Raw genomic sequence first — 123,188 nt, 5'->3', positions numbered from 1 at the left:
GGAAGATCACATTTAACGAAGGATCTCGATCTCACAAAGCCACAACCGGAACGAAACTTCGTTCTATAACCGTTCAGATTCACCAAGTGAGAAGGAAGAAACTAAGAAGCATTAACAGAAAATCCTCCCATGCACCGTAAAGTTGATTAGTTCCTTCTTTCTCTATGGATCTCAACAGTTTTCATATCACGGCTTTTGATAGTTACCCAACCAAAACCTTCTCTTCCCGTAAAGCTTTACCCAACCAAAGCTTTCACAAGTCTCATTCGGCTTGACGTCCACTCAAACAAATGGGTTCATAATCTCCATTTATTGGAGAGGCAGCGATGGACATTGGGCCCTCCGAGTGGATCCCAATAATACGGCCGAGCCGATCCGTAATAGGGAGGGAAATGCTCCGAGCTTTCGTGTAATCGATCTGAGTTCGAGCCTAAATTCGAGCTTCCAGATTGTACCTAAATCGAGACTTGTCAGTATAAAATTCTGCATTATGATGAATATCGAGGGATTGCTTTTTTTTTTACCTCAATAGCCCGTTTGATATATTTGCAATGGTGAGAAAAAATTATGGTGTTGGTTATATGTGGATTTTGCTCGGTTGGTCGCTGTTGGATGTTGATGTTTACTAGACATGCGGCTCCGCACTTATACATTGGCACACCTGCCAAGTAAAACCAGATTGCACCATTATCAAAAACTCGAACAGTAACCTTATGCTGGCACCAACTATGATCAAATAACTGGAATTTGGACAACTCTACCACGATGTCAGGGATTCTTATTACAGCACCAAGCAATCTTAAAAAAATGGAAATCTTAGGGCTAGAGTTGCTGCCCCACGACATAAAGATTCTATTTTCCGATCCCAAATTCTTGCTGGCGCGGGGACTCGACTAACTATAATACTTAGGTATAATTGTACCGATCGACGACATGAATGTACACGCTGATCGTAGGTGTTTACATGCCCAACATTTCAACCTATCGGAGGAGCCGCATTTGGCCAGGTCCATAGCGTGCGGGGCTTTTGATACCTCCGGGGCGATCAGAGATATATTATTCTTATAGGATGGAAAGAGAAGGCCACAACGACTATACGATCACTTGACACCTTACATTGGAACTAGTTCTACCGGAGAAAAACAGTTTTTAAATCACGGTGCAATAGAGCAGAAGATTACACAAAATATGGAAATGGTAAATTATCGTAATTGGAGTAATAATATCCTTAGATGGAGACAGATATGATGATTACTGCACTCACGGAGTATAATTTAAAAGCATATGAGATTAGGCTGCAAGTACATTTTTGTTTCTAGCCGTCCTCCACCATAAACATTTGTCCAATGGTACGGTTAGTTTACTACCTCATCCCCATCTTCACCGAAAACCACATAATATTCAGAAACCTCATCGCTCTCATACCCCTGCCACATCAGGCCTTCGAGAAAATGGTCAAGGAGTCTCAGCTGGGAACGGTGTGCGTCGATGATTTGGTGGACAGAGACCAGAGCTTCGTGAATACTGAAATAGAGCTCAAGCAACTCGTGTGAAGATCGTGACATGTGTCTAGTTGAAGGATTACGGAAATGGTCATAGTTGTTGAACAGCATCGTTTCAACACTGTCGAGCAAGTCTCTCAGATTCGTGGCGATGAGATCTGCGCCTTGTAGCATGTGGGCTGTCACTGATCTTAATTCGATTGGGCTCTGTGTAAGGCCCGTTAATATAATTTTCATGGAAGTGGGATGAGAAATAGTAGCTTACCCTTAGATGCGGCATATCGACGGTGATGGTGTTTACAGGTGTTCTTCTTTTTCCTTCAATCTGGATTTGTTAGCAGAGTCTGTAAAATGGTTATATTAGGTGAAGAGCTCACCTTTCTCTTCCACGTCAATAACGATGGTTATCAAGATGATGCAAAGCGAGTGAGGGAAAGTTAGAAGCTTGAGCACGGAGGTATGTTGACGATTTGAGCAATCTCAGTAGGGAGTTTGTGCAATGCCTAGCTTTTTTCTGTGCAATAGTGAAAGAGCCGACTGTGTGGGAGATGAGGAGCAAAGTGGTTGTTAGGAGAAGACGGAGACGCTTAGCTTTGGGTCTACTTATATTACACAGAGGCCAGATGCCACAATTCATACCGTGAGTGCCAGGTGGACTTAGAATTCTGTCCTTTACACATCATTCGATCTGAGCATGAGGGTTCTGTCCTTTATGATTTAGCACTCCCTACCGCGCACTACTCGCTGAACATTCTCCCTCAATATTGTAAAGAAAAGGTGTTACATATAGGTATGCTGCCCCGGGGGTATGAAATATAAGTTATGTTTGCGTAGTAGGGTCTCTGATTAGATGAATCAAAGCAGTGACTTGATAACAGAATTCGTGTCCTGAAGTGCGGGCAGAGTTCTTGAGGGAGCAAAGTATCCCTTAACAACGTTCCTAGCAACTAAATGAATAAGCCTCTAAACTTGTAATATTTAACAGAGTATCAACGAAGCTGCGTCTTTTCAAAAGAGGTCGCTGCAGCCCGTAAGCTCGGACATTTACCGTATTGAAACGAGCGAGAGGCAGTATCTCTAACTTGTCAAAGGCCAAGTGGTGACTTCCTCGCTATTACTAACTAAATGAGTACATTCCGTGAATGAAATCAAATCTTATTGCTGTCCAATGAATACACGATAGATAGATCCCGTTGTTTCTATCACAGGACATCAGATTGAAAGAAAGATGATATTTGCCTTCTTCTTGAGTAGATTCTATACAAGTAGTTATCAGAAGCATACATCTATGTCCTTGTATGTATCCACAGTGACCATGCAATCTGTAATCAGTAATGCTTGTTTGCGCTTGTTGCGTATTTCCCCTGCATGGCAGCAATTAGTAATAAATATTAACGAAGGAAGCTTTTCACCCCGCTAAACCGACCCCACCGCTCGTTTGTATCCCCATCTTTCATCACTCAATGGGGGTCATATCGAGCCCATAAATATCGCCAATTCTCCGTCCCTTGACGGAAGCTTTTAAAAACACCATCAATAAGGGAGACCCAGTTGTCTTTAAGCCTTTTCACCATCTTTAAGGGGGACAAACGTTGTCTAAAGGCTCCTCTTGAAGAACCTCACATCATTGACTTCTAATGGTGGTTCCTTCCCGTCCTGCGTGGATCCCCATCCCCCAGTGACCAAAAAGGACTTCTTTGCGTGGAGAGCCATGCATGGTTGGCAGTAGGTCGGGGTAACAGTTGGATGGGTATTTATTATCTCTTTTTTCAGAACGTTCATGTCTAGATACAAACTAACCACTAAGTAGTTGCTACTCCTCCCTCGTGGCCTCTTCAATGGCATCCTCTTACCCTCACTGTGCCCCGGGAATTCCCTCATAATAGTGTCAGGATAGGGTGTGTTATTGCTCCTGCAAATCTGGCTTTGGTAGGTTTGCGTGGTCGATTCCTCGCCCTATCCTGATCTTGTTTTCTGGGCTTTCCTGGGGCTCGGGGGGGGTGGTAAGAGGATTCCAGCGAACAAGGTGTCCTTCGCAGAATTCTGGGGGAGGGTAAGGACTTTCAAAAGGTAAGTGAATATATCATCCGGCTATATCAAACAAACTGCTCTGGACAGCTCTAATATAATTGGTGGCCTAGAGGAACCCTTGTTGGGCTTCTATCTACCCGCCAGCACCCGCGAGCTTTACACTCGGTGCCTGGTGGCCCGTGCTGCACACCGCCGGACTCTGCGAGTTTTATCCTATTCGGGGCTTGGTGGGGGCCGCGGATCACCGGCTCCCCTAAACCGCGGGAGAAGGAGGACGAACAAGCAAGCACACCAAGGAGGACGGAACACCGGGCTTTTCGGCGCCCTAGCGGTGCCAAGGGAGGATAAAGACGCCAACCAAACGGGTCCCCTGCCTTGCAATGAGTCCGGGGGAAAATAATCCCAAGGTAGTTTGGAGTCTCATTTTTGCCTTTTTAATTTTGTTTTGTCATGCGGTGGATATTAAACTAACATTTACCAGGCAGCCTTGTCTCGGATCCATTCCCTCCGGCTCCCGTCCCGGTATGAACTTCCACCAGCGTCGGGGAGGATACTCAAACCGGGCTCATGCCCATCCTGTCTCCCACCCACAGGGAATATGCCCCAAGCTCCGGGGCTCCCGGTATTGGGGGCGTCGCCCCACGCGTCACCTCCGGCGTTCCCGTTGCGGGTCCAGAGCCCGCCGGGACTAAGTTGGACTTTGATCGGCGCGGGAGTGATGGAAATACAACCAAGCTGTCCTCTTCCCGGCAACCACTTCGTGGTCTGCTAAAACCCACCGATTGCCGAATGTCGAAAGCGCAGAAGCGCTGCTGAACCGACCGGCAGCTGTCTGCCAATGCCGCAAAACGCCGCAAGGAACGGGGGCTAATACAAGTGCCGGGCTCTTCATCCCGTCTTAGCTATGATGGCAGTCTCAATCACGGAGCCCCTTCTCGGCTCCGGAGTGCAGGTGCCAATAACGGCTACCAAGAATGACTGTTGTCAACTTGTCTTGTCGGGACCACTGGGCTGTGTGTTGACTGGTAATTGAATCACCCATCTGCTAATGACATGACCGGAAAGCTAACGTTATCAATACAGTACTCAACAAATCCTGTGCCTGGAGGCGGTGAAGAAATTTGCCCTGTCCATCTGGGTCCTGCCTCGCCTTCTTTAGAATTGTCTGTGCCGGGCACAGACTGCAAAAATTTCAACCTGCGGGTCGGGGATTTCGAAGTAGGATGAGTCTGAGGACAGCGAGGGTGGATAGGTGAGAAGGGGAGACCCTTCTCCGTGTTTTAAATTTTAAATTTTTAAGTTTTTATCAATCTTTCTTTGCGCGTTGTGATATTTCTAAAACTGTATTTTTCATCTCATGTCCCAGTTACCGCACTTGATCACAGCCTGCCTGCTTTTAGCTATTCCTCTGAGATTGAGGTGATATCCGTACAGATTGGACTCGGGGACAGGTTTTCAGACATATGGAGTAAGTGCCAATGATCACTATAGCAGCTTTCCGGTCTTGTTCCGTCGTATGCGCTTTGGACTCCCTTGCCTCTGCGGGTCATCATTGAGGATGAGGATATGTGCGATAGTGTTTTATAGGATCCATGGATCGAGATGAAAAAGGGAGCAGAAATTGGTTTAGAAATCCTGTAGTTTAATATTTATTTATTTGGGATTGAATATTCCCTGTGCAGCATCGCTTGGCACAGGATGATCTAATCTAATCTTGATCTTCGGCACGCTCGTGACATGAATGTAATATTGAGACAAGATACTATCTCTGTAGCGGGTTTGAAGTATGGTATACTCTTTATTGTCTTCTACGTCCTTGGTACAGATAGTATATCTTGCTTCTATACATTTTGTTCCTATCGACGTCGGGTCAGTCATACACCATCACTCGAGCAGGGATAATAGACGTCACCTTTGTGGGTTACTGATGTCGCGATCAATTTCAACAAGCACGCCCCACAGGCAGCCTACTCTTGGGCTCTAAGTTACGGACCGTTATTTTGTCCTCTCCGCACATCTTCTTTCCACCGCCTTTCAGCCTATCCCCGGGATATTGTCCGCTTCTATGACTGGTAGACGGCGGTGCGAGGTAATCAGAAAAGGGTATACTCCTATTTCAACAATTCAATAGGAACAACTGGAAAGAAACAATCTGACAAGGTATGATCAGGAAGGCCAAATATTGCTTAATATTATCCTATACTAAAGTTGGTTGCTTGGACTACAGCCGGCTGAGACTGAAATATCCCTCGTTCAGCTTTTCTTTCCTCAATTACACCAACATCGCATAACTCATAATGTTAGTTCTTGAACGCTGGAACCAATCGTCTTTGAAAGAGGCCTAAAGAACCATCACCAATCCTCCTTTATTCCCATATTTGAGATATCCTCTAGAAACTGAGACCCCCGGATAGGAACTTCGGGGTTCAATCTCTGTTTCGCTTAGGGCGTCAAATTGAACGGACAGGAAAGATATCGACCTGGGACGATAATGCGGTGTACTAGTTGTGCTATTGTTTTATCGCTCTTGGCTGCTTACAAAGCTACGACTCGATAAACGATGTTCGGGTGGGGGTTACATATCCGTCTCAAGAGATTAATACCCGTTTCATAAGAGTTAAAGCACGTTGCGTTAAGGTTAGATACGATTCTCATAGGATAGCTATCCGTAGTGTACACCAGCTCCATCAAGAAGGACAGTTCACCCCCGATAATGAGAACCAAGACCAAGCAATTAATTCAAATATCAGTTCAGTCATGTTAGGTCTATTATATGAGCAGAATATGGAGATTCGGGATCCTCACATTTAGCCAATTGTCCTCCTCGACCTGTGGCTCTGAAGTGATCTGAGAACACGATCCTACCGGAGAGCGTTTACTTGGATGGGGCGGACAATTGTGTGCTATAGCACTAGTTAATCCATTATATTCTATCGATATTAGGTTAAAACAACAACGTTCTAGTTACTCAAGCTTGAAGAGCTACAATAAACATTTTTTGAATACTGTTCTATATATGATAAGGAGTTGGAATGGACTACGGATCTACAGCACTCTCCACTAGCAAACGCGATCATCGGAGGTGTTCAGGAGCTTCGTTTTGTCTTGTACATCTATAAGCATCACCTGTTGTTATTCATGTAGTGAATGTATTTTCTACAGATAAGGCGTGGTTCTCAAGATTTCGAACTCAAACTATAACTTGCCTTCTCATGAACTCCGGCGGGAACCATTTCAAAGCGGTTGATGGCATATAACGTTTTTATTTCTACAGCCTGAACTATAGATAAGCCACCTCTATATATATAGTAGCTGACAAAAATGAAAATAGGTGGTATTTATTGCATACTGTTATTATTCTCGGCGTTCAGATAGGGATTACATGTACGAATTGATAGAAGAAACCCATACTCAGAAATTCATAAAGGAAAATATGCCTTTCAAACGTTGACTTTGCTGGATGCTGCCATGAAGAGTATAGAAATAGGAACAAAGAATGTCACAGGATATAAGAGGCTTGTCGACTCGACTTGTCGCATAAAAAGAAACTCCAAACAGAATACACACAGAACAGGACACCACTCAGAACATTGTAGCGCAAACCCAGCGCAAAAAAAGAAATAAGAACCGGAGAACAGAGGATCATGAAAATCAGAAAAGAACAAAAAGAAGATGAGACGTCAACAAAAAGAACCGGTGAGAAGGGAAAAATCGTCGGAAAACGAATATCACGAGAACAGAGAAATCCCAATAAGAATGAGCGTCCTACGAGCAAAACGCTCCAGAAACGAGAAGATGGCACAGAAGATAGTAAAACGTTGGACGGTCGACAAGACGAGAAGAGTAAAACCAGAACTTGAATGAAACCACCACCGGTGTACAGAAAACCACAAGATTTCTTCCCTCGCCAGCAGAGTATCCCTTGCTAGCTGTAGAAATCTACCAGGCGGAAGAAAGGCCAAACATCCAAACAGCCGCCCAGATCGGGTGGCTTACTTAGCTTCGTCGTTCGCCGTAGTGGAAGGAACCAGTGTCTCTTGCGAGTCTTGCTGCATCGCTCGCACACGCGCACGGATGTAGTCCTCTCCGTTCAACGTATCGATGCGAGCCTGAACGCAGATTTTAGCGTCTACGGGATGTCAGTTTATTGCATAACAATGGAGATGCTGTTGATTAATGGAACATACCCCCGCAGCTTCGGTTGCGCCTCAAGGTACCGAGAGTGGTGTTGTAAGGGCACGATTTCCCTTTCTCCTTGAAAGCCTGGACATGGCGGCACGGAACCTTGGAATAAGTGAGATGACCTGTCATTTTGTTAGATGAAAGACCATGAGATCGAAGAGCTAAATGAAGGGGGTTCATGGCTTACCGCATCCCCACTCTGTCGGTGTAAAGTAGCACATCTTTGCAGATTCGAGAAGGTTTTGAGGCGTAGGATATGAAGTTGTTTGGAAGTGGTTTGTGTGATTGATCTTTTGATGTAGGTGTTGATGATTTTTGGATGAGAAGTGGGAGATGAAGATTGAAGTGCGATGGATGGTTTAAGTAGTGCTGGAAACGTCAGGTGATATCTGTTGCGGCCCCGAATGTCGTCTGAGTGACAGCGACTACGCCTGGGTACGGTAACCACCGTGCTGCTTGTTGCCAAACAGCGTTGAGGGGGCCACTGTATAGGCCTAGGCCTAACTGTGAACGGGCGAAGACTTCCACCACATTCAAGGATGCACCTGAAAAGGAGAAAAGGTGGCTTCAATTGTATTGTCGAGTAGGGTGGGGCTATATGGCTGAGCTATGTCCGCCCAAAGCGGGGAGTACTCAAAGAGCGAAGTAAGAATAAGGAAAACAAGAGCGAAGTAAAAATAAGGAAAGAACCTTTCAGAGGTTGCAGAGAGGAGAGTATATGATCTTCTGGAGGTATCGACCTGAGCGTTTATCTCGAGCCAGCAAGAGTGTGCACAGGATATGATGCTCACTCAAATTCTGACTCTACGTCATTCTTCCTGCATAGGTCTAGAATCTGGTAGCATATTTATATAGCGCTTGAGGAACATTCATATTGCCGAGAGCCGAGGATAAAACAGATATTCTGTATTATTACAACATGAAATGTAAATATTCTTATATACATTTCCTTGCGGGTGTCAACTGTAATAGAACTCTTTTAAAGGAATAGCGGAAAGATCATTCTTGATCCAAGATGATGGTAAGACCTTTATGCGGGGAGCGACAGTCTCTCTCTAGGGAGGTGAATATATATCGCCCATGTAGATAGGTGGGCAATATAACAACATGAGTTCAATTCCTCTGTTCCCTCTGAATTCTCTTTAACAAGTAATATCTGCCTCCAGTGATTGGAGAGTGTAGAGCAGCTAACAGGGAGTAAAGCCCAAGTTATCCGAAGAAATCTCGATAGGTAATTGTCCAGTGTTTCAACGTTCATAACGAGGCCGGGGTGATCAGGCCAGACATTTCTGTCTTCCCCAACATATCTTCCATGCCGGGAGAGATCGAGACAGAGAAAGCGCAGTAGTCCTTCGAGGTTCCAGTAGAACAAGGTATTGCTAGTGTTATATCTGGAAGTTTGCTTTCGTCGCGAAGGTGGGAAAGGACAATTGAATGTCTCGCCAACTTTGTCCCATATTCGTAGGGAGGCCGCGACGACCGTATTGTTTTAAAGGATGATATCCAGAAAGAATCTACATTGAGTGTGGTAAGTGGTTTGATTCTTGTTCTTCGATATAGGATTCTCAAAATCCGTATGGCTGCTGCGGATCATGCAATTGTATATTTGAAGTTACGAGGTGCTGCAAGATATTTTTAGTACGGTAAAAAGTACTTTATCGTAGTTTATTGAACCCCTGCCGCTTCGTGCCTAGCGCCACATGCGGCTCTGCGGGGTCCCTGCGTCAACCAGAGTTCTTTCTGTCCCACCATAATGTTCGTAGACAGCAACATTTTGTCGCAAAATCAATCTTTCACCACGGATGAGATTCAGGACGCTTCTCCTTTTATGGTCTATACCACCTTCTCTATGGCAGCACAGAGAAGACAAAGTGTGCGAAGCGAACTCTCCTATCCTGTCCTGTCGCTTGCCCAAGAACCGGACAGCTGCTGTATCTTGAGCGGAGCAGTTGGAAAAGAAAAAAAAAAGGGCAATAGGAGATTTGACCAAGCGCAGATCAAGAGTAACTTTGTATCACCGTTACTTTCAACTATATGTAGTGGGAACCAACATCTCTGAACTGTGGAAGAGTTTGGACTGATCTTTTGTTGACTTAGTCTACACAGTTGTACAGATACCTCGCTATGCTTGCTTGCTTTGAAGTCCTATCACGGAAAATAGAACGGATGGGAATTTCAATTTCTCTTTGTCCTTTATGGAACAGCCATAATCGACCAAATACAAACCGGCGGGATTTTTCCCACTGTGAGGATGGATTACAAGGGCTGCAAAAGTTACTACGTTTCGGAGAACACCAGGTCCGCTCTACTTTCTTGACCCGTTTCGGACGAGGAGTGGTGAAGAGAAATCTGATTCCAACCTCACTTTACAGCGGCAGTGTTTGGGGAAATGCCAATGCTAAGCGATAGTTCTGTAGCTTTTAAACTTGTAATATTGTAGACCGGATTCCGCTCGCTGAGTGACTGATGATGCCACTAAGACGAGGCGGAACCCTTCCCTATTTATATATATTGGAACCTATGCCAAGGCCCGCTTTCTAATACTAATGAGATAACGATAATAGAATAAGACAATCAACCCGAAGATAACCCCAATAGAAAAGCGCCCCCGCATAGTTCCGTTCCTCCATTCCAATTCTGACACGTAACCATAAACCCCGCAATTACCAGTAACCGAGCTGTATCATGCTATTGTCCTAGAGCTACTTCCCTAAGTAGAATGGCCTGCAGCCATAAGCCCCGCTTCTATTCCGTTCCGGGTGAGACACCCAATAGTAAGCGTGCCCTCACAACAGCCTAATACTAGTGTGGTTGCACCCGGTGCCCCCACACCCCTCGGTACCTTCCTATGCTTGTTCCTTCGTTACCCGACCGTACTCGCATCACAACCCATCACTCGTATTCTCCTTATTTCTTGACTTAGGAGCAGTGTTTGTGTTTCCTATAACACTACTCCCCCTTCCTAGACGTCGCCCTCGACCGTTAAAACCTCTCTATGATAAACACCCTTTGGGAAAAGTCATAGAGTAGGAAAGGTATCGAGCTAGTCTTCCCTAGTCCGTTGTCGTTTCGGAGGCCGACTCGCGTCGATGACTGGCCCTTGACTCCGTGTATGGGGCCGAATATTCGTGGTTGGTTTGAAGTTCTCATCTAAGAGCGCTTCTTGAGGATCGGGTGTTGCGAGTCGTTTTCGTGTGTTCTGTTGCCTGCCAGGGTTGGGATCCTCTCGATAAGGTCGCAACAACATCTCGTAGAATACGTCATGAACCTTCCATTCTACCGGAAGATTCAATCTATAAGCCCTATTTCCTACAGCCGCGGTGACTTCAAAAGGGCCTGTGAACTTGTCTGACCACTTATTATAACCGCCGAGGTTCCGAGTATCCAGCAAGACCTTTTGACTGATTGTGAACCGCTGAGCTGCTGGTCCTGGCCTCGATGCCATTCTGTCAAAGGTTTTCTGCAGCGTATCTCTTGCGGACTCGTGGGGTAGTAGAAGGTCTTCCAAGTAGGTACTTTCCTTGGCATCCAACTGCCCGATTTCCGCGTTTGTTGGCCAATCCGTTCGTGGGTGGAAACCGTAGTTGCAATAGAACGGTGACTGTCCAGTTGACGAGTGCTTTGCATTGTTATATGCGTACTCGCAGATCGGTAGTAGGTCCTTCCATTTCTTTCCTGTTCCGGCGGTATAGGCCCGGATGTAGGATTCGAGGTGCTGGTTGGTCTTTTCTGTTTGTCCATCCGTCTGTGGGTGGAACGAGGTCGAGAGTCTTCTACGAATCCCTAGTCGTTCCGTGACCGCAGCCCAGAATGCCGATACGAACTGTGTTCCCCTGTCAGAGACAATGCTCCTAGGAAGTCCGTGAAAGCGCCAAATGTCCTTGACAAAGGCGTTAGCGGTCTGTTCCGCGTTGATTCCCGTCATTGGAATGAAGTGAGCCATTTTCGTAAAACGGTCCACGACTACTAATACGTTACGGAATCCTGATTTCTCCTTTGGCATTTCTACTACGAAATCCATTGAGATATCAGTCCAAGGTGTGGTGGCTAACTCTAGGGGTTGAGGGAGTGACAAGTGTCTCCGACGTTGCTTGGCTCTCTGGCACACATCGCAAGTCTTGACGAAGTTAGCTACATCCGTGGACATTCCTGGCCACCAGTAGTTCCTATCGATCAACTCAAGGGTTTTATCCCTTCCTAGATGCCCCGCTACGGGTCTGTCATGATGATCCTCGATGACTTGTCTGACCGCGTATCCTGGCACTACCCAACGACCATCGTGGGTGGCCTCATTCGATCCCGGGGTCCATTCAGTGGCAAGCTCCGTTATTACGGCATCAGCTTCCTCTGTCCCGAAGACTTCAAGGTTTGCGTCAGGGAGAGGTTCATCCCGGAACACTCTCCGAACCCATTGTCTGTCCTGTTCATACCAGTCTTGTATTGGCTGAGGCAGCTCAGTACCTGGTATGTCGTACCACTGATCCAACGGAATCCATCCTTCTTCGGGGTTGCCAATGATTTCAGGGCCAGTTTCTACACTGGTCCGTGATTTTCTGACAAATTGTTCTGCGCTGAGCAACTGTTTTACGGGATGTTCACGCATTACTCCCCCTTCCATAGCGAACTCTGGGCGCCTTGTGAGTGCATCTGGCTTGCCATTCTTTTCGCCTGGTCGGTAATGAATCCTGAAGCGAAAAGGTGCTATCTTTTCGGCCCATCTGGCTTGTCTTCTCGACAACTTCTTGGTCGTTGTGAAGTACTGTAGGTTCTGATGATCCGAATGTATCTGGATAGGAATATCCGTTCCTTCCAGCCAATGTCTCCAAGTCAGGAGAGCAGAAACTATAGCGAGCATCTCCTTGTCATAGATCTCGTAGTTTACCTCTGCCTCGTTGAACTTGCGAGAGTGGTAAGCTACCGGGTGTAGAATACCGTCCTCGAACACCTGAGAGAGTACTGCGGCCTCAGCCCAGTCACTCGCGTCAGTTTCTATGATCGCTTCGCGGTGTTCGTCATAGTGTCGTAGTATTGGGGCAGACGTAAATCTCTCCTTGAGTTCGTCGAAAGCATTTTGCTGTTCACTGCTCCATCGCCATACGGAACCCTTCTTCAAGAGGTCGGTCATTGGTCGACAAACTTCGGAGTACCTGTGGATGAACCGTCGTAGGAAGTTGGCGAATCCGAGGAAACATTGAAGTTCCTTGACCTTGGTGGGTGGTAACCATTCCATGATTGCCTTCACCTTCTTAGGCGAGACCTGGTTCTCTTTCCCTGATAGTACAAATCCCAGGAATTCTACCTCCTGTTTGTGCCATTCCGTTTTCTCGAGGTTCCCGTATAGATGGTTTTGTTGCAGTCGCCCCAATATCTTCCTCACAAGAGCCGTATGCTCTTCCTTAGTCTTTGAATATATTAGAATATCATCCAAGTAGACTACGACGCCTTGGTCTAGAAGATCCTTGAATATGGTATTAACCATGACCTGGAACGACGCCGGTGCATTGGTTAAGCCGAAAGGCATTACCCTATATTCGAAGTGGCCGTACTTCGTTCTGAAAGCTGTTTTCCATTCCTCGCCAGCAGCAATCCTAATCAAGTTATAGCCATTTTTCAGGTCTATCTTGGTGAAGAACTCTGCTCCTTTCGTCGAATCGGCCAACTCCGTCATGAGTGGAAGGGGGTAGCGATTCTTGACCGTGATAGCATTTAAGCCACGAAAGTCTACGCATAGCCTCAGTTTTCCGTTGGCTTTCTTCACGAACAGGATCGGTGCTGCTGCCGGGCTGGTGGAGGGGACTATTTTGCCAGAGGCTAGCATTTCGTCCAAGTACTCCCGAAGTGCCTTTTGTTCCACTGGGGAGAGCGCATAGATCGGTCCCCATGGAGGCTGCTTTCCTTCCATAAGGGGAATGGTGTGATCCCATTCAGAGTGATCAGGTAGTCGATCGGCTCCCTCCTTGGAGAAGACGTCGACGAAGTCCTGGTATTCCATCGGTATAGCACTAGCGAGAGTCTCGCCTACCAATGCCCTTGCCCAGAAGGGGTGTTACTCGATCATCATCTGTGTCTCGGGTGACGACCTCAACAGCCTGATGACCAGCTCTTCTGGGTCTTCTTCGTATATATCATACATGGTCCTGAAGCATCCCTTCACTTGACAATTGATGTTGTCGAAGGTGACCCTGTTCTGACCCCAATGTATGGTAGGTTGATGCTCCTTGAGCCATCGATGTGGTATGACGAGGTCTTCTCCTGCGAATGAGCCAACCTCACAGACAATGTCTCTGTCTAGATGGTTGTCGACGCGGAGGGTAAGAGATTGGGTGATATGAGTGCCGGAGTTAGGCATAGGGGTACCGTCAGCCTGTCTGATGATGAGGGGCTTGGGTCGAGGTTGAGTTGGGATCTTGAGACGATGGACACAGTTCCAGGACATAACCCAGTCCTCTGTTCCGCTGTCTAGGAGTGCGTTGACTATTTCTGCATGTTGGGTACTAGTTGCGGGGTGGTTCCAAGAGATCTCAATCTCAAGGCGGGTTTCTTGGTTGTGTGAAGACATGTTCGTATGTTTTTGAAAATGTAAGGTAAGGTGGATTGTTCTTTTGGTATAAGTGGGTTGATGTTGATAGTTCTTGTTCTGAGCGCGGGGCGAGGGAGTTTATATAGAAAATTCGGGCGTTGATAAAGATCATAGTACAACACTTACGCACCAGGCATTTTTCGGATTGTGACCCCGTTTCTCGAAATGTGTGTGAAGAGAATTTAAATTGCGCAAAATAACAAAACCGATAGAACATAACATAACCCGATCCCTTAAAAAATCTTTTCCCAAACAGAATAAAAGCCGTAACACAACATAGAATGAAACACCGCATAAAATAGAAATACCCAATCAATTTAGTCCTCCAAATTCGTAATCCTTGCCCTAAATGCCTCATTTTGTGGCCCCAATTTCCGTTTCTTATCACCCTCCCTTCCGTGGTCCTTTCTCCCGGAAGGATGCTCTTTTCTCTTCAGGTTCGTTAACCTGACCTTGCTCGTCGCCACGCAATCCTTTACGAAGTGGTTATCTCTACCACAACGGAAACACTTTCCTTCCTTCTGCCATTTCTCCTTCTCTTCTTTGGTGACACCTAAGTCATCCGAGGTCTTGGAGTTGTTGGCTGATGCGGGAAGAGTTTTCCGAGGATTTGCGTTGTTGCGCGGTTTCCGCCGTTCCGGTTTTTCCTCGCGAGGTTTCACCGTATCCTTTCCTCGCAGGATTTCTTTCCGAGCCTTCACCTCGTGGTCCTTGCGTCCGACTTTTCGTACCCAGGCTAACCAGTCCACGAAATATTCAGGCTCCTCAATCGCGTTAGAGAGCCTCTGTTCCAGCGAGGAGTTTATTCCTGTTAGGATCATGGATCTCATGACAACTGGTCCAACTCGTGCGTCCCATTCTAGGTTCTGCATCTCATTGATGTAGTCGTCGATTGGGCCAGTCTGCCGGAGCTTGTCCATTTTTTGCTTGGCCTGTTCCTGACTCGTGCGGTTGCCATATTGGGTGCGGAGTTCTTGCTTGAACCGTTCCCAGGTTCCGATGCTGCTGTCCACAGCTAACCTCTCCGTAAAATTCCGCCAGAAATTCGCCGCACTACCGGTAAACTCGAGGGATGCCCACATAATCTTAGTGCCATTATCCCATTGGACCTTCTTCTGGAGACTGATTAGGATTTCCATCTGATCGATCCAGAGTCTTACGTCTTGATCGGCTCTTCCGGAGAAGGGAATGTTGGCCTTTTTGGGTGCATCGCCTACGGTGGCACGAGGGGGGTGCGAGAGTTCTTGCTCTCGTTGGCGCCTCCTTTCGTGTCTTCGTTTCCTACGTTCCAGCCGCTTACGGCGTTCGCCTTCCGAATCTGAGGAATCCGATGGAGATGATCCTGGTGCTTCCGGGGCATTACCTCCCTTATTGCCATTCCCGTTACCCCCGCCTTGTGCTCCTTGACCTCCTTGCTTCCCTTGTTGGCTGCTATGCTTAGGGTTGCTTCTTGGTGCTAGGCTTTGATCTTCGAGGTCTTCACTGGATTCGGAGCCAGCTGGAGAGGCGACTGGTGGGTTTTTGGGGGGTGGTTGGGGAGGTGGGCCTGATCCGCCACCACCTGTCTTTGGGGCCAGTGATTGTTCCGCAGCCGTTTTACGGGCTGTTTCCTTCATCTGCTCTATCATTTCTTCTAGAGCCGTCCTTGTTCCAGAGAACCCATCTACCAAGGAGACCTGCTGCTGCATGGTCCTCTCCAACTGTGCCAGTGTAGCTGCCACGCCGTCTGGGACTTGAGTTGGGCCTTCTTTCGGCAGCCTCTGAATCCAGTCGGCCAGCATAGTTATGTGCTGGGCCTGCTCTTCCTGCCGCTGTTGGTGGGCTTTAGTGGTATTGGCGATCTGTTCCAAGACTTGGCCGAGGTTCGTAGTGGTTGCGGCTGTCTCTACCCGCACTTGCGCGAGGATATACCCATCTCGGCGCTCCCGTTCTTCTTGATCCTGGTTGAACTTCATCTGCAATTCGCGGATGAGTTTGGTCTGCTCTTCGTGCTGCTGGGTAAGCTGCGCCGCGTTGTTACAGGAAACACGAACACTGCTCCTAAGTCAAGGAACAAGGGTAATACGAGTGATGGGTTGTGATGCGAGTACGGTCGGGTAACAAGGGAATAAGCATAGAAAGGTACCGAGGGGTGGGGGGGCACCGGGTGCAACCACACTAGTATTAGGCTGTTGTGAGGGCGCGCTTACTATTGGGTGTCTCACCCGGAACGGAATAGAAGTGGGGCTTATGGCTGCAGGCCATTCTACTTAGGGAACTAGCTCTAGGACAATAGCATGATACAGCTCGGTTACTAGCAATTGCGGGGTTTACGGTTACGTGTCAGAATTAGAATGGGGGGACGGAACTATGCGGGGGCGCTTTTCTACTGGGGTTATCTTCCGGTTGATTATCTTATTCTATTATCGTTATCTCTTTAGTATTAGAAAGCGGGCCTTGGCATAGGTTCCAATATGTATAAATAGGGAGGATTCTGCCTCGTCTCAGTGGCATCATCAGTCACTCAGCGAGCGGAATCCGGTTTACAATATTACAAGTTTAAAAGCTACAGAACTATCGCTTAGCATTGGCATTTCCCCAAACACGCGTGCTGCCGAGTAATTTCCCTGATTGCGGGCAGGTCTTGGACGCTCACGGTGAGGTCTCCAAGTCCGCGGCTCAGCTGCTGAACCACTGGGGCTCCTCTCCGTTCGATTTCCTGCCCGATGATTTCTCCAAAGGGGTGCTCGATACGGCGTTCCTCTACGTCCATATCCGTATCCTCGTCCTCGTCCGTTACCCTGGGGACCGAGGGCCTCGGATTAGAGGACCTCTCTCTGATTGGCGTTTTGTACGGGGAATAGTCTCGATAGTCCCCTTGCCTGCGGGAGCGGGGTTGGCCATAGGATGCGGCCGGCTGAGTCGATCTGAAGAGGTCGCTGATCGGCATGTCCAGATCCCTCCTGTGGCGCTGTCTCGCCTGGGTCTCGACTATACCTCGATCTCTCACGGTGATCGAGCTCTCCATGTTGTAGTCTTCCTCCATTTGTTGCTGATGACCCCTTGACATCGCTAAGTTGCTCGATTCTGAGTTGTGGCTGTCTTCTGCACCAGGGTTGAACGACGAACCAAGGGACGGAGTGAGCTAATCCGTGGGATTGCTTACTGAGGGTGACTTTAATGGGGAACAGTTCGGGATAGTTGAGGATTTCCGGGTCGTGTTCTTCGAACGTGCAAGTAGTACCTGCTTCGGCAAAAAACCCGGCGTATTCAAGGTATCCGCAATAGAGGTGTTCGGCACTGCCTCTGCGAACGACAAAAGAGGTGGTGCAAGTAAAGTTGTTGATAGCTGCTGTTGCTACTCGGGGATGCATACGGTATCAAAGAGTCCTCCTAATAGGCTAATTTCTTATTCTTTTCCTTGAGCGCACGGTGACTATCCGCCACAAACAAAATACTCTCAAGTATTGGTCTAAGCAAGTAGTTGTCTTATCGGGACGTTGATAATATGCGATCGATAAAATAATAGCGTAGTGGATAAGGTACAATATAGTGTTTGGGGAAATGCCAATGCTAAGCGATAGTTCTGTAGCTTTTAAACTTGTAATATTGTAGACCGGATTCCGCTCGCTGAGTGACTGATGATGCCACTAAGATGAGGCGGAACCCTTCCCTATTTATACATATTGGAACCTATGCCAAGGCCCGTTTTCTAATACTAATGAGATAACGATAATAGAATAAGACAATCAACCCGAAGATAACCCCAATAGAAAAGCGCCCCCGCATAGTTCTGTTCCTCCATTCCAATTCTGACACGTAACCATAAACCCCGCAATTACCAGTAACCGAGCTGTATCATGCTATTGTCCTAGAGCTACTTCCCTAAGTAGAATGGCCTGCAGCCATAAGCCCCGCTTCTATTCCGTTCCGGGTGAGACACCCAATAGTAAGCGTGCCCTCACAACAGCCTAATACTAGTGTGGTTGCACCCGGTGCCCCCACACCCCTCGGTACCTTCCTATGCTTGTTCCTTCGTTACCCGACCGTACTCGCATCACAACCCATCACTCGTATTATCCTTATTTCTTGACTTAGGAGCAGTGTTCGTGTTTCCTATAACAGGCAGATATATCTCGAGGAAACGCTTCGCAATTTGTTGCTTCTCCTTTTCGATACCCCGATGAAGGACAACTGCGAGTGAGCAGCTCCACCTCTTGAACTACAGCAAAATTGCAGGAATATACCGCGGAGCTTATGGGCATGAGATTTATTTTTCTCTTATCTGTTCCTAGGCAGGGTGTTCTATGTTGGCGGGAGATCAATAGCGTTGATAAGTGTGGATGAGTAGGGTAAAGGATGTTGGGATTTTTGGAAGGAGCTCAGTACACATATCATTGGTATTGCCTTTGTCAAAAGAAAATGGGTAAGCACTTCCGCAGTCCCTCTATCAGCGCACATAATTCCCTTCGCCATTTAAACATCAAAAGTTGCTAATTACATTCTTTAATAATCTCTTCAGAGCACAGCACAGACACAGGCCGGTTTCGCTCGTTCGATTATAACCTCCGAAGGATGATTACTCAACATTCATCCCGTTCTTTGCCTTGGAATCTCTTGGAGCGCAACCTGAGCATGGTTAACTATCACTCATGGAGGATGAGGACGGGGGTAACTCGTCTCCAGAGTACTCGGTCTCTAGAGAGTTTTCTCCGAATCTGTCTGCGTTAGCGTTATAGCGCCGGGATGATCGACGCGTGTGGCGCTGATCTCAACCGCCACGATATGCGATAGAACAGATCCAGCAACGTGGCCATGACAACACAACACAGAGTCTTGATCATCAGATGGCCGGATTAAGAGCCAGATGGTAAAAGAAACTACTACCAGCAATATCTATGACCTATGATGCGGTTTTGGACGGTGTGTAGTCAGTTGTCTGTCTCTCCTTCTTGCGACTAATGGATGTGGCGTAGTTCTGTCTTACCCGGCGAACAGGATTAGTTACCACCGTCAACCTACATCTCATGAACAGAACGGTGCCCAGCTCTCACAATTGAACTAATAAACATTCGGCTCGCTACATCTAAACTTAGTCCTATAAAAACTTCATGACCTGGGAGAGCACCCCGGAAGCACCCTGAGAAAATTCCCCGAGCGTGAGGCATCACTGCAAGAAAGGTTCAGGGAAATATAAGAACGGGACGAGCAGTCTGAACCCTGGAAGAGAACGTTCATTTTCTTCGGTGTGGATGCTAGCTTTTTGTGGGGGTTTAGTTCGATATTGGTGCATCCTCGAGAGTACACAGAAAATTGATCGTTCGGGTCCTGACAGCGATATCTCGACGCTTTCATGGACCGTGATACCTATGCCACCTCCGATATTCCTACTACACCCTCAATACCTATCGAACGTTTTTTTTTCGAGACATTTTCCAACTCTCATAAATCGTCGTTTTACAGGATACTTATACGCCTCAACGATATGTTCGAACAAAATGTATAATGCTTTGATATAACGAGATTTATATCATCTGATCACGTCTGTGAGAGCTAGAGAACCCGCGGTGTCATACGTTGAGCCCATGAAAGTCACAAGATTCTAGAAATGGGCCTAATTAGTCGGCCTCTCCAGCCAATAAACAACATTACCAGTGACCTCCATTCCTGTAAGCTCTATATTCCTAATCGAGGTACTCATATGCGACCCAGAATCACTTTGAGATATTTGTTCCAACCCTGACCAAGCCCAATGAACCATGCTAGATCATCGGATGATAAATCGAACGCCGCTCGGCAACCGTAAACCATCCTCTACCAAGGTTGAGATATTCCAATTTTTCGCCTGCCCAAGAAAATACCAACCACTCCATGTATTAGTCATGGGAGCTAGCTGTTATTTGAACATCGTTTGGTTCAGAATTAAGGTTCTCTCCTCCACGACTTGACCTAATTCAATACTCAATTGCGTGTCCAGGCGGTCACAAGTACTGTGGCTCCGCAGACGAAATATTCTGTATCTCGTCATACCTGAGACTTTATGGGAGACTTACGTGGTCCTTGGGTCGTTTTAAAAAAAACGAGCAAGACCTCCATCCTCCCTCAACCACGTAAAGACATCACACCTGAGAATTTCCGCTGACATCCTGCACCAAAATCTCAAAATTCTATCTACACCTATCTTTCCATCATCTACTATAGCAAGTCACTCTTTATCGTGTGTTTCACTTCGATCTCTGCTACAGGATGTACAGGAATCTCTTTAGACTTCTGGCTAAACTGCCCAGAACACTGCCCCCAAACCCGTTTCTAAAGAAGAAAAACCGTTCCACAAAACCTACACCAAAAATGTCTCCACTCGCATTCACTCCCTCCGAGAAGCTCCTCGAGCTTGTTTGTCGTGCCGAAGATCTTCCCGAGCTCATCCAGTTCGAGGAAACCGTTCTCAGAATCTACGAGAAGGACCCAGAGAGGCGTGACCGCTGCTTTATTGCAAACCACCACGACGTTACTCCCAGCCACGAGGACATCTGGAATTTTCACCTTGAGAGCAATATCTACATTGCCAACATGAATTCCGCGCTCAGGAAGCTCAAGAGGGAGTTTGACACCGTCGTCAAGGACTTGAAGACTACCTGGTTGACAGAGCGTGAGGCTTGGAGAAGCAAGGCTTTGGAGGCAGCCGGCGCAAGGGCCGAAGATTGCAAGGAGGACTGGGAGGAGGATTTGTGGATTGGGAGACTTCAGAAGATTGATGAGTTGATGAAGAAGCTCTATGAGAGAGATTAGAGGAGGGGTAATTCGGACATGGGTTGGCTTTTCCTTTTTTTTTCTTTTTTCTTTTTTCTTCCACTTTTTTCTTTTTCTTTGTTGGTTCACGAGAACCGTTTCTGTTTTCTTTGCTATCTAGGTGTCATTTACATTTGGGGAGAAAATAAGGGAAGGACGTTTTTCGTTGTGTCGTACCTTACTTGCGCATGTCACTTTTAAAGTAGGTTTCTCGGAAAGACATTTGTTGCTTCTAATAAATTTCACAATTTTCTTGTGAATACTCTCCCCTGCCGTGAGAAGATGTTTTTGATTTACAAAGTGAATCCAAATATCCGGATCTATTCAACCCTAAACGTTAATTAACATAGGATTGGCGAAAGGACAGCTTTGCAGTTTCGGCTATACCTACAGTTCCTAATCACTGACGAACTATTGCCACTTTACCGTATTCAATAACTTCCGAACGTTTCAAGAAGTGGTGGATTCAAGGTCGATGGGAGTTCTTTCCAGAGAACGCTATGAACAATATTAGAGGGAGTAAAAATCTGAACAAATCTTTATATAGCCTAATTACCATGTCTGGCCTCTCATTGGATTTTATAATATAGTTAACATGTTATTATCAGTGCTTTCAAGAGAAATTCGATGAAGTATGTAGCTAACCTTCACTGCAGCTGTCTATTGTAAAAAATTCAGAAATATAGTAAGGAACAATTCTAGGGTTCATTTACTTTTCAATACTAATGTCTCCTCTGCCATTACTATTGCCATTCTAATTATCCAAGGGAGTCTTCCCTGTTTGTAGTAGGAGTTGGGAAGAGTGAGAGGTCGACTGCTAGTGAGTGATTGAAAATTGAAATACATTTTTGAAGACCTTGTACAAGTGCGAAGGTTTTGAAAGCAAAGAAATACACCCGAGAAATCTAATGGTACTGAACGTCCCATGACCGACGCTGAGATAGAGCTTGAGGAAAGCTGGGGTATGATATCCTGACAAGAAGGTAGATCGATCGACAAGTCCTGGACCGAACCAAATCACCCAGATACCTTCCACTCCTACTCTAACTAAGTCCACCTGTGACTATTATCCCCCCCATCCCCAAACCTAGCAACAACCGTAACAGCACAACATCCAGCCCCCTTATTCCAACCCCCACCACATGTTGGACACCAACACCTATGTCTCACTGGCTTCAGTGGATCTGCAATAGCCTTATATCCACGCTTCCGTAGCTGTGACAGAAGATACGTATTCTCCGGATCCTCACGCAGCTTCTCAACAATGTCCTCACATCCTTCCGGAACCTCGCCAACCACACACAGCTTCTTTGGCTTCGACGGCGGCTCCCCGTTGACGCGAAGCTTGATCGTAAATTTGCGTTTCTCAGGCGGAAAAACGTCGTTAAAGGCGGCTTCGAAGAGAGCGGCGTCGAAATCGTCGTCGGAGAGGTTCAGGTGTTCGGTGAACTTTGTTTTGAAAGAGACCTTACGGCGTCTGCTGGATGGAGAGACGTCGGAGGGGGGACTGCAGGACTGGGCATAGCTGCCCTCGCTGCTGCTGCTGGAAGTGGTGGCGTAACTGGAATTGCTGCTCGGGACGCTGCCAATCTGATTGGTGTCGATCCTATGCTCGACCTCGCTGATGAAGCGCTCGAGTTCGAGGAAGTGGTCGGCTTCCGACATTCTGGGCTGCCTGTCGACGTGGATCTGGACTGTGGATTCTTAATACAGTGGGGGGGGGGGGCGTAGCGGGGGTGAGGCTTACCTCTCCTGGGCTTGTGGCGTTTGATGAGGATATCACGGGGCATCACGAGTGATTTCTGAACAGATGGTGATTAAAAATGAGTATGAAGATGGCTGTGATGTCGTATCTGTTGAGGGGGCAGTTCGAAGGTGGAAAGATATCAGCTGGGGGGCGGATGTCGAGAGGATGTGGAGAGGATGTACGGTGTGAGGAAAGCTACCGTCGAGCCCTTATGTGAATTGTGGTAAGAGTGGTAGAGGGCGTTTGGTGTGGGCGCTTCGCACATACGTCACAACAAAGATACCTGTCTTTATAGGTTGAGAACACGTCCCTGAAATAATGCTACCCACGCACTAGGAATGTTCTATCCCACACAGAACAAACTCGACGCATCTTGACCGGTGCCTCTCCGAACCTCAGCACTGTATTCTAGTTTAATTTCTATTGGAAGAACTGTACCAGCTCTGCTCAGTACACCCCCACCCAAGTACAGTCCCCAGCTCCACCGCCCACGGTTCCACAAGAAACGCGATCCGGATACTTTATGGATCTAGGGAACGATTTTACGAGATTGATTACTGCCCACGTGGAACTAAAGCGGGATAGCGACAAAAAGAGAGGAGTTTATCCTTATATCTTGATGTGGAATTAAGCTATGCATGTCAAGAACGGAATAGGCCAGGGTGGTGAGTGACACTTGTCAACGAGTGACGAACCATGACTAAGCAGATAACGAGTATACCACGAACAAAGGGCTCGTGCTAAATACATCTACCAAAGGAGAAAGCGGGCTTTTTGCATCAAAGAACGATTCAACGAAAGCACCAGAATTGACGCTCCCCGTCGGAAGGTCGTCTCGCCTTGTGTAACATACTTGTAACCATCACGCAGCGCGAAACTACAGGAACCACACCCATAAACACCGAACAGGCGGGGAGCGTCCTTCATTATGTCTCACTGCTCTCCCTTCTGGTCGCCCTTAGTCTTTGTTACTGTTGCTGATGTTTTCCACTCAGGTTCTCCTAGATTCATTAATTTGATTACGGATTAGCCATTCTTGGGCGCGCTCTTCCAGCCACGAATTCGCTCGAGTTGAGTGATAGTTCATCCAATTTTCTACTCCAATTTCTATCCGAAAGCTAAACTACTACTATTTTAAACCTCATCTATTCTAAGCATCGATCTATCAATTAATTTTACCTTTCTGGTCCAATACATTCCTTCTCACATCTTCACGATAAAATACCATTCACCATTTCCTTGCTTCCTCCTTCAATCGCCTCTGTTCTCTGTAGTCTTTATAACTTGCCTTTCCCACCCTCAGCAAATGCTTAATTCGGTCTCTTCTCCTTGGGTTCGCCATCTCTGCGTTCGCCAGCTCCCTCAACAGCACCGTAGTAACATTGTTCACCACAACACCACCCACCTTCGGCGATGTCGACATCACCGGCCAGTCCTCATACCACGACATGACCTCCAACCTCCACCTCACATCCTTCACTGACGTCGACGACTCCGCGCTTGGCCACGGTCTCAGCAGCGCCATCTGACATCTCTCTAAATCAAATGGGTGAGGCTGATTCTTATGGAAGTACTCAATTGCATGCAGGACCTCACTAAGATGTCTATGGCGGTCGGACTCCTCTTTCTCCCGCGCAGCGGTTTCTTCCGGGGTCTCAGGCATGTAGAAAGAGTCTTCAACAGCGGGAAGAGGGCCGTAGCGTTGCAATGAGAGGCGCTCCATTAGGAGGTCGAAGTAGGCGTAGTAGGTAGGGTCGTCGAAGGGGCCTTCGGCGGCGGTGGTGGCGGTGCCGCGGAGGTGCAGAAGGAGGGTGTAAATGCCGTCGCTCCAGACTTGGCGGCCGAACTGGGGGTAGACTATATCCGACATGTTAATTTGACTGAATTGTTGGAATCGGTTTGAGGGTGAGTGGTTCTGTTGCTGTATTATCGGACTGATCAATTGATTGTTTGGTTGATTGGTTTTTTCGGTTGGTGTGATAATGCTCAGTGAATGATGAGGATTATTTAGTGTATTCAGGTTATCCATATATATGAGGTCTTCATTTCAAAAGGTTGAAGAAGAAAACATGAACACTGTGCCAGCGCATGAACGCAGAAAAGTTGTTAACATAAGCTTTCAAGTCCATAGGTCAGACGAATATATGATAGCAATTAGACACTTGAAATCATATAGATTATCCAATGTGTGTGTGTAGTCGCCCTGGAAGGTTGAAAGATGCTTGCCATCCGTGAACTAGAGTTCGAGCACTATATTCCTGCGTTTTGTACTTCATGAGGTATCACTCGTCTTTCCGAAATGTCGATAATTGCTGGACTGGGCGCCGAGAGTGTGAAGAAAGCGTTTTCTGTCTAGCCGGATCGAAATATTCGTCTGCTTTGCACCCTTTCATGGCTTTCACGGTTGTGCTTCTCTTCTCTGTTGGTGGTTGGCGCAAACCCGCGCGAGGGATACATATTTCCAGACTCATATATAGTAACCAAATCCGAGAAGAATGAGCAGCTGTGTGCGGTCCGCGCGTCGAAGCTGCTTGAAAGGAGACTCATGCAGAAGTGTGAATAGTCATGATGGATATATACCGTGTATATCTGTGACGATAATACCACGGTTGGTAAAAGGTCCTGGAAAGTCGTTGGTCGCTTGTTGAGCCGCACTAACCCTAGCCCATAGCTTTCTGCACCTTGTCGCAACGTCAGCCCCACAGAAACGGTACCAATACCTAAGGTCATCTTCATGGCAGTGAAAAACTTTAGTTCAAGAGATTAGTTTTTCAATCTCGCCAAATATTAAGGGCTATTGGCGACAACGAGGGTCGACACCCCCGACGATAATTGAAATTCAGCTATCGGTAAGTACAAATGCACTGTACGTGCATGAAGGACTCTCAAGTTTCTAGGCCGCTAGTTTTGTGGAAAAGGTAGGATCTGATTGTTAAAGATGCACTTCGCCTCGGACGAGAGGGTGTAGTTCTCCCCGTAGCTTGGCTGCTGTTAGGAGAAACTACATTGCCGGTTTTATATGGAGTGATATATTAGTCCATTGGGTGATATAGGTACGAATATCGATTTCTCAATCAATTTGAGTCAAAAAAGAAAAACAGAAATACATAAGCTCTATCTGTCAAATTAAAACGCTCTCCATGTACGCCTAGGGAATTCAATGTATTTCAGAAGTAGATAGTTCTCTACTTGTCACACACCTGATCGATCTGGAGCATCGCCGAAGTTTACTAGCTGACAATGTATACATATATCAGAAACGAACACACGCACTCCGGAGCTCGTAAATCGAAATCAGTAGTAGGAGGCTATAGGCGGACAGTTCTTAGATGACAACGGGCTTCCAATCACGTTTTTGCGCTTCCACAGGGATTCTAGCGATGATGCTATGTAGTTAGGGGCAGATATACCCTATCTACGTATATAGGTTCAATGAGTAATTTGAAGTTATATGATTCCGTTCATGCACCATCAGCTCATTGTGATATTTGCGTGAATCCAAAAACAAATCTTTCCAACATCTTGTGGGTGGAATTGGATTCAGGTGGACACAACCTCCATCCGGACTAGGCTGTAATTAGATACCGGTGCTTGGGATGTAGTAGTGATTTGATTGATGGAAGCTCGCCTCTAGAAATAGCTAGAGCGGAGGACACCGTATCGTTAAACTGCTATGCAGGTGTAGCTCAATATATCAGAACGGGGGAAATAGATGTGATAAGAATGTGTAGTCAATACTCCGACTCAAAAAACAATTTAGCAAAGCAAGAAATGAAAGCGAGGAAATGGAGGTATCGGAACATTTGAATCTAGAAAGCGTGTCATAGATATAAAATCTTCCTGGAGAAGACATTTAATTGTTAAAAAGATGACAGTAATGAGCTGAATATAAATATCAATACATCTTTCTGTCTTATGTGTTCGTAGAATTAGAACATGTGCTTCATGATCCGACAATGGCCATTTTTTTGTTAAACCTCTGGTAGTGTCGGGTATGCTCAATTTGGGCCATTTCCAACACTTTATGGACTCGCGCCTCCGGATCTTCACATTAATTCATGGAACAAGAGCCTCAGGACTAGCTAAGAGCAAGCGAGATGTATGGATAGCTCCTGTGGACCTATATCCATGATTGATAAAAGGTTTGGCAATGCCTATGTCAAGATCAGAAAGCCCGTGTCAGCGTTATTGCAGATTTTCTGCCATGGTATCCCATATCCTCAAAGGTATAACCTGCCTTGTTTCTTTTTTGGTGGCCTCCTGTCGTTCCTTTAATATTCAAGCAGTCTCTAAGGTGAAGTTATACGAGAAATGCCCCCACTGTATTGTAGAGACTTTCAGGTGGATTTGGTATGAGGAGTAGTGAAGTTTTATAAATTTGATTTTGCGGTGTAAACACAATTGATCAACAACCTTTTTTCGTGATATTCAGAAGCGCTCTGGGAGAAAGGGCACTCTCCTAGAGATATATCCAACCGATAATAATCTCAAAGCATAGCCCGTCTCGATTCTTTCTTCTCTGGTACTAGAACGGAGTGGGAGTTGCTCCCAATGTGCAGTACCAAATTTCATGGCCAAAACACACCTCCGGGGGATGACATGTGAAACATTCGCCTGTATAAATAGCCCTGTGCCTGTAAGTTAGTGTAGCTTCTCTGAACAATACCCATCAATCTGATCAACAACCTTTCCTGCTCTGGGAAAAAGATCACACCCAAAAATCTAGCGATGGCCAAAAAAATGACCAAGGCCGAGCACGCAGTCTGGCGACATGAAAGAACTGAAGAACTCATCAAAGTTTCCATTGGCCTCCGCCCGCATTTCCAGTTCTTCCGCACTCTAACCATCCACGACAAATTGCCATGGAAGAGGATCGTCTGGGCCTACGAGAGCGGGATGGAGCTCGTCCAGGACGAGTTTGCACTGATGGAACGCTTTGAACAAGCCAGGGAATGCCACAACGAGCCTACTACAGCCGAGAATTTCCAAGACGACGTCATTCTCCACAAGATGTACCTGGCCTTCGAGTGGCTCCGTGCGTTTACAGACCGGGCAGACAACCATCTCTCGGAGCTCCTGGACGGTTTACATCAACTTGGACCCCCAACACATACGCATAAACGCATCATCAAGGTTCTTGCTCGTGAACCTGGCGACTTTGAGATTCTTTGGAAGACTGCGTGGTTGACATGGGACTACTATCGGTCTGAGCAGGAGGAGGCGGAACACGGTCCGCTGGGACGCGGTGTCAGGAGGGCGTGCAGACGCGATTAGTGCGAGAAGGAGATACAACAACTCGAAGCCTACTTGGATGGTCAGCAAACAGATGTCCTGGAAATGGAAACGGATGAGGGATAAGGGCGGAGGAGGAAATTTCGAAAGGCGGAACAGGAAATCATAAGGAGAGGCATAACTGTATTTAAACAACTTTATAACAATTTATACCTTTCTTCTACCTTTCGACCTAGTTTCGCGATTGCTGTGATATGAGCTTTTGACGAAGTAATTTGTGCACTGTAAACTGTTGAGATAAAAGATGGTGGTTACAGCGAAGGGACGTTTTTCACAAGTTACCTGACATTGGCAAACATGATTACATAAGCCTGCACCAGCTACCCGCATCACCTTTCTCGCAACACGAGAAAATGTAAGTACAACTACATGAACACAGGTTATCACCTACAGCTCCACAAATCCTTCTTCTTGGAAATATATGTCTGGTCCCTACACCCACCGTTCTTTCGATAACCCATTATACCAGTGTTGCCGATTCGATGCCCCGGACCCATGTCAAGACAACACTACAGAGCTAGCTATCTAAAAACCCCACAGATACGTATATTCCAAGCACAAGTAAATGTTATTTCATCACTTAAGCAAATACGAAAAACTAGAAATCGTACACCCAGTTTAATATATAGAGCTGTTATTCCTAGCCCTATCTGTTGAGGGAACCCATCTACATGACACGTATGTACCATGGACTAGGTGTACTGCGGAATAGCTTTTTTAAGCGACAGGCAGATTATGTAAGTGCAGTTCATGAAGCGGGATATAAATATGGTATAAGTGAAGATAACCCCCACGCTCGATGTCATATTGCGTTAGATTGCATCTGTTCGGAATTTTCGCAACGACATAAATCGAGTGATAGGCTGTGATGCACCTCCGATTTGTGATATTACGATTGAATAAACTAGGTAAATCGAATTTAACAACAGTCTACTAAGCCATTGCGAAGAGAATCTATCGCTGGGAAATTGGCGGAGGGATTTGCCAGACTGTATATTCCATGCGTGCCAGAAAACTATGGCACGCACGAGAAATTTGGATAGTATGTACATTTAACCTTTCAGCGAAACACTGCACCAAAATAACGTTAATTGCGGCAAAGTAGAGTTCTCTGTGTGAGCGTTTTAAGTTTATAACGACGTTTTCGTAAGCTCAAAGAGAGATATAGACTCATTGTAGGTACCGTAGATCAGTACATTTCTGTCTGAAAACATGTTATACAATCTGGAATATGGGATATATGTAGCGTATAACGGATAGTTTTGCTTAAGGCCGAGAGTTTCTCTTGTTATGCGGGCGGTTTGTGAAAGTGTTTATAAGTGCGCATGTTGCTCAAACAGCTGAGCTTGGCAATACTCCGAGACCGACCAAAGGTCTGACTTCTTGTATAATTCTTCGTTCCCGCTACCTTTATCCACAGGTCAACCTCTCAACAGTCATTTTCACTTTTTTTTCACCACTACCACCTTCCTCAACGTGCGTGGCAAATCGCAATCTCGATACTAGACCGTCTCACAACGGAAGCCAGGTTAGTGCTCTCCACTGAAATAAACGAGAACAAGTTGACTAACTCCACTCTCAGCATGTCTGCTCAACCTCCAAAATCATGGAAGACAGCACATACAACTAGTAAAAGCTACTACCTCACCCTCCCCGCCAAGCATTACTCCGAAGAAATCGACAGGCCCTACTTCAACTGGGACGGAGACAGCCTTCGCATAGTCTCCGGGAAAATAACCAAAGCCGAACGCGAAGTCCAATCGTTCATGAACCTTACCGCAGAGGACGAATTCCCCTTCGAACAAATCGAGGCGAACTACCGCTATATCGCAACAAATGAAATCTTCATAGATTACTACAGGTACCTCCTCGAGTGGGATGAAATCAACGCGTTCCGCACTCTGTATGAACAGCGAGTGGATATCATTGTTCTGCAGCGCCTGAAGGACCGCGCCCTGGAAGTTTCCGACACGTTTGAAGAATGTGTGGAACATATCGCAGACCTCGTCACTCTGAAGGCTAAAGTGGCTCCGCCGGTTTTTGCTAACTACTACCTTCTTGCTATGTTGGTTGGAGCAAAACATATGGAGAAAGCTTGGAAGACCCACAACTGTCTTTGGATCTGTGCACGCGAGGCAAAGAGAATGATTAAGGTGGTGAAGAGGAAGGGGGAGGTCAAGGTGGGGAGTGAGAGTAAGAGTATGACTGAAATCGTGCACCAGGAGGGGGAGGAAGCCGCGGCCGAGATGGGGGGCGGGATCAAGCCAGGGAAACTTAAGAACAAGGTAAAGGATGGAATGAAATCGAAAGGCAAGGGGCGGGAGAAAATCAAGGCTAAGGAGCGTCTCGAGGAATATAGGAGGATGGTGTTGAAAGGTGGGAGCGGTGGAAACGAGTAAATCAATTATGGGCCTTGTACCATAGTTAGCTGTAATAACATGAGAGAATACGATAAGAGTAACCAAAGAAGAGATACATTACCGGTCAATTCGATATCATCTTGATTAAACAAAATGAGTAACAATAGACTTCATGTGCTGATAGAAGAGTCGTCCAAATACTAAAACAAAAAGGTTCCATCCAGCGAGAAAAGAGCGGATGGAGGAAAGCCGAGCACCGAGCTGCCAGGCCAGAGTAGTTCACGTACTTTTTGTCAGCCGTTAAGTACACGCAATTTATTCTTGCCCTTTCCAAATGAACTGATAATCCGGCTTAATAACATGTAGCCTTATATCGGGGGCTAGAGGAGACAAGACGCCTAGATGCCTAGTGCGCGACGTAATACTCATTGAGAACAGATTCCTATTGGGGGTGGGCACATTGAGTCTTCTCTCGCTCCAGGACTCACTTCCACCTCTCCTTCTTACATCCGCTCTTCTCATACCTTTCTTACTATCATCTAACCTTCCACCGTTCTTTCTTCCATCTGCCCCTCTTCTTTACCAACCTACCCAGTCTGCATCCTCTTCCTTTGACTTGATCAATCCCGCCTGACACATCTCAATTCATCAAGACTTCTCACCTTAATTATATATCCCACATATACACCTCCCATCTACCGTACTGTCATTCAGACTCATCCTGCAATGGCCACAATCACCTCCTTCAACGCTTATTTCAATAGCAGATTTGCTGTGAGATGATATTACCTGAATGAAACAGACCTTTGGCTGACCCATTCTCTCGATAGGCCTATAAACGCAGGCCCAACCCCTCACCACCCACTGGGTCCTATGCAACGCTCATTCCAATGATGCATTTTACCATGGCAGACCCTATCCCCGCCGAGACACTCCAGGACGCACACGACGATCTCCTCACCATCACGTCTGCCATCCAAGCTCTTTCGAGCTTCGCCCCCGATGAGCTTCTGTTCCAGCGTGATTTGTTGATGAAGATCGTCAATAGATTGTACAACGTTGAGAAGCTCCTCCCACAGCTCGAGGCCATTGACAAGAACAATCATGCCATTCTCTTGTCACACTACGACGCTGTTATCCAGAAGAAGGAGAACCTCCTCCTCCACGTCGAACGTGCTCTCCAGGAGAAGCATTACGTTCTTTGTCCCAACCGTATCGATAGGATCCTGATGAAGGTTCTTTGGGGCACTGAGAAGGGTTCTGCTATGTGGGACCAGTCCAAGAAGACCTGGGATAAAGAAAGGGCTGCGTTTACAGCGGCACAGGAGTCGTTCAACAGGTACAGATCTGGAGGAATCTAGGATTAGGTGTGATTTTCAAAACGTTTGAAGTGATTTGTTGAGGGATCTAGGAGAGCTGAGGATCATGGGAGGACTTCAATGAGGTGGTTTACCACATGAAATGGTAATAAAACGTTGGTTAGAGTTTGCATTCTATAATCTGAAATCAAATGAATTTCAGATTGATATTTTCAAAATTCCCTACACTTGTAGCTTTGGAAGCTGTGTCTTAACCTGTGTCGTTACACAATTGCCACTCCCAAACAGAATTATGTCTAAGAAGTATCTTTCGCTGTGCCTTCAGCTGTGTCATTATACAGTTATTATTCCAAGCCAAGCAGGTTCCAAAACAGTTTTTATTACTCGCGAATATAGGTTTTATAGTAACATCTTTTATACGTAGAAATGGGTAGCAGTGACACAAAGCTTTTGACAGTATTAGAAGGCAGTTGGAGCAACAAAGTAAAGGAGAGAGAAGGATAGCTAACCATTCGTTACCAATCTCCTACGCTTCAATATATAAACATTAATACATGTATGTATTCTTTCGATATTAATTATCCCTGCATACAGGCCGCGACCGCGCTTATAAAATACTTAGTATCAGCACTTTAAAATCTACTTGTCAAAGCAGAGATCTAAAAGTTATTAGTACTTATGTTCGACCAAATTTTAACACAAAATTTTAACGCAAACGAGATTCGTTGGAAACCTACACTCACAGCTCAGGAGCAGAGCTGACCTTTCAACTCCTTTCAAACATCTGCTACCTACAAACAACCCAACCTCTTACAAGTACAAATCTCAACAACGACCACGAACTTCCAACATCCGCAAACAATGACGCGAGTGTAAGACGCTGACCCCTATTTAAATGTAGACCTATGTCACTAATAATCGTTTCAGTACGTACAAAGATAGGCTGAAATACGCTAGGGCTACGAATCTGCTTCCTCCCTGGCCGAAAGAAGACAAGGGCGAACCCTACAGTATCGTCGAAGCTTCCGCCAGCCCAATGAATATCGACACTCCTACAGACTTCAAAACTCCAAAGTACATCTCCCCCTATATCCTTGGCCTTGCCGCTCCCACCCCTGCCGCTCCCACCCCTGCCGCTCCCACCCCTGCCGACGCCCTCAGTTTTACTCCCCACACTGCCGTCCGGACCAGAGATGGAGTCCAGGTCATCTCCGATAGTGAGACGTCGACAACGCCAGCGTCTGCCTTTCCGTTGATCCACCATAGAAGACATCCTGTGTCCGAGACACTCCAGTCATTCAATCAATGGCAGCCGCCGAATCCCAAAATTACCGCAACAGCTCGTAGTCTCCTTGAGCTCTTCAACGCCGACGAAGAACACTGCCGGACCGCCGTTATTGCGGGATCTGGACTGCCGGTCACAGTGGAGGCTGCCAGAGTGAGGAAAATGCTGCTCAGCGCAAGATTTAGGTCTGCGGCAATGACCTGTGAGTGTTTTGAGTGTGGGGGTGCGTTTCTTGTGGAGGGTGGTTGTTTCTGGAAGCCAGAAACATTGTAAGCCCAAGGAGTCCGTCCAAGACAAGGGTCTATACGATTGTGTATAGGGTTATAGTGGCTGGTATTTTTACTCTTCGAACAATACAACTTCATTTTTCTTTTTTCTCTATTACAATTGTCAATGAAATGTTATGTTGCGATTTGCATTATATCTCACTTCCTTTGACTTTCAATATCTGTTCTGAAGGCTACCATGGCTTACTATGGATTCGACCTTTGTGGCGTGATCCATAGGCTTGACCACCTCAGGACCTATAAATGACGAGTTACAGTGTTTCAGATTCTCCGTCATTTGGAAAATCAACATTCAATGAGAAATGGAAATTGAGGGTTACTTTCATTATACGTGGCAGAGGTCAACCCTCCCGGAACACTTAGGATTTCATCGCAGCCTGGCATAGGTTAGAATTGGAGATTACTGGGCATCTCAAAGTGTTCTCTATTGCAATTTTTTACTCAGTATATAGCTCCATTTGTCGGGATTCCATATAGGTTATAATTAGTTTCTACTGTTATCAACAGAGTTTCTCGGGATGAATGCGAACCGGTTCCGGTGGGTATAGGGATGGGTAGTTTAATATGGGCACTCTTCGTTCCGAACACGCCTACTAGCTGGATAATTAGAAAGGACATCTTTTTCCGTCACCTAACCATCTCATAGGTGTTAAACCTCAAAATCAATAAAAATATCTTCAGGGTTAGGGTTAACGATTTGATTTCTTCTAGCCTTCTTGGCTTGGCAAACATGCCCACGACGCTCACTGTGCAGCTTTGGGACTTTGAAATTCCAGAAGCCATTGTGGCCTCATGGTACAATCGATACTTTAATTTTGTGCCTCTCATCTTTAGCTCTGGGCTATAGGGACGGTGTTCGGTATCAATATTCTCTGCCAATCCTGGATGTCAACTCTCACATAACTGGACTCAACCGTCGATTTCTGATCAATTGTCTTCGGATCAGCGAACATAGTTCAGGGGTGTGGCGTTGGCACATATCAAGTAGGGAGATACACGTAGATATTGTTATCTCGGTTGGTAATTGCATTTCTTCTAAAAATGGTTTTATTCTCGTTATTCTATCTTGTTTCTAATCAACCATGCATGCATACGTTTCTTGGATCCATGCATTTAAATCACCAACATTACCTCTAACTTCCCCCCACGTCTACTAATCGACCCCCTATCGAAGCTATTCCCCCATTTCGGTATCAGACCCACTAGTCCTTACCAACCTCGCCACCGTCTCCTCCCCTGCGGCAATCGCCTTCTTATAACCATCCTCCCTCTTCGCCAGCTCACTCCTTTCTTGATTCATCTCCGCCAGCTGCAAAATAAATTCGGCGCCGCCCGTCTTGATCGATTTGACACGACCAGACGCTGCATCAGAATTCAGACGGTCAACGGCACGAATGTTCTTGTCGAGTACGCGTAAACGTGCAAGTACATCTTTTTGTAGAGACCTGAGCATCATGATTTGGGTGTGGAAGAGGAATATAATGGACGATTGGGTAAGTAGTGGGGATGGCGCCATTGTGTTCTTGTAGATGGATATTGGTATCTGTTTAGTCCTGTAAGTTATGCTTGAGTTATTGCGAAGGGGTGGAAATAATTACTGTGCTGACTGTGATGATTCTGATCTCAGGGCTCTGGGTTAGTTTATATAGCATACCCCATGGGGATTAAAATTGATAATTTCGATTCTAAATTCAAGACTACCGCGCGGGGCATATATCAGCAGGTCACCTCGTTATGGTTGCCTTTTCAAGTTTCATGTTTTCCTATTTCATGTTGCGAGAGATCTCAGTCATACCGTATCACTCGATATGACCCTTTCCAGAAATCAAAGGTATAAATCAAAACAAAGCGAAGAAGCAAAGCTGAGCGAAGTGGCCTGTATCATTTAATCAATTTCGAACATCACTGAGCTCTCTCTATCAAGTCGGCTCGAAGAGCACTCAGAGATCCATATTGAACCACCACGTGGTCTACTCCTAGCGCCTCCGACATACCTTAATACGTCAGAACATTGGTTGGGTCCTGATAGTGATGGTATGAAGTTCAGTGGGGCTCTGGGTCGATCGTATCAGACTAGGGGAATTAGAATTAAATTCATTGTCGCCAGGCTTCTTGGGAAATTTGGGTCACGAGTAAAAGATAATTCCAGATATGGGCATCAAGCTAGGCTATTTATTGATATTCGAAGGATGTTTACCTGAAAAATGTAGTCTGGCTTATTTTGATGTTCTTTGTATTCTTTTAACGCTCGCTAACTGCTGGGACCTCATCTAAAGTTTGATGTTCTACACTGCTAATCTCAAACCATTCTATGCCAGTGTCTTTAAGATATCTTTCATCCCTCCCTCAAACCCCCCAAATTCGTAATACTGTCCATAACTAAAAGCCTGATCCATTCTTCAACCACTTCTCCTCGATGGCTCTCATTCTTTTCCTACGACGTTCCATGGCGTGCGTAATAGTGCCTCTCTTCGTATCTTCCTTTCCAAACTCCGGGTCAAGGAAACTGATCCCTCTCTCCGCCTCACGCCCTCTCACTTCCAACTTGTAGAGGTAGGACAGGCACTTCGTAGCGCCCACCACGCAATCCGTGATGGTTTGATTTCGTTTATTAGCACCAGTGGTCATTATCGCCGAGATGTACTTCCTCTGTACATCCATATCTGACTCCTTGCCGTCACAGGCCTTGGTCATCAAAAGGCAAGTGTTCATGAGAAAACGGATATTCCCCAAGGTAGGTTCAAGACCCGCCGAGCTGGAACAGGAAACTGCCCAAGGAGTAGTATGTAGAACCCTCCGTGATCCTCCGCTTGGCTCAGGATTTGGTGTCATGCTTGCTATGCGACCTTTCGCAGTTTTAAGAGCTTTCTCAACATCCTGTATCATCTTATGGAAGAGACCTTCTTCCTTGTAAGCCTTTTCCCATCTATTCAAACACGCCTCCTGGGGTAGTGCTCTCTTCTCAGGTGCAGTGGCAAGTGCGTTCATATAGGCCCGGCGATTGGGGAGGAAGTCTCGATATCTGCTCTGGTGGTTCTTCGTGAGATTTCTCATGATGAACTCTAGGTGATGCTTCTGGATGCAGAGAAGGTCCAAACTGGCTCGATTGATTGTTTCCATGGTGGATGAGTCTAGGGAAGGCATGGTTTCGTGAATTGTTGGGAGTGATCGAGTATTGAAACTGGGTTGGTAGAATAGCAGGTTATTGAGTCTGTTGGTTTAGGTGCTAGTCTGTTGAGTGATGTTATGAGGTATCTGTAGTTCTGTAGTCCTGTATTTATATCTCACGTATTCAAGGTTGAGATTTTAAAGAGTGGAAGCTGAGGGTGGGAGGCTCTCTTGAAATACTAACGCCTGGCTCCTGGTAGGGAAGGAGATTGTTCCATTGAATGTAACTTATTTCAAGTTAGTCGTACGGCGAGTCATTCATCTTTCTTCATATTGGTATACCGCCATACTTTAGGATAAAGAAGGGCCAAAGAGCCCAAACCCGATTTACCCAGCAACAGCCACCCCAACCAATGGGCGGGCCCTATTCATTCGCGTAATCTCATCCTACCACACAGATTATTTGATAACCGAGACAGCATGATGCGTGAGTTTCTATTCATATGACACCCAAACCTAGTCAGTGATCCAAGAAGTGAGACTTACTCCCCGCAACGACCACTCCTTTAACCATATATCGCTTCAAGAAATTGAGCAATAGTATACTGACACGTGCTTATTCATCCTAACAAGTGGTCGTGATGTCTTGGCATCTTTGAGTTTAACCACGTAGGTACGGAAGAAATGTGAGCCGCGACCACGCTCCGCAACTACAAAGTACAGTAAACCGTAAGGAAAGCCGGTAGACTTGCAAGGACTGTAAGGTATTTGCTGGATGCTGAGTAATAAATTCTTTCAACATCAAAATCTTCAAAGCGCTGTTCTTTCCAATATGAAAATCGTCCCTAGCATCGGAAAACGCCTGGTGTGAATACTCACCTCCTTCATAGCAGGTGCATCCTGTTCTACCCACCTCGAAGGGGAAGGACCACGGTCCGTCGTAGAAACAACATTCTATGCGGAGATGAACTTCGGGGATGACCCCGCCCGAGCCACAGCTCGTCCCCAGAGGTCAGGAGACTACGGTACTAAAGGTTAGCCGTGCCTAGAATTCAAGAACAATTGCGAGAGACATAGGATATATCATCGCTCAAAGAATCTCGTTTTATCACACAATTGTACAATTCGAGTGATCGATTATGACACGAGTGATACTGTATGACGCGAACCCTGAGATGGATCTCGTCAATATGGGGACAATGCAAAGCTTGCTATACTTTAAAGCGATATATCCATCCTTCCTAAATTTATTCATGTCCCTAGAATGGTGAGATAACCGTACATGCTGATTCTTGCAGCAGAGAATGGATACATGTAGTATTTACCGCACTCCCGTTGGAGGTATAGAAGAATCGTTTTCTCAGCTGGTGAGATTACACAACCTATCACACAAAATACGCGGAACAGGAAGACTTTCCTGAGCATAATCCCCGGGCCTAGTTGTCAGATATTGAAGTCTCTCCCAGCTAACTATGGGGGGAGAGCATCGGTAATTTCGACTTTGGGCGACACGGCGGTATAATGGACGCCCATTGTCTGTCCACAAGATGAGATCTCTAGAGAAGATTCAGGTAAGAATAAAAAGACACATAGGATAGCTCCCTCAGTAGGAGGATCGCTAGCCTTGTCGATTGGCGTGTTAATGCTTCTTAGGGTGACTTGGGCGTCGGTGTTCACGATATGGTGTGATAAAATAAGGTGTCTCGTGAGCTCTACCGATGAAGCATGATGTGAGAACTGTATGCTGTGCTGGCCTCCAGCCCGCTCTCACTATTCGTTCTCAAATATCTTTGCATTCCAACATTCGCAGGTGCGTAGGATGGATAAACTCCTGTTGACAACGTTTTTGTACTTTATCAAATTAGTCGCATTCCACGTTTCTTGGCGCCGAATACTAACCTGGCTCCCGACCGAGAACTGAAGTCGCTATTAGGATGGCCGTTTCCCCAGAAAGCGCGCCGCACAGCGATACGTGACCGCCGGGAAATATGCCGGAGTTGTTCCTTCCTTGCCGCAAAGAAACGCATTACAAGGAGAGAAAGTGTGTGAAACCATGATGTCCCGCCCCAGGAAGAAAGTCGAGATCAGACTCGGAGCAAGTGCATAGTCATCTCCCAGATGGTAAGCACTAGTAGTACCTTATCACGTCGTTATCAGCGTAGAGACTTCGGCAACATGCGATGAGAAAAAGATGTGGGTATAGAAAAATAGAAAAATGAAAGAGTTCTGCAGACACTGTAGTTGCGGTGGGGTGAGACAGAGCAGATTGACACATGCCCCGCCAAATAACGATAAGATAAGATAAGATAACCCCATCAACCTCCCTTGCGCTGGGTGGGTTTAAGAATGTGTTTCAACGCAGGTTGGCAGGTGTTTAAAACGGGCGAACCGGATTACCACAAATGTAATAGATACTTGTAGGCACGAAACGTGAAAAAAAAAATTAATCGTGTTCTGGTTCACTCTTTAATTCAACTCTTCGAGAGCTGGAGGTAAAAGAAAGAAAAAAGGTGGTTTTCCGTAGCGGGAATCGAATCCCGGCCTCGCTGTCGTACTTGTTTCCTTTCGAGGGCATGCACCAACACATACGCCACTGCTACGGAGCCCGAAATAACTATGTGCTGGAGGGGATGGTAAAGACAGCTTTCCCACCAGGTGTCTTCCCAAAATGTGCGGTGAATCGGGCAAGTTCAGGATATGGGGTTACTTACTACAGTTTTTACTACCAAAAACAAAAAACATTTTTATTCTTCACAATTTTTCTTTTCGTAACTTAAAGTACAATACCGTACCATCGTTTTCTTCACACATTTCATGAAGACAGACAATTCGCAATCGCATCACATCCGATTTACAACGCCTCTCACCCTCACTGAAAGATCCACCACCGAGTCCTTAGGCGACGTGATGTACCCGTTTACCTCAAGTCGAATTCCCTCCCAGCATATCTCACCGTTACCGCTCTTTCGGCCGCAGACCCTCAGCTCCTCTCGGGGGTGCCGAGTGCACTGAAATCCTAGCTTTTGCGAAAATGGGGCATACTTTGTTGGCACATGTTCTTGGAGCTCAAAAGGCTTGACGCAGCGTACTCACTACGAGCTCTACAATCAGCCAACTACATGTAATTGGCGGTGTATACTAAGTACTTTTCTACTACCCAACCATCCTTGGCGCACAAATACCACCTTTAGCCACCAACACACATGGGCGAGTGGTCTAATGGTTAACCCTCGCCAAAGAACACCGCGAGGTTTAGCCCTGCTTTCGATCACAGAAGGCCAGGGTTCGACCCAGGGGTGGGAGTAGTGCCAGTTCGTCCCGGAACCGCACAGTACTTTTTGTTCTTCTTTTGTGTATGAAAGAAGAGATACTATAACCACCCAAAACGTACCGCTTGGTGTCTTTTTTTATTTTGATAATAGTGCGCAATACCCCCCAGTATAAAGCCGCAGTTGAATTTGACATTCCGTGGCATTTGGGGGTGGCATTTTGGGTGAGCCCGTTGCCACGCAGAGGTCAGGGTTAGGTTCCGCTCTTGGCCAACCAGAGGGCGAGTAGGTTCGCAGAATTAAGGGCAGTACAAATTAGATTCCCGGCGGTGATTAGATATGTGTCTCGTTGTCGTCTACTATATTCACTTGTGCCATAAATAGAAATAGATCTCCCCCTTCATCCCGACAGGTGGCCCGAATCAGCCCCGCATTAAAAGAAAAAATATTTTCATCGTAGATTTAATCTCACTCTGCTCTCACAGAACAAAAGAACAAAAGGTACTGCAGATATGGCCGGACCCATATCTACTACCCCCACCCCTGGATTGAACCGCGGACCTTCTATAGACGTTCAAAGGTCCGGGCACAACCACTCGGTGTTCCGGAGGGCGAGTGTTAGCCATTAGACCACACTCGCCGATGTGTGTTAGTGGCCTGGGGTAATATTTGATGCGCCAAGGTTGTACAAGGTGGCTAACCGCGTTTGGTGGGCTAGTGGTTCGGAGGCCTTGGCAAAGCAGCACCACCACCCGCCCCACTTCGTTCCTGCGGTGAAAATTATATACAGAAGGGAATGTACTAGGAGAGTTCCCCAAGAATAGCTCAACGTGTACACCGCCCTTCAGGAAGGGCTTTAGATTATTCAAGCTAGCAATATGTCATGATATCTCAAATTCAACATGATTATACATTACCGCCCGAATGGGTAAAAAGATAAGCCTTATTTTGAGCTCTAAGACGTAGAAAAGCCTTAAATAAGGTATATGTCTCAAAAAAGCCTGTTTTGGGCGAAAGTATGACATTTTGCTCAGCATTATCTCTAAATCAAGCTCTTCAAAGACCTCTTCTGGTATTAGATTTATCGAATAAATAAGAATTAGTAAAATCCGTCAGAATTATAGGCATTTACGGGTGCTAAGGCTGGATTAGGGTTAGGCACTTAGCAAATATTAAACCGTGTTCTTCCATCTGTTCTTTAATACCCTCCCCTCTACCTCTCTATCACCTCCGTCCCCTCTACTCTCCTAACCATCTCCCCCCCCCCATCTCCCAATCATCAAAATTAATATCAAAACATGAGCTAATCAGCGAATCCAGCAGCAGCGAACCTAGCAGCAGCAGCAGCAGCAGCAGCAGCGAATCGAGCACCAAATACAGCACCAAATACAGCACCAAATCGAGCACCAAATCCACCCAATTGAGCAAAATAGGTCGATAGGCAGGTAGGCAGGTAGGCGGGTTAAATAGATTGTCTTAAATCAATGTACATATTAAATTCAGTATTAATAAAAACTTCATTTCTGAAATTCACTATGGCGAATAAGTGTAAAAGCATACCTACCAGGCTATCATGCTGATCTCACGAATAAACATTATTCAGCCTTATTTTCACAAATACCTTAAGTAAGACTGATCAAGCCAGTGAAGCTTAAAATATTTTAAGATTATCAAAACCATAGTCTAATAAGGACCTTATAAAGAATAAGAGAAAATCGTCAAAACAGGCAAATATCATGCTTATATAAGCCTAAAATAAGGCTTAAAAAAACACCCATTCGGGCGTTAAAGTAGCTCTTAAGATCTTATCACCGAGAAAAAATTGAACCTCCAACACAGGGAGATCGATCGAGCTCAGATAGCGAAGGTGATCACTTCCCCATTGATATGAGTTCTCCTTTCTGGCCAATAGTTCATAGAAGACTTAACGACGGCGTCTATAGCTAAAAAACGAAATTCAGGACCGAGGGGAGATGAATGCAAACCCAGCCGTATGTCTGTACACCGGAGTTTCTGGTGGTTTGGCCGAGGGAACGAGAAGTGGTACGAATCTCCGCGGGAGCTTCTCAAAACTCAGCAACGAAATACAAGACGACTAGAACAAACTCGGAGTTCATGCCTAAGCCTTTTTCCTAGGTTTAGCTCTTGCTTCGCTTTCTTGGAAAATCATAATGCCGTGAGGTCGTGAGAGCAGTTGAGAATCATAGCACAGCCTCTAATCATATATGCATTTAAAACGCTGCTACAATTTTCCTTCCACTTGTTCATGTCCCGTCGTATGCTTCATCAACGACGGCAGTTGACTTAGACTAAGACTGATATGATCCTTCGCCCGTTCTATTTCTGCACATTCTACTCTCTATTTTGAATCATTCTTTATTTTCTACCGATTTCTTTTATATGAGCCCCTACTATTTTCGATCTACAGCGAGAACAGGAACGATGTCAGCCGTAGATCTAGCCTATATCTTTCTTGATAACCAGGATACACTCATCCGAGAACTTACGTACATCTTGACCACCTTAAGCGTATGATCGACAGTTCAGGAACTACTGGAGAGTATGCGTTTCAGCCCCCCCCCCCCCCCCCCCCAAACGCCCGAGCTCCTGGGGTCGATAAAATTGACCACGCAAATATAGGATACCTACTCCTGTCATTAGCATTGCTTTTTTCCACGGGCAGTAACAACCACCTTCAAGCAGTGAATTCTTACCTCCGGAAGTGCCACGCAACTCAGAACATTGAGCTTTACTCGAAAAGAGCACAGAGGCATTGACACCCAGGAACGGGGGGATCGCAGAGTTTGTAATAGTAGTAGATTATGAGAAGGATTAGAACAATATATATCAACATCTTGAGCAGCTTATTGGAACTCCTAGCCAGGTGATATTTAGGGGAGGTTAAGAAACTGGAAGTTGTACGGAGACGAGGGAGCGGATGTTGTGAAGGGAGGAGATTGTGCTGAGATGAGAAGGAGGAATGATGGTATTTGCAATTCTAGTGGTTCCGATTATTATGATATAGCTGTAGATTGAAGTCGATGATATGTAGGATGCCTCAGCCCGAAAAGGACAAAAGGGTGGATGTTGAGAACGTGACGGCGGAGAGATCTGAGAACGGGAGATGTAAAAACCTTGATTTTAGGTAACACAACCACCCAGCCTTTACATAGTATAACCGGTGATACATAGCGCAAGTGGATAGTAGAACATGTAGATATATGGTTCATGAATTGCACTGAAAGGGTACATCCCAGTCTTGCGGGAATGCCATAGTTCAGTCGAGTAAGGAAGATCGGTGATGGCGTTTTTGTTTCGTCTAATTCGGAGATATTAATTATCTATTCACCGGACGTACATCAAGTGGGTATCCCATCTAATGGACACTTCGGCTATTCCCCACCACTGTTGGATGGGCATTCTACTTGGCAGACATTTTCGAGCGTAATGGAACAGATACATCATTGGGGCTTGTGAGCCAGTACTCCGAGAATCATGTGAGCCAGTACTCCGAGAATCATTTGTAGTTTGGACACCAATATGAAATCTGAGCACTCATCCAGGCCAGTCGCCCTGCACAATTGCGATCGTGGCTTGTGATGTCGTAGTTGTCCATTCTTACCTTCGAGATACTTTGGGGTAAGGCGGTCGAGAGAACTCTCAGACCCAGCATCCGTCGAGTTTATCTCTATTTTAATTACCTAGTTCTAAAGCGAGGATGTCTGAAACATCTCACTGCTCTACATCTCTTGCATTAGTACGATATAACAATATTCGTGGTGGATGGTACATAGCATCCGCAAATGGGGCAGCAATCCACCACCTCCCCAAGATCACCCTGGCCCAGAAAAAAAAACTTGCCCAGCTCCTCAGGTGCAGCTGCCTCATCATGGTACGAGCAATCGCATTGCCGATTGGTTCTTGATAGAGCGCACGCCGTCCCCAGCTCCAAGAAGTGGCCCCATCACCCCCGGCCCCAAATATGGTAGGCGTCTTCCGTCCCATTAACTCCCATTAATATCGATGAAAGCCCGCTTGAAAAGATCCTCCGGATAGGTCTCGCACTAACAAGAACACCACACCGTTAGTTATCAACCACCCACAACTGAACAAGAAATCCCCAGGCTCGCCGAACAAACACCCGCGCCGGCAGCAGCCACAGCATCCCTTGTAGCTCTGGCTCTGGTGACACCTCGTAGCTTCGGTTTTTAGAAGCACACACACAGGGGCTGTAGTTTAGAGCGGAGGTGTTGGAGCTGTTTTCTTTCTCAAGGCGCGTATCTCTGCGCGCATAGTGCTGGTAAGTCTGTACAAATTTTGTCGGTTGATCAAGTGTTGCTGCACCGTTGTGAATGTGGTGACAACCCCACCATGCATGTAACTCTAACCCTACACAACATGAAAATATTTCCAACTGTAGCGCTCAAGTGAGATATGTTCAATCACAGTGCCCGAAGTTTTTCTCTTAGGACTCTCGAGACCATTCGGGCGAAGGGCTCTTAGGAGTAGGAAATACCCGAATCCTTTAGGGGGAGGGCTTCGCCGATCGCTGTCCATACAATGAGCTTGCACGACAAACGTGGATAAATTGCTATGATTATGCTTTCTGTCGTGTTCGGTCATAGAATGATGAAAATGGGGCATCCCGTCCGCTCTGCCATACCCAAGCATCATATCGCCTAGTTAGTACTGCAGTGGGTGACCATGTGGGAATCCTGGGTACCGAACTCTTTTGTCTTTTTGCATTTTCTGCGGGGTTGGTTGCTTGGCGACAGCCTGTGAGCTAGGCTCGTCCCCAACCCGTCTACTTCCATGCTTGCACAGGATGGGCTGGTGCTATATCTCCCCGACTTGGGTGAATTCTTTTTGTATGGGGTGCCGGCTGTCGGGGTGGCTGTCGGACTCATTTACATACAAAAAATAAACCTTTTTAGCTTCCAACATCAAAATTAAGGTTTATTCTGACCCCGATATCACATTTCGGGCTTTTATATCACAAGTCGACCTTCCATGTCATATTGTCGGCCTTCTATATCATATTGTCGGCTCTCATATCACATTGTCGGCCTTTATATCACATTGTCGGCCTTTATAACACAAGTCGGGCCCCTACATCACAATTCTGAGCCCGATATCACATTTCAGAGGCCGACAAGAGTGTCGGCCGACATTTGTCGGGAAGATATAGCACCAGACTGTACTGTGGCAGCTTGCTGCAAGTAACGGGCTGGGTACGAGACTACCTGTGAGCTTGATTTTATTGCCGGTGGCATCAACCTCACATATATTATGACTGAAGAATTGAATCCAATAATAAAGCATGTTTCCGTTTTCCGTATCAACGTTTTCTATCAGGAGAGGCCATATGTTCTGGAAGATCATTTCATACGCGATCCCGTCATCCGTGAAACCACTAATGAATGTCTGTAGCCCTGACGAAAGATATCACAGCGCCTGGAGGAGAATTCAATTATATCATTATTCATCATTGCACTGGAACACATCAACAATTATAGAGGAACGTCGCAATGGCTGAACAATCAAGGTTCTAAGAAAAGAAAATGTTTCCCTGTTCGGCACATAGTAAAGGAATGTGATATTCGGGTGTGTGATTGGAAGGGGTGTGTGATTGGAAGGGGTGTGTGATTGGAAGGGGTGTTTTATTAAACGGTACTGTATTATTATGTGGCAAGTTAGGTTGATTCACTGCGTTTAAGTTTTATTATTTGCCACAGCCTCTATAACCTAGACTGAAGCGGACTAATCCATTGGTTGGAGCAAAGGTTTTATGACACAATAATCATGGGATATCACTCGATGTCCCTGAGCATCAGCATTACACTTTTCCCAACATTTCAATACTCTTAAGGAGAACAGCGAATTTCATTTCTCGCGGCTCTCAAGTCGAACACCTCCGATATTTCTGCTCTTATTAGCGTGCATTTGTGGGTGTTGGACTAGAACATCGTTGTGACCGGTGATGGAGGAATATCTTTCAAGGTCAAGAGTGCAAAGCCGAATGAACGACTGAAAGAATACAATTCTGGAGATTTTGATGTTGTTGTGTTCATATTGATCTATGTATTGCGAGTTGCCAAAATTAACCGGACACTGCGTTACAACCAAATTTAGTATGGGAATGCAACTTCAACATCGCCTTGCAACACAACCACAGCTGGAAAAGTCAAGAGATGTTATGTCTGTAATTCTCTATGCTTGCATTACCTCAGGTTTTAATATGGCTCAGTCGCAGGCATTTAAAAGGTTAGTTGTTCTGGCCTATTTGGTTTGGGTGGTTGTAGTAGAGCGTCCGGTTAATTTTGGCAACTCGCAATATATAGAGCGCCGCGGACGCCTGTTTTATTGATGCCCGGAGCGTGTCTATCAGTGGGTCGATGTTATGGATGACGAAAGCGGTAAAACGGAAAAGATACATTTCTCTTAATACCTACACTATTCCTTCTCTATCGAGCCCGTAAATTTCTCCGGCTTTCTATGCGGTCTATACTCCGCTATACCTAGCTGCTCTAGCAATTACAAAGCATTTCCCGGATTGTAAATTATGTAATATCACTCGATTATCCGGAGCTTTGGCACTTCACCTTTTACGAAACACGTAACACTAGGGAGCTCACCCGTTGAGAGTTCATAGATGTGGACATGGGTATCATTGTGCGTGGTATTTATCGGTGCTGGCCTCAGAAAGCTGGCCTTAGAAAGAATATTCTTTCCACCGGGGGTCAGGGAAGTTATACCGTCGGGGGTCCAAGTAAATCAATACACCCCGACCAGCTGGGAACTGGGGAGAAGGACATATATCTAGTTTTAATAGTCTCCAGGCATCGGTGTTACAGCGCGGAGAGCACTGTTATTGAGAGCTTCATCGCTTTCGCCGGGGTCATCCGATGTGCTTTTGTTAAGACTGCGGTTGTCGCGCGCCACATCTGCAGGTTAATACATAACTCCATCAGATAGGGCTATCAACGTGATTTCTAGTGGTGCGCACTAGAAACTAAAACCTTTGTAACTTGGTGTAGCTAAGCCTTCGAAGTTCTAGATGAAGAACTCTCATTCGATGCCTGCAAGGGACAGCGGCATAGTCTGTTCCCGATCAAGAAAAGCTAGAAGGTCTTAGGTGTTCCTATGCTTCACCTAAAGGCTTGTTTCCCATTAGCGGTGGGTATTTGAGTGACTGAGCCCACCCTCATCTTGCTCGGAAGGAGAATAATTTGGTTCAACATCGGCGGCACCTCCGGCATGAGGTATCGATGTAGGTCAACGGGGGTTAAAGGACAGATTCACTAGAGACTGAATCTTGAGAAGCCTCAGCGATGCCATTATTGGGGTTGCAGACAACACTCTCTTTTTCATACCGCTTATTTGGTAAACTATCACCCACACTGAATCTCTCTTCTAAGGCCAGACTGGACCACCGCTGTCCGACATCTAGCTCCTCGTGTGCCGAGGGGAAACTATCCAGCTTAACCTTCCCGACGACATGAATGAAAAGCTGTGAGTCGCTGCTTCTGAAATACGACGTCTCACCTCTTTTTGCGATAGACAAAGGTTGAAACAGCCCATTTCACCAAACTAAAACAAGATTTTCCCGAGTATTGGCCTCTCATGGATCATACAGAAGGAGCCTTAGTGACCGTCAATCCCTTCACACCGTACTCTCCACCACCGTTATCTCCCCCAGCATACCTTAGTTAAGTAATAATAATAATAGTCTCCCTTATAGAGGCTAGAGTATGTAATGTTGATGATGCTGGTAATACCGGAGAATAAATCCCCCTCGTAGTATTACCTCTACCTGATGAGAGCGCAATATATACTATAGCAGCACAGTTCACAGCAGCTTAGAGGAGTGTTCTAGAGATGGCCGAGATGAGCCGACGAGCTGTTTCGATATACTCTGACCTGAGACAGTACGCTGTGGAAGGGGGGTGTGCGACGGACAGTGTTGATGGTGGAGCAGGTCATCAGGCTCATAAACTAAGTATCCACACGTTGTCCTAAAGAGAGTAAGAGTCGAAGATTTAAGTTTATCCGCTAGAAATGCGTGATAATCAAAAGGCTGAACGTCTGATGTGTTTTGCATGAGGTTTCACATCTTAGGTTCGAAGACCAACCGGTGTGCTCTTGAAATGGTAAAGCTCCTACAAGGAAAATCCTTGGCACTCACAGTAACCTTGGCGTTCAAATACCGCCCCAGTCCACTATCACACATGGCGAGTGTGGCCTAACGGTTAGCACTCGCCCCCGGACGGACACCGTGAGGTTGGACCCCCTTCGATTACAGGAGGCTAAGGGTTCAACCCGGGGGTGGGGGTAGTAGATATGGCTGGACCATCAATGCTACCTTTTGTACTTTTTTATTTGTGCGCTGATGTTCCTTTTATTTCCACATCAGCAACCTGACTGAACATGAGCTTTACCTACAAGAGTTCGTTGAAGTAAGCGAGCGCAGAACCTCTTGGAAATGTTATGAGCTGTAGGTGTTTGTTGGTCGTTTTCTGGTTGTCAAAGCACACCAAGAACCAACCCCGGCCAAGTAGACAGCCCTAACCCTGAAGACAACCGGAGAGAAACTCATCCTCGCACTTCACAACACCGTAGTTTACTGACAACATGTCTTTGGATATAAATCTACATTTTAAACTTTCTTTTCAGCGAACACTGCACAGAGACTACATTTACCTTTCCCACAGGACCTTAAACTACACTTCCCCGCCGGCTATCACCGCGACCATACCACCGAGTTTCTCCACACTCCACATTTTATCTATTTCACTGGAGGAGCTCGCCCGTAGCATCTATATACCACCGAGGCCTAGGGGCCGCCAAATCTTCATCAATATGCAAGAAAGAATTACAGGGTGATCGAAGGGCAGATTACTCAAGTTAAAGAACATGGGGAGAGAAGTAAAGAGATAAGGCCTTGAGACCATCTGAGAAGAAAGCGAGAAAATAACACCGGAGTAAGATGGCATAGGATGAAAGCCGAAATGGTCGAAGATTTGAGAAACATAAATGAAGAGGTAACAACGATAAGAAGAAAATAATGCTAAGCGCAAAGTAGTGCTTATTCGGCGGCATTAGAGAGGAATAAAGACCGCTGTCAGTTCACCGAGACCTCCGGAGCCCAAATCCATTCTTCTCCAGGTTGGTGTAGACGCCTATATTATCGAGAAAGGTCGAGGCTTACTGCAATCAGATGTTCCGAAAACGATATTTCTGGCGGCGAGCAGGAACTCGAGCATTCCAGTCTCGCCACAATTACTCAGAATACTCGATAGAGCGATCCACCCACACTACGCTCTCCCTGCTAAGAGATCTGAGATGCAAAATATTTGAACGAATCAATGGAGACCACAACCCGACAGAACGGGCAAGAGGGAAATACAAGGAATATTTGAGAGGCTACTATGTAAGGAAGATAAAAACGGTTGCTTTGCCGATAAACCTAATTTCAAACTTCCTGACACCTCGCGGTGAAAACTAAGAATAATAGAGCATACCAAGCTTAGGCCAAGGACTGCTGTGGGTGGTGGAGGTGCCGGTTATCATTTAGCTTATTATAGGCGAAGAGACGCTGAAGATTACTGAAGACGAAGACTCTACTGGCCAAAGGTCAAGCAAGTGTCACAAAGCTGGCAGCGCTGTTGGTAAAGTACTTGACAAGGACCGAAACAGGGAGGAAGTGATTTCCGGAGTGTCGACAAATAAGAGGTAGGCTACTGCAAGAGAGAGGATGAAGTCGTTTCTAAGATTGCTAGGGACTGTGCTGCTTCTTGTTGCTCAGCTTTGCCGAATTCGCAAATCAGCGTGGCCAAGATCGAGATTAGATTAGATAAGATCACGCGTGTCAAGGTGGGCATTAAACCTCTTTTTTGTGCAGTCTACCCTTGAGAATGGGTCTGTCGACTACGAAATGTAACTTAACGCAGTAATTTCCCGTATGTTTTATCCAATTGATATAGCGAGAGGGGATAATTGATGCTTCATAGGATATCACTCGTAGCGGCATTTCACCCACTCGGCTTTTTTTTTTTTTTTTTTTTGTTTAATTCATTCCACTCTCGGCCTGATAATATGGATCGAGGCCCTTCCTGTCACATATTCTTCAAAGTTAATGTTCCCTCGGGTAATGGAATTCCTAAGAGCTCCAGCTGATTATCACCGTTCTCGAAATCATCCTCAGCACCTCCACCAGCGAAAGCATCAAAGACATTCACGCAGTATACGATCCATTCTTAACAGCTCATCACACTACTTCCGGTCATAGTGAGAGTTATCGCACAGGCATCCATCTATAAAACACTTTGTAGTAACGCTTCAGTGTTTCTTCCTGCATGAGAACCCCCACGTTTCGACCATATCCCTGCAGCATAACCCTGGTCGTATAATTTAGAGTAGACATTCTCTATCACGCAACCCCAATGAGCGTATTCGAGACCGCACGATCGCAATTGAAACACGGTGATGTCCTGTTTCCTCCTGAAGTTCTCCGACCTTTCTTCCCTTCCTTTTGTCACCATCCATCACTCGCACTTCCGGATCATCAACTCGAGAAAACGACCTGTTTCATCAAGAGGGGGGTGCTCGGAGTAGCAGCCCTACCTTCCATCAAATAATATTATCCTCAAATTATTTTATCTCTTTCCATCCTCGTGGTGGTGTTTTTCTCTCATTTCACGCGCGCTTCATGACACACGTGCGCGTTTTCCATCACAAACTATCACGCCAGCACCCAGGACACAGTTGCAACAATGTGCGACAACGACCTCGTCCCAACACTAACCCACACATCCTCAACGTCCCGCTCCTACTGGCGCCAACTCAACCAACCAAGGATGGACGGCCCTTATCCAGTGATGCCAGGCGCGAACTCATCTCAAGAGTCTTCACGGTCAGGGAATCGAAGTTCATCGTCAGTCCGCTCGCGGCAATCATCCACTACAAAGCAATCATCGTACACGACGCTTCTGGGATCGGAATTGATGGAATCGCTGGATTCTGCTTCCCTGAGACGACCGCAGAATGGAGGGCCGAGTGACCGGTCTGTAAGTGAGGGTGTAGTGGTATGTCTGTTTCTGGTCCTTGCTTGTCGAGTTCAGTCTAATGGGAAGCAGCAGTCGAGTAGAGGAAGAGGTTTTGGTCCTGGGAGACAGAACGCTTTCAGAGATCATCCTCATGCACCGCATCATATGCCCCCTCCCCGGCACGTAAGTACTGCCGTTCTCTCCGCAGTTTATAGAAATATAGGTTAATTGGCTCTCACTAGCCGGGAAACCTTACTCATCCCCAACCATCCTCTTCGTACGATAGTCAAATTACACACCAAAGGAACAGCTCTAGGGAGCGTGCTAATGCACCAAATGCCACGTACCCCCCGCATTATGTATGTCTACATATATCTACATACTCTTTAACACTCTCTGTCATTTACTGATCCCTTCATACTAGGTTCAACATTCTAATCCTCCTCCAATTTCTGCGAGATACGGTAATCAATCTGGGAATTTTAGGCCAAGGGGTGATTTGGCGGGTCTCGTTACAGGAAGACGACCCATGAATCCCTTTCGAGATGTAAGTGTTGCGGTTTGTACCTCAAGGGATATTTCCTTTTATACTAATACTTCTTTCTCAGCCTCCTATGCTTAATGTCCGTCATCCTTATCCTCATGATGAAAACATCCCTGCGTACGGGAGTGGAAGAAGTGGATCGCTTGATCGTATGAATGCTCCACACACTATGCGTCCATCAAATGATGTACGTACATGGAATATCTCCTCAATTATTAGTATTATTGCGTTACTAAAATTGACTTAGACTGAGAGCTACCATTCTTCCAATTCTTCCTCGCACTACAACAAAAGATCTGTGAGTAAGAGCAGAAGACGCCAATTTGACGACCGAACCCCGAGGAGACCTCAGAGTTATCAGAGTGCTTCTAGTCTAAGGTACCCGAGAGATATTGAGCTATCAGAAGAACGGACCCGGGGTCGCTATGGTACATCAAAGCAAACGAATGTCGATCTGAGATATGGGAATGGGAGTAACACCGATGGCCCCATATTATCAAGCAAATTCACTATCAACGATTCTGATCTTATTGAACACCATGGAACTAGCTATGGGAACAGGATGTCGTATGGTCGCTCAAGGTCATCAAGCTCCATAAATACTAATGAGATGGGGTTTGCAAGCAACCGAAATGTCGACTGTGAGGGTATAGGGCCGGAGGTCAGTTCTTTTCCCACTTAATCGGCTGTACCAATCAACTGACACTACTCTAGTCAAGAAAATATCCTTCTTCAAGTATTTTTGCTCCTCCGCGGTCCAGAGCATCCCCAACCCCGTCCAACGTTCCATCAGATGTTGATTCGGCGGAGTACGAATACTCCGGTGAGTCCTACTCCGAGAGTGAAGAGTTAAATGAGTTCCCTCGCGCAGGAAATCTCACGCCAAGTAAAGAAAATTACTACCTGCCTTCGGAAGCGTCCATGGATGCGATAACAGCATACGTATGTGTTTGTTGTCCCTGCGGTTCATGAGAGCATACGAGATCAAGCTGACGATGAGGTAGGAGGAGTACCGTCCGAGACCACTTCCGGTGGGGAATAGGAGAAGGGGCCGTAAGAATTCGCGGGTACCTACAGCCAATCCTATGTTTTCTTATCACACTACACAGGTACAGACAATTAACTCAAAATCTGCCTTCGCCATCTAATCGTAGTGTATAGGATCATGTTGCTCACAGAGCTGAGTTTGTTCGCACTCGTCGCTCAAGAAGTCTGGACGCCGATGACGAGCGATCTCTGGTAAGTGATTGAGTTCCTTGTGGTTTATTATCCATACTAAAGATCAACCAGCGAGCGAGCCTTTCACAGATTGGTTCAATAGCAGCTCAGCCACCGGAATTAGTACAGAAACCTAATGATGACCTGGATGGAGGCTATACAGGGAATACTTCTGTTAATGGTATAGAACTCCCCCCGCACGAAGCCCAGGTGGTACAACTACAACATCCCCACCGCAAGTACAGAGTACTTGACAGATCATTGGGTCCAGGAATGGGGGAAGAATCTAGAGTAGTTATTCCCCATCAGGATTATTCTAAGTAGTGTACAGCCTGTACCTAATTAAACTTAGTTCATTCAATCTCCCATTAGCGAAATTTCATTGCGAATTTTGCATGAACAATGGATAATTAATCAGCCATTAATTATCCATGAGGACAGAGCGAGCAGCTTTGTGACGGCTCCTTCCACAAATGATGAAACAGAACATGTAGATAATCCTCATCCTTTTCACTCTCTCTCCTGGATTAACGGGTGGTAGGACATGGATTGGGATTGGCCTGAGAAATTGAGAAGCAATGTGTATCAGACTTCCTCCCAATCTGAAGCCACTGGCTCGCGGGATATAGTACGTGTTGAAAAAATAAAATAGCACGCATGTTCACAGACTTACGGTTATTTAGGACTATCTTGACAGGGGAAATAGGACTGTTTCCGCACCCTGCTTCGGCTCATTTGATTATCTTGTACGGGACTTTGTTTCTTACTCTATGCACATTACCCTACTGACAAATATAGGAGACTGCCGGTGCTGAAGCCAGGTCTTTTGACTCAGACAACAGCTCAATTGCTTCCTCTCTGAGATTTGAGTCCAGCGAAGCTTTCCCAGACGGTCTTCTCACATCTAGAAAACTGACCGACTTTTTCTTCAACTATCAACCTGAAGTATGCAGGAGTCTAGTATTCCTTGGCGTTGACCCCAGCTAACATGTGCCAGACCCTCAATTATAGGCCGGGGGTGGGGCTAGACTATGATGACATGCATTCTGAAAAAACAGTGAGGGAAAATAAGAATGATCCTGCGGACGATTATGCCAAGCCCCCAAAGCCTGAGGTATCCATTTATAAATTCCCACTTCGTGAACCAAACCTTTAACACTCCCGCAGCTCTACGACGACGACGACCCTTTCACAACCACCCCACTCAGAGAGAAAGCAAGTCTTCCAACAGAGAACGCTCTGGTATGTACCTTAATCTCTTTGTGTCCTGCATTATCAAAGCGAGAAACTAAAATAAAACAGAATCTTCGCGCAAAGTCTGCTCACCGGCGGATTGCAAGCGAGGGCGACAGGTCTCCTTACTTCACCAGTCAAGAGCCGAAGCCTTACACCCAGTTTACTATCGCACCGGTACGGTCCCCTTTCATAAACATTCAATGATCTGTGACTAACAATGAATCAGCAATCATTTAAACGCCCAAACGGCAAGCAAGGTTACAAGATTACGGGTGTATTTGAGAGTTTTGCGGTTCGTTTGCAACATTAACAAGGATAATAAAGAAGATTTTAACTGACAGACAGAATAGAACAAAAGCCCTTCAAAGGTTCCGCGGCCTCTAGTTATTAGGAAGGTGTCCCAAGTACGTACACCACCGCCGCTGGTGCCGGAATATAAAATGAGTGACTATGTCTCATACCCCATGCGTGTATGAAACTCTCGTGTCCTCCTCTACAGCTATGAACTTTACTAACAAATCTTACCACAGAGAGCCCATACTCCGAGGAAGTATAGCTTAGAGCAAACGAGCTACCATGTCAAAGTAGGAACATTCCCGCACCATGTTTGGTTAAACTGCGCTAATTACTTTCCAGCCCCTACCATCTCAACCCGATGAGGAATCCTCTTCTGTCCGCCGCGAGAAGCACTCTAGAGGAGCAGGTAGTCACTACTCGGAATACGACTGGCATACCGCTAGTCCATCGACCCCGACTCCTACAGGAGGTAGAATGTCAACTGCACTTGCTGTACCGGCTGGTAAGATTGCTATAAGCCAATACTCCGCGGAATCAATGATTAGTAGTCTTTCACTACACAATACCGCGGACTCCCTTTCACCGGACTTCGCATGGGTGGTTGCCCGTCCCGCACTCACAACGGCACAACAAGTACTAGAAGAGGAGCTTCGTGCAACAGCAGCAAGAAAGCAAAATGAAAAAGAGATTCTGGCTGCTGCGGCGAAAGAGAAAGCGGTCAGAGTTACTGCGGCGGCCACGAAGGCAGTGCCAAAGCAAAGGCTGATTGATATCAAAAGGTCGCCCAGGAAGCGGGCCATCGAGGAAGCTGAGAAGAAGAAGAAGAAGCAAAGTGCAGGTCCTTCTCCGAAGACCTTTGAAGCAAGTGTTTTGGAAAGAGTTGCTGCTTTTGAGCAAAACGATATCGATGATAGGTGCCCAATTATGGGAACTCACACGGTCAGGGGAATCGAGCGAAACAAGAGACCAACTGTTCTCCATAGCCCACCCCCGGCGGATAAAGGCGGTTACTCAATAATCCCCGATACTATGGAGTATTCCGAGAGCAGCGACTCAGACCAGGACGAAACCAGCCCCGACGCCGATACAAGCTTTGGTCACTACGCAGTGCGTAACCGCAAAAGCTACAACATGCCATTCGCCTCTCCCAACGCGAGCTTACCAGGCCGGAGACCGCCTGTCGGTTTCAATGGAACCCATTTCTCCCCCACCGGCAAGCGAAACGCGAGCGATGGCGCGAGCGGAAGTCACGCTCCCCGAAGCCCGCCAAGTACTCTCAACAACGGCTGCTTCCAGCCACCAGCTCTATACCCAGAGGGCACAGACCTCAACGCCGACCAGCGCGCCCGCCAATATGAGTATCTCGAGCGCGAACGCATCCGTCAGGCCACGTATAGGAGGAATCCCGCGGTGTTTGGCGATGTCAAGGCCGTTGAAGATCAGCGCAAGGCGGTGATGGCGAGGCAGAAGGGGATGGCGCAGTGTTCGGTTTGCACGAGGTGGAGGGAGCCGGGTACGAGGTGCTGTGAGGTGAGGGTTAGGCACGAGTAGGAGGTCCAAGAGGGGGTGGTATCCGGGATTGGGGGGTATGGTTTGGCAACTGGTATGGTATGAGGGCTTGGAGGATGAGTCGACCGAGCACATCTACTGCCTGCATAGCTTATACCTGTATTAGCATTCTTTAAGGCTGTGATTTGGCAGTATTAGTATTCTTTAAGCGTGGGGTATTGTGTCGAGGGGAAAGGTTGATACTTTTCTTGTTATTGTTTCTATTTTTCTTCTTATTCCTCGATAGCTATATGCTCTACAAATAAAAGAATTTTTCCAAGCCTGTTCAGCCCTTTCTGTCCTTATATTCTCCCGCACAATAAATGAGAAGAATCCTTGGTCGTTAATTCGTTCTCTATACATCCTTAGTCATCAATAACTCCATAAAAAAACCACATATAAGCACAACGACCGACTTTGGAGAAAGAGCTCATCCGTGGAGAGCTTCGATGCTGCGTAGAGCGTCAGGGAAGAAATCGTTTTAGCTGCTAGTCCCTCTGTAACGCGATCATTTAGCTCGTTTTTAATATTTCGAAGCTTCGATACGGCTAGACATCGGCAGATAGCTGGGTTTCTGGTTCTGTGTTGGTGGCTTGTTGGTGTGGTGTGGTGTGGTGTGTTGGGTTGAAAGAGGCTCTGTGGGGGTTACGTGAGGCTCTGCGCAGGGGTGGGTGGGATGAGGCTCAACTGAAGTAACGCTAACTACATTAGGTGCGAGCTGAGACCAACAACAACCGCGAATTTCACAAACTTGAAAAAGGACGAAGATATGATTCGTAAATAGGTGGGGAATGAAGGTAATTTAATCCTCCGTGAATCTTGAGATATTTCTTAGTGAACAGCTCAAGTAGCAGAGTGTGATCCGTAGCAAAGTGTGATCCTCGCGAGGATATAATGAGCTATGGCCTGAATAAGATAATTGTGTTGAAAGTTACTGACGCGCACTCATGAATAAACCTTCACTTCCCAGATACTATTTAATCAGACATGCCTGCGGTTGATGTTTAACCCTAATAAGCGCTGATAAGGAAGTATTCTACCTATTGGTTCAGAGCTCTGGGGTCATAGCATATCACTCGATTCCGGTGTTCTGCACTACGACTTTAGTATTTAAGAACCAAGTACCAACGCACGCTTACATGTGACTGGAGTTAATTTTAATGGAATGTATCCTACAATTAAACGTTGATTTGCGGCAAATCATCCTCTCTGCGGACGCTCATCCCCCTACGGAGAAGAAGCTCGGCAGTAGGAGGTAGTTAGCATTCGGGAGACAAGACGGGTATCCACAAATAATAAAGCCCAAGAAACAGCACCTATAGTCATTGCGCCTGAAGAAAGGGTACTGGAGGCAGCTCAAACATTGGTTGGCTTGTGTGCTGCACTTGCAGGAATGTGTCGAAAACCTTGAGTGGGTTTTTCACCAACTGCCTGGTCATCGATCGCAAGCGCTGGCACCGGCCTCCAGAAGAACTTGGGAAGAGTAGCAATCAGCTAGTTTCCACTTTTTCGAGTGGTATTTTACCCTAGACCGTTTTGATTTTGATTGAATGTAGCACTTGACGGACGAGGTGAGATCTATCTGTCGTTCTAGTCAGTATGGGCGAAGAACATGACAGATGGGAGAGTTACCAGTTGTTGACATTCTAGCTGTATGAGGGTTTAGAGATCTCTATGAAGTTGGAGATTAAAGCTTGCATCTGCAACGGCAAAGCCAAAGGGAGTTACGAGGAAGACGATATGCCTCGAGGTTGGGGGAATTCATGAAGTAAAGTGAAAGATTAAATCCGCCATATCTGGTGCCTAAATACTGGAAATGAGAACACACACTTCTTGATATAGACGAGAATACAAAGTCTGAGTGAATTTGAGAACCAAGTGGGAAAAATCGGCGATAGGAGTAAAAATGGGTTCGGAATAATCAACCTGTGTTTAATCACGTATTCCTACCTATGGGAAGTATGTTCGGTAACGTAAGAGATTCTTGTGTCGGTTCAGAGAGACCACAGAGAGGCTTGGCAACTGGTACATATGCGCGACTATAACACTTGTCTATCCTCGTTACCCAGACATGAAACTTCACCACTTCAACACTCAACGTGTTTCATTCTTGATTATTTACAATATTCTGCATTTATCTCTTCAGTTATCGGCATCTGATAAGACGTAAATGAATATGTCAAGCTTATACTGAGAGAGGAGAATGTCAAACACGTCACCTTTGACGAGACAAAAGCTGCTCTCATGCAAACCCTGAGCAAAGAGAAGTTAGGACAGATGGTGTGTACTGGATTACACCTGTGAATCTTCATGCTTCATTTATTGTGGAAATCTGCTAATGAGACTACAATATAGATGACATAAAGTGCTTTGTTACCATCCCATCCTGCCTGAAGACGGCGCTGGTAGCTTTTAAGAATTTACCGCTACCTACTACATCATTGTCCTCATCGTTCACTGCTGCATTCCGCCTTCTCAAAGGTCTGTTGCCAAGTTGAGATACATATAATGAGATATTTTCTAACTGTCTTTCTATATAGAAGAAATTATCCGCCTTTTATTCTATCTGTCTCATAAGTATCACTTAATCTTTCAGTTGTTACAAAGTAAGACCCGCATCTAGGCCTGCTTGATTAGTAGGAAGATCACCACGATAAAATCGGAACTCCTATGATAGATGCGGCATATGAAATTGGCAATACGATTAACAAAATCTAAGAAGTGAAGTAGATGAAAGGGAATCTTATCAAGTAAAACAGACCAACGCTCCCAATCGCATAGGTTCCATGGACGTATTACAGCGAGAGAAAGGAAACTTTCAGATTAGTGTTTCACAGCTCAATTACGCTCCGCACTGCTATCCTAAGAACGATTAGAAAACGAGGAATAGGCTGAGAGGATGATAAAGAAGACATGTAGAAGTGTGTACCTTCTCATATCTTGCAATATACCCGGAGGAATTTAATTCTTTCAAATCACTATTGAGACCTCCGAAAGACTCCGAGGTGGATGGGCCCGCATGAATGATACACCAACCCATCCGTGCCATAGAGAAGCTGACCCACAGCCTCACTTTCGGGAAAGCAGGCATTAGCTGGCGCGCTCCGTGCAGCAAAAAGCTGATGGCAAACCGAGCAACGCTTTGGTAGCCAAAGCAGTGAGCAGTGTTGGTGACGTGAATAATCAGAGCAGCTGGGGAGTTCGAGTTCGGCATTGAGCTGCATATAGTCAGGGCCGCGAGTAGTTCCAAGTCCCGAAGCGTCGATGCGGAGGTGCGGACCATCAAGGAACGGAAAAGCCGCTTCTGTTGCGATAGTAGACGGATACGTCTCGGTATCAGATGGCGCGGGAGTCTTCGAAATATTAACAGGACTTTCGGCTGTGGGCGCTGGCGTAGTGGAAAGGCGTTGCTGTTGCTGATTCTCAATGTATTCGTTCCGGAGATGAAAACTCAGGGTTCCTCCGCATTTTACGACACAGGTACCAACTATCGCTCCGTCGAGCTCAGTGGGGGTCTCAGTGAACTCGTACGATCTGTCGGAGCACGGACACTCAGGGTGGTGGCGGAGGAAAGATACAATGAGAACATCGTCCATGGTGAGGTCTCCAGGAAGGACCTCGGAGGTAAGGAGAAACATCTCTGCGAATCGTAGGTGAAGTTCGATAGATTGTTCCGAGTGGAATAGATACTTCAGTGATGGCGAGTGACAAGGTAGGCCGCTGCACAATTTGTGAGCGCACTGTTCAAGGTTGTGGTTGGGTAGTTGTGGTTTAGAGTTAAATGTAGTGATAAGAGGTGTTGCTGCCGAGAAAACTTCAAGAAGAATGAGTGAGGACAGAAGACTCAACGAATGTTATTAATCAATGTCCGCCTCCGTTTGACGGGGAACGGGTCAAAGCGACGTTTTGACTTTGATGGTTAGTATACTTCTACGCCTATTGACCGACGACAGAATTACAATAACACGAAAACAAAGGGACACTATTAGCTACCTCTCGGAGGTATAAAATATGATATAATATTGAAAGTAGTAGACATAAAAGATTAACCCTGCGCATTGATACACTCGGCCTTATGTTGTCTGCCGACCTACGTCCACCTCCGTGGATTACGTAGGTATAGCAATAGAGATTGGACAAGGCTGTGGTATATATTAGGGGAATGCGGGGAAGCCAATAGGAATCACATATTTTTCGAAGGAAAACATTTTGAGAGGCTTCGAGGATCTTTTGATAACTAGTTTAAAACTAAGGCAGAGTTACAGAAAAGATAGAGATTCAAGAAGGTAAAAAGATAATTCGACAGATCTTTTCCCGATCTTTGCCTAGTAGTAGGCAGGAAACCCGTGATACTCAAAACCAAACTTCCAGCCTGACCAAAAGCACAATTTTATCGACAGTTTCCCCCACAATTAGCATCCTATTCACCCAACGGGAATGACAAAAACCCGGAGCAGAGTTCAAGAAACCCCTCCGACCACCACCTACTCCGGAATCACCTGCCCACAACAAACACTCCCACCTCCCACCACCAAAAAGCAGGTTCTACAAAGCCCCACCAGATATCTCATATGCGGCAACGCGTTGATCGTCCTTAGCACCATTTCGTCCTGCGGATCGCACTTGTCAAAGAGTTTAAGGATCAGAACAAACAGGTTACAATGCTCCGGGTAGATCGCATTGAGGATATAAAGATCCCGTCGAATCTGCGACAGTGGCAGGTAGCCGTTGGGCTTCATCTGGAATTGGAAGCGTGGGGCGGGCTGATATCCAGGAGAGTAGAAGTCGAGGTGCTCGTAGTTTGTGGGGAGGGGGCCGCGGATGGCGCGGATGGCGAGCATGCGGGCCTGCAGGAACGCTTCAAGCTGGGCCTCGAGAGCAGTGTCGTCAGGCAGGTCTGGCATTGGGGGAGGAGAGGAGGGGTAGGCCTCCGTATGGGCTGAACTGTCACTGCTGTTGTTCCACAAGCTCTCGCTGGTCATGCGGTCTGCATTGTCGCTTGCTGTGTAGGTCGCGGAGCTGTCGGAATAGAGCTGGTCCTGTTCGGAGGTGACTTTGGCGTGGTGCTGTTGATCTTCATCTTTCTTCTCCTCACCATCCTCAGCGGTTGCTTGATAGGGCGGAGGATTGTTTCCAATGGCCAGAGGAAAAGAGATAGCCTTGGGGTTATCTCTGTTGCTGTCCATCGCCCCATCGAGTGTATTGGTGGCACTGTGGTTGGGCATGCTTTCTTCCTGGAGAGCAAACATCCCGGCTGTTCTGCGCGATGGTGAGGAAGGATAACTCGTATATAGGATGGAGAGGAATGCAGAATATTATGATGTCATACCTATTTTTCTTCCGATGATAGACAGTGATAGTGTTGGAGAATGTATTCACTGATAGTGGAGACCCCGTCGGGCTGGACAATGTTTGGAAGACGGACGGAGTGAGATCAGGAAACAGGTGATGAGTTGGTAAATAGCTTGTTTAGTCGATGCCGGAATGTACCAGGATGTTCGACTTTGCAAGATCAGATGTGGACCTTTGTTACAAGTGAAGTGAAGTTGAGAGGGAGAGTTGTTGACTCCGCGTAGTTTCAGCTTGGGAAATTCCGAAAGCAGAAAAGGTGAAGCAGTGTGTATTACGGTGCTTCTCTGTGCTTTCTTGTGCTGAAAGGCGTATCTTCCACAGGAATAGAAGACTTGAAACAAGAAGAGGTTCATAAAATGTGACCGCGTTGTGCGGCTGGTTGCGTTATACGTGTGTTACTGATGTTTGTGCGTTGGGTGAGGTGCATTACTGGTGGCGTACTGCAGTCCTGTGCTTTTGAACAAATTAGCCTGGATACTAACATCAAAGTTTTGACCGCTTTCATCAAATGTAGAGAACCAATTTGACTACTATGGTCATAGGTGTTTCTATGCCATTCCTCCAAGACAGACAGAAAGAACTCGAGCTAAGTTAATTTCGATTGTATTCCCCGTTCTAAAGCTCGTTTCAACTATATCTACGTACGCTAGTCGCCCTGTAATTGACACAAACATCTGATATAAGATCGACCTACGCTGCCTTGGACAGCAGTCTGGGGTGTGTCTGTTCTGCTGGGTTCTCTATAACTGTGACTCGATTCGGAGGTATCTTTGCGGTAGCGGTCTTCCTAGATTTGAGAACGACATCTCTATACCGAGCTAGTAGTAGCTGCGAACAGACCAGATAGAGCAGAAAAAGCTAGGAGAGAACAGAATCTATCAAACAAAATACCTGAAAGAAATAAAGTGATCTAGGAAGTAGGGTTAATAATACGCAAGATGTTCGTTATCTTGGATACCAGTTATTTGGAGGAAGAACGGCAGCTTTCCTCTCTTCTGATCTCGATAACGAGCAGGTAAGCTATAGGGATGTTGTCCTTGGTTGAATCATTGCCAAGGTGCGCTTATACATATCGGGTTGCCCAGCCGAGCAACCATCATATCCCTGCCAAGCAAAAGAAAAATGAAAAAGAGTTCGGTACCCAGGATTCCCACATGGTCACCCACTGCAGTACTAACTAGGCGATATGATGCTTGGGTATGGCAGAGCGGACGGGATGCCCCATTTTCATCATTCTATGACCGAACACGTTGATGTGCATTTCCTTTGGCAATATATCCTAAACTTTGTTCGCTCGTAGAGAAGGAATCACAACCCTAACCCACCTGATTTTAACGGCTCGCTCTCTTTTCTTTCTTGAGAGGCCCCACTTGCTAGCTGTAACGTAGAGTAGAAGTGGTAGAACCTGTGCTCAGCTGTTTTTCAATAATCTTTCTTATTTTGTGATTGGTGCTTGGAATGCTGAAACCGCGTTCTATGTTCACTATTCTCCCAGAATTTTCACGACTCGAGCTTCAAGTTACTATATGAACCGTTTGCACCTTCGTATATATTGTATCGGTGATAAATTGAGTACTAGATTTACAGGTATTTTCTTTATCTACAATCTCCTATTCACGATTTATTCGTCAAGACAGGTGATGGCTCGTGTACTGAGATTCCACCCCCAACACTGCCAATATGTTAGCTACTCTGCCTCAGTGTCACTTTCGCAGCAATCATTCCTCTTCCTCCCAAAACTATCTTTCTTCAGGAGCGACTTAACGGTCGACTTTGGTTTCAATAGATAGGCCTCTGAATCCGTCAAGACCTTCTCACAACGCTCATAATCGGCATACCACGTACTCGCCCCTTTCCACGAGCCCTCGTCGAGTACGTCTTTGCAGTAGGCATACGACTGCGCTACAATTCTGTATCTGTTGAGATAGGTGATAGCGTGATTGCGGAATTCTGTCCAGGCGTGAATCTCTTCAAAGAGAGCGGTTTTGATCTCACCGAGGTCATGCTCACCTATTAAGATTAGATAACACTCAGCTGTCACCTGGGCATGAGCCTTTACTACATCCAGTGTGTTTTGGTAGTTTAGGCCTGTGCCAACACTCGCTACCAAATCATAATGACGGACTAGGCTCATGGATCTCCTGGTGTAGAGGAGGGTGGCTTCGAGGTATTCCATATCTGTTAAGTGGCAGTTTTGAAGTGGCGTGTCTGAGGATGGAAGATTTCGATATGTTCAATATGTGCTGTTGAAAGTGCTGATTGTGGTCATCGGTCGTCCCGCGGGGAAACATGTCAACTATTTATGCACAGATTATGAAGGACCTCTGATAGAATGGCTGAGGTTAGTAGGCTGGACAATACATGGGTCTTATAGAAAGATTTGTTAGACCTTTATTATATTGTCAAGCGGCACTACGCCTTTATAGGAAGATTCATGGGCAAACTCGCCTCCCTAGAAATGGACATGACTGCCGCGTGCCGGGGTGAGAGAGAGGCAACCCGATAGTGTAGACTTCAACAACACACAGTCTACAACGCTAAATCGACTGGTCTATATCTGCCCAGACTCTTATGCAGCAATATATTCAAACAAGAGGTTTATATCGGGGATGACTGCAACGCCGGACGAAAATGTAATCTTGGCGAGTGGTTGCTTCTATCGTTTCTGCTTACGAAGAGTTATCTATCCCTTATTTCCAGTTCCTTACCACATGTCGTCCATTCATTCATGACAGAATTCCGTTGATATGGATAAACTTGGTACAAGGTGCGTTGTGGTTGATCGAGCCTCAACCGACAAAGTGACCACTCGGCTTGGCAATATCGAGTGATATGTCATGTGCCAAGCAAACGGAAGGAACTTCAAACAGCACAACACCACTCAGAACACAGTATGTTTTTTGCCTTCTTGTCCGCTGTTATGAGTATCTAACCTTCCTCCAATAGAAAGGTAATTGATCTGGGTTGCACCCCACACCATCTCTACTTTCCACATGCTCCGGAAATGATCCTCCACGTGTTTTACTAAGTTTCTAAATTCATTCAAGAATCAACAGCCTCTCCGACAATTTAGTTGAGGCTAATAATAAGAACGAATAGAGAAAGTACAAACTGAGAACCTACAATGTTTCTATGACGGAATTCGGTCCCTCCCTACCGGAATCATTCCGGGAGGTTCTCTTTCCTCGTTCACAGTTTTGGGGATGCTAGGCCACCTATCAATGATCAGGGGCCAGGTAACTTTCCACGTTTGACATGGTATTCTCACCCCCTCCTCCCTCCTTTTCCATTATTCTTCACTTGCTCAATCTTCAAGGTGAGTTCCATCTCTGGCGCACCTTTTCAATCTTGGTTTTCTTCGACGTTATGGTACTTCTTAAGGTGTGTGTATGGGGTATTCCCTCCCTCAACTTGTTGAAGAAGCATTGGCTGATCTTAAATATACACAACTATCTACTCACAGGTGTGGTGAACCTCGAGCTCCTCAAGCCGTGTTCTCTGACCATGCGTATCCTATGTAGTTGTTCTACCAGGGACAAGTGCTGCTATTTCCACAGCAATAGTATGGGTGAAATAGTAAGGTGAATAGTATTGGAGGTTTTGAGACGCCCGAGGGACGGATAAGACCCTCCGCCCTTCCTTTGCCAGCGTACCACAAGGCTATATATAAATTCCCCTTCTCTTCTGGTGCCATGTATTACCGAAGCACCTAGGCAGAGATATAAACAGGTAACACACCCGCCTCGGAAGAAAAGGAATAATAAAAGGATTGACGGACACCATATCTGTCTCTCGCCGTGGTGAATATTGCCAATGCTGTGTGAGAAAAGGTGTCAGTTTGACCATTCGGAACTCTTCGCCGATGTTATTCCTCACGCTTCATCCCAAGGGCGTCTGGACCTCCAGTTACCGTTCTTCCTTCTTGTACTTTTGCTCAAAGAATTTCGCTGCTATAGTTCTGTGCGGGCCATTTGGATTCGTGCGGTCGTTGTGGCCAGGGAAATACTAATCACATTGTTGATATATAATGACAAGATACACCTGGTACTTGCATTATGTCTATGTCCGTGGGGTGATTGATAATGAAACCCATCACAATGAGCAGACACAGGCTCCAGGTGAGGTGTAATAGTGTCGCTCGTTTGAGCAATCATTTAGCGGTAGTCCCTACCGGACTCGTATTGTTTCTAACGCTGAAGTCTGTGAGAGCCAATCTTTTGCTTCGAAGCCACGTTCCAAGTCCTCTTCGTCAACCACTCGCGGGGGAGTCGGGAGAAGGTCCAACGAGTTTCCGATTGATTTAGATTACATCTGATGGGGAGGCTATCTGCACTCCAGACTCCACGCATTTTAAAACACAAATGCGTAATGTGTATCATGTCAACCATCTTCAGAACTATGATCTCAATGGGTGGAACTGGATTGCCGAAGGTTAGTCATCTGATAATCACAAGGATGGATCATTGACATGAATAGGCCCGTTCCGGAACCTATCCAGTCGCCAGTCAGCTCCGAGAGCCAAGGTAGAATTCTATGTCCTTCACAACCTCTGCTACCATTTAACACCCCTGGACCACCATCTCCGTAACCTAAATCACCAACTCCATAACCTCTAACACTGGCTCACAACTCTAAATCGCAGCGTCATACACAAAACTACAATCTGCAACAAAGCAACCACCAACAATGTCTCCATCATCGAGGATCCGTTCTCTGGAGGACAAAATAACAGCCCTTCAAAAGAAACAGTATAGGTACGAGAACCGCCTAGACATACTTGAGGATACCCTAGTCATGGGCACCGAACGTGCCTGGCCGTACGAATTCGTTCCTGGAGTTGACAGGGAAAAGAAACAGAGGGATATCGCGACACTCCAGGGCAAACTTACCCGGGTTAAGAGCGACATTGAAAAATTGGAGAATGATATTGAGGCAATTCGGCAGGGGGACTCTGGGTCCTCAAGGAGATTTTGGCGTTGATGGGGTGGAGAGTGATAAGATTGAGGAGTGAGACGAAGACGCTAACTATTACAGCACCTAGAAGAGTGTACTAGGTGGATAATTAATTTTGTCCAGTTGCGGAGAACATTGCAACCGAGAACCAGAGTTCAAAAGGCATCCGTTTTACACTTTCAAGAAAGCATCAGATGACATGAAAAAAAAAAAAAAAAACCTCTGTAAAGCATCCAGCACCACCTTCAGCACCACGACGCACAAATAGAATTACAACCCACTCCTTAGCCACCAGCTTTATAAGAGCACGAACAACCCATATTCCTTTCTCATCATCACTCATAGCGAACCTAACAATCAGAAATGTCTACAGCAAATAAGATTCGGTCTCTGGAGAAAGGAGTAACCGCCCTCTGGGGAAAATACAAGCAGTATGAAGACCGCCTTGAGGCACTCGACGCAACGCAACATCTGAACTCTAGATCGTTCTGGTCATATGCAACCGGCTCGGGTAACGTGGAGAGGGAGAAGACGAACTTGAGGGGCAAGATGAGTGATGTTATGAGCGATATTACCAGCTGTGAAAATGAGATCAGGTCAATTCGGGAAGGAGCTGCGAGCGGTATTTGGCATAGTGAGGTTTGAGGTGGGGGAGCAAAGGTCTTTACATGAGTCGAAGGGTTCCGTGATGTTATGTGTGAGTTGTGAGGTCCGAGCGAGAGCTTTGTTCATTGTTTTGCGAATTAATGATAATACATTGGCGTTGAAGCCGCATAAATACAGCTTGAAATGAATAATGTGATGAACACATGTGAGAAACAGAATTGTGACTCCGCGGTGAAACCTCAGTATCTGGGTGATATATTTCAAAATCACATGAATATCGACTATAAAGATCCCGAGTAAGACTCACATCACCTACTCTCAGTAGCGGAACACAGGGCTAGAAGTGAAATCCTCAAAACTCACAACCAATCAAAAACGTCTCCCGCGAGTAGGATCCGGGCCCAGAGAAGAGAATAACCGCACTCGGGGTTGGACAGAAGAAATATCAGGACCGCCTTATGGATCTCAACGCTAGTACCTTCGGGTTAATGCAGCTGAGACAGACGTTCATGACAGGCCTAAACTGAAGAGGGAGTAGCCGAGTTTGAGAGACAAGATTGGGGATGTTGAGATAGATATAATGGCCTTTGAAAATGAGATTGTGTCGATTAAGGAGGAAGCTGCGAGGAATATTGGCATAGTGAGGTACGAGGTCAGAGAGCGAAGGTCTTCACATTAGTGGAAGGGTTCGATGATGGGTAGGTATGAGGTGTGAGGTGCGAGGGAGTCCTTTAATGAAGCCTTTACGAATTAATAAGAATAAAGGTTGTTATTTGGGCTGCACAAATATAGTTCAAGTGACGTCAACAGTGTTGTCAATACGTGAAGATTACCTCTGCAAACATATGTGAGGAAGACTGGGAAATCAAAGATCAGCTGGTAATATCTCAAATGAAGATGAGCATCGATTACAGAGGTCACCAGTAATGCCACACTGCCCACGTTCAGTAACAGAGCGGATAGATAGAATTGAAATACCCTTCCCGCCCGTCAGCTATATAACAGCCCGGCACCCCCACCAACACTCTACACCACTACTTGCCGCAAATTTCACAACCAACCAAACATGACTCCAGCAAGCAAAATCCGAAAGATGCAGAAGAAAATAACCGCCCTCCAGGCCTAGCACAAGAAGTATGAAGACCGTCTTGAGGCGCTCGACGCAACGGCGGCAGGAGTTGACAAGAAGAATGTAGAGAGAGAGAAAGCATATTTGAGGGAGAGGATTATGAGTACTAGTAATTGTATAATGAGCTGTGAGCATGAGATTATCTGCGTTAGGGAGGCGGTTGCGAGGAGCGTTTGGAGTTGACTAGATGGATGTGAGATAGAGGAAGAAAGATCTGATGATTTGGCGGAACGGTTCGATAATCTGGGGTTGTGAGATGAGAGGTGCGAGCTAGTATTTTAGCAATCCATTTGCGAGTTAATGAAAATAAACTTTGCCTGTGTTCCCTTCTCGAGTGGAACAGGTATTTGAAAGATCCATGTGTGGAAGAGAAAACATAACCGCCCAATGAATGATCACTTGCTGAGTGAGGTATCTCAAAATAACTTTAATATCGATCAAAGAGGTCAATCACACTACTCTGAGCACCGGAACACGCAAATAGAATTGAAATCCTTTCCTAATAGAACCGTCAGCTATATAACAGCCAACGACCCCCAATAATCTAAACCACCACTTACAATAGAACTCTTAACATAACCCACAACTAACCATGTCATCCGCAGGAAAAGATATTCGAGCCTTACAGAAGAAAATAACAGTCCTCGAGGCGAAACACAAGAAGTATGAGGGTCAGCTTGAGGCCCTCGACGCAGCCGCCACAGGTAGTGACAGAAGCAAGATAGACAGGGAGAGACTGAGGTTGAGGGAGAAGATGTGTACTGCTCAAAACGATATAACGGGCTATGAGCATCAGATTACGGCGATTAAGGAGGGGGTTATGAGGAGCATGTGGCATTAACTCCATTGCTATGAGACAGACGACCAAATGTTTTTGGATTTGGCGGAGTTGTTTGAGGATAGCAAGGTGTAAGACGCGAGGTGCGAGCTGGAATGTTTTCTTTGTCGAATTATATAATGATAATAAACTTTGGCGTTGGGGCCGCGTAACATATCTTGTACTTCATAATTAGTAGTGGCCCACATCGCGACCGCGAGGTCTCTCCCACCGCCATGCAGTATTTCCCACCTCCAGTACACGTACTTGCTCACCCATAGTAGTTGGCCAGCTCCAGTGTTTCCCTTAGCCCTCTGCAGTAGTTTCCCATGACCAACGCCTCCCATCGTTGGCCATAGCCAGCTCCAGCTGTTGACCATAGCCAGTTCCTATAGTCGCTCATTGCCAGCTCCCGCAAATGTCCACCTCCTCCGCAGTGATCCAGTTCCTTCAGTTAATAATAAGTTACCAATTCCAATACCGCCTCCAATTAACTCCAGCTCCAGTTGATGCCCCCTCCAGTTGATGCCACCTCCAGTTAATTCCACCTCTAATGGCATCCTGTTAATGAGTTCGGCATGCCAGTGTCACTGCCCGCTCCCAATTTTTGGTGGGTGGGCTGGTTACTATGCAGGGTTAGGGTTCCTCGCTCTCGGCCAATCAGACTGCAAGGACTTCAGAAAAACCATAATCTAGTACATAATACTCATGCGTTTATTAAATAGTCGGAATTCTTAGTAGGGATTTGGTTGCAACGATATCCGACCATTTAATGAACGCCCGAGTAGATAGGACCAATATCAGAAATATCACTTCTCCAGAACTATAGGAGAAAGGGGAATTATGACTCGCGTCTAACAGATCCGTAACTGAGTGATACGTCTCCAAATAATTTGAATATCGACCACTGAGGGCACGAGTAACACCCAGCGCCTACCCTCTCCGCCAGAACGCAGAAATAGAATTACTCCTGTTCCAAATAGTTAGCTATATAAGACAACTACTCTAGTCTACCACCACTTACAGCAAAGATACCAACCAAACGCCAACTACTCTATTCCATCACCACTTACAGCAAAGGTCTCAACCAAACATGTCTCCAGGAAAATGGATCCGGCGCATACAGAAACAAATCGCCGTCCTCGAGGCCAAGCAGAGGAAGTATGAGCGCCGCCTTGAGGCACTGGAGGCAGCACTACCTGACTGCTCCACTGCTGACCAGGATGCAACTGCCATCGGCATCGACAGGAGCAATGTGGAGAGGGACAAGGCGGCCTTGAGGGAGAGGATGACCAATGCTAAAAACGACATAGCGAGCTATGAGGGTGAGATTACGCGGATTAGGGAGAGGGTTGCGAGGGGTTGGGAGACGGGTTGGGACGGCATGGGTTACAAGCCGATAGAGGAATGGAAGTCTATAGATGAGGCGGAGGAGGCGGAGGTGGTTTGAGAATGGTAAGCTGTAGGACGTGAGGGGTGAGGTGTTAGGCTTCAGGTGCCGGCGAGTACCTTACTGATAGCATAATCAAATTTGCTGTTGTGGCGCGTAAAATGTTTTGAACCGAACAGCGCGCTTGATAAGTGAAGTTTACTTGGCCAGACACGTGTGAGAAATGGAGCTACAACCGCTAAGTTGATCTCAGATAGTAAAGTGATGCTTCTCACGATAACTCAGAGGTTCCCGCAGCGGGTTCTAGAATTTATTAAGCATGAGGAACAGCATTAACAGCGGAGAGCTTCCCTGTAAACACCCGCCAGTGTTCTAGCTGTACTTGTAACTACCGGACGCGTCACGTGATACTTTTGCCGGCGGCATACTACTATATCATTTCCAACGTCTTTGAGCTCTTACGCGCCCGTTGGAGCAAAATTACATTTGCTATTAGCCTTGAAATGATCGCGCTAGCCAGCTCAGCTTTAGGTGTTCGGCCTCACTTGAAATATGTTTCCCTTGATTTGGTCTTTCAAAATGCCCACTGTTATCTTCGCAATGCCGATGTGGTAGTTGAGAGTCTCGGCGAGCTGTATCCGGAGTCGGTATTTCATTTTCAAACCACGTCTCATCAAAATAACACTATTTCACTTCATCATCAACACTACACTCATCTTCACATCCATCTGTCAAGGCTCTCCCTCCCTTAGGAAGAATCCCCCACCCGCTTCCCTCTTTAAACACCTAGAAGGGTAATAATCCCTCCCTCCTCCCTTCGAGTATCCTCAACAGCAACCATGCACCGCCTCCTCGAACTCCCCATCCTGCACATGAAGATCCACCTCCTCCGCCGGCGACTTAAAAGGTGCCAGAAGGAGATCGACCGGCTCGATGGCACAATCAATCTCTACAAAAATCTACGCCTCATCGGTAGGCCGAACATAGTGGTGGAGGAAGCTATGCATGAGAAGAGGGTGGAGATACTGTTCAAGATGAGAGATATGAACGAGGACGTGAATATTTTGGAGAGTCGCATCATGACGCTGAAGAGTGAGAGGGAGAGGAAGAAAGGACGGTAGGGGTCAATGTTGTGGGACAGATACTGCGTCGGAGCAGGGGAGGTTGGATTGGCGTGTCATGGGAGGTCACTCGGTTGGTCAGTAGAGTGAGGGAGTGAGTGGGAATTATCGGTATAGAAAGGAAGAATGGTTCACAGGCGAAGGAGATGTTTGAGTAGTCTGTAACTACTATGTACTTTGTAGTTGAGTAGGCAGTCCAAATTGAAAAACCCCACGTCCTCCGCATAGTATGCCGCCGCCAGAGGGGCGCATTCAAATATCTGCTCTAATCTGCAACATTTGCCATATTTATAGACTTCTCAAATAATCAAAATAACTTACGGAGCATGTCGCATTAAATTACCGCTGTACAATCTCCGAAGGACGCCCGATCATAATATCATAAATCCCCACGATCACGCCTCAAACCACCAACTCCATGTCCAACGCAGTCTGGGGGAAGGAATACCTTCTGTACAGGTACGACTGCTTGAGAAGCACCATCTTGGTACAATCGATAGTCCTACACCAATCCCTCCTGTCAATGATGACAAGCCACGAGACCGCGGACGAAAACGACGAGATCCTCCTCATAGCCGCACGACAGAGCGCGCTCAATCTCACACTTGAAGCATTTCACAGCCTGATCAAGTGGATCGACGGAGGGTACGGGACCCGCACGATCCCCGAACACCGCAAGGAGAAGACTCTCAGCGCGTTGCTGAGGGAAGTGGCGATCAAAAGGCTGAAGGCGAAGCTGAAGAGGGTCAAGGGTGACTTGAAGCGACAGTGTGGTGTGGTCTTTGATACGGAAAGCGCAGTGCCAGGCAGAAGGCCTAGTAGGTTGTGGTTTGGCATGAGATAGGACGGTGCGCTCTCGATAAAGGAGGGTGAAGGGTGTAGGGGGTAGGGTTATAGTTTGTATGATTACCTTTTACAAATGTAGGCGTTGTAGTCACGGCCCTTCCCGACTAGCCTATGAAAACATAAGTGTCTGAATTGTTGAACAAGCGCTTGTTATGATCGCGCTGGTGAATTAGAGACGATGTGTGACCGAAACCAAAACTATTATCAATCCATGCTTGCCACGTTTCCCCGCCAATCTTTCCACTACGTATCCCGCTTCTCATAACAGGCCGTCGTTCAAAGCTTGCCTGCTATCTAGTGGCATGCATCGCAACGTGTTCATGAATGTACACAGAACGTGTGCAGAAGGGTCCCCAGCAGTACAAAGTGCATTTTGATCCTAGAACATCACCATCACCCCAGTTCATCACCGCGAAGGCGTGAGGAAGGCCAATAGAAGCACCACCGCAACTCCAATCCGCGGCTCACTCATTGATTGTGCGGAGACGATACCCCTCCGCATTCTATTCTCCGTGGAGTCGCTATTGTAGTTCAAAAGGACTCTACTTACACCCACTACTATATCCCAGTACCGAGAATTGGACTACTGAGTCTACGTCCTCACTGCCACCACTCGCTCTCTACAAAAAGCAACCTTCTATTCTTTCACTTATCAACATGTTCAATCCTAGAATCACTCCCGAGGAGTTCCAGCAGACTATGGAGAGCGCCCGCAAGGGAGTTCAGCAGCTGACTCGAGAGAAGGAGATGGCGAATTCGCAGTTAGACCTTGATGAGCTTACGGCGGAGGACGTCAATATCCATCTGGCTCTGTTTAAACGCCTGATTACTATTGTTGATAATGTGCTTGCTGTCGTTGAGGACACGGGTGATGGGGCTTCGCAAGCTGAAGAGGAGGAAGACGCTACTGGGTTTGATGCGGATATCGATGGAGGTCTGTTAATGATCCGGGGGTGATTTGAGCTTTTTAAGTGGAGTGCTAATCGTCAGTTACACAGATTCGGATAATTCGGATAACGTGGAGAGCGTGGAAGGCGAGGATGAAAAGTAGGGAGAGCTGTATGAGGATGTAATGCGGGAGATTGGCTGGACGGAAGAGGGACTTCCTGTGGACTTTGGGTTTTCTTGAGAATTGGTAGACGAGAGACATGCACAATTTCAAGTGTGTGTAGAGCCTTGGTGTGTTGTATTATAGAAATCACTATTTCATTAATCTTGGACACATTCATGTGCTGAGGCTAGAGGATTACTGGCCTACAGCGGGCATTCCCCGAACTTGTTAAACGGGTGAGAATCATGAGTATTGATGCTTACCTGCGGAATGATGCTTGGAAAAATACCATTTTATGTTCTCGAATAGAATACAATTCATGTTTTCTAATCGTGTTTTGGCTCGACTGAGTATTTCTTATATATGCGAAATCATCTGAATAAGTGTTCTTCCATCTACTGATCCCAGCTTGCGAGGAGAAGCTCGAGCGGGGGTCTCCCAAATTATCTTCCGACGATTAAAAAAAAACCTCTCTCCAAGCCATTGGAGCGGCATTATACATGGGGCAGCGGAGGATGATAGCGTCTCCACCGGTCAAGGCCATTGTAACCGCAGATCGGTCAACTACAAGTACTAAACACCTCAGCACCTTTCTTGTAATACTATGCCCATCTGGCGACGATCGTATCAGAGGATTACATGATTCTGTGATTCATCGTAGGCTTGTTGGACACACGTTGCTGGAGTGCCCTGACAAATACCAGGGTTAGGGTCCTTTGAGATGTTTCAGGATAGGATTTCCATTTCCTTCTGCCGGAGTCCTCGGTGCCAGTGGTAGTGTGTTCTTGGTTCAAGGGAGCAAACTCGTGTTTTGAATTGATGTAACAAACATATTCTTTTTCCCTTCGTTCGGTAAAGGACATTCTCCGCATAGGGGTGCACCCCCAGGCTGCGAGCGCACCTACTGTCCTCGCGGGGGGGGGGGGGGGGGGGGGTTTCTGCTGTGGTCGCTCTGCTTCTTTCGTCAGTATAAATATCTGGTCAACACGCCTCTTCGCTAGAATTTAATTGCTCCAGGTTCCGTTACCAAGACCAAACAATACTCACTATATTCCACCGCACCATCATCTGTCCTGTTAACATTAGCTTACCGCCAGAACGAAGAATGTCTGATACACCACCTCTAGAATACACAAGGTCTGCTGTGTCACCCGAGAGCCTCCCGCAACAACTCGAAACCGCCGAACGGGAGCTCTGCCATATTAAGAAGGAGATAGAAAAAAGCGCGGACCCAGAGGCGTACACAAAAAGCAAGAAGGACGTTATCGACGAGTGCTTAACCGTCGTTTGTAACGTAGAAAGCGGTGGTTGGGTTGAGGATGATGACATTGTTGAGGATGATGACATCGTCGAGGAATCCCTTCCCACGGGGTATACATGGATGTGTAAGCAGTTTCAGGAGCGGATGGACAGGTTGCAGCTGAAGATCGTGAGGAACGTGAAGGGGTTTGCGAGTAAAGAAGGCATTAAGAAGCGTTACAGAGCGGATAAGGCGTTTAGGGACATGTACATGTGCTAAATGACTGAGTCTTTTAAACGCTTCATTCATATTACCGGCGGTAATAAATAACTAGTCATTTAGAGGTACCTTTAATTTCAGTATTTATCGTTCTACTTCTTAATTATATTATTTACTGTAGATACTGTATATCTCAGCCTGTCATTACATCACCTCTATCAAAGTATCTAGTAATACTACTACTAACGATGATGATGAGGTTTTGAAGGGAGGATGGAAAGGGAGAGGTATCTCTATAGCTGGAACCTGGTGAATAAATGAACGTCTATAGAAATTCATAGATAGGCCTCTCCCAGACTTTGTAATATTTAGACACATCCTCCAATAGCATATAAAGGATGTAAGTGCCGCAGATCTGGTTTTGTAGTTCTAAATTAAATGCCACAATACCGATCGTGACACTTATAAGCACCTGTCTTTTCATCAACGTTACCCAAGAAACACTAACAAGAGCCTCACCTTATTCCACCATACCATCAATCATCGGTCCTCTCATAACGGCATACCACCCTCAGAAACCACAATGTCGACCACGCCACCCCCAGCATACCCAAGGTTCGCCGCGCCGGCCGTGGCCCCCGAGCAGCTCGGAGCCGCCGAATCAGAGCTCTGCCGTATCTAAAAGGTGATGGAAAGTAGCCCCGACGCAGAGGCGTACGCAGAGCGCAACAAAGAGTACATCGACCGGTAGTTAACCGCCGTTTTTAAAGGAGATCCCGTTAATATTATCGAGGATGATGAGGTGGATGAATGGGTAGAGTACGAAGAGGTCCGCCAGAGACCGCGTGAATGGATGTGCAAGCAGTTCGAGAAACGGGTGGCGAGTGTGAAGCGGGGGATCGCTAGGGCCCTTAGTTAATCATATGTAGCAATTCCTAGATTGGCTAAATCTTGTAACACTTAGACACAAGTCTTGAAAGCAACATTCAAGGAGTATAATGTACCGCACATATAGTTCCATAGCTTTTAATACCATTCAATGTCACCCACCGCTGCTACAATACCGGTAGTGATATCCTCCATCCAAGCCCTCTCGCTCCCGTGAATATCAACTGCGCAGCTCTCGTAGTCCTCACAACTCCAGTTGAGCTTCAAAAAGACCACAACCCCTCCCAGTATCGCCACCATAAAGGATGTCCACCGCACCAACCCCCACCCCCCTCCAGGAGCTGGAAGAAGCCGAAATGGATCTCCTCCGCATCCAAGGGGCAATTCACAATAATCCCTTCGTAGAGGCATATGTAGAGAATCACAAGAAGCTCATTGAAAGGTGCCTAGCCATCATTCATGAATCCACTATTGAAGAGCTTCAGTACGACGCGCGGGTATTTACTTGGGAGAATGAGGAGCTGAAAATGAGAATTGCGGCGTTGAAGAAGAGCGTGAAGAGAAAGTTAAGGAAGTTGAGAAGGAAATAGGTGACTATGGGTGGCGGGAGACGGGGGGTGCTACATCGGAGAAGAGGTCCAGGATTAATCTTTTTAAGGTTTCAAGATGTGACGAATCTTGGGTGCCTGGGTGTACTATCATGTAATGGACTTTTAGGTTATTAACATAATGTAATTTACTTTAAATAAACAATGCGAATCCAGATTCCTCATACCTAGGCACCTCCGAGACGGAAACGTTACGCGTGCCGGAAGCCAAGATTCACGGGAGTTGAGAGTTATGACGTGTTTGGCATTCAAGATAGAATCACCGGTTGAAAGCTTGAATTCGGGGACTGAAGCTGACTCCGAGGCGCACATTCAAAATACTATTGTAATACACCCCTGGATAACCTATCTTGCACCACCCAGCAACTGTTTAAATTCACACCCGGACCCGTCCTCTCCTCCTCGCAAACCTCGCTCACCACCCGCATACCTCGCAAATCTCAATCCTGAACAACGAAAACCAATACCCACAAACCAACCAAAACCACAACCAACCAAAACCACAACCAACCACAGCAATAAACACAGCATGTCATCCTCAACATCCAACACCATGCCCCCCCGCGACCAGCACCTCAAGGATCTCACTCTCAAGGAGCTTGAGAAGCGCCACGACGACCTTATGAAAGGACACAACCGCCTCCTCAAAGCCATCAACGAAGACTACCCCGAGTTCCAGGGCCATGTCCGCAATAATCTTCCGATCCGCCCCATGACGAAGAAGAGGAGTAGGTTGTTGACGCAGAGCAACGCGGTAAAGAATGAGCTGTTAGCAGTGCAGATTGAGTTGGAGAAGAGGAGCAACCATGGTCCGTGAATGGATTGCATGAACGCTGCACATTGAGAAATAGGTGATTGCAAGTTTCTTGGATGATCTCGTCGTTTTGTCGAAGGGGGTCTTCCGAATTGTTCCAAGTTAGTGCTATATCTGGGGAGGGGGTGGAACTACTGGCCGGTGTTTGGAGGTAGTTTAGGACGGATCGTATACTTTTGTTTTTTATTCGCAATAAATGAAACCTTTTCTGCCGAGTTACATGATCTCGAAGTGACAGATGAAGTGACATCTTGTAATTTTACCTCTATTTTAACATTCTTAACGTCCAACACAGGCGCACTACTATCCCTAGATTTGCCCACATACTTCCCGGATTTCTTTGTCCAGCGATCTTTCCCACGAATGCCGAAGGGCCGCAACGTCTTCGCCTTACCACAAGCCTACTGTCTGTTGTTTCGATTCGCGGGATTTTAGGGCTGTTACTTCGCCAACTCACAGTTGCATGATATGTACATGTACTCATATATTTTCCGATTCGTAGGTATATCGCTGGACAGATAAAGAATCCGGCAGTGAATTAAAGTAGAGATCGGATATCTAAGTATACCACAGCTCCATGACGCTTAGATAGCGTTGAATGCATTCACGGTAATCCCCCTGCCACCTGATAAAACCCGCGATTTACCAATTTCACTTTCCATTTCTTTTTATACGTGCAATGACTCAAAGCCTAGCGTCCATTCACGACGACCTGATATTCTGGATGTTGGGATTGAATTAGCTTTCAAAATGATATCTCCCAATGAATCAATTCAAAGATTCAAAGGTTCTCAAACCCGGCCTTAGTTTATATACCCTACCATACCACCACCTACTCTAAAGGATTTGATCCTTATAAGTCTCTTACTCTACTTTCACTCCACTTCATAACGTTTATTACGCAAACACCTATAGCAATGTCAACATCATCCCTACAACCTGACAAGGAGTCGGACTTTGAGTATTTGACAACGCCGCAACTCGTACAAGCTATAAAGACGCTAAATGCTCACAGTTTCCTACTTACGCAGCAGTATCCTCCCAGGCCCACTCGTGGTGAACGAGATTACGAAGCTCTCCATTCCGCTTATTTCAAGTGGGTCGATGATAATCAACCAGTTACAAGACAAGAGATCAGGGTGGGTCATATTGTCCGGGTACTCACGTCGCTTCTACAGAAACGAAAAGACTTATCTAAGACTGATCGAAAACATGAAAAAGCAAGAGAAAAGAAAAGAATTGATGAACAGGGGGGGAAGGAAAAAAGGGTGGTGGTGGTTACTCTGATGTATGAGACTGTTACAATAACCTGTATTGAAACAGATACATCGGGGCGTCATTCCTCGCTGCTCAGATTCCCACCATCGTAAAGACAATCTGTATATAGCATGTATGGCAAGGATACCCTATTTCTTAGCGAATTATGTTTTGTTAGTAAAAGACCATTTGCTGTTTGTAGCTTCTTCAAGAAATTACACACTAATTCCAACATGAAATAAATCTTTATACCCTTGCAAATGGTTTTTCCCGCACATCTTTTTCAGAAGATGGAATATCTGGATGACTGAGTATTTTTAAGACGACGCGACGCGCATTCCTTGGTTCGATCCTCCATTTTATATGACTTAGAGTCATGCCAATCAGACGTCGGAATGGGATCTGACTCCTTTCGAAAAATGCAACCCCGTGTCAAATATTGTACTATCAGCGTGCATATCAGCCACTTGCTGGTTTTATATTGACCAGTAAACAAGTAGGGAAATGAATTCATTCTATAGACCACCTAGTAATCATACGGGGTGTTATAAGGACGATCGTGGGTACGTCACCCTATATCTTTGTAAAAACTACAGGAACACACTACCGAACCTATTGAAATCGAATTTCTAACTAGAACGCCCGATGGAAGACGCATACATTAATTTCGACTGGCTAACAGCACCGCAACTCGATGACTTTGTGTCGTCACTCGGTGTTCTTTTAGACGACCTCCTTTCACACCAACCCGCCCAGGGCCGCAGTGAAGCAGCTCAAGCTAGGTACCGCAGGTGGACATTGGAAAATCCAGAGATACTGGAGCAAATCGCTGTAGTAGGAAATATAAGATCAACAGCTAAGCGTTGGCAAAAGAGCCGACACGATTTGGCTAGGGCTGACTGGAAGAAGGCAAGGGACAAGGAATGGAGAAGGTTCAATGCACAGGGCGGACTGAGAATGGTGCTGATAAGCATCTTGTTGGAGAAGAATCTGAAGGTTGTTTTCCTCCAGGGGGAACCGGGGTGGGCTGTGGAGAAAGTTTGGGATGGTGGTTCAAGTCTCCGAGATACTTGGCACCCTCGTTACGATTAAGACAAATGATGGAGGTCTTGGAGATGAAGAACTGAATATTTAGCCAACTTACTACTCAGTAATTATACCTATTTCCTTTTGATGAACCTGTCAACTTTACGTTCTTGAATAATAAATCAAATTTTGATTATGGCTTCATCCGGATCCTCTATCTCCGATCAGGGGTTTCCAGGGCGGTACTCCCGATGATTGGTGCTGTGACCTGTCTACGTGAGATCTTGTGAGAGTGTTGATTACCCATTTTTGTTCAATTGAAGGTACTGTTGAAAGGTGATCCACCTAAGAGAGTGCATTTACAGCCCAATTCTAGATCTCTATAGTATCTAAGGTAGAGTACGGCCCTGCTTCGCCCTAGAAGATACCAGTGACCGGATCATCTAAAGAAGTACATCCAGAGAACGTATTGCTTCTTTTATAGCGTCCACCATGACGGATTTGAGCATCAAAGCACGGGAGACCGTTCCCATTAGGACCTCCCTCAAGATCCAGGAATGTCTTGATGTCTGGGTACCAGTAAGGCTACATGCACAAAGATAACACGCTTTTTCCGGCTCCCTCAGCTTCTTTTAGATGTAGATTTTGATTCCTATTTCTCGGCTTAGCTGGTGTCTAAATCTGGGTTTTCCTCATATGATTTCATATTCGTGTTAGCAACACCCGAAGAGGATACAGCGCCTCATTGCGATAGATTCGCGATAATACAAGCTATGAAGTGTACATACTATCCATATTGTATCCAGGTGTGGTTGCTATCTTGATGGTATAGGACACATAGTATCAATCATCCACGACGCGCCGGCCTTATAAAGAAATTTTCCAAATGATTGGTTTCTTTATCCACGCACAGCAATACCAGTACTCAATCACAAGCCCATACCTACCAGTAATTACAGAATATACAAAGATCCAAAGCAATATGGCCAACGAAAGCATGAATATCAAATATCTAACAACACGGCATCTTCAAGGGCTTGAGAGCCTATGCAGCTATGTGATAAAATCGCTTGAGAACCGTCACTTCGGTCAACTTTCTGATACTATAAGCCAAGAGTCTGCTGACAGTCTTTGGAAGAGTAAGGAGAGCGATACTATGGTCACGCATAATATTGAGGCAGTGAGGAGTTTACATACGCTTGTTGGAAGTATGCTGGATACGCCAAAGAAGCGGCCATGGCTCTTGGAGCCCGAGGAAGAAGAGGAAGAGAAAAAGGTGGAAGCACTCATGATCAGTGAAAAGGCGTTCTTGTTGAGGATCGTGTTGGGAGGAGAAATAGTGAGGCTATGCATTGTTGAGGGTGACAATACGGCAGATGGAAAACTGCTATGGTTAAGCGGCGGTGAGGACGTAGAGGAATGATGTACGAGAACAATACTAAGCAGAAGAGAGCGGGATATCGCTATGTCGCTGGGACAGAAAGAACATTTTCACATAGTATTAAATAAGTCCGGAGTACCGCCTCTATAAAAGAGCCGTATGCCAACCCTCTTACTTCTTCAAACATTCCTCCTCTTACCTCTTCAAACATACCCCATCTTACTTCTTCAAACATTCCTAGCTAGGTCACAACACAGCATCAAGACGTATTCCTACCAGGTTATTATACAAACTCAAATTAATATGGACAACCAAAGAATGAGTATCGAACATCTTACCACACGGAAGCTTGAGGGGCTTTATGGCCTCACCTGCTCTCTCCTGACAGGGTTTGAGAGACGGAACTTCAACAGCAGTAGATGCCGTGGTACGAAAAGAACGGCTGCCTGCAATTATCTGAACAAGGTTGGGAATGGCCCAAGGTTTACCCGTGATTTTGAGGCAGTGCGGAGCCTACATACGATTATTCGGGATGTGCTGAGTGGACCAAGGGAGTTCCCACGGCCTTTGGATGCTGAGGAAGAAGCAGCAGAAGAAAGGGTGCAAGCACTTATGATCAGTAGCAACAGGTTCCGTTTGAAGATCCAATTTGGGAGGGCGGACGCGGTGAAGTTATGTGTTGTTGAGGGTGATAAAAAGGAGGACGAGATCGTGAGGGTGCTCTGGGCAAGCGACGCTACGCATCTAACAGAGGTGAAGGATAAAGAGCAAGACTAGCTGGGGCAGAAAATATCTAGTGAAATACAGGAGTTGATGTTCAGTGCATTTGACGGAAAGAAGGTGTAATCGTTTTTTATCTACTATTTAGCCTTTTTGCCTGTTTAGAAATAAATACTCAGTTGATTACTCGATTTCCTAATCCAATTCTTACTAGTCTCGTACCATCCATCCCTTACTAGTAGCAAGCTGCTCGCTAGTAGGCTCTGGAACAATATCCTTCTGACAAATGTCTGGAAAGACCATGTTAGCCTCTGAAATGTGATTTAGGGGCCCTGAATATGGTATAGGGAGCTGAATTCTAATACCGGGGTCAGAATAAACCTTAATTTTCACGTCGGAGAGCCTACCAAAAAGTCCAATACACCTAACAAAAATGTCTCACCAAGGTTGGAACAATATAAATCTAGCAAGGATGGATGTAGGGGGCTGGGAACGAGCGTAAGTCTTTCCCGTAAATATCCAAATGTGGCTGCTCTGTCGGTGGGGCGAAGAGCACAGAGAACGTTTCCACATAGTATTGAACAAGCTCAACTTATCTCTATAAAGGTGCCTTGTCTGAACCCTCTTAGTTCTTCAAACCTGCAAACCCTCACAGTTAGATCAACAATGGCCTCAACTGCAGAAATTACCCACCAATCAGCCGCAGAACCTTCAACCTCAACCGAGATGGAAGACAATAGTATGGGTTTCTACAACCTACCCCTCCCACAGCTTAAATGGGTTTACCAGTCCGCCATAAAGTTGTTAGACGCACTTGAGGACCGAGACTTTACCAATTGTGATGGTGTAGACCCCGAAAAGGCTGCGGCATTTCTGAAGTGGAATGAGAACCACTCACTTTCAGGTATGCTTATCAGAGCGCGACTGTTTGAAACCGACGCTCTCGATTGGCTAGATCAAGCGCTGAACACATGGCATGAGCCAGAATGGGAAGAGGAGACGGTACACCCACTACGGGGAAAGAATTACATCGTGAAGATCGAAGTGGGAGCGCCCATGTTGAAGGTAGTTTTTATTGATGAAGATGACAATGGAGCTGTCAAATTGCTATGGCCTTGCGACGGTGATTATCTTTGGAGAATGATCTCACACGAAGGGGAGGCGTATATGGAGCAGAGTTGCGCGGGTGATGATGGAGGATTTGATATGATATTGCGTGTATCTGGTGCGAAGGAGGAGTAATCTTTTGTCTACTACTTAACGTTTATACTCGTTTAGTAACTACTCGTTTAGAAACTAATAAAAATTTGATCCCCACTGTTTGTCCCATTGCTATTTTTTAAGAATTTGTCAGCGATGGGAAGTGTCGAGCCACCAACCGCAATCATCACCGCAGACATTCACCTACATCTTGGGTTCTCTGGTAGGTTCTATAATGCTATGACACTTTCAAGAGAGGCGTGCTGGTGATACGTGTGATTAATTCTATAGAGTTCCCCCGTTTACATCTCAATCTCATTTTTGCCAGAGTTCACCATATTTAGTAATAACGATTTGAAGTCTCTGATAAATGAAGTGAGCTTTGTAATGGATTGGCCCCTTTCGTATGCGTTTTGAGAAGCTGTTACTCTGTCTGATGAGCTAGTTGCCCTCTCTCCCTCAGTTTCGGTCGATTCATAGGTACCCAGTTTAACTTCACTTCACCCCCGGTGGATCTGAGATCTATATGGAAAGAGGAAGCACCCTATGATCCTTGACCCTCACGCACGATATATGGCGTTTATTGGGTCAGCAAGGCACCTCATATCGGTTCTATTCCTTGAATAGATTCCTGTTTAGTTCGAACTCGCTCATCATTTTTGAGTCCAGCTTCAGGTTCACAAGGAGTAAGAACCGGTGATACCTAAAAACAGAGACAAGACCAAATGCTGTCATATGTGTTATTGCTTACTTATCTCTCCAGAAGTCTTTCTATAGTACTCTGTTACACAGCTGGAGTCATGACCTGTGATCATTTTAAGCATCCGTTGAGACCGCGCGATGATCTGAATCGAGTGAGGGGTTATGATCCGAGCGAGTGATATCCTATGATCAAGCCTATCGATCATCCTCAACAACTTCAGTACCAGAAGCGAGTCAAAGGGATTAAGGTACCGAGAAACAGGGAGGCGTTGATTGGTAACCTGAAATGACTCCCTGTTTATCCAAATCCAGTCTGTGGAGTCCGAATGATGTGACCTTCACACACCCTGGGAACACCGCCGCTGGGGCGCGTCAAATCAAGATGAGTCCTCAATGGTACGAGCGTTGTCTTATACAGTAGTATGATATTCTCAGATGAGGTATGTTTGACCCGAGATCTTCCATTAGGATCCGAGGAGGTGCTGAGTCGTCTTGTGCTTCAATCGCCGAGTGCCCTTTTTATCGAGCGAGAGATCTTATATATATACTTCATCAGGTAATGTAATGTCTTGGAATTGATATGCCCCCGTTTACAGATCAACTAAATCCAAGGCGCCGGGTGTGCGATAGAATACGCCAACTCCCCGCCTCATCTCCCAACTTAAAACCCACCCCAACGAACCTTTCTCTCTCCGAATACAAAATTCACTTACAAACCAAACCCAATACCACAACTACACAACCCTATCCCCAACATTAAACAATGTCAGGACAAACGCTAGCAGACTGGTCGACCGCCGACCTTCGTGATATGGAGGCTCACTGCCGTGCGGAGGTGCGAGAAACAGCGCGGGCCCTAATGGCAATGTATCCAACTCTCCTATTGGATGCACGGTATAGAACCCCAAATGTACGTCTTCGGAGGGAAGACGAGACACTGTGGCTTAGGAACAGGAGCGCGAATGCACGGATACTAGCTATTCGTGCGGAGCTTTCTAGTAGGAGTGATACTCAGAGGCGTTATTAGATCTCTTTTCAGCTGTTTGATAATTTAGTTAGTTAGACTAGTTCTCGGAATTGAATATTCATTACAAAAGGTCTTATCAGTAGTGCTCACCTCTGTGAATATTGCAAAAGTGACTGCCTTCGCTTTCCTTTGATTAGCCTGGGTATAGACATGGTACGACACCGCCGCTGGGGCGCGTCAAATCAAGATGGAGTCCTCAGTGGTGCGAGCGTTGTATTTAAACGGTGGTATTTTATCAGGCGAGGTATATTTGACTCAAGATCTTCCATTAGGATCCAAGGTGGTACTAATTCGTCTTATACTTCAATTACCGAGTACCCTTTTCTTCCAGAAAGAGAGATTTTATATTATACTTCACCAGGTAATGTAACGTCTTGGAATTGATACGCTGCTCACCACACATCAAAGGAATCTAAAGCCCCTGGTATGCGATAGAATTCACGAACTCACCGCCCCATCGACCAACTTAAAACCCACTCCAGTGAACCTTTCCCTCGCCGAATTCAAAAGCCACTTACAAACCAAACACAATAACACAACCACATAACCATATCCAAAACTTTAAGAAATGTCGGTACACGTGCTAGAAGACTGGTTGACCGCCGACCTTCGTGATATGGAGGCCCGCTGCCGTGCGGAGGTGCGAGAAACAGTGCGCGCGTTGATGGCAATGTATCCCACTCTCCTGCTGGATGCACGGTATAAAACCCCAAATGTACGTCTTCGGAGGGAAGACGAGACACTATGGCTTAGGAACAGGAGCGCGAATGCACGAATACTGGCTATTCGGGCGGAGCTTTCTAGTAGGAGTGACACTTGGAGGCGTTATTAGATCTTCTCTTTTTATCTATTTGATAGTTTAGTTAGTTGGGCTAGTTCTAGGAATTGAATGTTCATTACAAAAGGCCTTATTGGGAGCGCTCACCTCTGTGAATATTGGAAACGGTGACTGCCTTCACTTTCTTTTGATTCGCCTGGGTACAGAGATCGTATGAGTCCAACAAATAGGGAATGTCTAGGATAGTATGGCAATGAACAGACCCGGTCTCTTCCTCAAAACGCCCTTGCCCGCCCCTCATCCTCTCCATAACCCACACAGAACCCAAAGACACCACCACAACCAGACCACAGAATTACTTACTTCAAACAATGGATAGACACATGATAGTAGACTTAAGACTGAGCGATCTTCGAGCCAGCTTCCGTCGGTGGAGTTCAGAGTTTCATAACACAGCAAACCACCTGAAGATCCTATACCCTGAGATCGATCTCGATGCGCGGCACCAGTCCCCAAATGTAGATCTTACGCCGGAGGACTACGCCATGTGGTGTAGGAACAGGAGCGCGAATGACAGAATGAAAATTATTCTTCATGAAATCAATAACAGGATGAACGTAGGGGAGTGATGTTACCCTTGAGCAGGTAGTTGGCGGTAGGGGAAGGGTACGGAACTAGTGTTAGGCATACATATTCTAGTCTTATCAGTACTTTGGCGCGCGAGTCTACTAAAGTAAAGGTCAACCCGGAGGTAATTTGGGGATGTTAGAAATGATCTTCTATTTTTTTTTTTATTTCGATCAGCATGCTTTCAGTATTCATAGGATCTGCTAAATTCAAAAACTTTGTATCAAACCTCGCCGTTCCTTGTGAGAATCACAAAAGTGATAGGTAGTGCGGTCCGGTTTAGCCATTCCGTTAGTATCGGCGACCGTTAGATAATAGTGAACATCATCTCAAAGGGATATCGCGGGGATGTCGGTATCACAAAACATTCTTTCCACCTTAAGCGATGTCTTAGAATCGTGTACCGCCTTCCGGAAGATGAGTTTGTTTGGGGACACAGAAATATATAAAGTGCAGTCGAAGGTGGGCTATAAATCCGTATAATGGAAGGCAGTGAGATAATCACGCAAGGCACAGTCATGTAATGCCTATACGCTTCGAGAACCCATTGGGAAGCATAAAAGGCAACGCGTTTCCACCTTAAGTTATCGCAACCACCAGAGGTTGGAGTGTGTGTGAAATGGTGCGGCGACATGATAAAGAATTTGACATTGTCATCGATATAGAAGTCACTCGAATAGGTGTTCTGTAGTCGGGTATGGGAGAAAGAACCAGAAAATGCAATAGGGTTATTTGTATGGCAGAGCGGCGCCAGTCCATACAAATAATCCTTGTATCCTCACTTGCATTTTCTGGTTCTTATGCCCACACCCGAGTAGGTTATGGTTCTGGCGGACAGCATGTTGTCGCGATTGGTTTAACATTGCCAAGAAAGTTGTACGATTGAGCTTGTTGCAACTAGGAAACCACCAACATCTCACATCCCTGTCGATGTGAAAAAAGCAAAGACAAAAGAGTTCGGTACCTAGGATTCCCACATGGTCACCCACTGCAGTACTAACTAGGCGATACGATGCTTGGGTATGGCAGAGCGGACGGGATGCCCCATTTTCATCGTTCTATGACCGAACACATTATACAGTGTTTATTTTTGCATTTTATACTCATAATTATCATTAGGTCGTGTTACATGCCAAGACCTCCAAGCAGAGAGGTCTCTCGCCCGAACTTTCAAACCACGCTATCACCCGCTTTCAACCTGATGTTGACTTACGATTCTCAGAAATTAAATTCGATTTCCCGGTAGTCGGGATCACACCATAGCGCCCGCCAATATTCCTCATATCATTTCTCATCTATATTCAATAAGCAGATTTTGAGATCTCAGCGGACTCAGTCCGGGCCGGATTGCCGGCGAAAATAAATACCTTTTAAGACCCTTCCGGAGCTATAAAACCTACGAAGATGAAAAAATATACCACCGGAAATGTTCCAATTTCGTAGCTCGGGGGTGAGGCCTACTAACGCCGCTACGCCAGGTAGTCCAAAACCCCGGCATATCAGAGCATGGATGTAGTTTGAATACTCAATCCCGGGATAGACTAAGGCGTAGACTGTCAGAAGCACGGAAGACTAGATCGCACGCATCATACATCATGAAAGCTGCCTAAATCATCCTAAACTCATCATTCAAGTTCCAAGCGAGTTCCATTTTTCAACTTGTTACTTTCCCGTCTGCTCGTGCATGCTGTTCTAAGCTTCTCTTCTAGTTCCCGGAGGTCTCATCCTGTTTCTATTCTCCTCTATTCTTCGGAGATCAATTGCAGGAATAGCACTCTTCCGAAGGTAATACTATCAATCCTGTGTTCCAGCCGCATTCCTTATAGTATCTGACTCCCGATCGTCTCCGGGTATAAATGCTGACCATACGCAAACTCAAAGACTTCCGTAACACATATTGACATCACCTGCAACAACTGTACAACCAAAAACTCAGCACCTCCGACTTACCAACAAAAATGAAAACCAAAGGCGAACTCTCGGATACCGAGCTCCAGGAATTCGAAGCTCGATACGCAGCTCTCTTAGCAGAATCCAAGTGCCTCGTCGACAAGCTATACCAGCTACATCCCACCCGCAAGGACCCGTACAACAGGCATGAAGTGATCACACCCGAGCCGACACCAGAGCTGCGGAAGCAGATTGAGGATGTCATGCAGGAGGAGTGGCAGACTCGGTGGGAGTCAGGGACGCTGAAAACGTTCGTTGAACGGGAGTATAGGCTGAGGAATAGGACAGTCGGGAAGCTGATCAAGGATTGGTTGAGCTAGAGATAGCTTGTGGGGATACTTCGAGGGTGGACTTTATTGATATTGACTAGATGGGAGTGCTATGTTGAGGTGTTGATAAGCTCGAGGTAGTACAAGAAGACCTTGAGAAAATAGTTGAGACATGTAATACGGACATGACATACTCTTGTACTTGAGGCAGTAATAAAGAAGGATGATAAGCTTTTTATGACCTCGGGCCAACACGCGCGAGAAAGAGACTAGACGTATATACACGAAGACGGTCACCAGTTGATCGTCTACCGCATATCTATCGACCTGAATGTATTTGCATACCTATCATAAGAGCAGATTTTCGAACAACGTGCCACTTGACCAATACTTTAAACAGATATGAAAGTGTCCTATGAACACCTTGTCTTAAAGAATGCGTCCATAAAAAACCCTAAACGAACATCCAACGGTCTGGATATCGTCTCCAACAATGTGCTCAACGAATACAAGAACGACACCAAGACGAGTGATAGCCTATGATTCACCTCCGATTTCGCGCAGGATCATCTACTCTTTATTGCCTTGAAATATGGGATCATTACCTACACTCGGTAAGTCTTAACGGTGACAAGAGATTCTGGTCCTGGTCTATTTCCGATTGTTTCATGAGACGTGTGGGTGTCGATGGTTTATCGTACTGGATGGATACTATGGGGCGTGTACTAATTACTTCTCAACACAAACCAAAAATAGAAATATACCGGATCCCTCAAATATCAATGTCACAAAGCATGACACCCTTCTCCACAAAGATCATATTGCGAAGTCACTGGAAAGACATGACCTGGCAGGATGATAACGCCCAAGATGACTCATGCAAGCTCGAAATCTAAAGTAACTAGCAGGGTTATGAAAGATAGATTTATTTTATTGTAAATGCGGTAAACCCGTTCTCTCATGGAAACAACTATCTCGGCAATCCAGCCTCCATGACGTCGGCGGCCTCGAACTGTCATGCTCCAGCCCCCGAGTATTCATACAGAGCTGATGAGGATTTGGTTAATACCACACTCTGACGAGGGAAATTTGCTATACATACTTATACCGCTTTTAGGCAAGCTTGTGATGTTCCTAATCTCAACAGATTTCCATCTCATCAGTATTGGCAGACCTCTCGCGTTTGACCGGTTTCTCAGCAAGCTCTTCGCCGGCCTCACGCTTCACTGTAGCAATATTATTTTGAAGGAGGTCTCTGCGAGGCAAACCATGAAAAGCCTGGAAGGCATTTTCTAATTCCTCATTTCTCTGAGCTTGTAGGGCTTCAACACCAGTCAGGACATAAACGTCATCATTCGGGCTGACAATGGTTTTAGAAGGAGGCTGTGTTTTGCTTTCCTGCCGATTGTCGCTCTCGTGGGGCGAAGCGACGGATGAAGGAGCAGTAATGGTGCGCGGCGAAACAGACTCAGGTTCGGCTGAGGCTGATGCACTTGAGGTATTCGCTCTATTTGCGAATGGATTAATGCTATCAATGGTAGCTCCACTCTGCTCTGTGACATTAGGAACTTCAGATGAAGGTGTGGCCTTCTTTTGAGTTGGCCTGATTTCCACTTTAGATTCCGAGCTACACTCATGACTTTCCTCGGTGGATCGGTCGCTAGCCCCGGCCGGGGGATTCTCCTGTTTGACGCTGGTCTGTGCACCTCCTCCATCCTCAATGCCTTGACTTCTCGTTCCGCGTAAATAACTGCGGGGATCATGGACCCAGTTAGACACAGGAACACCGCGGTCAGGAGACTTTACGTTTGGCACAGATTGGGTGTGGTCTCTCTGGGGCCAGAGATACGAGGAAACGGAAGTTTGATGCTCGACGTGATCTCTACTGTCCTCGCCCTGAGATGTTCCGTTCTGGTGGGTGTAGCTGCGCTGGCCATGTGAATACTGATAGGGATGAGATGGAAGAGACCGGTAACCCCCGCCGTGTAGCTGCCCTGGCGAGGCCGTTTGACCAAATGTCGTATCAGTTGCTCTGATGCCCTGAACGTGAGCTTCAAAGATAGCATTTTGGAATACACGTTGTCTGATTGCGAGATCCAGCGATACCGGAGGTCCAACAAAGAGGCGAGGCTCCAATTTACCCTCATTATAGCGCATATAGGGAGGGTGTAACATCGGGGGAAGTGGGCTCAGGTTAGCGTACCCATAGCCAGAGTCGGTGGGACGTGATCCAGGAGGCGATCTTGGATCGAAGGTGGCTGTAGTTTGAGAAGACGGAGGTCCGGTCTCGTAGCCAGAGGTGCTAGCGCGTGAGGAGGGAGGGGCGGCTGGGATTGAGATGGGTGGGTTTGAGGGGGACAGAGGTGTGGTCGGGGAGCTCTCCACTTTCACGGCACGACGGTGAAACATTTTTCCCGCTGTTATTGACTAAGGTTAGCCGATGCGAAATTTGCACGATTGATGATCCTTATTTGAGGAGGAGTGGCTCACAGTTCGTAGATGCGCCCTCTGTTTCCTACGTATCTTGAACGACACAGGCTATCTTGTTTTGACAGTGAAGAAAGTTGAAGGAACCTGTGGTGTCTTGCGCAAAGGTTAAGGTGGAGGCTGGTTGCTAGTTGACCCAGGCTTGAAATATCAGGCGGGTAACCTCTGCGGAGAGAAGGATGATAGTGCGGGAATGGAGACGTCACCTAGAGCCGCTAGTTCAACCCACCCATTAATTCCAAAGCTTACCAATATAAACATTTTAGCTCTGTAAGTCACATATCCTCTTTTCAATTTCGAAATAGCTTTCGCTCGTATGATAGCTGACAAAACTGAGCAGGAACCGGAATCTTGAATCGCTGATTCAATAACTCTCCCGTAGGAGATAAGTCGTAGACACTGGGTCGTGCACGGGATCATAATTAATAACTAGTCACAATCACTTTGCCATTTTTAGCCGCCTACCAGGGGGTCGTGGGAGGGAATAAACATTGCAGCTTCTTCCTTGAGTGTCAAAGAACGCTCTCCTTGGGCAGAAGAGCTAATCGCTGCGGCTTAGCTTTACGCACTCCAGTCATTGTTAACAAATCCCCTAGGAATACTCTAATCAAGTCAAAATATTGGGGGGAGTCCGAGGTGCCGGTGGAAGCTTTTCATCGCGTATGTATCTCGCAAGTAAGTAAAGTTAAATAAAAAATACGCTGAACATCACTTTCAAACTGTAGAGCTGTGCGCTGGTGATATTCTCTGTATCATTGGCCCTTCTTGGCGAACTGGGATTATCCGTAGCCGATCACTTGAGCCTCATGTGTCCGTACAGCAATGTGGAGATTAGATAAGATCTGTCTTCTTGGCAGCATAGCACCCCAACGTCGTGTCTGTAAAATAAAGTTTGGAAATAGTTGAGGTCGCGTTGGAGCACGGAAGGCATTATTGAATCACGGACAAGAGAACTACATGGGTAGGATAACTCATGAATCAATCATACAGCAACGAGGAAGGTGGTGCTACGATCCGTTGGCGTGATCCGGAGATGTGGGGGCAATAGACGTATCAACACGACTAGTAGTAGGTCGCCTGAGATTGGGCTCGAAAAGTGCTGTCGACAGCGAAAGGGGGGGGGAACAAAGTTCACCGATTGATTCTGTCTATAAACCTAACATGATCCTTGGTTCTATGGAGCTACACTTTCTGTTGAACGCCATTCCCGGATATGTCCAATACGATGCCATATATCACAATTGCAACACTTTTACGGATTACTATCACGATGAAGAAAAAAATAAAAGGTGAGAACCTATGCAAATATAGAAGTAACCATTTTTATAATTTAAAAATAAAATAAACAAAATAAAAAAGAAATACCAGGCCCGCACCCGATATTTTCCGAAAACCTCTTCCGAGGTTTGCACCTACGCCGAGGATTTGGCTCAGCGTTCGAGGGACCGCACGAGTACCCAAGCAACCGGATTGGGGGAAATGGCTTTCTCCCGCACCGGACCTACAATGTAGGATTTCTGGCCTCTCCGGCAGCCCACCACCGTTTGATGGACGGATCGACGTACGGCATGAGTATCCGGCCCTAAAAGAGAGAGGGCACACTCATTCTTGTTGGAGAGGAAGGGGCAGGCACCGTCCTTGGTACGCATTAGAAAGGGAGGAGCCCCAGCCGACGGATGAGCGACATTGCGTACCGTCGCCCATACCATTGTCCCCGTGAAGGTCCTATTGGGCTCGGGAGGGCGCTCTTCTGAAAGAATAAATTCTCTCAGAGGAGGCCAGGCACCAATGATATGGCGCCTTACACTCCGGCCCTATGAAAGGGAACGGATGCCGCCCACAGGGAAGGAACCAAGAAGGCTAGTGAAGTTGCTTTCTATTCAGATTGTAACACGATTAGTATTTTACACATGGCTATAAGGAAGGAAATATACCTATATGGTTCCGGTGCCGGAACGACTATGGAAACCCTGGTAGAGCGCCCCTATGAAAGGGAACGGATGCCGTGCACTCGCCCGATAGAAAGGATCGGATGCCGTACACCCGACCCCATAGAAAGGATCGGATGCCGTACACCAACCCTATCGAAAGGAACGGATGCCGTACACCCGCACACCCGACCCATGGAAGGGAACGGATGCCGCCCACGACAGTCTTGACGAGGTTGCAGGCTGCATCTAAATTGAATCCACCACCAGTCAGTATTGTAAAAGACGAGTTCAAGGAAAACGGGCATACCAATTGTCAAACCTCCCAACACGGTGTGTTTTGGCAACTGGAGCCGTGACTCCGTGATCGTGATCACCGACATCAGGCCCACCGAATTTTGTGGGCCCTCATGACCCGCCTCAGGGCGAAATCAAGGGCTGCCTTTCCTAAATTGTTAAAATGAGTATTGGATCAAATGAAGAATTTATCAAGGAAAGGTACATACCAAAGCCCCTCAGCCACCGAATAAGAATATTTCTAAGAAATAAAAGTCAGAAACTTCATCTTCGGTTCAACGCTCACGAAGTACAAACCTGGGCCCCCACCGCACAGCCCACCGCATCACTAAAAGGAATCGTCAGTAAAATACAAGATAGTATATTGTCAATAAGGGGCCACTTACCCCCACTACTCCGAGCGTCGGAATCTTTTCACTTCAGAGAGAAAGTCAATATATTGCAGATTGAACGATGATTGATTGGATTCACATACCAGAGACTCTCTCCACCCGCAATCTATAGTTGATGCGTTAGAAGTGCCGCACCAAAAGGCACTTTGAGGCCTTGTATCGCCGCCGGTAAGGCCTTCGGGATCTTGATGCGAGCTCTCTTGTAGAGCTAAGGGGCCCACCCCACAGATCACTTTAATTTCAAAGAGAATACGTTAGTGAATGATAGCGAATAATCGGGAATTTTGATCACTTTACATACAAATGGGGAATCTGGTTTTTGGAAAGAAAACCGAAGAAGACGAAGTCCCCCATGGAGAGCTGTAGTGGACACAGCAGTGTCTCGGGTTGTACTTGCACCCCGGCAAGGCCCCATGAGAGGGTAGAACAATTGCCAGGGGCCGGTACTAAATTGATATCAATGATTAGCAAAAGAAAAACAACTCAAACGACTCGAACAATAATCAACTACAACAGGAAATGAAGATCCTGGATTACCAAAAAAATAAAATGAAAAACAAAAAATAAGAGAAAAAGATTGAAGGGAATTAATATCTTACCTCAAATTCCCCAAAGAAGGCAGAGGATACGACGGATCGTATCCTCCTTCATGTCCTCCATACTGGTGAAGATGCCTCCACACCACCAGACCACCAACCCTATGAGGGTGAGGACTGATGGGTGGAGTATCATCCGTGGCAGAGGTCTGCCCCCCTCATGAAATGAGGCGGTGTTTGTTGACGAGAACGATTCTGAGCCAGCGTCCGGCTCTCATCAAACGTCTCCTTGAAGACCTGGTTTGTTGATCAGAACGATTCTGGTGGGGGCTTTGCTGATGATGCCTCGTTGGAGGCTGGTTTGTTGGTCAGAACGATGCTGAGGGGGGGACTGGGAGAACACCTCTAAGGAAGAGGATGTTTTGTGCCGATGGTGAGGAGGGAGGAGAGGAGGGTAGGGGGATAAAGATACAAGGATGCCGATTGCGAGGGCGAGAGAACAGGTAAAGGAGGAGAGAAGGAGGAGGGAAAAGAGAAGAAAGGAGCGAAGCGGAGGAGCAAATGAAGGAGATGGTGGAGATGGAGGAGGAGGAGGAGGAGGAGAAGAAGAAGATGGAGGAGAGGCAGAAGAAGAGGCGCCAGCATGATTGCGGCAGGAGGAAGAGAGGGATCGGTTGATTGTCGAGGATGATGCGATTCCTCTGACGATGGGAGGGAGGGAAGAGAGAGGATTAATATTAGAGGATGATGAGATACCTCCCTTGATAAGACAGAGTGGAGAGTATCTCAGGTCCTGCATTGTTTGAAGATGCTTTGAAGCTGGAACGAACGCTCCTGAATGCTTCTCGTGGATGATGAAACTAGAGAGAATGGGAGGTGGGAGGAGTGGGAGGTCTAGGGAGTGAGAGAACAACCTCGGTGGAAATCCTTACTCAGGAGCTACCAGTCTACGAATCAGTGCCATGGGGGGCGGACTTGAGGAGGGAGACGCAGTGCACGCAGCTGCACAATGCATAAACACATGCGGCCACAGAAGGGGGTTCAAGTAACGCAGAAGGTCTCGACCCATTCATTTTGTTATCAACCTCCCCGTATTACCTCTTCTTATCATATCTGACCACCAACACTGAGACTGATACAAATGTTTTCCTACATATAAAGAGCATACAGCCTTGATCAATTCACATCATTCTCCTTTAACCCATCTGCCATCATCTCCTTCGAGAGTTCACACAGTCACAAAGGTAAACATTCCCATTCCACCAACACTTTCACTCGCATGTCAGGCACTGCCGAGCCGCACCTGCATAACCGAGTGAATTGCACTTCAGCCAGCATTCATACGTCAGTAGGAGGTAAAATGTGACTGCGAGCACATGTAGTTGTGACCCGACATGCAGCGGTAGTATGGTGGCTTGGGAGGAACCGAGCTTGGCATGGACATGGATGTCTCTTGGGGGCACGGGCGAACGAGCATGTAGTAATGTTTTATAACACTTTTAGCTACATGTATGTAGAAGCTCATGTGCCTTGCTATCTCTTCTTTTACCAGCGGGGGTTCAACGGCTGTGGCCAAAAATGCCGCGAATGTGAAATGAGGCGTGGTGGAAATGATCGTAATGCATGGATTTTAGACACTGCGTGTATCGGCAGCGGTCTCTATCCGAAAAGGTCTTATCGGTTTAAGTAGAAGCCGAGAGCTGTATAGAGTGCTTTCGGGTAGAAAATGCGAGCGGTCCTGCGTTCTCGTCCTAGGCCTATCCTCCTCCAGGTGAACTCACCGCCAACACCGCGATGCCAAGCCGAGTGACAGCCTGTGATGCGGTCGTGCCCTTTCTCCACACGAGCGCTCACGTAAACGATCTTCGCTTCTCGCCAAAGACGCGAACTACGGTAGGATAACTTCCATCAGGGAAATGGAAATAGATGATAAATAATGTTATTGATTGTGCCATTCGCTAGATGACTCTCTGAGCTCGCTCTGGAGGGGGGGGTTTGCGGGTGAGCATAAGCCGGCAATGAAGGTGGTCTTGGATCGAAGAAGCGTCGATATTCCGGGATCGAAAGCATTTATTTAGTTGGGTAGGGTATGAGGAGATGGCGAGGTTGAAAAGGATAACCAAAGATGCTTATATGCCGCATATACATCCTAAATAATTCCGCAGCAAGAACCACAGCGTGTTAGGCAAAGAAGGTTCGGACCACCCTCTGTGTTTACCGGCCCCGCGTGATGCGAACCTGGGCTGCTAGTACAGTGTGACATACCCCTAACACTGTCATATTTCATCAAGTGTTAGGTTCGGCGTTTGGTAATCGTTCTTGTGGTTAGAAAGCAGTATGGTGCATTGCGATAAACTGTTCATGACTTCTGTTGCCTTCCCACCCTCACCGCCTCTGGATGGCAACTTGGAAAAAATGAAGTTCTTTCTTCCGCCGACATGCAGCGGGTTGCGTTGTAAGCTGGCGGAGAGGACACGTTAGCTCGAGAAGAGGTCCGAGCGCTGGCAGTTTGAGAGCGCACGTTACTGTCCGTTGAGCGATTGCGTGGCCAGTCCATTGAGCGATTACGTGGCGAGGGTGGCCGCAGGTTCCGGAGGTCTTCACCCCACCTCTGTCTCTCCCGTTCATCCACGTCTCTACCCTCTCTACCTACACCAAGGCAAGCACCTTCCTGTTCAATTTGACGTACTGAACCGTTTGCCAATCGCTACACGAGGCTCAACCAGCTGAAGTAATTATATTACGTTGCAGACGATCTCCAAGATCAAAGCTAATGGGGAGCAAGAGACAGAAACGGTCTTTCATCCTGTTCATTGAAGCAGCCACTCCGCTTACTCCCTCAGTCTCAACAACAAACGAGACTTCTTCAAAGAACACCAGTTAGTCCACAACTCTCCCATACTCCACCCAGCTTCTTTTGTCGTTACTCACACTAACAACTCCCAGAACGATGGAGGACCCTCTCGACCTCGACTGGCCCATCCACAGCGGCCTCCACCGATGCATCTCCTACGCCCAATGGCTCAGTAACGAGATCGAGGGGCTCCGTGCCGAGATCTCACGCCTCGTCGCCGAAAAGCGCGAGATCTTCCAGAGGTACCCCGAGCTGCTCCCGCGCAACAGACGCTCGCTGCAGCGCGAGGCGGTGCAGCGCGGTGGGTACTTGTATAACGAGGCAAGGAGATACGTCAATATCTTAGAGTACCTTTTTGAGTTTAGGGGCAGGGTCGACAGGATGGTAGATTACAGGTTGCAGAGTATTCGCTGGGAGAGGCAGATGAGAAGAGACCTTGCGCAGGTGGTGGAGCAGCGGGAGGAGAATAGGAGGCTGATCAGGCTGAGGAGGGAGAGGGACGAGATAAAAGAGGAGAAAAAAGGAGAAGAAGGGGGGGAAGCAGGGGATTTGAAGAGAGAGTGACGAGAAGGGGTATTTCAAGAATTGAAGATATTGATAAGTTCTGAGCAAAGGGCAGAAATAAATACGCTTTTTTTCTCTCTTTCATCTTCACTAGAATACATGTGCTTTCGCTGATACAAGACACTAGTGGAGAAGAGGAAAGGATTCTACTCCTCTAGTGTGTTTCCGGCTATACGATTTGGTAGTTTTACATATCGCATCATTCTCCTGAAATATAAAATCTGGGAAGGTCACCGCGGAGGCTCACCGCGGATCTCGCAGTGATCGTACCCAAGCAGCGATCACGATAACGCCCTTCCTATCACAACCCCTTTACCATAACCACCAGCCACATCTCTCAGCATCCGACACCCGTTCAAATATGTTCCACATAGTACCTCGATTCTACCAACTGCATAGGACAAAAATCATACAGGATATCCAGCAATATTTAGACATAAATCAAGGTCCGTCGACTCCTCACCAACGGATAACGTAGCGTCGATAACGACTCCAGGGGTGTGACCGCGATGGCGGGCTCCGTGGCTACTATTCTGAGATTGGGGTAAGATAATTCCGAATGGCATGCAGACATTAGAGCTCCCAAAACCACTTACTCAGTAGATTGGATAGCCATTAGCTTGCTTGAACTCTCCATTTTTATTGTGACTATGGTTCCGATGAGGAAGCTGGAATATTCCTCCCCATGGCGATTCGAGCAGAGAAAAGGCCTTACCTGCGGTACTGGCTTGCCTTTGTTGCGGTGTGATAAGGATTTCTAAAATTCCTAATGGGTTGCAATTGGGAAACCTCCCAAGTGGGAGGATACCGAAACCCTAACCCTGCCCGCTGATAACCGTTGTTCTTCAATAACCCTAAGGTCATTATCGAGCGGCAGCTGATACACGAGTTGGGGGAGTTCTGAGATTCAGAATAAATGTAGTCTAATTATCTCAACTTAGCTTTTGAAGGTCAATTAGTAGATTAGGGCAGACGGTATAGAGGTATTAATCCCGCAATGTGAGATGAACCTATGAACATGTATATGATAGTAGTACTTAGGGTGCTTGATCCAATATCAAAACCAAATTCGCACCACACATCTCTCGTAAGGGATCTCGCTGTGCTCCTTCAGCACTCTTCCCGTTTTAGGAGGGGAGGAGGGTGTCTGATTACGGTGAGTCCTTTTTTTCGTGGCCTCTTCTTTTGGAAAGAAGGAAGGCCACGGTTGGTATCTATCAGGTCTCTCCACGGTCGTTATGTTCTTGTGATACTGGCCATGGGGGTCTTACGGGAGTGGAAGAGTGTAAGAAATCTCTGTAAAGTTGTGCATGGGGGGTATGATCGATATATCTCACTGAGGAAAACTCATTGCCGTTATATCCGGAGATAGTATCCACTTATAAGCTTCGTAATACAGCTTGGTGAGCCGTAGTACTGTTCTAGGGAGAGGGATTCACAAAGCGGTTGTCTTTGAGGGTTATCGGATACAATTCGTCATATGTGCTCGCGGATCTACACCTACTTTATCTCCACGCGTGACCTCCGCGATCAAGCTGGCGCCCGGACCATACTATCACACTGCAGCATGGAAAAGCTATTTCTAACACTTCCTTTCGAGCAGGAACTGCCATCTTTGTATTCTTATCTTCCGCACCAACCCACCTCCTATGGCCCAAATGCACCATCCTAAAGTTCTCGATCAGGTTGAAAGTCTTACACCTACCGCAGCCTCCCCAGACCTCCTACCTCTGGCCGTAGCACACCTCACCGCCTGCGCTCAAGTTCTTCCAGCAGTCATCACGGAGCATCCTCAATGGCTCATCCTCACTGCCACACCAGCGATCCCGCACAAGCTCCCAGCACACCTTACATCTCGCGGTCAAAGCTCCCCGCCGCTTCTTACAACGGGCGCGGACTGGCTGGTTCTCACTGCGAAACCTCGAACCGCGACATCCTCCACCTCCGAGCAGCTGAAAAGGTCACCTGTCCTCGCGGCGACGACAACGCTGGAAGATAAGGTTCTAGAACCCTTTGTCCCACACCGCCAGAGGTCATTCTGCAGCATGGTAGCAATCGCGGTGCAGGGTGAGAAGGGGAAGAATGAGGCGGGGGTGTTTTCGTGCGGGAAATGCAATGACATGGTTCGTGCCGGTGGTATGTGCCCCCCTGTCACCGAGAGGCAGCGGCTCCCACTTGACTGAAACGTCTGTCGAAGATGCTGCGGGAATGGTATGGTTATGCGGCGTCTGTTTAGCGGTTTACCGACTATCAGTTGTCGGTTCTTAGTTAGCAGTAAACAGTCATTTATTTGTGTAACTGCAGTTAAAGTGACATATACTTTCATTAAATATTCATCTTCGCGCCAAGTAATCTCTCTTTTCAAATCTTTTTCGTTAACTGATCAAGGGTGGGTACTACATGTTATCTGTAGCCCGCTATTTCATTTTACCCATTGCAGTTGGCTTTTCGCTCCGTTTACAACATACTATGCAACAGCGCCACATTTTCTTTCTTCATCCGTAAAAGGTTTTCGTCTGGACAGGCGAGTATACACAGCAAGATCAAGATTCTATGTTCAGAATTATCCGTCACCACCGGCATCATCGCAATACTAAAGCCCAAGCGGAGATACCTGAATAAAAACGTCTCATAGGCCCTTCGTCCAAACAATGGTCTCAACATCCTGGGGCCAGAGACATCCTCGCATTACTTTCTCTTTATTCAATCCAATTGGCTTATACTTTAGTACGCACAATGTCCATCCGCCCGGTATCACGTCTCCGCACACCTCCGGCACTGGCTCCGATTGAGGAACACCCGGGCCAATTCCTCGACACCGCAATCCATGACCTCCGAACCGACATCCTCACGCGCCTCGACCTGCTACGCCCGCAATTCGAAGCCATAGAAGAGAAATACAATGATCTCCTCCAGAAAAGCGCCGATCTGCATGCCTACGTTTTCCAGAGGGCGAAAATGCTCGGGCGTCTCCAGATTATACTGGGACGAAAGGTTGTTGTTGATCCGGAGGAGTGGAGAATAGTGTTGATCATGAGGGTGAAGGTGGCGAATATGTTGGAGGAGCTGGGGAGTGCGAAGGAAATGGTGAGGACCGAGATCGACCATTTATTGTCGTCGTTGCCGAGGAAGGCGGATGTGGAGGGGCCGGGATATTTGAAGCCGTTGAGTGTGGCGGTGGTGTCTCTTGGTGTGGAATCAAATGTGTCTGTGTTGACGTTAGACCCGTTGGCCAGTACGGGAGGTGGGTGGGTCTGAGAGAATGTATTGATGTTTAGAAATACCACCTGGTCATTTTGGTGTTTTGAAAATACTTTGCTCTCCCTCGGAGTCTGGTCTTGCAGGTCAGCGATTGTGTATGACACATCAATAACAAGCAAGGTTGCAAGTTATTCTTTATTATAACTATAAAAAATCTTTTGATATATGTACCTTATAATACGGTGCACTTGTTCTAGCAGATCTCGATCATGCGCTCTCACTCGAAAGGTGATCTTACGTACCCTAAAGCCACAGCCAGCTAGAGTGTAGACCTAGCCGGTGCTATCGGCAATCGGCAGCAGTCTGAGTTTAGGTGACTTGATACATATGTGCAATCAGCAAAAAGATATTCCTACCTGGTTCCTAAATTCTTAGATATACTCGTCGTCATATAATATCACTGGGGATAACTCCCGGCATTGGTTCTTCCAACTCATGTGAGCGGGATCGGTAGGTGTAGTTTTTCCTGCCAATTCTTCATAATAAGACAGTCGAAAAGGATATTATCACACAAGTCAATATATCGGAAAGCACTATTCCCATATCATTGCCGTAATAGTTTGCCCCTAGACCTATAAAATGCACCGTGCTTGGCAAATGAGATTGGCGAATATTACTATAAATTGTACGCAGGACAGTTAGTACATGAGGAATCTTTTCTTTCTATCCACAATCATTTCTTGATAATGTATGCCGCCGGCAACACGTCCAAGAAATAGCTCGCCAAGCCTTGTGTAGACCTCCTTCTCTCCCGAGAGTGCGATAGTTGAAGTTGGACGCCTGGGATTTCTTTGCCGTTCAAGCTATAATAACATCTATGATCACCTTTGGCCGGTAACATGGCGAGAGATATACATCTGGGTTTAGTAGTTGATAAAACTCGGTTTTGTCGAGGGACCCATTCAAATTCTGTTGTTCTATCTTGAAAAAGAAGCGACCAAGCACCACCAGGAGAGAATCGAGATTCTCTGGGTGACATTTGAATTCTCAGACCAGTATAAAGAGCGATAAATCATCCACTCTCACCCCCAACACTATCAGTATCGCATCATCAACCCAGTAAACCAGACATCAGACTCACCAATAAACACCAAAACCCCCGAAAATAAATACCAAGCACTATCAAGTTTAAACAGCAATGGCAAACACCTCTAGCAACGATTCCGAGCCCACTTTCGACAACCACATGGGACGTATTGAGCGTCTCAAGAGTCAGATGGAAGACCTCCGGTCCACACGCAAGAATTACGAAGCGGACTACGCCATGTGGGACCGTATGGTAAACCCTGAGGGTTTCCGTGAGACTATAAAGGGCATTATCAAGAGAAATATCATCTTGGATGAAGCAGAGTGGGACAAATGTATTCGAAAGAAGGCGAGATTGACAGAGATGATCAAAGAAATCGATGAGAGGTTGGTGCTGCTGCAGGGGAAAATGGACCCCTTGCTATTAGGATTGATGGAGAGGAGGCCAACAGCAGGTGGAGGGGGTGGCGATCTGATCGAATAGTTAGAATTTACTGATATCCATCTAACGATGTAGTGCAGGGGGGTGGGGGGGTACTAGACTATATTAACTTAGCCCAATTTACCGCGGCTTACCGCGAATTTTTGAATGACCAGACTTCACTCCTTTCTAGTATACTAGGCGTGTTGTTATAACTCTGATCTGTTGTTAAGTTTCTGCTATGCCAGCATCTTTCGGTACGTTCTTCAATATTCTAGATCTTTGGATAATTGTCTCACCCTATAAACTCGAGCATTGAGCACACTAGCTGTCTTGTCATAGACATCTGTTCCTTTTCCACTCTCCAAACTACCCCATGGTAGCCCTTTGGGAAAGATGGTCCGCTGGTATCATCGCGGCTCCTAAGCTTTGGATAAAGGTCTATGCAGATCGACTGTATCTCCGCCTTGGTCCGATATTTTCATAGTGTATTGTTGAGATAAGTGAGTAAGCCTTTCCGTTTACTTGCGTTTTCACAAGATAAGAAAATTAAAAAATCCTCCCGTTCTGTTTGTTCTTGAGTATCTTTATCTCAAACCTCTGATTCTTCACTCATTTACTCTCTTAATACAGAAATCATTACCACGGGAGGGCTTACTTTGCTCTGATCGCGCAATTGTTGGTGACATACTGAACAGCGTCGTAAGTTTTATTTTAGACATCTAGCTCATGATTCGTTCCACTCCATCGTACAGAAATCACTCCTCAATCTCACCTTCATGATTCCTGTTCAAATCTACAGAAAGCAAGAGAGGAAAAAACAAGCATTACATTACCATTAAGATAAAAGGTGGCAAGATTAGCGTCATTTTGACCGCAAGGGTCTCGAGTCAGGGTGGTGTTCTAGTCAAACTGTGGAGACAGTCTATCGGGGGAGATAAGCCAATTCACCGGTCAAGTCAAGAATATTCTCCGATAAACTAGATTATCCCTGAATTGACTGCGTCCCTGGATTGACGGTCAAGTCAGGAATATCGCCACATTGTCTAACGTATCCCTAAGCTAACCAACACTGTTCTCAACCTGTTGGTACCGGAACACGGGCAGTGCACAAGCCTACCTTTCAACCCTTCACATCCGCCAATTTTTAAGAGATTTTGACCTATACATATATATTGCCGGTTTTCAAAAATAACCGGAAATTTGCGTTACAATCAAGATTTGTAGGGGAACGCAACTTCAACGTCGCTTTAGACCAGAACTATAAGAGGAGTAGGATAAGAGATTTTAGTTCTATAATTTTTTATCGTTGTATTGTATAGAATTTTAATACGGGGTCAAGAGTGGTACTTTCAAAATTTGGATGTTCTAGGCCATTTGCTTGGTTGCGAGGCTAGTTTCCGGTTATTTTTGACAACCCACTGAATTAACATTTACTGATAGTGGAGGCTATGTATCCATGATATTCCTGAATTGACCATCAACCCAGGAAGACAGTCAATCCGGGGATGATCTAGTTTATCAGAGAATATTGTTGACTTGACCGGTCAACTGCCTTATCTACCCAGATAAGCAGAATCTTCAGGTTGACTAGATCAGTGGCAACTAATGCCAAGGTCAACCATAGAATGTTACGACCCCAAATCTCCGTATATTTTGCCGAGAATTATTTTCTGTACCTCTCCCCTACTTTCATGTTCATTGTCTCCGGGGTATTAATTCATAACAACAACATGGATACAAGAAGTCACATCGCCGTCGGTTATACCAGTAAGTACCTCCAAGAACCAGACGCTGCCGTTCCCAATCCTAATAAATAGCAGGTGGAAATGGTCTGAACGGCACCTCAGTGAATTTACCACAGAGACGCCTCGCCAGACAGCACACCAGGCATTCTGACTCCTCCGATCGCGGCAAATTCTCCATGGACCTCAGTGCTAGGTTGGCACGAATTAGCATCAGGCACGAGGTACCCAAAACACGTGCTGGAATGCCGCGTGCGAAACCTCGTCTATCCCAGAGATTAACCAGGAACAAGTACGCCACCTACGGTATCGATGAACAGGAATTCACCTCCGCCCTTCATGCTAAGTTGACAAAAGTTCACGAAGAGCAAATCATTCTCGGGGAGAGGGATTCAACGCAACCTATTCCGTTTCATTCCCTTCATGTTAAGTTGGAAAAGATTCGCGAAGATCAAATGATGCTCGATCAGAGTGATTCAATGACAGGTTGGCTACCTACTCTCATATAGTAAATCCTATACTAATGATAATTCGCAAGGCAAAATGCTCGAAGATCAGAAGCAAAATGATATCGATGCTGCGGGAGAGGCCCAAGTCAAGAACGACGACAGCAACAACGATCCAGCAGAGCTGGACAGCATCGCTGTCCTACAAAAAAGGAAGACGATCTCCAGCAACGCGGAGAAAGCGAAGAAGAAAACATCTGCTCCCGTCCGCCGCAAGCTCAATACCACCGGAGCCCTATCTCACAGCGCGACCAAACAGCCTGCGACCAAAAAGGACGGCGATAAGGAAGGGAAGATCGTCGAAGAAAATGTGAGACTAACCCGTGCGGCAGCAAAAAAGCAAATCCGTGACACTCCAAGAAAAACCCGCGCCACTACAATGAAACAAACGCGTGCTGCTCCAACAAAGGTCACCAGCGACACCGCGATCAAAAATACGGCCAACTTTTCTTGCAAATGCGGATCCGATTATATCCAGCTTTCCAGATTTCTCAAGCATCAGAAAACCTGCAAGATGGGTATGAAGAAGATTGTCGCTTAATGGTCCTCCAGGTGTACCTGGGGTGCTGAGGAAACGTTCCTCCTTTTTATGTCACTTTTTGTGGTATTTCAGTTAGTATCGTTTTCGATTTACGTTCTGGTTCCTTTTGTCAGGCCATGTTCATCGTTACAATTCGCTTTCAACATGAGGTCCTGTATCTCCGTGTGCTAGGTTTCCTATTTTCCTTTGAGATTTGGAGTGGCAAGGTGATTGTTTGACTACGCTAAGAAGGAGGAGAATGAGAGTTGGTTATTATTGTATTTTTCTTGCGCCGTACTTTGTCATGTACCATGCATATCCGTTCGTTCATATACAATAAAATCTTTTCTCGTTACAATTGTCTCCTATTAAAGCTATGTGGTTTAACTGTTCGTATAGTCTCAGACATGAGAGGAACGAAGATTGGTCTATATCAAAGGCTGGAAATGAAACGGAGATCTCTATTCCGGTGAAGTCTCTCTCGAATGAAAGTAGTCTATGATATACGTCGCCCTTCCATATGGCTTACAGCTCTGAAGACAGCCTTGACAATCATATCTCGAACCAGGCCCTGCGTTTGTGTTTTCTTCTTGCATTTCCATACATGTCTATGTCCAGCTATATCAAAATAAATAACTTATTGATCCCACTAGGCTCCATCTTCATTAAAAGTATTAGACTAGAGGTATTTATGATTTCTTTTTCTCCAAGATGATAGTTCTGAAATTTTGGAAATCACAAGAAAAGAAAAACAAGAGGAGAAGTAGATGAAAAGAGGAAATGTGGATAGAAATTGTTTCATGCCCCCGAGAGAGACCATGATCTAGAACCGCAGTCGCCAGGAGACATTCCTCTCGTCGATGATTCACTGATGTGATAGGTTTGGGATTGTATGGATTCTATTTTCTTTTCATCACTTTCGGACCGCGGAGGTGGGAGGCATATGGGCTGGCCTTGTATCCTCAAGTATGTTATTTGGAAATAATCGGAACTGACGGGGTTCTTGCTATAGTAGAGAATGAACAGGCACATATGATGGGCAATGACAACAAAAGGTCTTCTCAATGGTTATCTCAATGTGTCCCGCTGATGATCAACAGCGCGGACTAGGCGCAGACTTCAGAGGTCTTTGAAGGATGAAACTCCCGTCTTAACTATTAATGGAAGAACGCATCCCGGTCAGGATTGGCCGACCTCTAAACATACCTCGCTCGGGATCTTCCTTCCGGCCACCTCAACGAAATCGAATTGTTGGTACGCTCGGTCATTTCCGGGTGAAGTTGGCCATAGGCAGCACAATGTACGATGATGAAGATCGTCAAACAACCTACATCCTCGAACCAGTTTCTTCATCTTCCTCTCTAGAGATGAACTTCTTACAGCGGTCTTGAGTAAGCGCTTCATGAATCTAGTATGGCGATTCGCTTCCGAACCGAGAGATGTCGTCGGTAATGTATCCAGGTACCACTTCCACCGCCCGCGCCGCCATCGTCATACTAACGAGCGAACTGTAGCCTCCGAAAAAATAAGGGAGTATTTTGAATATGCCGCATAAGATCGGAAATATGATTTGTTTCCCCGATGGCTGTGACCCTGTTTTCAAAATATGTTACATCCCCCTGAATAGTTACTGCCACCAATAATGCCGCACCTCCGTAACGAGGTTCGCACACTACTCCTTGGACAATAAAGGTGGGATGAAATGAATAAGAATATGAAAGTAGGCTTGCTCTATGCGAGGGAATGAATCAGTGGCCCCGGAAGTGTATAATTGTAGAGTGGTAATTATCTTATAGTAGTGATGGAAACCGAACGTTTCTACTGTCACAATGCATTGCATGCGAAGATTTTACACGAGACAGAAAAGCATCCGAAAACTCCCCCCGAGGCTTGTAGTTTGGGCTACTTGTATGCCGAAAGTATGACTTTAAAAACATACTTTGGGATTGGGTTAGGCTGCCAACGATATTGGTTTCCGCATCGAATACAAGATGAGTTTGTGTAAGAGGAGGATGAGACCCATCCCCGTTGATTAAAACTCGGTAGTGAGCGTCGGCGTATTCTGGCCTGGTCCGTTGTCTTGGTTTTCGTTTGTATTTGTAGACCAGCCCTCCGCGAACCCCAGCTTCAAACCCCTTTCGCCCAGAGATCTGTTCGGGCGCCTCAAACCAGATTGTACTTGGTCATTTGCGGGCCGTGCTCTGTTCTGAACCGGTGATTTGGAAGCGATGAATTTGGACGCGGGGCAACCAGTATATGAAAAGCGCACATCTCCAGTTTCTGTGATCTCGTCATCTTCCCGGAAGATTAACGACTGCCGTCAGTTCCTCTCCCATCGGGTGCGGTTTATATGCAGGGGTAATGAACAAGAGACTGAAAGATTCCGGAGGTGAAATTGCCAGGGCTCGAGTGAGAGAAATATTTAGGCCATTGGGTTCGGTGACATAAACAGAGCCCAAAGCACCTGTCTGTTCGATAATCATTACCGAGTAAATGAGAAACAGAAGTAAACTTCAGCCATCAAATATGCGTCACGACTCGATTTGAGGTATATTTCAATTTAACAGAGATCAAGTTTAACTTGTTCTAGCTCAAGACTTTCTCCCGCATTGCCATAAGAGGAATGATTGCTTGCTCCGTTGCCTCGGTGATTGGTCCTACGCAACGCCGGCTTCGCCCCATCGATACATGTCAACACAACCATTTGGACGGCGGTCGAGCTCAATGAGAAATGTAAATTTAATCAAGATCGTAATCCAGGCCGGTCAAATATTTTATCCTTCTGCTTTCTCAAGTATGCCGTTTCTACCATGCCCATCAGCGACGTACTTTTGACACAGTATCAGGTATAAACCGCTACCCATATCATGAAGATGGCATCCATTTGACAACTCCAGCTACCCAAAGCCCCCTCTAGCGCCAGCAGACATAGGAAAGATCCTACCCTACATGCGGTGACCGCTCATGACTCTCAGTCTCCTTCCCTACTCCTTCATCCCATCCAAAGAATTGTGAAGTGACGGCTTCACATCATCACCATGGATATCGACGTTAGGCCCAATGCCAGAGTCAGGTATCTGGGTGAAACCCGTTACATGTGCCCAGAACAACACGCTGTTCTCGAGTTCGTCGCTGAAACAATTGTGAAGGTTGCCCAGGAAGCTGGTTGGTGTATCTGAGACCATTAAATGAATAACAGACGGATTATTGACAGTGACTTAGTCGATACTGGAGTGCCCTATATAGAAGACCCGTTGACGGCCAGACTGTTCCTTGACAAATACCGCCTTCTGGCCGAGATGGATTCTGACCCAGGTATACAGACCATCTGTTGCCTCTCTGTTGCAGAGCGCTTACTAATGAAAGGTAGCCCGCATCACTGAGGATTGCCCAGTCGTTCCCCCGACCAATGACCGTATGACAATGGAGATTGGCGACAGTGAGCAGGGTGAAAGCTCAATGCCTCAGGGTTTGTCTCATGGAGGTACCAACAGGAGCTCTGGAACTAATAACCCGACGGATCAAAGTGGTATGTTTCCTCCCTACTTGCTGAAACGCACTAAAAGAGTGCTAATCTCTACCTACCAGCATTCAACCATCCTAGAGAATATGGGATAAGCATCCGCGGTAGGGCCGCCGGACATTCCTTTGGCCGCGAGAGAAACGTCAACTCTTTCTCTGCCGAGCCAGCGCATTCAGCCGGAATTCCCACTAGGTATCAAGAAGAGCCTAGACGGGGAGGTGAATAATTATTCAAACCGGTATACGTGATCATAACGGTTACTGACCTCCAACTCAGATTCCTATATCCCTCGTCAAACGTATTCTCCAAGAGAGCGTCTCCGGGTTCCGGAAACATATACAAACGACGAGCGGCCTCTTAATAGTAAGGGACGTAAGGGACGATTCTTCCATCGTAGCAGACGTGTTCAGCCTGTCCCGCATTGTTTCAGGTGCTTGGAGGAATTTCCCGATAAGGCGAAAATGTTTCTTCATGTCCGTCATGGGGTCTGCCGACAGGCGGAGTATAACAGGCATCGTCGGTACTAGACGACGCAGCTGCGGATAATCGGTATGGCCCGTCAAAGATGGTCAATGTTTGTTTGGTCGGGTCGTTTTGTGTTTCTTGGTGATCCGCTGCTGTACTTAGTTGTATTCTCTGTGAGGAGCGAAGATAGTCTGAATAAAATCGTTCATAAAGGTTACTTGAAGCGAAGAAGAAAAGGACTGTGAGAGAGGTGGAGGGACGTTGAATGTGCGGTGGTTTGGGATGCCGCGTAAGCAAAGATTACTCCGCCCACCCGCGTCAATCTTCGGCAAGTTCCGTTCTCTGTGCAATTACGTATGCCGCAGTCTCCAGCTCAAATGTTTCTCGCTTGTCACAAATTCATTCTTCGAACAATCAAATAGTTCAGGCGCTTTCAACTATGGGCATGCTGGGCAAACAAAAGTGCGATCAGAACGTTCCATCCCGCTTTTGACAACGTTCGTCTTCGCAGATCTAGAAGTATTGGAACAGCTCTGGAATGCAGTAAATTTGAAATCGCTACATTGCGACGTGCTAGATGCTAACACAGGCAGCAAATATCAGTCCAACGCCTTATTTACAAATGTCCGTATATCTATTCGATCGGACGGTACACGCGCTCCTCATGCGGAGTCCGGGCCCCTACGACAATAATGAGTCCTCTCCACCAACTGGTTCCGATGAACTGCACAGCTGTCGATAACCAAACCCACAGCTCGTAGCTCGGGGTTCACGCGCTAATGGACCGACAGGTCGAAATATCTATCGTCGATATTAGATGCCTCCAAGGAATTCGTTAGATAGAGACCCCCGGTAACGACTCCTATGGCACGGCACTTGAAATATATGTTCTTTAAGCGTGTCGGGCCGCTCCTTAAGATATTAATCTCCACTTTCTGAAAAGTGATGATTCCACATCCATTACGATCTTCATGCCTCGTGTTTCGAATAAGATATGTGCCTGGGAGGTGATGCCGGAGATTCTGCAGATACCAGGGGTGATAGAGATTACCCGCGTTAATATACTCTCTTTTTATGAAACCTTATTGCAGGCGTTATGTGCTGACGGACGTCAGTATAGTGGTGGCTTTAGACGAGCCGGAGGTCATTGCGTTCCTCTCCAGAGCTACTACACCCATAAATTGCAAACAAGAAACGCCTAAGAAAGTTTAAAAAAATAGAGAACTGAGGGTGTGGATCCCCCCACAATCGATGGGTCAGTTTTCTCCTGTACTCATCAACGGTCATCAGGGGGTCCACCCAATCAGAGTACGGAGAATAACCCTTTGAAACTGAGGTCTCCCCAATACTGAAAAACACTGAAACTTTTGATCAGGTTCCGTTCCATCCTCAACGCGCGCCACCTCGCGGATATGGCTGCTTTACCGCGGAAGCTGCAATAAAGGCGAGACCAAAGATCTTCGCTGTTGTTCGCCCACTATGGACGTCAAATCCACGTTGCTATGCTGCGGTCACCAGAGAAATAGTTCAAACGTTTATATTCGATTGGGTTAACTCAGTACCTCCAAAGTGTAGTAATCGAAGCCTTGACCAACGGAGGTATATCGACCAGTCAGGAAGTCAGAAGACGTAGAGTCATACAGCAAGGTACGCACTCTTCTTATCCCGGCAATAGTCAACCTCACCAATACTGACTGACTCTTACAATTCTCAGCTTTTTATAGGAACCGCGAGTGATCAAATCCCAGCGGCCAGCATCTGTCATCGAAGGCAGCCGTCGCGCTCAAGGCACCACCAGCAGCGTCTGCGACCCCTTATTTCAGCTCCTCCATATTCTCTCTACACTGCACTATATTTTTGAAAGTAGTGGTCCTATCTGTGAGGCTCTATTTCGGCGTTCTTTCTCCCCTACTTCTATGTGGATGGATGGGAAATCATTTCCGCGCGGGTTCACCGACACCCAAACCGGGGAAGCCTCCTCATGCCTCATAGGTATTCGTGTCCGAGAGCCAGCGCTATTTCAATCAGGTGGAATCAGTAGCTGGCGGACCATGAGGAATCTCTCATGATAGTGTTATTGAGCTCAATCTAAAGATGCAGAGGTCCAACGAATGAGACACTCAGGGTGTGGTTAGAGTCAGGGCCGGGGGTGCTGCCTCGTTATTGTGCGGAACCGGGGGACCTGCGCACACTGCCCCTCAACACTGATGAAAAAACCCGGGGAAAGTTCTATAGCGTGATAGACTTTAGAGTGAGTAACATACTGTTCCGGCAAAGGCAATGATCGTATAGTGGTCATGATAGCTCAGAACGAGACCTATCATCTGGGGCGAGGCATACAAAGGTGAGCTCCCACCCCCGGATGATGACTGCTAAATGAGTCTTAGAGTGGCAAACAGACTCATACGAACTTTTCTCCCATTCCGCAACCTGGAGTTGTGCCAAGGCTCCGAAAAAGCCATAGAGGTTTGCATTTTACCAAGATGTGAAGGAATTTCGCTAAATGACAATCCACACTGCCAAGACAACAACACTGTTTATAAGGGCAGCGGTGTCCCCCCCTTCTGCTGTTTTCCTCGTGGCGAGTCTAGATATATGGCCGATATGCAAGGACGGGCACGCGTGCAAGTCCCCAAAGGGTAGGTTACATCTGCTCGCCACCACACAGTGGGGAATTCCGAGGGCTTTGTGGGGCACTGGGGGAATCTCTTTCTGGCTGCGTAGCGAGGGAGCGGTTCTATACCAATTTTTGGCTTTTGCTGTGGGGTTTCCTTTGGGTTTTGCTCCTTTGAGGTGTGGACTTTTGGCTTTTGGGGTTGCCTTTTGGGGTTTCTTAGGCGCTTGGCTCTTCGTTTTTTTATTTCGCTCATAGGCATCTTTCTCTTCTAGTCTTACTTCAAAATCGCACTCCGAGCTCCGTCAATGCATCATTGTTAGATTTATCTTTAAGTTCATAGTAGAAAATAAACGTCACACCGAAAGCTAGTATTCCTTTCCCCCTTTGAACCCAGCACACCGACCCAGCTACGATAATTATGTTGGATTAGTTTTACCCCCTTTTCCTTTAGACCTATCTTCCCCCTTTAGCTTGAGATTTGCCTTTCCCCTATTTTATTTTGTCCTGTGTGTTCCGTTTCCAGATCCCCGTTGTTTGCGGTCTGTCCGGGTGGAGGACAACGCCTAATGCCTCTTCGCCATGAGAAAGTCCTCAGGGCTTAACAGAAGAAAGATAGTAGGGTGGGAGCATATATAGGGTGAACAGCTGAATTAACAAGACCCAGCAAAACAAGAGGACTTCACGGTATTAAATTGAAAACAATTTGTAAATAAAAAGAGCAAAAGGTACTGCAGATATGGCCGGACCCATATCTACTACCCCCACCCCTGGATCGAACCGCGGACCTTCTATAGACGTTCAAAGGTCGGGCACAACCACTCGGTGTTCCGGAGGGCGAGTGTTAGCCATTAGACCACACTCGCCGATGTCTGTTAGTGGGCTGGAGTAATATTTGACGCGCCGTAGTTGTACAAGGGGGCTAACCGCGTTTGGTGAGCTAGTGGTTCGGGGGTCTTGGCGCAGCAGCACCACCACCCACCCCACTTCGTTCATGCTGTAAATATTACAGAAAAGGATATACTGGCTTAGGAAAATAAGAGGACTTCGCGGTAGTAAATATAAAAGGGATTCCTAAATAAAAAGAACAAAAGGTACTGCAGATATGGCCAGACCCATATCTACTACCCCCACCCCTGGATCGAACCGCGGACCTTCTATAGACGTTCAAAGGTCGGGCACAACCACTCGGTGTTCCGGAGGGCGAGTGTTAGCCATTAGACCACACTCGCCGATGTCTGTTAGTGGGCTGGAGTAATATTTGACGCGCCGTAGTTGTACAAGGGGGCTAACCGCGTTTGGTGAGCTAGTGGTTCGGAGGCCTTGGCACAGCAGCACCACCACCCACCCCACTTCGTTCATGCTGTAAATATTACGGAAAGGATATACTGGCTCAGGAAAATAAGAGGACTTTGCGGTAGTGAATATAAATGGGATTCGTAAATAAAAAGAACAAAAGGTACTGCAGATATGGCCGGACCCATATCTACTACCCCCACCCCTGGATTGAACCGCGGACCTTCTATAGACGTTCAAAGGTCGGGCACAACCACTCGGTGTTCCGGAGGGCGAGTGTTAACCGTTAGGCCACACTCGCCATGTGTGTTATCAGCCTTGAGTAATATTTCAGCGCCAAGGATAAGCGATAAGGACCAACTCTGTTATTCCCCTAACCCTGCACCTCCGCGGGGTTCAGGGAGGTAGCGGCTGGGTTGTGTAAGGTTTCTCCACGAAGCATAATCAAGGACGGTACTAAAAGCATTTTTTCCTGAGTAGAGAGACTATCTAGTGTTCTTTTTACTTTGCTGTATGGCGGTGATCTGCTCATTTCCCAGCCAAGATCATACTCATGGATTATCACTCGTTTCTGCCATTCCACATGATACTCATAGTCCTGATGCCTGTTGACTGCGTGGTATCTTGATTATGATATACAGTCGCTGTGAGAGTTATGATAACACGTTGGCACATAGAACACCACCTCCGTAGACTACCTCGACCCTCCACTGTCTTGATCCCGCCGCGACAACAACCGCATCTTTTATCTTTCTTTTACCACCGAAGCAATGCCAATGAATTCTCCCACCCGACGTGCCCTTCCCAAGCTCTACCCCCCTGAACTGTCAGACGCTGGCGCTATTGAGAATGCCCCAACAGAGGCTACCTCCACCGATGGGCAGGAGATGGATTCTCCCACCCGGCGCGTCCTTCCCGAGCTCTACCCGCCGGAAAGGTCAGGCGCCGAAGCTATTGAGAAGGCCCCAAAAGAGGCTGACTGCACCGATGGGGAGGAGATCGTGCCTGAGCAACTGGAGGCCCAGTCATATTCGGATGATGATGGTAGGTCAAAAGGAATGAAATCTGTGCCGCTGCCACTGACATTACCAAACAACCAGGTGAAGAGGAAGAGACATCCGAGACCGAGCCAGAACGCGGTTCCCCCAGCGGTCAACATGCAGCAGGGGAAAAGACTGTCACTGTGCTCAAGTGCCTAGTAGAGTACTGCAATAGCACGTTCCAGCACGAGGACCCAGAGCGTGCGCGGAAGGCGCTGCTGCGGCACACGAGGGACTACAATCAGGTTGCTGCACTGAACGATAAGCATGGGTGGCCGGTTACCATAGACATGAGGGATCATTCGGACGCGCATGAGGCAGAGATGCAAAGGGCGAGTGAGTACCAAATGGATGATGTTTTAAGAATTGTGGGTTTGAGGTAGTGGCTAATAGATGGTAGAGGAGGCGCGTTCCGGCATGCCACGCAATTTTAAGAATCCTCGTAGAAAGACGGGATGAGCGCACTTGTTATTGGTGAAGGTGCGTGATATTACAGGTGTTTGACATTACAGAGAGTAGAGTATTATTTTCTGGCGCAGGAGTTAGTTGTAGGTGTTATTCCTTTCACTGTCAGGACGATCTTCAACTCATCAGTCTAACCGAAGAAGGTGGTTTTGAGTACGAAATGTTCATAACTCCCTAAAATGAAGTACTGAGAAACGTTGATCCGATGCCAATGTATTTCGGCTTATGAGTTGTAGATTGACCTAATAGCCAATGGGATGAAGGTTTCTTGGAGATTATGAATAAAATCATTCGATCGGAATTTATTGGTTCAGCGGGTTCACTAGCTTTCAGACATTTCATTTTATCATCTCCATCTATTTTGGCCCCTTTGAACATATGCTTTTGCTTTTTGGATAGACATCGTAGAGATGTAGAGACCATACATGTACATGTAGTTTGTTCATTTTAACAGGAATGCGAGCCTTGCGGCTCGTCCTGGAATCGCATGTAGGTAAATAACCATGGAAAGGCCCTATCGGGTGTAGCTTCCGGTATTCGACAGGTGTCCTCTACCATTAGTCACCCTAATTTCACCACCTACTTTACCGCAGCTCTCCCTCCACTTCATCTTCCTTACTCGTGGCGGCCACCACAAAGCAAGGAGATTAGATAGACAAAGTGCAAAAATGGAGAGCAACACTCCAGGCGAGATGCAAAGAAAGAAAAGAGAGAAAAAAAGAAAAGAGTAAAGAAAGACGTAACCATGGAGCTCCCCTCACCTTCCCTTCTCCCTATACCACCTCCCTTCGCTCCCCTCATTCCCTATAAGAGAAAGCCTGACTGACAGATATAAACCCCCTTCTCCGCTTCTCGAGACTTCGCTGATTTCAGATACCTCCTTTCCACTTCCCTGTTTAAACCGCTGACCAAAGAAACCCCAGTGTTCCTAGCCGCCCCGGGTGCCCCGCAGGGCCCCGTCCGGTCCTTGGAAATAGGGGACTGCAAATGACGGGCGGGCCCTACAGGGCCCTGTAACTACATGCCTATAGGGTAATGACTACAGTTGACTGCAGTTGACTGTCTGGGACGGCGGGGGACAGCGAATGACTGCATATAACTGCATATGACTGCATATGACTACATAAGACCGCGGTTGACCGCAGAATCACGATCTATGATTCGAAATGGACTTCTCCCAAGTACTGCTCAAATCTGTATACTGAACTTCAACAGAACTCCTCTATCCCTAATGCAATTTATCAGCAATGCCAAGAGCCCGGCGGTCATGACGGCCGTCTTCAGTCCTGTGCCCCCGCGGCGAAGTCCGTTCTAGAGCGCCTCTCAAGGCGGACCAATCTTGCCGTCCGTTCGGTCCGGCACCCCAAAACGGACGGATGGGACCTTTAGGAACACTGAGAAACCCCCCTCTATCTCCTTCCTAATGCTGATTTCTACTTCTATCTTTCTCCCTCCTTGTGTTTAACCCGCTGACCGAAGAGATCTCCTTTCCCTCCTTCTCCTCAATGATGCTTACTCCTTCTATCTTCTCCTCGTTATCTGCAAACGTTCCTCTCTTTCTTTCCTTTCCTCCTTGAAAAATAGCTGACAAAAGGAATATTCATAGTGACACTAATCGAGACCTCCAATGTCACTCCACCTTCCTATTTATATTGTAGCTGGTACGATATTGCCCCTTTGAATTATCAAGTAGCAGTTTCCCTACGATATTATACGTTGGTGAATGGTATATGGTCATGACTTCATATCGACACGTTTTACTAGGAACCCGGGGCCACTTTGTACATACAAGACGTACGAGGAGATGCGCAAATGACGCTTTATCATTGTTTGGGACACGTAGTAATTTTAAAGGATTTGTGTTTAACCGCCATTCTGTCATTTCCACAGATCAGCGAAAGACCAGAAAACATCCTCTCTTTCCCAAAACACACTCTGACCCTCCGAGCTTCCCATGGTATCCTGTGTGGGAGTGCCATTCATGTGGGATCTGAAGGCTAAGTTTCAATTCCTTCATTGATAATATTGCCCTCCATACACTAACCCTGCGGACCTCTTCCGTCCACACAAAAAGGGCTTCCCAACTCCGTTCCCTACCAACGCCATGACAAGACATTCCCCAACCCGCGCGGTCTTCCCCGAGCTCTACCCGCCCACCACCGCACCGTCAGAAGCCACCAGTAACGCCGCGGAGCAGCCCATTCCCCCGACAGTGTATCCTCCGCCACAGCCGGAGCCCTCCTGGTTCGTAGGGACAATGCAAAACGTCAGCATCGCTCCCATCCACGTGAACGTCGAAACTGGTAGGAGAGCTAGAGCACACGGCCTTGTCCGCCGGTCGGGGGAGCAGTTCATACTACACTGCCCGGTCGCGCACTGTCTCAAGACGTTTGTGCGCGCCACCAGAGAGCTGGCCCGCGAGGCGTGGATGGCCCACCTGGTGTGGTACACGGAGCGGCGTGAGGTGCATCTTCAGGCGCTGGGCGGGGGCTGGATGGTGTGCGGGATTGAGATGGAGCATTGCGAGACGTATTGGGCGGAGCAGGGGAGGGACTGTGAGTGCGGTGGTCAGGCGTGTTGAGGGGGTTCGGGGCGCGCTAATGTGTGGTGTCTAGATGATCGGGAGAGGAAGCGGGTGGCGCAGGCGAGGTGGAGGAAGAGGTTCCCGGAGAGGCGGGAGGCGGTGAATCGGTATAATAGGCCAGAGAGACGCGAGGAGGGCAGGGGTGCAGGAGGGGGGAGGTGAAGGCTTGGGCGCGGGCGAAGGAGAAGGAGAGGTGTGGGATGGTGATGGAGGTGGGGGTGGGGGATGGGGGATGGGGAGAGGAGGGACACGAAGGAGAATGACGGGCAGGAGGAAGAGTACGTGGAGGAGTAGTAGTATCATGAGAAGGACCATAATCGACAGCAGTAAGATTATGATGGGCATAATGCTGGGGAGGAGGAAGATGTGTGATAGCTGCAGTACCTCAACACTGCTGTAGCTTACCATTGGAGTATTACATTATAGGGGCGCATGTCTTAATACAACTGTTTATTTCAAAGCCACAGGATATGGCCTTGAAACTATCTGGCAATACAGTGAACACAGTAGAATGTTCAGGTAAGGTCCTGGTAGTGCGGATATCAGCCAAGGTTGCCCCCAGCCTCGATTTATGTCTTCCCGCAAATCAGCGGGTTGCTTGATAAGTCACCCGCCTGCCTGTACGAGGTGTTCTACGCCTCCCCGCAAGGCACCAGCACCACATCTCCCCCACTACGTCATAGTGCAGTCGACCACGACGCATGAAAACACGACAACGACGGAAACAATGCAGGCGACCATGCCCGCCGGCGAACACCCCGTGACAACCGAGGCGACCTCAGCTGCCGCCGCCACTCGCACCGCCGACCACCGCGCTAACAAGCCCGAAAACGCCACCAAGCGGGACCGCAGCCAACGGCCGCCAAAGCGCCACATACTCGACTGCACGGCCGGCGGCTGCCCGCAGACGTTCCGCCACGAGGACCCCAAGAAGGCGCGCATCGGGCTCATGAGCCACCTGCTGCGGGTACAAGAAGGAGTGTGAGCGGCAGGAGGCGGCGGGCGGGGAGGTGGGGGGAGTTTGCGAAGAGCCACTGTGTGGCGCATGGGGTGGAGAGAGCGAGGGTGGGAGCTAGTGAGTATTGTGTTCCGTGGCGGAGAGTTGAGGGGAGAGGGCTGGCGCGTGGACGGTGGTGGTAGGGACGACGGAGGAGAAGAGGAGACTGAGGGATGAGAGGGGTAGGAGCAGGGCGGAGGAGAAGGCGAGGTATGCGAGGTTTTTGGAGAGGTTGGAGGAGGAAGGATTGCGGAAGAAGGCTGCGGGGGGAGGTGGGTGATGTGGGCTTTTGTGAAGGCACGGCAGTCAGAGAGGAGGTTGGGGGGGGGGAAGGTGGAAAGATAAGGTAGGCAGCGGAGGACTTGAAGGGGCGGACGAATAGCAGGGCAATGAATAGGACGTGGGGGAGAAGGAGGGGGAGGAGGAGGAAATATGGCACGGGAGAGATACCTACACATAGTTCTTCGTTGATATTGTAGGTTGTCTGACCCTCACCGTCACAGTTCTCTACTTCAGAAAGATAAATATCTGCCTTCGTAGACAGGTAGTCAGTGACACCTTCTAGAATCGTGCGCGCTCCGGGTACTTACAATTCAGTGATAAAGTATCAGTAATGCATGAATGGACTGTGAGGGACATGGTTAGAACGGAGTTCAGCTCCCGCCAAAAAAAGAACTAAGTAAATAAATTTACGAGAACAGTATTCTAAGCCTATAAAAAAAAAGGAAAAAAAAGAATTTGATGAGATCCGGACTGAGATTCGAGCTCATACCTCTGCTCACCTTTAACCTTGTTAATGTTATAAGTGAGAGTGTGCGCCATTACACCACCAGGACTTGTAGTGCTTTGTGTTTTAGCGGGATATAGCCGGGCTGTGAATACATGTTTAATTATTGTTTGGGTTAAATCGTGTCCGAGTGCTAGGATTATTTTAACTGTCCCATTGGTATGGCATATGAATTGTGTTCCAAATCGCTGCAGGTTTTGCTTCCGGGTTTGAAGAAACCCTAACCCACAATTTTTGGCCGCTGCTTGACGGCGGTTACCTCACTAAGCTGGCTCCGATGTGGAACCTGTGGCCATATTTATTTAGCAACACATTTCGGTATATCAACTGTTTGCCAGCAGAATGCACAGAACCATGCTGACACCCCCGACACCTTCGGTATCCCAAAGCCCACATCTTCATTTGCGGCGAGCTCACACAGCTTATATTGCCGCTTCCCCCGGGTGTGAGAAGTGTACTCAATCCGCGAAAGTGCCGGTGGGCATGAATCTGCAAGAACTCTAGTCCTGCCCTCTCGGACGTGATATCACTCAGTCAACATAGTAGATATCTACACTTGCACGATCGCCTCTATCCAACTCCGCCGCAGACTCCAGCGGCGGGGGAGAGATGACAGTCTTACTTTATGCCGTTTCATACAAGGTACTAAAACTCAAGCGACGGAACGCCCGCGAAGCTAGGCCGAGAAGAAGAAATGGATACATATCACCTGCTCTCTAATCACTCTGGGGTTACCTCCGACTCCCAGACGATCGATGGAGACGACGAGAAACGGATTCAAATTCATTCAGGCACCCCCCCGGGATGGTTGGCGGATTGTATGAGTTGATTTGAAGATCATATCGGGAGGAAAAGAACGACAATGACGAAAGATTTAGTTATTGAAGTCGTGGCGGAAGATGATAGCACACCTCGTGCGTAGGTACGCCGAACTGCACTCTCCTCCCCTGTTTTACCGGCTGCAGTGGCTTTCCTCATGTAAAACCCCACCGGAAAGAGTGCGTAGAGCTTTCCGCTGAGGCAGTCTCTGTAGGGCACTTTTGCTGAAGATATTAACAGCGGGAATGGCGCGTTTCTAGCTAGACCCTACGAGCTGATCAAAGCCAGGCGTGGTTGATATTGATCACCCGAAAGGATGTCTTCTCCGTTATGCAGAAATAACAGAGAAATGGAATAAGAGGCTCAAGAATGAGGGGCGCCCTCCTGTGAATCTGCCTTGGCTATCCTTTCGGGAGGACGTGAGACTTTATCTCCGGAAGTTGTCGAGTGATAATTGGTGATTCTCTTCCGACACATTACATGCTGACCTTCCTACATTCTGTGGGAGTTTAGACGAGATCGCATGATAGCTATCACCCCCCACAGGCTGGACTGCCTGATTCTTGCGGGGATACGTGGTAGTGACGCTGCCATCCGATTGAACGATGGTCCAGACCGGTTTTAATAAGCACGGTTACGCTCAGAACCATAGTGCTCTTCCATCCTAATGGGCATTTCACTCTTCACTCCAAATATCATACACGTGGCCTGATACAAAGCAGAGCAAATGAGTTGTTTCCTGTTGCGGAGGTGCGGTTGGAGATCATCGCCGCCCCAGTCTTCTATAATGTCAGAGTCAACAGACACAGTCACACGAGCCTATGGGTATCGTTTCCATACAGAGTTGATCAGAGTTATCCATAGTCTTCTCCCCACACAGGCTATGCTTTCGCAAATCCTGGTACAACTCTCACAGGGGTGTGGGGGCGGAAGTGTCTGCAAAACCGAGCACAGTATCGAACAACGCCTAATAACTGAACATTGGTCTTCTTTTTGTCCTTATGCATATTTTGTGGGTGCTCTCATATCACTAGTATGGAGTGAGGACCCTTCCGCGAAGGAACAAGATTCGGGGATGAAGGCCGAGCACCCTTTTTCTACGAGACACGCACACTAAACCGCAAGACAAAGCGCGTCAAAGACCGCTCAAGGAGCGAGGATATACCATATTTCACCTACCAGCCTCATCCAGAGGGTGATTCCTCAGAGAGCGGATGTTTGTTTTGGAGCAACTGTCTCCTCCGGCTTGACCACTCATGCTCGCAGAACGTCCGAGTCCGGCAACTAGGCGCAACTGCTGTTGAGAACGGAAAGAAGAGAGAGAAAGGGTTGATCTTTAAGAAGTAGACAGACTATGTACACTCATATGTTTAAAATTTGAAATCCGAAATATTCCCTCGTCGTTAGGGTGAAACGAGTGATGGGTGATGACTCAGATCGGCGAGGAGTCTTCTAGTAATGCTCTGACGTAATCGAGGACAGGGACGTCCCTGGAGAGTACGTACTAGTCATGGACGTCCAGGGCTGGTATGTACCAGTCGTGACTGGTATAAGTCTATGACTGGTACGTGCTATCTATTCCCGCGGAGAACGTCCTTGACTGTACGCCCATCATCGCACATCACTCGTATGCGGCTCATTAAAGGTTTTTTGCAGGGGTAAATTAAGGTTTGGCGAACCGACTATCTTAACATGTACTTGACGGAAAGAAAGGCAGCAATTGCTACCTAGTGTAGCAGTATAAACATCTGACATGTGTCGGAGTGTCTGGGGTTCAGTTCCCCGACCTGTAATGGGTCACGGGCACGACGATATGTAATTGAGGGCCTCGAAGGTGCGTCATATTGTCCACACAGAATGGATAGACGCCATACCACAGAGGAAGAGGGTTGTCCGATTACTGTACCATGAATTTATTCCTCTGGAGGTAAGGCGTAAGACTCCAGCTGTTTATCCGGTGCTACCCTTGAAATATGGGGCCTAAGGATAAACAGCTGGCGTAAGTCGATGCCGTTTTTTTGTACAAGCCGAGTGAGACTTCCCACCCCCATCCACCCGCCCCTGTGCTCACCCCGGGACTCGTCCCACCTTAGAGATTTTAATACCAAAAGCAGTACTGGCACCTAGGCTCGCCCCAGTACAGCTTCACTCACCCAGGGAGCTGTATCTGTAGCAGCACTCGCCCAGTGAGCTGTATTAGTACCTACTCTCACCCAGGGAGCTCTATCTTTCCTTCACCACGTATTTCAACTTCCTTTCTTTGCGACCGGTGGCAGTTGCCTCTCCCCTGAGCATCTTGTCAATCAAGGTCAGTTTTTCAATTTTCAGTCTGTACCGGTTGCTGTGTGGAGGTGACAGTAGGTACGCCTCCCAAGCCAAGCGTGATTCCTGACTGAAAGGAGAAGGTAAAGGGGACACTCGTGACATAGTAGGAATACTGTTGAGTTTGATATAGAGATGAAGTACGCAAAGAAGCTCTAATACTCCTGTAACGTTGGCAGACACCTTTTACTTATACAGGTTCTATAAGCCATCGCAGCTTTTATTATAATGATACATGAGGAGTAGTGGCGGAGTATTATTAAGATGTTACTTGTTGTATTAGTTAAGGATGTTCTTTATTGGAATAGATAGCGCGTACCAGTCACAGACTCATACCAGTCACGACTGGTTTATACCAGCCCTGGACGTCCATGACTTGTACGTACCCTCCAGGGACGTCCCTGGATAAGAGCCGTCACCGACTGGGTCAGAGCAGTAATACCAACTCAAAATGACAATCATTGAAGTAGAGTCAAAGACTAGAGCCCCGATCAACGCAGGGAGTACTATATCTATGAACAGATAGCTCGGTTGTAGAGGAAGAAGAGCATGTGTCGAATTCTGGCGAGGGACCTTAGGTTCTTCACATGGGGAAGTTGCATCTCGCCCGCACTCACTCCACTATATCAAAGGTTTTATCTCTTATCACCGAGTCATGAGCCGACCCAAGTTCCGAGATATAACATCAACTGCCAATTGTCATTCCGGTTCAGAGAGGTGAGGGTAAACATATGCAGCTATTACGCATGCGATGGCTATGGACTCTGGTGTTCAAGACTGTAGTTATGTTTCAGGTTCGTACGTATAACACCCTGTAAGCTTTCTTGGGCCTCGAGGTTGTCGACATTATGAGGTGAGATTCTGCTCATAGTGACCCCCCTATGTGTACCGGAGGACTATCTTGAAATCTCAGCTTGCGACATCAGCGTGTCCATGTACGTGGAGAATTTCGATGCATTTGTCTCCCCCCCCCACCCCCTGCCTCCCTGCTTCACCTCAACAGCCATTGCCGTGCGATCCTTGGATGGAGGCATTGCCGCGTAGATCAGGAGACAAGCAGTGCTTATCTCTTATAGTTTACCGCCGGAAACCCCGCTCTTTCATGGAAGGGTGTGGTCTAACCGTAGACTACCGGGAGATAATCGCCTCACTCAAAGGTTAGTATCCTTTCACTCCGGTGATCTTCCGCGCGGTCATGGACGATATGTAGACGGGATTCTCAGTCTGCCTGGCAGACAACGGAAATGAACTTAGAGAGGGGCGACGCATCACAACACAGTGACAGCGGAGTTCGGGAGTTGGGGATACGCACACTAGAACCCTTTTTCTTAACCTGCCAAAGTGGTGTACTCTTCTTCTGCCTTTGATGAAACAAAGGACTAGCGTGCTATGAGCACCTCACCATATGTGGGGCTTCTCAAAACCTTTTGGCAATGTCGAGAGTGGTAGAAGACTGTCGCCGAGCATCACGCTTTATCCGGATAGACTTATTCTCATTATGATTGACAGATCGGTGGTGGGTGGGACAGGGGACCTGAACATTCGTGGTGTTCATGCAAGGACACCAAGCTCGATCGGGCTAGGTCGATTCTGGGCGCTTGCAACAACCTTGGCGCACAAATAGCACCTGGGACGAAAAACACACATGGCGAGTGTGGCCTAACGGTTAGCACTCGCCCCCGGACGGACACCGTGAGGTTGGACCCCCTTCGATTACAGGAGGCTAAGGGTTCAACCCGGGGGTGGGGGTAGTAGATATGGCTGGACCATCAATGCAACCTTTTGTTCTTTTTTTCAACAAGGTTTGTTTAATTTTTATTCTCATAGTGAGCCCAATTTCTGTTCTGTTTTGACTGCGCACAGCTCTCATTAAAGATCGAAGATGTACCAGCTGAAGAAAGAGGGCCGGGGTAAAAACCAAAGGGTTAGGGTTACGTCTTGGCGGGGTATGTAACTGTTCCGGCCGTTCACCACGAACTATGTACAGCGATAGGTAATAAGTGATGGAACGCCCTGAGATACGGTTATACCTGCAAACACCGCATGTTGGTGGCGTTTTACCCAAAACAGATATCACTGTGTCTCAGCGCGTTCCATCACTTATTACCTACCGCTGTACTTCCGACTTCTTCACCCATCCGTTTTTCAAC

General features: G+C 46.8%; 46 protein-coding genes across 46 annotated transcripts; 34 read left to right on the top strand and 12 right to left on the bottom strand.

Annotated features, from left to right (window-relative positions):
* Positions 1 to 7,525: 7,525 nt before the first annotated feature.
* On the bottom strand, positions 7,526 to 7,936 carry H6S33_011044 (uncharacterized protein; the record flags this gene model as incomplete). The annotated part of the gene is made up of 3 exons (XM_044842430.1): positions 7,526 to 7,662; positions 7,721 to 7,837; positions 7,903 to 7,936. The coding sequence occupies 3 exons, from the start codon at positions 7,934 to 7,936 to the stop codon at positions 7,526 to 7,528; spliced, it is 288 nt and encodes a 95-aa protein (XP_044696974.1).
* Positions 7,937 to 20,622: 12,686 nt separating this feature from the next.
* H6S33_011043 (uncharacterized protein) lies at positions 20,623 to 21,063 on the top strand (the record flags this gene model as incomplete). The annotated part of the gene is made up of 1 exon (XM_044842429.1): positions 20,623 to 21,063. One exon carries the CDS (start codon positions 20,623 to 20,625, stop codon positions 21,061 to 21,063), a length of 441 nt encoding a protein of 146 aa, XP_044696973.1.
* A 1,047-nt stretch (positions 21,064 to 22,110) lies between these two features.
* On the bottom strand, positions 22,111 to 22,853 carry H6S33_011042 (uncharacterized protein; the record flags this gene model as incomplete). The annotated part of the gene is made up of 2 exons (XM_044842428.1): positions 22,111 to 22,757; positions 22,811 to 22,853. 2 exons carry the CDS (start codon positions 22,851 to 22,853, stop codon positions 22,111 to 22,113), a joined length of 690 nt encoding a protein of 229 aa, XP_044696972.1.
* A 1,185-nt stretch (positions 22,854 to 24,038) lies between these two features.
* H6S33_011041 (uncharacterized protein) lies at positions 24,039 to 24,680 on the bottom strand (the record flags this gene model as incomplete). Its single annotated transcript, XM_044842427.1, has 1 exon — positions 24,039 to 24,680. One exon carries the CDS (start codon positions 24,678 to 24,680, stop codon positions 24,039 to 24,041), a length of 642 nt encoding a protein of 213 aa, XP_044696971.1.
* Positions 24,681 to 27,538: 2,858 nt separating this feature from the next.
* H6S33_011040 (uncharacterized protein) lies at positions 27,539 to 28,084 on the top strand (the record flags this gene model as incomplete). Its single annotated transcript, XM_044842426.1, has 1 exon — positions 27,539 to 28,084. The coding sequence occupies one exon, from the start codon at positions 27,539 to 27,541 to the stop codon at positions 28,082 to 28,084; it is 546 nt and encodes a 181-aa protein (XP_044696970.1).
* Positions 28,085 to 29,685: 1,601 nt separating this feature from the next.
* On the top strand, positions 29,686 to 30,501 carry H6S33_011039 (uncharacterized protein; the record flags this gene model as incomplete). Its single annotated transcript, XM_044842425.1, has 1 exon — positions 29,686 to 30,501. The coding sequence occupies one exon, from the start codon at positions 29,686 to 29,688 to the stop codon at positions 30,499 to 30,501; it is 816 nt and encodes a 271-aa protein (XP_044696969.1).
* Positions 30,502 to 31,188: 687 nt separating this feature from the next.
* H6S33_011038 (uncharacterized protein) lies at positions 31,189 to 31,823 on the top strand (the record flags this gene model as incomplete). The annotated part of the gene is made up of 2 exons (XM_044842424.1): positions 31,189 to 31,236; positions 31,293 to 31,823. 2 exons carry the CDS (start codon positions 31,189 to 31,191, stop codon positions 31,821 to 31,823), a joined length of 579 nt encoding a protein of 192 aa, XP_044696968.1.
* Positions 31,824 to 32,642: 819 nt separating this feature from the next.
* On the top strand, positions 32,643 to 33,339 carry H6S33_011037 (uncharacterized protein; the record flags this gene model as incomplete). The annotated part of the gene is made up of 2 exons (XM_044842422.1): positions 32,643 to 32,653; positions 32,709 to 33,339. 2 exons carry the CDS (start codon positions 32,643 to 32,645, stop codon positions 33,337 to 33,339), a joined length of 642 nt encoding a protein of 213 aa, XP_044696967.1.
* Positions 33,340 to 34,527: 1,188 nt separating this feature from the next.
* Positions 34,528 to 34,869, bottom strand: H6S33_011036 (uncharacterized protein; the record flags this gene model as incomplete). The annotated part of the gene is made up of 1 exon (XM_044842421.1): positions 34,528 to 34,869. One exon carries the CDS (start codon positions 34,867 to 34,869, stop codon positions 34,528 to 34,530), a length of 342 nt encoding a protein of 113 aa, XP_044696966.1.
* An 863-nt stretch (positions 34,870 to 35,732) lies between these two features.
* Positions 35,733 to 36,497, bottom strand: H6S33_011035 (uncharacterized protein; the record flags this gene model as incomplete). Its single annotated transcript, XM_044842420.1, has 1 exon — positions 35,733 to 36,497. One exon carries the CDS (start codon positions 36,495 to 36,497, stop codon positions 35,733 to 35,735), a length of 765 nt encoding a protein of 254 aa, XP_044696965.1.
* Positions 36,498 to 36,700: 203 nt separating this feature from the next.
* Positions 36,701 to 37,948, bottom strand: H6S33_011034 (uncharacterized protein; the record flags this gene model as incomplete). The annotated part of the gene is made up of 8 exons (XM_044842419.1): positions 36,701 to 36,748; positions 36,812 to 36,885; positions 37,183 to 37,279; positions 37,341 to 37,366; positions 37,432 to 37,481; positions 37,679 to 37,720; positions 37,774 to 37,843; positions 37,933 to 37,948. 8 exons carry the CDS (start codon positions 37,946 to 37,948, stop codon positions 36,701 to 36,703), a joined length of 423 nt encoding a protein of 140 aa, XP_044696964.1.
* Positions 37,949 to 43,734: 5,786 nt separating this feature from the next.
* On the bottom strand, positions 43,735 to 44,130 carry H6S33_011033 (uncharacterized protein; the record flags this gene model as incomplete). Its single annotated transcript, XM_044842418.1, has 3 exons — positions 43,735 to 43,794; positions 43,866 to 44,068; positions 44,124 to 44,130. 3 exons carry the CDS (start codon positions 44,128 to 44,130, stop codon positions 43,735 to 43,737), a joined length of 270 nt encoding a protein of 89 aa, XP_044696963.1.
* Positions 44,131 to 50,502: 6,372 nt separating this feature from the next.
* H6S33_011032 (uncharacterized protein) lies at positions 50,503 to 55,621 on the top strand (the record flags this gene model as incomplete). Its single annotated transcript, XM_044842417.1, has 20 exons — positions 50,503 to 50,796; positions 50,866 to 50,958; positions 51,018 to 51,134; positions 51,200 to 51,322; positions 51,384 to 51,506; positions 51,567 to 51,980; positions 52,034 to 52,261; positions 52,324 to 52,386; positions 52,481 to 52,558; positions 52,610 to 52,750; positions 53,079 to 53,165; positions 53,221 to 53,283; positions 53,336 to 53,482; positions 53,535 to 53,651; positions 53,705 to 53,779; positions 53,840 to 53,947; positions 54,000 to 54,065; positions 54,124 to 54,243; positions 54,304 to 54,357; positions 54,410 to 55,621. 20 exons carry the CDS (start codon positions 50,503 to 50,505, stop codon positions 55,619 to 55,621), a joined length of 3,723 nt encoding a protein of 1,240 aa, XP_044696962.1.
* Positions 55,622 to 57,689: 2,068 nt separating this feature from the next.
* On the top strand, positions 57,690 to 58,241 carry H6S33_011031 (uncharacterized protein; the record flags this gene model as incomplete). Its single annotated transcript, XM_044842416.1, has 4 exons — positions 57,690 to 57,784; positions 57,855 to 57,898; positions 57,974 to 58,099; positions 58,159 to 58,241. 4 exons carry the CDS (start codon positions 57,690 to 57,692, stop codon positions 58,239 to 58,241), a joined length of 348 nt encoding a protein of 115 aa, XP_044696961.1.
* Positions 58,242 to 58,456: 215 nt separating this feature from the next.
* Positions 58,457 to 59,256, bottom strand: H6S33_011030 (uncharacterized protein; the record flags this gene model as incomplete). The annotated part of the gene is made up of 3 exons (XM_044842415.1): positions 58,457 to 58,480; positions 58,548 to 58,596; positions 58,655 to 59,256. The coding sequence occupies 3 exons, from the start codon at positions 59,254 to 59,256 to the stop codon at positions 58,457 to 58,459; spliced, it is 675 nt and encodes a 224-aa protein (XP_044696960.1).
* An 846-nt stretch (positions 59,257 to 60,102) lies between these two features.
* Positions 60,103 to 61,644, bottom strand: H6S33_011029 (uncharacterized protein; the record flags this gene model as incomplete). The annotated part of the gene is made up of 6 exons (XM_044842414.1): positions 60,103 to 60,877; positions 60,948 to 60,996; positions 61,246 to 61,345; positions 61,412 to 61,423; positions 61,490 to 61,550; positions 61,616 to 61,644. 6 exons carry the CDS (start codon positions 61,642 to 61,644, stop codon positions 60,103 to 60,105), a joined length of 1,026 nt encoding a protein of 341 aa, XP_044696959.1.
* A 1,013-nt stretch (positions 61,645 to 62,657) lies between these two features.
* H6S33_011028 (uncharacterized protein) lies at positions 62,658 to 63,146 on the bottom strand (the record flags this gene model as incomplete). Its single annotated transcript, XM_044842413.1, has 1 exon — positions 62,658 to 63,146. The coding sequence occupies one exon, from the start codon at positions 63,144 to 63,146 to the stop codon at positions 62,658 to 62,660; it is 489 nt and encodes a 162-aa protein (XP_044696958.1).
* Positions 63,147 to 65,067: 1,921 nt separating this feature from the next.
* Positions 65,068 to 65,950, top strand: H6S33_011027 (uncharacterized protein; the record flags this gene model as incomplete). Its single annotated transcript, XM_044842410.1, has 5 exons — positions 65,068 to 65,088; positions 65,180 to 65,209; positions 65,275 to 65,401; positions 65,447 to 65,554; positions 65,613 to 65,950. The coding sequence occupies 5 exons, from the start codon at positions 65,068 to 65,070 to the stop codon at positions 65,948 to 65,950; spliced, it is 624 nt and encodes a 207-aa protein (XP_044696957.1).
* Positions 65,951 to 66,286: 336 nt separating this feature from the next.
* Positions 66,287 to 66,568, top strand: H6S33_011026 (uncharacterized protein; the record flags this gene model as incomplete). The annotated part of the gene is made up of 1 exon (XM_044842409.1): positions 66,287 to 66,568. One exon carries the CDS (start codon positions 66,287 to 66,289, stop codon positions 66,566 to 66,568), a length of 282 nt encoding a protein of 93 aa, XP_044696956.1.
* A 1,682-nt stretch (positions 66,569 to 68,250) lies between these two features.
* H6S33_011025 (uncharacterized protein) lies at positions 68,251 to 68,499 on the top strand (the record flags this gene model as incomplete). Its single annotated transcript, XM_044842408.1, has 1 exon — positions 68,251 to 68,499. One exon carries the CDS (start codon positions 68,251 to 68,253, stop codon positions 68,497 to 68,499), a length of 249 nt encoding a protein of 82 aa, XP_044696955.1.
* A 1,069-nt stretch (positions 68,500 to 69,568) lies between these two features.
* Positions 69,569 to 69,925, top strand: H6S33_011024 (uncharacterized protein; the record flags this gene model as incomplete). Its single annotated transcript, XM_044842407.1, has 1 exon — positions 69,569 to 69,925. The coding sequence occupies one exon, from the start codon at positions 69,569 to 69,571 to the stop codon at positions 69,923 to 69,925; it is 357 nt and encodes a 118-aa protein (XP_044696954.1).
* Positions 69,926 to 70,704: 779 nt separating this feature from the next.
* Positions 70,705 to 70,986, top strand: H6S33_011023 (uncharacterized protein; the record flags this gene model as incomplete). Its single annotated transcript, XM_044842406.1, has 1 exon — positions 70,705 to 70,986. One exon carries the CDS (start codon positions 70,705 to 70,707, stop codon positions 70,984 to 70,986), a length of 282 nt encoding a protein of 93 aa, XP_044696953.1.
* Positions 70,987 to 71,404: 418 nt separating this feature from the next.
* Positions 71,405 to 71,830, top strand: H6S33_011022 (uncharacterized protein; the record flags this gene model as incomplete). The annotated part of the gene is made up of 1 exon (XM_044842405.1): positions 71,405 to 71,830. One exon carries the CDS (start codon positions 71,405 to 71,407, stop codon positions 71,828 to 71,830), a length of 426 nt encoding a protein of 141 aa, XP_044696952.1.
* Positions 71,831 to 72,489: 659 nt separating this feature from the next.
* On the top strand, positions 72,490 to 72,883 carry H6S33_011021 (uncharacterized protein; the record flags this gene model as incomplete). Its single annotated transcript, XM_044842404.1, has 2 exons — positions 72,490 to 72,766; positions 72,831 to 72,883. The coding sequence occupies 2 exons, from the start codon at positions 72,490 to 72,492 to the stop codon at positions 72,881 to 72,883; spliced, it is 330 nt and encodes a 109-aa protein (XP_044696951.1).
* A 1,105-nt stretch (positions 72,884 to 73,988) lies between these two features.
* On the top strand, positions 73,989 to 74,402 carry H6S33_011020 (uncharacterized protein; the record flags this gene model as incomplete). Its single annotated transcript, XM_044842403.1, has 1 exon — positions 73,989 to 74,402. The coding sequence occupies one exon, from the start codon at positions 73,989 to 73,991 to the stop codon at positions 74,400 to 74,402; it is 414 nt and encodes a 137-aa protein (XP_044696950.1).
* Positions 74,403 to 75,535: 1,133 nt separating this feature from the next.
* H6S33_011019 (uncharacterized protein) lies at positions 75,536 to 76,655 on the top strand (the record flags this gene model as incomplete). The annotated part of the gene is made up of 2 exons (XM_044842402.1): positions 75,536 to 75,795; positions 75,995 to 76,655. 2 exons carry the CDS (start codon positions 75,536 to 75,538, stop codon positions 76,653 to 76,655), a joined length of 921 nt encoding a protein of 306 aa, XP_044696949.1.
* Positions 76,656 to 78,554: 1,899 nt separating this feature from the next.
* Positions 78,555 to 79,001, top strand: H6S33_011018 (uncharacterized protein; the record flags this gene model as incomplete). Its single annotated transcript, XM_044842401.1, has 1 exon — positions 78,555 to 79,001. The coding sequence occupies one exon, from the start codon at positions 78,555 to 78,557 to the stop codon at positions 78,999 to 79,001; it is 447 nt and encodes a 148-aa protein (XP_044696948.1).
* Positions 79,002 to 79,917: 916 nt separating this feature from the next.
* On the top strand, positions 79,918 to 81,093 carry H6S33_011017 (uncharacterized protein; the record flags this gene model as incomplete). The annotated part of the gene is made up of 3 exons (XM_044842399.1): positions 79,918 to 80,338; positions 80,446 to 80,473; positions 80,562 to 81,093. The coding sequence occupies 3 exons, from the start codon at positions 79,918 to 79,920 to the stop codon at positions 81,091 to 81,093; spliced, it is 981 nt and encodes a 326-aa protein (XP_044696947.1).
* Positions 81,094 to 81,702: 609 nt separating this feature from the next.
* H6S33_011016 (uncharacterized protein) lies at positions 81,703 to 82,278 on the top strand (the record flags this gene model as incomplete). The annotated part of the gene is made up of 1 exon (XM_044842398.1): positions 81,703 to 82,278. One exon carries the CDS (start codon positions 81,703 to 81,705, stop codon positions 82,276 to 82,278), a length of 576 nt encoding a protein of 191 aa, XP_044696946.1.
* A 1,423-nt stretch (positions 82,279 to 83,701) lies between these two features.
* H6S33_011015 (uncharacterized protein) lies at positions 83,702 to 83,965 on the top strand (the record flags this gene model as incomplete). Its single annotated transcript, XM_044842397.1, has 1 exon — positions 83,702 to 83,965. One exon carries the CDS (start codon positions 83,702 to 83,704, stop codon positions 83,963 to 83,965), a length of 264 nt encoding a protein of 87 aa, XP_044696945.1.
* A 568-nt stretch (positions 83,966 to 84,533) lies between these two features.
* On the top strand, positions 84,534 to 84,797 carry H6S33_011014 (uncharacterized protein; the record flags this gene model as incomplete). The annotated part of the gene is made up of 1 exon (XM_044842396.1): positions 84,534 to 84,797. One exon carries the CDS (start codon positions 84,534 to 84,536, stop codon positions 84,795 to 84,797), a length of 264 nt encoding a protein of 87 aa, XP_044696944.1.
* Positions 84,798 to 87,328: 2,531 nt separating this feature from the next.
* Positions 87,329 to 87,640, top strand: H6S33_011013 (uncharacterized protein; the record flags this gene model as incomplete). The annotated part of the gene is made up of 1 exon (XM_044842395.1): positions 87,329 to 87,640. One exon carries the CDS (start codon positions 87,329 to 87,331, stop codon positions 87,638 to 87,640), a length of 312 nt encoding a protein of 103 aa, XP_044696943.1.
* Positions 87,641 to 88,729: 1,089 nt separating this feature from the next.
* H6S33_011012 (uncharacterized protein) lies at positions 88,730 to 94,028 on the bottom strand (the record flags this gene model as incomplete). Its single annotated transcript, XM_044842394.1, has 20 exons — positions 88,730 to 90,006; positions 90,080 to 90,104; positions 90,326 to 90,475; positions 90,542 to 90,617; positions 91,442 to 91,488; positions 91,642 to 91,713; positions 91,771 to 91,826; positions 91,905 to 91,952; positions 92,011 to 92,035; positions 92,183 to 92,253; positions 92,315 to 92,351; positions 92,420 to 92,451; positions 92,511 to 92,542; positions 92,599 to 92,629; positions 92,688 to 92,711; positions 92,773 to 92,925; positions 92,995 to 93,005; positions 93,065 to 93,139; positions 93,293 to 93,438; positions 93,513 to 94,028. The coding sequence occupies 20 exons, from the start codon at positions 94,026 to 94,028 to the stop codon at positions 88,730 to 88,732; spliced, it is 2,904 nt and encodes a 967-aa protein (XP_044696942.1).
* Positions 94,029 to 96,179: 2,151 nt separating this feature from the next.
* Positions 96,180 to 96,647, top strand: H6S33_011011 (uncharacterized protein; the record flags this gene model as incomplete). Its single annotated transcript, XM_044842393.1, has 1 exon — positions 96,180 to 96,647. One exon carries the CDS (start codon positions 96,180 to 96,182, stop codon positions 96,645 to 96,647), a length of 468 nt encoding a protein of 155 aa, XP_044696941.1.
* A 1,649-nt stretch (positions 96,648 to 98,296) lies between these two features.
* Positions 98,297 to 98,830, top strand: H6S33_011010 (uncharacterized protein; the record flags this gene model as incomplete). Its single annotated transcript, XM_044842392.1, has 1 exon — positions 98,297 to 98,830. The coding sequence occupies one exon, from the start codon at positions 98,297 to 98,299 to the stop codon at positions 98,828 to 98,830; it is 534 nt and encodes a 177-aa protein (XP_044696940.1).
* Positions 98,831 to 99,383: 553 nt separating this feature from the next.
* On the top strand, positions 99,384 to 99,905 carry H6S33_011009 (uncharacterized protein; the record flags this gene model as incomplete). Its single annotated transcript, XM_044842391.1, has 1 exon — positions 99,384 to 99,905. The coding sequence occupies one exon, from the start codon at positions 99,384 to 99,386 to the stop codon at positions 99,903 to 99,905; it is 522 nt and encodes a 173-aa protein (XP_044696939.1).
* A 1,141-nt stretch (positions 99,906 to 101,046) lies between these two features.
* On the top strand, positions 101,047 to 101,418 carry H6S33_011008 (uncharacterized protein; the record flags this gene model as incomplete). Its single annotated transcript, XM_044842390.1, has 1 exon — positions 101,047 to 101,418. One exon carries the CDS (start codon positions 101,047 to 101,049, stop codon positions 101,416 to 101,418), a length of 372 nt encoding a protein of 123 aa, XP_044696938.1.
* Positions 101,419 to 102,983: 1,565 nt separating this feature from the next.
* H6S33_011007 (uncharacterized protein) lies at positions 102,984 to 104,147 on the top strand (the record flags this gene model as incomplete). Its single annotated transcript, XM_044842388.1, has 3 exons — positions 102,984 to 103,125; positions 103,179 to 103,586; positions 103,639 to 104,147. The coding sequence occupies 3 exons, from the start codon at positions 102,984 to 102,986 to the stop codon at positions 104,145 to 104,147; spliced, it is 1,059 nt and encodes a 352-aa protein (XP_044696937.1).
* Positions 104,148 to 107,164: 3,017 nt separating this feature from the next.
* H6S33_011006 (uncharacterized protein) lies at positions 107,165 to 107,875 on the top strand (the record flags this gene model as incomplete). The annotated part of the gene is made up of 4 exons (XM_044842387.1): positions 107,165 to 107,291; positions 107,349 to 107,441; positions 107,497 to 107,655; positions 107,715 to 107,875. 4 exons carry the CDS (start codon positions 107,165 to 107,167, stop codon positions 107,873 to 107,875), a joined length of 540 nt encoding a protein of 179 aa, XP_044696936.1.
* Positions 107,876 to 107,921: 46 nt separating this feature from the next.
* H6S33_011005 (uncharacterized protein) lies at positions 107,922 to 108,164 on the bottom strand (the record flags this gene model as incomplete). Its single annotated transcript, XM_044842386.1, has 1 exon — positions 107,922 to 108,164. One exon carries the CDS (start codon positions 108,162 to 108,164, stop codon positions 107,922 to 107,924), a length of 243 nt encoding a protein of 80 aa, XP_044696935.1.
* A 389-nt stretch (positions 108,165 to 108,553) lies between these two features.
* H6S33_011004 (uncharacterized protein) lies at positions 108,554 to 108,953 on the top strand (the record flags this gene model as incomplete). The annotated part of the gene is made up of 4 exons (XM_044842385.1): positions 108,554 to 108,576; positions 108,626 to 108,633; positions 108,718 to 108,848; positions 108,906 to 108,953. 4 exons carry the CDS (start codon positions 108,554 to 108,556, stop codon positions 108,951 to 108,953), a joined length of 210 nt encoding a protein of 69 aa, XP_044696934.1.
* Positions 108,954 to 109,365: 412 nt separating this feature from the next.
* H6S33_011003 (uncharacterized protein) lies at positions 109,366 to 109,851 on the top strand (the record flags this gene model as incomplete). Its single annotated transcript, XM_044842384.1, has 4 exons — positions 109,366 to 109,422; positions 109,490 to 109,624; positions 109,674 to 109,761; positions 109,829 to 109,851. 4 exons carry the CDS (start codon positions 109,366 to 109,368, stop codon positions 109,849 to 109,851), a joined length of 303 nt encoding a protein of 100 aa, XP_044696933.1.
* Positions 109,852 to 110,208: 357 nt separating this feature from the next.
* H6S33_011002 (uncharacterized protein) lies at positions 110,209 to 110,757 on the top strand (the record flags this gene model as incomplete). The annotated part of the gene is made up of 4 exons (XM_044842383.1): positions 110,209 to 110,216; positions 110,419 to 110,458; positions 110,502 to 110,580; positions 110,639 to 110,757. The coding sequence occupies 4 exons, from the start codon at positions 110,209 to 110,211 to the stop codon at positions 110,755 to 110,757; spliced, it is 246 nt and encodes an 81-aa protein (XP_044696932.1).
* A 2,037-nt stretch (positions 110,758 to 112,794) lies between these two features.
* Positions 112,795 to 113,447, top strand: H6S33_011001 (uncharacterized protein; the record flags this gene model as incomplete). The annotated part of the gene is made up of 2 exons (XM_044842382.1): positions 112,795 to 113,068; positions 113,125 to 113,447. The coding sequence occupies 2 exons, from the start codon at positions 112,795 to 112,797 to the stop codon at positions 113,445 to 113,447; spliced, it is 597 nt and encodes a 198-aa protein (XP_044696931.1).
* A 2,186-nt stretch (positions 113,448 to 115,633) lies between these two features.
* H6S33_011000 (uncharacterized protein) lies at positions 115,634 to 116,275 on the top strand (the record flags this gene model as incomplete). The annotated part of the gene is made up of 2 exons (XM_044842381.1): positions 115,634 to 116,084; positions 116,145 to 116,275. The coding sequence occupies 2 exons, from the start codon at positions 115,634 to 115,636 to the stop codon at positions 116,273 to 116,275; spliced, it is 582 nt and encodes a 193-aa protein (XP_044696930.1).
* Positions 116,276 to 116,840: 565 nt separating this feature from the next.
* H6S33_010999 (uncharacterized protein) lies at positions 116,841 to 117,390 on the top strand (the record flags this gene model as incomplete). The annotated part of the gene is made up of 2 exons (XM_044842380.1): positions 116,841 to 117,094; positions 117,228 to 117,390. The coding sequence occupies 2 exons, from the start codon at positions 116,841 to 116,843 to the stop codon at positions 117,388 to 117,390; spliced, it is 417 nt and encodes a 138-aa protein (XP_044696929.1).
* Positions 117,391 to 123,188: the final 5,798 nt, after the last annotated feature.

The sequence above is a fragment of the Morchella sextelata genome, assembly GCF_020137385.1.
Source record: "Morchella sextelata strain SCLS chromosome Unknown scls_5, whole genome shotgun sequence".
In the NCBI taxonomy this organism is placed as follows: Eukaryota; Fungi; Ascomycota; class Pezizomycetes; order Pezizales; family Morchellaceae; genus Morchella; species Morchella sextelata.
This window is presented reverse-complemented; position numbering and strand designations above follow the sequence as displayed.